Genomic DNA, 127,602 nt, shown 5'->3' on the forward strand with positions numbered 1-127,602 from the left:
ATTTAGAACTACCATATGTTACAAGTTGCAGGATTTTAACAAAACTTCTTACAAAGTTTCCGGTTCTGGTTTCTATAAACATGGTTTGATCACAGCAAAATCTGAATGTTCTCCTACCATGGTTCCTGGTGTGTTTGAAATTAGTGTATCCTTGGATTGGGTGTGTTAAAGTATTTGATTTTTAAAATTCTTGTGGCGTTGCCATCTTCTTTCTTTTGATGTAATAAAATACCCTAGTAAAAACAAGGTAACAGAGAACGAGTTTCTTTTTTATTTATTTATTTCTCTTTTTTTATCTTAAAAAAAAAAGATTTATTTGTTTTATGTAAATACACTGTTGCTGTCTTAAGAGACACCAGAAGAGGGCATCAGATCCCATTACAGATGGTTGTGAGCCACCCCGTGGTTGCTGGGAATTGAACTCAGGAAAAAGCAGTCAGTGCTCTTAACCACTGAGCCATCTCTCCAGCCCCAGGGTTTCTTTTTCTTAAGATTTACCTTGTTATTATGTATATGCGGGTGTGTATGTGCATGAGCATGCAGGTGCCCGCACAGCCAGAAGAGGGCGTCAGATCACCTGGAGCTGGAATTACAGACAGTTCCCAGCCATCCTGCGAATCTGAACTCCCATTCTCAGGAAAATCAACTGGGGCACTTAACTACTGAGCCATCTCTCCGGCTTCAGAGAAAGGATTCTATTTGGCTCACAAAGGTAGGACACAGTCAGTTTGTTGTTACAGGGACGTCAGGAACATGGGCACTTGTCAGCCTAACCTAAACCATCCCTCACTAAAACTCCCTTCTGTCCTGTAGGCCAGGCATGGTAGCGAATGCCTTTAATCCCAGTACTCAGGAGTCAGAGGCAGGCAAATCTCTGAGTTCATGTCAGCCTGGTCTACATAGGGCTACACAAAAAGATCCTGTCTCAAAACAAAAACAAAAGTGCCCTCCCTTCCTGGATTATTCTAGATGTGTCAGATTGGCAATGAGCACTAACCAGTACCTGCTGACTTACGTTCTCGATTATGAATTTCATTTTAGGATTAGGACACAATTTCCAGCAATTTCTGAAACGGTCCTAAATACATGTCTTCCATTTTGTGCTATATTTATGTGCACCATTCTCAGAATTGGCAGTTATAAAATCAAAAACTGGTGAAGATGTTCTATGTCTTCAAATACCAAATATTCATCTAGGATTTAATACCATGTGTCATGTAAATAAGCATATCCATCCTGTTAGTGTGAAATTTTGCTTATCTTTAGCAAGTGATAATATTCCATGTGCAGAAGATGTGCACTCCTTTCATTCCAGTGAGGCAGAGGCAGGAGGATCTCTGGGACAGCCTGGTCTACAGAGCCAGTTCTAGGACAGCCAGGGTTACACAGAGAAACCCTGCCTGGAACATATAATAAACCTATAGCAAAGAATTGTTCTTAAATTAATTTCTTTATTTTTAATTTCTTTATTCTCTGTAAATATTTGATTTTTACGCACTTTTCATGAGTGCTTCGCCTACATGTGTGTCTGTGTCCACTTGCATGCCTGAAGATACAGAGAGAGAGGTTGTGAGACACCATGTGGGTATTAGGAATTGCTGGGAATTGAACTGGGGTCCTATGGAAAAGCAGCCAGTCCTCCTATCCATCTATTTCTAAAGTCCCTGTATACATGTTTTATAAATCTATATACCTAGGGCCACAGAATTTTCTGAGTGGAAATTTTTTAAGAAGCCCTGAAATTAATAATGGCCACCAAATATGTCCACATCCTAACTCCTGGACTTGTAAATGTGGAACTTTTTGTTTTCTTTCTTTTTATTTTACTTTATTTTATTTTATTTTTTTAATCCAAATGCTGGGCTTACACTGGGGATTGAATTGTGAGTTCCATGCATGTTGGACAAGCACTCCTATTTTAAGGAAAAGTGATGGGGAGAGAGGGTGCTTAGAGATCTCAAGATAGGCAAAAATGAGCCTGCACTACCTGGGGGCACTAAATAAAATCGCAAAAGTATTAGAAGAGACAAACAGAGGACAATTTAGCAGAAGAAAACGCAACTTTAGACCACACACTGAAGCCACAGACAGAGCAGTACCAGCCACCGAAATGGAAAGGACGGGTCTAGATTTTACCACTAGAGGGAGCAAGGACTCTGACATCTTGAGGCCTAGCCAGTGAAACTGGTAAACTGCTTCTAAGCCGCTAAGTCCAGTTATCCTCCTCTTCCGTAGCTCACCATTGTCAACTTTTATGATTTACTTCCCTCCCCACCCCCATCTTAACAGAAGGAAATATGGACGCATAGTCAGTTTCTTGGTGCTCTTTCTTGGATAGCAAGTGACACACGATAAGCATATCTCTCCTCTCTTTTTTTTTTTTTTTTTTTTATCTCCTAGAAAGACACCATAAGGACAAAAGCAAAAATGTCCACAACCGTAGCTGCTGTCCCTGACACCACGACCATGGTCTGGCATAGCCTAAACTTTTTGATGATCTGGCATCATGATGAAGAAACATGGCAGTTTTTCTGAAACAATGTAGCTCAGGCCCAGATAGGAAGCCTGGAGAGGTCTTCCTTGTTGATTCAGCAGCTTCTCCCAGCAGAAGAGTGGGCAGTTCCTGCTGGAGGGGAACACGAGCTAAGGAACTGCGTTCAGCACATCCGCTGCACAGCTGGGACTCTTCTTGTGCAAAGAATCTGAAAAGAGTAAGATGCTGTGGAAGAGAAAGAAAAGAAAGTCCTTACAACGGGCTGAAGAAACGGCTCCACAGTCACAAGCCTATGCTGCTCTTGCAGAAGGCCCAAGTTTGGTTCCCAGAGCCCCCACATCGGGTGCTCACTGCTAGAATTCCTGCTCCAGAAGATCTGACCTGACACTCCGGGCCTCTGTGGGTACCTACAACCCATATGCACATGACACACACATATATGCATAACTAAGAAAACAAACGTAGAATCTTTTTAAAACAAACCATAGTGAGAGCAGGGGATGTGGCCCGTGGGCTGAGCCCCATCCAGCACATATGAGGCTCTAGGTTCATCAGGACAGACTTGTGAGCCAGTGTCTGTTCCCTTCCGGCCACATACTGTAAGCCCACTCACCTGACACTGGTCCTTCTGTGAAAGAGAATGTTCTAGAGTGAGACATTTGTATCTATTGTATAGCAGAAACAAACAATAAATCTATCACTTGACTTTTAAAAATCAGATTATTTCTCATTCTCTATGTGTGTGTGTGTACTTTGTGTGCATGTGTGTGTGCACGCATGTGTGTGGTATTTGAGACAGAGTCTCAACCCAGGCAAGCCTTCTTCCCCTTCATTGATAAGTGCAAGTTTCTTCCCTGTTAGAACTGTAATGTATTCATTATAAGCAACTGGGGAATTTCCAAAAGAAACCAACAAAGAAAAGGAAACAGAGCAGGTGAGACATAGGAAACAAACAAGGTCGCTTTGAACCCAAACACATCTGTAATCCTGTTAGATACATTTGTATTATTTCAGTGGCTGCAAATCCACCACTTTATTCAAGTGTATTTCTTGAATATTTTTTAAAGCCAGTCTGATACAGGATGGGGTGGCTCCTGTCTACAGCCAAAGTCCAGGTCATGACTCCCGGTGACGATCTTCTTGCTCCAGCCTCCTAAGTGTGTGGACTGCACACTGAAGTGAGTGAAACCAAGAGCAAGAAAACTGATGAGATTGCACTCAATAATCCCCTTTCCTGCAAGAGACAAGGGCTTTAAATGAACCCGTTAACACAGGTATGATCTTTCTGGAGAACCAGGAAGGAGTAACCGGGTATCCACTCCTGGCGCAAGCCAAGCTGATCTGGCCAGGGCAGTAAAACGTGCTGGGGAAGCACTTCTCACACACTAGCCCTGTCAACAGAGCTTGACAGCCCAGGACTCTAGAGGCCTGAGAGTGACCCTGGGAACTGAACTGAGTTCAGGGATCAGCTGGGATTCGTGGGACCCACCAAGCAAACACCCATTCCCCACACACAAGCACTACAGCACACCAAGGCTGCTCGTAGGGCCAAGGGCTCCCACACACAGCACTAAGTAGAGCAAAAGGGAGTACAGAGAGAACTGGGCATTCCGTACCTATGCTCAGCCAACTTCACCCAAAAGGGCTGAACTCTACCGTGGCCACCAACACCCCAAATCTGGGGCTTCCTTAGATTTAAACTGGAATTGCAAACATCTTGATCCACAGGCATCAGAAAGAGACTGTGTGTGCCAGTGGGTGTAGCTTGAGCATATATGACCTCAAAACCTGCCTCCACAGTGACACACTTCTTCCAACAAGGCCACACCGACTCCAACAAAGCCACACCTCCTGATAGTGCCCCTCCTTATGGCCAAGCATTCAAACACATGAATCCATGGGGCCATGCTTATAGCCAGACTTTGGCTACTTTGTGGGTTCTTCTTTCTTCCACCTTCCTCCACCCTTATTCCACACTTCCAACCCACTAGCAGTAGGAGATAGAGGGGAAAGAGAAAAAAAAAAATCCCCAAATAAAGTAGGGTAGGAAAAGGGGCGAAGTTATTATTGGACTACTTCCTGCTGATTAGGGGCATTGAGTTCTTTGTGGCAAGTTTGATCTTCACTGTCAGAATATTTAACTTCTTTTTGTTGTTCTTTACACGTGACCACTTAACAAACCTCAACCAACAGCAACCCTGCCTCTCAGGGCCCTACTATTTATAGACCCTCTGAAGAGCTCCCGGAATTCCAAATGTTACACACTTGTAAAAAAAACTATCTGCAACTAACAAAATTACACCCCTGCTAGAGCTTGAGGCAAATCATAATCAGCTGCTGTGGACAATCTGAAGCAGCCCCATCTCCCACACCTGAGATTAAAACAAAGAATATTCTTATAATATTTCTGTGTTTTATATAGAAACCAAAATTTCCATTACACATACTTATCCAAAGTACCACAACTGCTAAAACTTTCCTTATGAAGCCATTGTTATCTGGATGTTAAACCCAGAGAAAAGCCGGGCAGTGGTGGTGCATGCCTTTCATCCCAGCACTTAGGAGGCAGAAGCAGGCAGATTTCTGAGTTCAAGGCCAACCTGGTCTACAGAGTGAGTTCTAGGACTGCCAGGACTACACAGAGAAACCCTGTCTCGAAAAACCACAAAAAAAATTTAAAAAATAAAACAGATAAAGATAAAATAACAAGAAAACTATAGACCAATCTCCCTGATGAACATAGACACAAATTTTCTTGGTTTTTTTGTTCTAGACTACATTGAGGGGAAAGTCTTGTTTATTTGCTTGTCTAACTGATTGTCTTGATAGCACTGAGGACTGAACCTAAGTCATCATGCATGTGAGGCAAGCGTGTGGTGCACAGACATGGATGCTGCCATGCTCCCTCCTTGATGATAATAGACTGAACCTCTGAACCTGTAAGCCAGCACCAATTAAATGTTGGTTTTTATAAGACTTGCCTTGGTCATGGTGTCTGTTCACAGCAGTAAAACCCTAAGACAGTTCACAACCATCTGTACAGCTACAGTGTACTCACATAAATAAAATAAATTTAAAAAAATCTTTAAAAAGGATATGTCAAAAAGCATTCCCTGAGATCATATTGACTTTTTTCCAGAGATGCAGGGATGATTCTGTGCAATAATATAGTACTGTATAAATGGACTCAAGGACAAAACTTTCATGATCATCTCAATAGATGCAGAAAATGCTTTTGACAAAATCCAGCAATGCTTTGTCATAAAATCCTTGAAAACACTGGGGACATATCTCAAAAACAGTAAGGGCTACATGTGATAAACATAAAGGCAGCACCCATACTAACTGAGGGAGGAGAGCATTTCCACCATAGAAAAGACAAGGGTGTCCACCGTCTCCACCCTCCATCAATATAATACAGGAAGTCTTAGCTACAACAGTAAGAAAGAGAAGCAAACAAAAGAGCTACAAGTAGGAAGTATCCTTACTTATAGATTACAGAATACATATAGATACAGTCAGTATACATAAACCCTTGGTATTGATAAACACTTTCAGCTGAGTGGTAGGATATGAAATTAACACAAGAAAGTCATAGTCAGGGTTGGAGAGAAGAGCTCTGACTGCTCCTCCAGAGGTTCTGAGTTCAATTCCCAGCAACCACATGGTGGCTCACAACCATCCATAATGAGATCTGATGCCCTCTTTTAGCATGTAAGCATACAAGCAGATAGTGCACTCATACATTAAATAAATAAAATCTTTTGGGAAAAAAAAAAGGAGAAAGTCATAGCCATCCTATGAACCAATAATAAATACACTGAGGAAGGAATCATAAAAACTCCCATTCACAACAGCCTGGGTAAGAGAGGCCTCTGAAGTAAGCCTAACAAATGAAATAAAAGACTTCTATAGGGAGAACTTCAAAGCTAGAGAGAAATAGACGAAGACACTATAGGGTGGAAAGACCGTCCATGCTCACAGACCTAATAGGATGAAACAATATTATAGCAATATATAGATCAGTGCAATCCTAATCAAAATTCCAATCTTGTTCTTCCCAAAAATAGAAAGAAAAAAATATTAGAATTCATTTAGAGGGCTGGTGAGATGGCTCAGCGGATAAGAGCACCGACTGCTCTTCCGAAGGTCCTGAGTTCAAATCCCAGCAACCATATGGTGGCTCACAACCATCCATAACAAGATCTGGTGCACTCTTCTGGTGTGTCTGAAGACAGCTACAGTGTCCTAACATATAATAAATAAATAAATTTAAAAATAAAAAAAGAATTCATTTAGAAGCATAAAAGACCTTGGCTAGCTAAAACAATCTGAAGCAAGGGGTGGAGAGGGAGTAGAAGGGCTGGCAGTGTCGCTGTGCCTAGTTTCAGGTTATATTTACAGCCCTAGGAACCAGGCACATGGTACTGGCACAATGGCAGACATGCTGATGGATAGGACTGGAGATTCAGATACAAACCCCATGTAGCTGCAGCCACCTGATTTTTTCAAATGCTCACTGGAGAAGGGCATTCTTAGATGGTGCTGGGAAACCTGGAGATCTACCTGAAAAGCATGAGATCAGGGCCTCACCTCTCACCCTACACAAAAATCAACTGCAAATAGATCAAAACATTAACACGGGACTTGAAACTCAAAGACCTCCAGAGGAAAAAAGTAAATAAAACAGTTCAGAGGTCGGCATAGGTAAGGATATTTCCTGAATAGGATTACAGTTGCTCTGGAAACAAAGCCAAGAGTTGACAAATGGGGCCTCATAAAATTAAACAGATTCTATGTAGCAAAGGAGACCTGGACTCGAGGTAAGACACAGCCTACAGAATAGGAGAACAACCTGCTAGCTACACACCCAAAAATGATTAATATCCAGAATATCAAATAACTCAGAAAAACTAAGCAACTAGAGGCGGAGAGATGGCTCAATGGCTAACACCACTTACTGCTCTTTAGAGGACCTGGGTTTAGTTCCCAGCACCATGTTGGGCAGGCAGCTCACAAGCACTGGTAACTCCAGCCGCAGGAGACCTGATGCCCTCTGACCTCTGCAGGAAACTTCACTCACATGCACAAACCCATACAGAGATACATATATCACATATACCTTATATTCCATATAATTAGAATTTATTAAACCTAAAAAAAAGGAAAACTAAGCAACAAGTAAATAAATAACCTGGTAAAAACTGGTTTGCAGAACTAAACAAGGAGTTCAAATGGCCAGTTCGTATTTGTTAAAGTGTTCAACATCCCTAGCCAGTGGGGGACTCAAATTAAAATTATTTTGGAATTCTGTTTCACCCTGTGATCCAGCTATTATACCCCTGGCATCTACTCAGAGGTCTCTGTATCCTGCTATAGAGACACTTGCACATCAGTGTTTATTGCTGTTCTATCCACAATAGCAAGGAAATGAGATCAGCCTAGATGTCCATCAACAGATGAATGGATAATGGAAACGTGGTCCATACTCACAATGGAACTTTATTCAGCCATAAATAAAAATAAAATTATGAAACTTACAATTTCACGGACCTGGAAAATATTTTATTAAGTGAGCTAACCCAGACCTAGAAAGACAAATGTCACGTGTTCCCATAAGCAAGCGCAGCGTCTCATGTGTTTCTCTGTGACCATGAGTGTGTGCAGAGGCGAGAATATCACAAAGCTGCTCATGAGGGGAAAGGGAGGCTTCTGGGGGCCTCTCTAAGAACACATCATACGAAGGAGGAAGGGACCGGATTAGAAGCAGGAAGGGTGAGGACAAGGGCTAGCCAAAGTTAAGTATATGTGTGGAAAGCAGTAATATTTTTAAAGATAATTTAAAAAAAAATAAAATTGATCTGAACACAGGTACCATACATGAGTGGATAATATCACTCCTGGAAGTCATAAGGTTATTAAGTGAAAAATCTCAGTCCAAGCATGGGTTACCTCCCTTTTAAAGATATGTCCAGATCCAGAGAGCTTCATGAGGTCCCCAAACAATACAGGCTATTGCCATTGCTGTTGCTTAGCCAGTAAAATTAGACAGTAAAATCCTATTGCTGAAGACGCCACGTGCTCATGCCACAAGACACAGAGCAACCAGGATGGAAAGAAGAGTGAAGCTTCCTCCCTACTGACTACCTGTTATAGCTGCAGGAGGTCCTGTACCTTCTTCTGGTGGGGAATGTTATCAATGTTCTTATTCCATTGCACCCTGAGGGCTATGACCTGCTAGGCAGAAGGTGCCCGTGGGTGCAGTAGTGAGATGACCATTGGTGGGGTAACCCACTGCTCTTGGATTGGATATGAAGCCCACTCCTGGGGACAGATTTTTGTTTTAAACCATAAACTTGGTCGAAAGCCTGTGGCTGAGAGGAACATGGGCCCAAGTAGAAAAGTTATTGTTGTATTGCTGAAAAAAAATATGATGTCCTTCTAAGATTGCCTTCTAAATATTTGTGGCTATGCTTATAGAATAAGAGGAAGAAAGCAAACTGGGAAAATTAAAAGTGGGGGGTATTCTGGCTAAACTGACTGTCTTTTTTTTTTTCCTTTTTCTTTCTTTCTTTTTTTTTTGTTTGTTTCTTGTTTTGTTTTGTTTTCGAGACAAGGTTTCTCTGTATAGCCCTGGCTATCCTGGAACTCACTCTGTAGACCAGACTGGCCTCGAGCTCAGAAATCTGCCTGCCTCTGCCTCTCAAGTGCTAGGATTAAAGGCGTGCGCCACCATTGCCCAGCTAAACTGACTGTCTTAGTTACTGTTCTATTGCTATAAAGTGATACTATGTTAGTCAGGGTTCTCTAGAGGAACAGAATTGATAGAATGAAGGGGATGTATTATATGTAAAAGGGGTATTTATTAGAGCGGCTTATAGTCTATGATCCAGCTAGTCCAACAATAGCTGCCTTCCAATAGAAACTCCAAAAATCTAGTAGCTGTCCAATCCACGAAGCTAGATGTCTCAGCTGGTCTTCAGTATATGCCAGAATACTGAAGAAACAGGCTCTAATGCCAGTGTAGGAATGGAGTTGCCAGTGAGAGTGAGGGCAAGCAGGCAGAGAGCAAAAGCTTCCATTTTCCATGGCCTTTATATCGGCTGCCACCAGAAAGTATGGCCCAGATTTAAGGTGTGTATCTTCCCACCTCAAAAGATCCAGCTTCAGGGTGGGTCTTCCCACTTCAAATAATTCAATCAAGAAAAATCCCACACAGGTGCACCCAGAGACTTGAGCTTTTAGTTAATTCCAGAGGTCATTGAGTTCACAACCAAGAATAACCATCACCGGCACCATGACCAAAACAACTCTTTATAAAAGAAAGCGTGTAATCGGGAGCTTGCTTGCAGTCTTAGAGGGGTATTCCATGATTACCATGTCAGGAAGAAAACAGGCGTGAGAGCAGTATCTGAGAGCTTTACATCCTGGTCTGTATGCAACAGGCAGGGGATGGGGTGGGAGAAAGAGAGAGAGAGAGAGAGAGAGAGAGAGAGAGAGAAAGAGAGAGAGAGAGAGAGAGAGAGCCAATGATACACCTCCTCCTGTGATGTTGCTGGAAATATTAAGAGATCAAGCCTGCACATTCCCTCACTAGAGCCAGCAACCTGCAGGCCACAGGGTTCCCCCTGGGCCATCTCACTTGGCCCGCCATCTCTCCAGTGGGGTGGTGAAGGGGGGCGAGTTCCTCTCGCTACCACACAATGCCCCATGCACCCCACAGTCAGCCATCACATCACCCAATTACCCAATAAAATTAAAACTCTTAAAGCTTGTAGTTAACCAATCAGATTTATGTATCAATAAACTCGTAATTTACAAGATGCCAATACAATAATTTCAGAGCAAATTGATAATGATAAAAGCTTTATCCCAATTAATCTCACCTTGTGATATCATCACATCGACCTCCATTCTCCCTCCTTCTCCCCTTCTCCTGAGAGGCTCTCTGTCTCTGCAACTCTTAGCTCCGCCTCCCTTTTCCCTGTCTAATCACAGGCCTCCTCTGCACTAATGTAATTGGACAGGGAAAATCCTGCAGCACAGAGAGGGCATATCTACTGTGAAGAGACACCATGACCAAAGTAACTCTTATAATAAATAAATAAACGACATTTAATTGTGAGCTTGCTTATAGTTTCATAGGGTTCATTCATGGTCATCATGGCAGGGGCATGGTGGAGGCATGGTGGGGACATGGCAGCACTCATGACACACCCACAGATTACATCTACTCATTTCATCACCTCCTGTTTTTTTTGAAGATTTATTTATTTTATGTATATGAGTGCACTGTAGCTGTCTTCAGACACACCAGAAGAGGGCATCAGATCCCAATAAAGATGGTTGTGAGCCACTGTGTGGTTGCTGGGAATTGAACTCAGGACCTCTGGAAGAGCAGTCAGTGCTCTTAACCACTAAGCCATCTTTCTAGCCCACATTCTGATTTTTATTTCTTCTTTTCACTGACTTTGTTCATGTTCTTTTTTACTCTATTTCTAATGTTCTTACCAGTTATTTAGGGGAAGTATCTCTTTACATCCTTTTAGAATTGTGCTTATTACTATTGTGTGTGTGATGTGTACACAGGTGCATGCACGCCACAGTGCACATGTAGAGGTCAGGACAACTCTAGAGTCAGTTCTCTCCTTCTGTTTACTTTGGTTCCAGGGATTGAACTCAGGACACCAGGCTTGGGCGCAAAGCACTTTACCTGCTGAGACCATCTCATCAGCCCTCAAGAGAGTCTTCTTGTTTTGTATTTGTTTGTTACGTTGCTGGGGACCAAATCCAGGGCCTCATGCATGATAATGTTATAGTCTGACCCCCCCAACACACACATACACACACACACAAGAATAGCTGTAGCCATTTTGTTCCATGTCTGCCAATTTCATATTGTTGCTCTAACATTCCTGCCAGTCACTGACACAGAGAAGTGACTTGGTTCAAGACCATGCTGACCACATAACCTGTTTTGTTCTGGATGTTCTGTATAAGGTTTGATAATCTTGAGAAATTCCACAGAGGCAGGCAGATTTCTGAGTTCAAGGCCAGCCTGGTCTACAAAGTGAGGTCCAGGACAGCCAGGGCTGCAGAGAAACCCTGTCTCGAAAAACCAAAAAAAAAAAAATCCACAAAGTTTTATATAGAACCCATCAAATCAAAGGTCAATATGAACTGTTAGGTTTAAAATGGCTTGAGTCAGAGCTGACTACTCTTCCTGCACCTACATATGAGCTCACTATGGTTTTTGAGGCAACACTAAAGAATGCTATTAATAAGCCAAAATGTTATGATTATAATACTCATGCTCAATGTTCATCACCCACCCACCACCCGTCTTACCTCACTCAGGACCAATCAGCTTAGAGGTTAGCTGATAATACTTTGTCTAGTAAGCCAACTGCTCACTTCCTTGCCCTTTAAGCTTTTGAACCTCATTTCTCACATAAAAAGTCTACTCTGAGAGCAGATTGTACTGCAATTAGACTCCCTGGTCCTTTTTTGTGGTCCTGAACATTCAGTAATAAGGTGTGCATTCAATAAACTACTCTTGTTTAACTGAAGTCAGTGTTTGTTTGGTTTGAGTGGTTATTTCTGAACCCAACTGAGCTACCTCTGCTAAGACATGGTTGGCATGGGATGAATTTACCCCCAAAAAAGATACAGTTGTGGTCCTAATCCCCCGGGTCTATGAGTGAGATCTTTGCAGATGCAAGGGTAAATCTCTATGTACTTTTGATTTGTGTTTCCCTGGTGATTGAGGTTGTCTCATCTTTTCATATGTTTGCCGGCCATATTCTTGTTTGAAGCTACTCAATTCATTTACCCACTAATTGACTAGGTAATTGCTCTTAGTCTTTTATCTTATGTATTCTGGATATTAGCCCACTGTCTTAGTTAGGGTTTTACTGCTGTGAACAGACGACATGACCAAGGCAACTCTTATAAGAACAACATTTAATTGGGGCTGGCTCAGTCTATTATCAAGGCAGGAAGCATGGCAGCATCTAGACAGGCACGGTGCAAGAGAAACTGAGAGTTCTACATCTTCATCTGAAGGCTGCTAGCAGAATACTGACTTCCAGGCAGCTAGGATAAGGGTCTTAAAGCCCAGGCCCAGTGACACACCTACTAAAACAGGGTTACACCTCCCAATAGTGCCACTCTCTGGGCCAAGCATATACAAACCATCACAGGGACAGAGACCATAAGAAGAGGTCACATGGGAAAGTAGAGATCAGGGTGCTGTGCCAACAAAGGAATTCACAGGCCCACTGACAACCGCCAGAAATTGGAAAGAGAAGGGAAGAGACATGCCCCAGGGCCTCTAGAGGAAGCCATCTTCTTGCCTTGCTGTCTTCAGCACGGGAAAATACATTTGTGTTGTTTTAAGCCGCCTGTTTCTAGTTCTTTTTTATAACACCCCTCCTATACTAATGTAATCATTAGTAAAACTGGGAAACAAAACAGAGTTAAAGGTCGATAGCTGTTATGTTACACATACCTTCTCAGCCACGGCCGGATTAATGCCATTTGAGGAAACCCATTTAACAATATGGGATTTAGCCTTCATGGATTTAGTTAATATGACTCCTAGTGGTAGAGCTGAGACTGCTCCAATTCTTGACAATTACATAGGGATGTGTGTGTGTGTGTGTGTGTGTGTGTGTGTGTGTGTGTCCCAGCCTGTATTTGTAATAGTTGACTGTTTAAGTGGAAAAATCAGAAGTAAATATGACAAATGTTAACCTCTGCTAACGTGTGTGACAGGCATGTAGGTGGTGTATTTTCTGTAGGTTTTGGAATGAGTGAAATACTCTATAATCAAAATTATATTCAAAAGTCATTCAAACAGAATAAAGAAGTGGCTCACCCAGTTTGAGTGTTTTAAGTCATTCTGTGGAATTTCTTCTGATAACAGTTTTCAGGTGACATTCCTGCCAAAAGTCTGTAATGATTCATAATGAAACTCATTATTTTGTATGCTAACTATAAAAAAAAAAGGAAAGGAAAGGAAAGGAAAGGAAAGGAAAGGAAAGGAAAGGAAAGGAAAGGAAAGGAAAGGAAAGGAAAGGAAAGGAAAGGAAAGGAAAGGAAAGGAAAGGAAAGGAGGCTGGTTTCGGTGCTCACCCCTGCAGCACTCGGGAAGCTGAGACAAGATAGTGACTTTAGGTTCCAGGCCAGCCTCGTGGGCAGGATGAGCTCACTCTTGCTCTCTCTCTCTCTCTTGGTGTGTGTGTGTGTGTGTGTGAGAGAGAGAGAGAGAGAGAGACCTTAAGAATACCACGCAGACGGCTCTCCTCTGAGAGTCTCTACCAGCAGCTGACTGAGACAGATGCAGGTACTTACAGCCAACCATTGCACTGAGGTTGGGGACCCCTATGGAAGAGTTAGAGGAAGGGGATTGCAATCCCATAGGCAGAACAACAGTATCAACTAACCTGGTCCCCTGGGAGCTTCCAGAGACTAAACCACCAACCAAAGAGCATACATGGGCTGGTCCATGGCCTCCAGCACATATGAAGCAGAGGATTGCCTTGTCAGGCCTCAGTGGGAAAGGATGTGCCTAGTCCTATAAAAACTTAAGGCCCCAGGGAAGCACCCTCTCGAAGCTAAAGGGGAGGGGGCATGGGATGAAGAACTGTGGGAGGGGGGACTGGGAGGAAGCCAATATGTGGAATGTACATAAATAAAATAATGAATTTTTTTAAAGAAAGTATGCCATGCAGAGGTTCTAGAAGGCTCCCATTGTTGACAATCCTCACCAGCATGTAGTGCCACATCATCACTCCCTGTGAGAAGCCTCCTGCATGCCTGCCACCCCCCAGCAGCGGGACACTGTTCTGCTCTCTGTCTGTGGGTTTAGCTGGTCTGTGACATTTCATGTGAATCGAGTCACACATTTTGGGGGTTCACCCACGCTGGCGCCTCCTTTCTTTTTTACTGCAGACTGATATCCATCCAGTACGTAGATGTGCCACACTCTGCCCTTTCATCATGGAGTGTCTGGGCTCTTTCTACCTTTTGACCTTTGTGAACTGTACTGCTATAAAAGGTCGCAGTCGATTTGTTTTGTTTGTAGAATTCTTGTTTCTATCTGGGGAGGGTTATAAGTACCTATGATGGAATTGCTGAGGCAGATGACAACTCTACACCTAAGTGTGGGGCTGCCAGTCCGTGCCCACAGTAGCTGCACCCTTGTCTCATTGGTCAGCAACGGCTGCCCCAACCTTCACACCCCTAGTGACACCTAAGCCATGACACCCATCCTGTGATGTGAACTGGGTTTGCCTTTGTTCCTGCTCTGTCACTGTTTGGCTCTCTGGCCACAGGCAAGCTGACTCCCTCTGATTTATATTTCCTCACACGCTAAGAAGAGAAATGAATAGCAGGCCTTCTTCTCAGAAGTCCTGTGAGTATTAAATGAAACGGCATATGTTCATCTGGAATGGTAGGCCAGGTCCTCAAACGATGAAATATAGACTTGCCACATGTAGTGATCTCAATGTGAAATGCCTTCCAGAAGGCAGGTGTACTGAAGGTGTGGCTGCTGGTTGATGAGCTCTGGGGAGGCAATTATATTACAAGGGTTCTGATTTTATCTATGGGTGTACACAGGGTGTGGTCTTGGGCTGCCTGCATTCCCAGAGAGCTGTGACTATAGCCCAATACATTCTGCAGTATTAAAAGGTTGGACATCTAACCTACTAGTGGGATCAGAAATTGATCAGTATTGGGAGATTGTAGAAACTACTGGAGCCAGCACACCATGGATTAAAAACTTTGAAAATTACCCCAAATAAATCATTTCTGTTTTAAATTCTAAAAGTTATTTGTTGTGACAATAAAAATACTAACATGCTATATAATATGGCTTCACAATTCCACTTCTGAGTATATACCCAGGAGACTGAAAGCAGACACTCAAGCAGATACCTACACATCCATGTCACATCATTATTAACTACAGTCATAATAAGAAATATTAGTGAATGCATGGATAAACAAAACATAACATATACACAGAATGGAATATTATTCAGCCGTGTAAAAGAAAGCCATTCCGATCCCTGAGCTTTAATGACATCATGCTAAATGAAATGAGCTAGTCACAGAAAGATGAATAAGGTACACCGAGGAGTCAAGTCACAGAAACAGAAATAAAAGTGACTGCCAGAGGCTAGGGAAAGAGAAGAGCATGTAGTTACCGTTTGAAGGGTGGGGTTTCAGTAGGTACTGTAGTTTAGGTCTGAAGTGTCCCCAAAGGCTCATGTCTTAAAGGCTTGGTATCAGTGTGGAGTGTCCTTAGGAGGTGGTGGAGCCTGTGAAAGGTAGAGTCAAGTGGGAGGAAATTAGGTCACTTGAGATATGTCCTTGAAGAGAACGTTGGGAGGCCACCCCTTTCCTCCTTCCTGCCCAGATGCTCTGCCTCACTTCTGTGAAATGCTTTTCTCTAACCATAATAGTTTTGCCATCTTCAGCAGAGTAGCCATGGCTGCTCACAGGGCACCCTCCAGATCAGGCTTGCTACCTTCTCTCAAAAAAACAGACTCCCATCCAAGATTGTAGCCGCTCCCAGCTGCACCTGCTCCCGGCTGTACCAGTCTTAGGACGTGTTAGTGTACACAGATAGTGGAGGGTTAACTGAAGGGGAGACTGAGTATGTAACTGTGGGAGTCATTATCCATGATGGGATAGGATGTTTCTGTAATATGGCTAACCCACACTCCTCTAAGTAACTCTTCACCCTTGATTCTACATGCCAAATAAACTCATTGATTCACCAAGGTAGACCTGAACAGACACATCCCTTTGATTGGTCATTGGTGCTTTGTCTGGGGTCAAAAACAAAACAAAAACAAAAACATTTGTTTATGTCTCCGTGGGGAAAGTTCCGGCAACACTTACTGCAGGCCCAGAAGCAGCAGAAAGAGCTGAGCATGGCCTCTGACCACCTCTGAAACTACATGCCCCATAAGTCTTCCCTCCCAAGCTACACAGAACACAGGAAGCATCTTCAGAGTGAGTCTTTTTTCAGTTGTTTGTTTTGTCTTGTTTTTTTATTCCCAGGCAGGGTTTCCCTGTGTAGCTCTGGCTGCCCTGGAACTGACTCTGTAGGCCAGGCTGGCCTGCAGCTCACAGAGATCCGTCTGCCTCTGCCTCCTGAGTGCTGGGATTAAAGGTGTGTATCCCCACCACCTGGCTCCAGAGTGAGTCTTGCAGCCACCTTGTCTATGATGTCACAAGCTAGCAAGAACCCATTCTTTGTGAGTGCAGTTGTCCCCCTCATCCGAGAAGACTATCTTCCAAGACCCACAGTGGGTGTCCAAAACGGAAGATAGATAGTAGCAAACCTATGTACACTCTGCTTTTTCTACACACAATCTGTATACCATCTACTTTAACAAACTAGACCCAGGAAGAGATTACCAACAACAGTAAGATAGACTGTAGCAAAATTGACAGCATCCCTAGTGTTGCACTTTGAAGACATTATTGAGTAAAATATAGGCAACTTGAACACCAGCGTGTGAGACCATGGCAGTCATACCAACAACAGGGATGGCTATTAGCATATGTACACAGAGACACTGGACCAACGGGCTGTTCTTGTCCTGAGTGGGATAGAGCAGGACAGAGCCAAATTCATCATAATATCCAGAATAAGGCACAATCAGACAATGTTCATGTCTAGAATTTTCCATTTAAGGCTTTGTCCTAAGTGAAGAGAAAATCCTACTCTGTGAAGTCTGAATGTTTACATTTCCAGAGGCCAGCCAGCCTCTGAGGGCATCTACCGCTGGTGGCATAGCTGGAGAATGGTGGCACTCTTCGGCCAGCCAGCCTCTGAGGGCATCTACCGCTGGTGGCATAGCTGGAGAATGGTGGCACTCTTCGGCCAGCCAGCCTCTGAGGGCATCTACCGCTGGTGGCATAGCTGGAGAATGGTGACACTCTTCTTGCAGACGCCAAAAGTCATGCAGCTTTCTGTGCAACGTTGATTAGGTAGCTGAAGTGAGTGAGCGAGCGAGCGAGCGAGGGCATGCTGCCCAGGATAAGGCCTCAGCGCAGAGTGGCATTCCATTTGCTGCTTTCCTCTTTCCTCCCCTGAAAACACTCTTTTCTCTTAGGTGTCCTGCCATCTGGGTCTGTTCATAATCCTCTTATCCATCCACCAGATGGCAGGAGAGGGATGCTAAACATCCTCCGCCCTCCAGGCACTGCACAGTCCACAGGCAGCCACAACACCAAAGCGTCCTAACTTCCTGTTTAACCGTGCTTTTGGACTCTGAGGAGAGAGTGGCTGAAGTGGCTCAGATCCAGTTGGGGGCTCCGATACGGTGGATGCCTCAGGGTTATTTCCTGAGGTACAATTACAGCAACACCAATGTGAAGGGCAAAGGAGAGAAGGATCTCGGAAGGGAGAAAGCGGGGCTGAGCAGACGCTCTGGACGGAGCTTTGCAAGCCACTGTGGCAGAGGTGACAGTCCCCCTTCACAAGCTTCACGACCCCACCTTGCTGATCTGCCTCCTTAAGACTACTGGGCATCTAGGCATGGTGGTGCACATCTGTGGTCCCAGCACTCACAAGGCAGAAGCAGAAGGATCTGGAGTACAAGGCCATCCTCGGCTACATAACAAGTTCGAAGCTAGCCTGGGCTACATAAAAGATGATCGTGATGATAATGATACAACTAATAGGTAGGAGAGGCTAGCCCCAACAAGGACGCCTGTGGCATGCTACAAAGGCTCTCCAACCTTTTTACTGGGCCCCCTGGGGACATTTGAAAACAGACACACACACCAGAAAACAGCAAGCACACAGATAGAGCTTGAGTTGTGTGAAATGAGGGAAGATGCGGATATGGATACGGCACTGTCGTGGTGAATCCTAAGAATGCGGTACCTCTTCTCCCTAGTGTGTGGGGATTTTGCAAAGCGTTTTCCCATGTGTGCCAACAGCATCACCAACGCAAGGTACAATGAGCGGACTGAACCAAAGTTCCCAGATTCCACTCTCTCAGAAGATGCTGGTGCACACGTGACTGCCCGCCCCCTCCTCACCACCCTTAATCACCAGATGCACAATAATTTCCCTTGAGGGCCTGACCTTCTCCCCCGCAGGACCTCCCTGAGTTCTGGCAACCTGACTCCTCCCTGTCTGTTATTCTCATGGCCTCTTGCTGTATCCATTATGCTGGTTACTAAGCTTTGCAGATTTGACTCTTTGGGTCTTCCAACACCTGTGCAAACAATTCCTTATATTAAATATTCAGTTTTGAGAGGGGTGGGGGTGGGGCAATGCACAGCTCTGTAGCTGATTAAAGCTGGGATGAAATCAGCAGATGCTGGCTCCTGCCTCCCAGCTATTCACTTCCTACCGATGAGGGCTTTAGAAAAGATACTGATAAAATTTCCCCCAGCTCCCCTCTGTCCCTGTCAAATTCCCCACTCCATCATTTACCAGCAGCGTGACCGTAGGAACGTGGTTTGACCCATGAAGTTCTTGAATTTGGGTTGTACCTATACCTCGAGGTTGTTATAAGAATAGAATAGCGGGGCCTAGCAAACACAGGAGTGGATGTTCACAGTCAGCTATTGGATGTATCACAGGGCTCCCAATGGAGAAGCTAGAGAAAGTACCCAAGGAGCTAAAGGGATCTGCAACCCTATTGTTGGAACAACATGATGTACTAACCAGAACCCCGGAGCTCTTGTCTCTAGCTGCATATGTATCGAAAGATGGCCTAGTCGGCCATCAATGGAAAGAGAGGCCCATTGGACTTGCAAACTTTATATGCCCCAATATAGGGGAATTCCAGGGCCAAAAGAATGGGAATGGGTGGGTAGGGAAGTGGGGGGCGCTATGGGGGACTTTTGGGATAGCATTGGAAATGTAATTGAGGAAAATATGTAATAAAAATATTAAAAATCAAAAAAAAAAAAGAATAACGCCACTGGCAAAAAAAAAAAAAAAAAAGAATAGAATAGGGCTGTATGTGCCCCGGGCTTCCAACAAGTACAGTATTGTAAAAATGACAGAATTTAATGCCACACAGAATATGTAATGGTCAGGAAAGCCACTTATTTTTAAATAGCCAAAACTTGGGTTAAATCAAGCAGTTAAGAGCACTGGCTCCTCTCCCAGAGGACCTGGGTTCAATTCCCAGCCCCCACATGGCAACTCACAGTTGGAAGGGATCCGTCATCTTCTTCTGTGTCCACAGGCACCAGGCATGTGCATAATATACCAATAACATAAAATATAATAAATACCAATAACATAAAATATACTAAATTACATGAAAATAAAGTTAAGGAGAGTAATAGTCAAAAGGCTAGGTGAGGTGGTGCCCCCCCTTAATCTGAACATGCAGGAGGCAGAGGCCACTGGGTTTCTTGTGAGTTAGAAGCCAATCTGATATACCTAGTGAATTCCATGGCAACATAGTGAAACCCTGTCTGGGAAAAAAAAAAATTAAAGTGGCCAAATGACTTGAATAAACACTTATCCGAAGAAGAAATACAAGTGTACAATGTGAGTGTGAGCAGGTCTGGGGAGACAGCGCCACTGGTCACCGGCTTAACTGCACAAGAAAGCATGGGACCTGAGCTCCTCCTCTGGCACGCGAGATCATGGGGGTTTCTAAGGTAGGTACGGGTGGTGGCATGGCAGTATGCATCTGTAATCCCAGAACCAGGAGGCGAGAAGGAGGACTCCCTGGGCTTCCTAGCCAACTACCCAAGACAAGTCAGTAAGCTGGAGGTTCAGGAAAGGCACTGCCCATCTCAAAGATGCGAAGCAACCAAGGACAACACTCAGCCTGTACCTCTGGTTTCCACATAGATGCACACACATGTGCACACACAAGAGAGACAGAGAGACAGAGGCAGGCAGACAGATGAAGAGAGAGGGGCTCTCTGAGAGGCTCGACATCAATCATTTCTCATTAGGGAGTCAAAACCACAATGAAAAGCTGCTTCACTCTTACTTGCGCGGCTGTCATTAAAAATGCAAAGAAGACGTGGAGCCGGCAGTGGAGAAAGAACAGTGCTGTGCAAGCGTGACGACCGGAGTTTGAATTTCCAGGACCCACACAAAAGCTGGCAGGTTCGGAGGCTGCTGCAGTTACAGCGTGTAGAGGCAAAGATGGGGGATCCCCTAGCAAGCTGAAGGTAAACTAGTCAATCCAACAGGAGGTTCCAGAGCTAACTGGTTAGATAAGCTAGTCAATCCAACAGGAGGTTCCAGAGCTAGCTGGTTAGATAAGCTAGTCAGTCCAAGCAACTCAGAGTGAGTTGCATAAACAAAGTGATGAGCAATCAAAGAATATCTTCACTGTCAACTCCCGGCCTATATGCACATCTCTCTCTCTCTCTCTCTCTCTCTCTCTCTCTCTCTCTCTCTCTCTCTCTCTCTCTCTCTCTCTCTCTCTTTCTCTCTCTCTAAGTAAAAGCAAAAAGAAAGAGAAGCTGGGAGTGAACTCAGCATAAGAGTGGCTGAGTCCATCCCTAGCACAGGAAAGAGAGGAGGAAGAGGAGGAAGAGGAGGGGGAGGAAGAGGAGCAAGGCTGTGGGACTTTTGAACATCATTGGCAGATGTGGGAAGGGGTGCAGCCATGAGGGAAAACACTATGGAGTTCCTGAATTAAGAATAAATATGCAGCTGGGCCATGGTGGTGCATGCCTTTATAATTCTGGGAGGCAGAGGGCAGAGGGGCAGAGGGGAAGGGGGTGGGGGGAGAGAGCAGGGAGGAGGGGTCAGGGGATAGGGGTGCAGAGGGGCAGGGGGGCAGAGGCAGAGGCATTTCTGAGTTCAAAGCCAGCCTGGTCTACAGATCAAGTTCTAAGACAGCCAGAGCTACACAGAGAAACTCAGTCTCAAAAAACAAACAAATCCATAGCAAGAATTTTGGTTCCTTCAAAAACTCGGGTACATTATGTGAATATGTTTTTGTTGTTGTTGTTTGTTTGTTTGTTTTGTTCTTTTTAATTTATTTTTTATTAGATATTTTCTTTATATACATTTCACATGCTATCCCTAAAGTTCCCTATACCCTCCCTCTGCCCTGCTCCCCTACCCACCCACTCCCGCTTCTTGGCCCTGGCATTCCCCTGTATTGGGGCTTATCTAGGCCAACTTCTGCTACAAATGCAGCTAGAGATACGAGCTCTGGGGTACTGGTTAGTTCATATTGTTGTTCCACCTATAGGGTTGCAGACCCCTTCAGCTCCTTGGGTGCTCTCTCTAGCTCCTCCATTGGGAGCCCTGTGTTCCATCTTATAGATGACTGTGAGCATCCACTTCTGTATTTGCCAGGCACTGGCATAGCCTCATACGAGACAGCTATAACAGGGTCCCTTCAGTGAATATGTTTTTGTTTTAATCCCATTTGTGAAATAAGAGGTTGCTTCACAACATGTGACAATGATTTGCCTCATGCACTAGGGTTTTTTTTTGTTTGTTTGTTTGTTTGTTTGTTTGTTTTGGTTTTTTGAGACAGGGTTTTTCTGTGTAGCCCTAGCTGTCCTGGAACTCACTTTGTAGACCAGGCTGGCCTTGAACTCCGAAATCTGCCTGCCTCTGCCTCCAAGTGCTGGGATTAAAGGTGTGCCACCACCTCCCCTCCCTCCCCCCTCCTCCCCCCACCTCCTGCACTAGTAGGGGCGTGTTTTTACCCAGCTGCAGAGAGTTTGTTTGGAATTCTAGGAACCTTTCAGAGGGGGTAAATGCCAGACCCACAGAGGGGCTGAGGGCTCTCCGAGGGGCTGCTTTCCTCCCTCCTGCTCCTGTTTCCTGTTGCTGTGTTGCTGTCGTTTGTCAAGTGGTCATGAGCAAAGAGACAAGAAGAAGAAATTGGATATCCTAAAGATGAAGTTTGGATTTGTCCCTAGGAACCCAATGCCCCTGCCCCTAATCAGCAGGAAGTAGTCTAAAAGGTCTATGTCTCCTTTCTGACCTTTCCTCTCTAACCTTCCTTCCCTCCTACCTAGTGTTGGGGGGTTGGAAAAGATTAGGGTGGAATAAGGGCTGGAAGGGTGGTAGATATAAGAACCCAACAGAATAGCTAAAAACCAACCAACCAACCAAACAAACAAACAAAAAAACATGTCAATGTAAACATCTCAGAAACCAAGGATGGAGACATGCATGGCAATCTCAGCTCTGGATATTTATCCAGGAATTGAAAACAAGGTACCCACTCCATTCTTGGAATTTACAGCAGTACCCTTACCAGGTTTCTCTTTTTGTATCCTCAGTTACTTTAAAACTAAGGATATCCAGTCACATGCTACATGGGTGAAGTTTGAGGACTCAGTGCTCAAAAAGGCTAAGAAAAATAAGCCAGTTATGGCACAAGGACCGCAGGGTTGCACTTCCAGAAAGCATGCAGAACAGCCAACCCACCTCACCCCACCCCCAACCCCACCCCCTACCCTGCTTCCTCCCAAGAGCCTAAACTGCACAGGAATCAGGAATGAAAGAAATCGTCCTTCCCTTCTACCAAGCTTCCTCTTGCTCATGGTTTACTTATTGAATAAATGTCTGTTGAGGATCTAGTGTATGTCAAGCTGCAGGGTTGGCTCTGGAAACAACAGTGGTTAGACAGGCAGACCTGGGCTCTCCAGTCATTTACTTCCTAGTCAACAAAGTGACTTCAGACAGTGTAGATGCCAGACTGAGGATAAAGAGATCTGCCAAAATCAAAGGAGACTTAACATGAGAAGTACCAAGCCAGAAACAATGGTCACTCGGCAGAGGAAACACATACAAAAGCCCAGAGACGGAAGACAACTCACCATGTCATAAGGAATAAAGGTCAGCACAGCGTGAGGAGAGATACCACGGAGAGCAGCCATTATGTTATGTATGTTATATGGCTATAACAGACTGTGCAGGGCTGTGAAGGAAAAGGTAGTTAACAAAATAGATTGTCTTGTGAGAAAATGAACACCAGAATGTCAGTGAAGGACAGGGTTGGACAACCCCGGGTTCTCCATCAAGGTTTGTAATTTGCCACTGGTGAGCCCTTAGGGTTTTCACAGTTAGGCATGGGCTTAGATCACCTAGTTTCATATAACAGACTCCTGGGCCATCTCAGGTAGATCAGGTCGATCTGGGCGGGGCCCAGAATCTGCACATCACGCTCCTGCCAAGACACTGCTGATGCTGGCAATCTTCCACCACACAGATGATGGATGCTGGAGGCAAGTCTGAGATTCTCTCCCAGTGAACCGTCTCTCCTGATGGGCGTGGTCACCAAATGAGAGAAAACAAGTCTGGGGAAGCCTGTGGGCGCACTGGGGAGGGGGCAGACAGTATCTTCCTGAGTGGCCTTGAACTCACTATGCAGACCAAGCTGACCTCACACGCTCCTCCAGCCTTTGCTTTCTGAGTGCTGAGATTACGGGCGTGTACCACTGCACCTGCTAGGAAAGCCTTTTCTAAAAAGAAAAAGACAAACGCACGGAATCACCGCCTTGGAGCCGTTCACCACTCACCCCTCCCATCTGTTTCCCTCATCGTTTATAAGAAATGTTCTCCTCTAAGAGGAGCCGCTGACTGCTTAGGAACAATGGCGATTTTACTTCGTTTATGCTAACTCTGCTTCTCTGAGCATGTGAGCATCTGCTAACCCACAATGCCAGGGCAAATGCTATCTTCCCCTGCCTCGGTGAAGCATTCACAGTCACCTCTAATGTTCTTTTCACCAGTAGAGCTTGATGCCGTCTTCGAGGACCCGTGGTTATTTTTGTCAACCATCATCTCGGCCCACTCCTCCCAAACAAAGCTCTCCTGTGAGTCATCTGGGGAAGCCAGAGGCATATGACGCTTGTTCAGCTGGTATCCTGCCATTCCGGAGAAGAGTATTAACATTCCCTTGCACTCAATTAGGGGGAAAAAAAGCAACAATAACACAGATTCATCAGCTGCTCTAAACTCAAGAATCTGGAATACACACTCATGGTAAATGCTTAGGACGTATATATTTATTTATTTATTTATATTCACTCACAAGTTCAGTAAATATTGGGGGGCTACAAACACAGCAGTGTACAAAACAGAGCCCCCTTTTATGAGGCTTACTTATGTCCACTCTGGGAATATACAGCAGTATTCTCTCCTAGAGGGTTTTTTTCTTTCTATAGTCACCTAGTGTTAACTGCAGTCCAAAAAAGGTAAAAAGATTCTAGAAACAAACAGCGGATGTGTCACGGAAGCCAGTGCTGGCATCGTGTGAGGTTTTCCCTTTGAGCATCCATGCAGTGTATGCTCTCAACCCTCTAAGCACCTAATGACTGTCTGGGTTACCAGACTGAAAAATACATTATCTCATGGACTCAGTACTTTGCTGGCTTCTACTCTAGGTCACGCATATGTGCCCTGCCCAAGGAGGAGCAAGTAGTGTATTCTGAAAGTGTCCCTGTGCTGACAGAAGGGGCAGTCACATGGTGGATGGGATTATGGGTTGGAGTACTATAAAGTATGAAATAGGCAAGGTTTTCTTTTTTTTAATTATTTATTTTATGTATATGAGTACACTATAGCTGTCTTCAGACACACCAGAAGAGGGCATCGGATCCCATTACAGACGGTTGTGAGCCACGATGTGGTTGCTGGGATTTGAACTCAGGACCTTCAGAAGAACAGCCAGTGCTCTTAACTACTGAGCCATCTCTCCAGCCCGGTAACTAGGTTTTCACTTGTGGGTGTTGTTCTCCAGGCTCATTGAGGGGAAGATGTTAGGGACTGAATCTAGACCCGTGAAATTTAAATGTTTAGGGGTCCCAACATGTGACCTTTCTTTTGGATTTAGGAAGCCTATGTCATGTTTGCCCCACGATTTTTTAAGAAGCATGTAATGTGTGGTCTAGATTCACGGGTACACAGCTGGGGAGAAACTTTTACTCAAGAAGATTCATACTTGGAATTTATCCAACACATGATCTAGATGAGATACAGGACTTCCAGTTGATGTGGGAAAGAGTTGGGACATCGATATGGCTGTAGGAATGTGATACATACACACACACACACACACAAAGAATAGCCTTCATCTCCTCCCTTAGCTGTACAGTCCTTTTAGTTACTACCATTTCTACTGCCGAATACACAGACACACACACACACACACACACACGTCATGAGGGGGAGTATTGCAGGTTAAATAGTGGTTCCCCACAAGTTACATGTTGAAATCCAATCCCCAAAACCTTCCTTGGATTGTATCACTAAAGAAGTAATGATGATAACATGACGTCATAGGTATAGATGGGATCCTTATGAAGAGGACAATATGACACAAATACACAAAGTGGGGTCTACATGAAGACACATGGAGAAGATGAGAAGACATCCACCTACAAGCTAAGGAGAGAATCCTTGGTGGAAGGTATTGAGCCAACTCCTTGATCTTGACTCCTGGCTTCCGGAATTGTAGAAAATTAATTCCTATTTCTTAAGTGACCCGGTCTGTGGCAAGCCTAATAAACCAATAGAGTGTTCTAGTTTCATTTCTGTTGCTGTGAGAAAACACCCTGAGAAAAAGCATGACGGAGAGAAAGGGTTGGTTTATTTGGCTCACAATGTCAGCCACAGACCCCTGCAAGAGTAGAAGCTAGGCACATCACACCACACCCACAGTCAGAAGCAGAGAAATAAACATGCCCATGCTGCCTGCTTTCTTTCATCTACCCTCTTCCTGTCTTAGATCATTCAGGATCCATTGCCTAGGAAATGAAGCCACCTAGAGTGGGCTGCTTCCCCACATCGATTAACAGGACAATCCCCCAGTGACAAGTCTGATAAAGGCAATTATTCAATTGAGATTCTCTTCCCAGATGATTCTAATTCCTCACAAGTTGACATTTAAAACTAACCATGGCAAGAGGCATTCTGTGAAATGCTTGACACCGTTGGGTACACTGAGCACCTATAGGTGTTTTGAAGACATGGAGTAGACTGTGCGAGGGATGGTGAAGAGGCTAGAGAAGCGGGAAGGAGCTTGGCTCTGAAGGCACTCCAAGGATGAGGATCTGGGCTTCATTTTGTATTCGCGGTGTGAAGGTGTTGGAAGTCTGAAGGCAAGAGTTCTATGACAGTGCTGTGGGACTGGTAGTAAAGAAAGGAACTGTACAGCTAAGGGGGAGATGAGGACTGTACCAGTAACATAGGTTGTGTCTATGAGATGTTAAATGACACAGCCGTGCACTAAAGCCAGGATTGCCTGGATGGAGATGAAGAGACTATAGAGGACCGGCCTTAGCGCCACTTTGCATGAAGATCAAGGAAATCTCAGGGAAGGGAAACAAGATACAAGTGAGTAGAGAAAAGTACTCTCTAATAGGAAGGGACTCTCTGGAGAGGTGATGTCAAAGGAAAAAGGTACCCAGTTCAGGGAGAGTTTCCCCTTACTACGTCATGGAAGCCAAAGGTGGGAAATGTCAGACAGGAAGGAGTGGAAACAGTGGTGAAAGCTTCAGACCAATCAACAGGGAGTCCTGAAACGTTAGGGTGAATTCAGAGTGAATTGAGCCTTTCTTAATAAATACGTATGGGAAAAAAAACCCCAAGTATGGTGGTGTACACCTTTAATCCCAGTACTTGAGACAGAGGCAGGCAGATCTCTGTCTGTCTGTCTGTCTGCCTGCCTCTTTTTCTCTCTCTTTCTGGTGTGTGTGTGTACCTGTCTCTCTCTCTCTCTCTCTCTCTCTCTCTCTCTCTCTCTCTCTCTCTGACGTACACACACTCACACCTCTGTCCCCTCCCCAACATGTCACAAATAAGGACACATCAAGCACCATGACAGGAATGAGGGACACCACAAGGAATCAGGCCAAACGTGATCTGCCCCTCAGGGAGATGACATTCTTGTAAGAGTAGACCGTAAGGACAAGTAAACAGACCAGACACAGACTCAGCCAACTGCTAACCAAATTTATTTGGGGGAAATTCCATCTGGACTGAGCACATGCAAGCATCTTCTTATCATTATTCCCTAAACAAAGCAGTACAGCAACTGTTTACACAGAATTCACATGGGATTAGGTGTTACACGCAATCTGGAGATGACTGGAAGTATATGGGTGGGTGGGCAGAGGTTCTGTGGAAATACAATGCCATTTTCTAAAACCTACCTGAGCATCCAAGGATTTTGGTTCCTGTACGTGGCGACAGAGTCAATCCCCTGCAGACACCAGGGGACAGTTTTATATAAACATATTCCCCTCCTTGATTCCAGTCCTCTGACAAACCTTAATACATTTGCAAATGGCAGAATCTCGTATGGAACCGCAGCAAAAAGAGAAGTGGGCATACAATCAGCCCACAGCAAGCAGCACGTGGAACTGGCGACAGGGGTGGCTAGCTTGGCAGGGGCAAGGCTCTTCCACCTCTTATGTGCACTATTCTGGGAATGCTGGCCTTTCTCTACTTCAGTTAGGCCTCTTCACCCAGCATGGAAAATCATCGCCATCTCCGAGCTTATAGCTCACAGCGGCCTCCAGATCATCAGTCTGAGAGCCCGGGAGGAACCTGTGGTGAGAGTCGGAATGAAGAATCAAATCAGACATTGTGAAAAACCTTCCATTTCCTTCAAGACTGTAGTCAGTGCGCAGACTCAGGAGAGCCCACATGCAAGTTCAGTCTCAGAGGCTCAGAATGCAAGAAGAGTTCATGCCTGGGTGTAGGGGACAGAGACAAAGAAAGACCGATGTCTCAGTTCAAGCATGCAAAACCATGTCTTCCTTACTGAGGCCTTTTTGTTCGATCCAGCCCCTGGATGGACGCGGTAAGGGCCACCTGCAGTATCTGCTTTACCTGGGCCGAGATTCAAATGTTTACCTCACCCAAAAACAAATCCACAGTTAATCAGCGTTCTACAGCTGTGTCTGGGTACCTGGCATAAATATCTTTTATTTATTTATAGATTTTTTTTAATTAAGTCTGAAATATCAGTAAAAATACTGATGTGTTGGGGGTGTTTTACATCCCAAACCCCGGTACTTAATTCTGCGTCTGTTACTTAACGAGTTAAAAAGCTGGTGCGGTGATTTGAGCTTTCAAAACTTCAACCGTAAGTCAGAAGATGACGCGCTGAGGTTTGAAGAATGGGTTGAATCCGGACGCAGTCCGTAGCCAGAACGGTGAAACACGTAAAAAGACGGTCGATTCCTTAAGGTGTCAAATGTCATATCCTTTAGTTCCGAAGTGGCATCCCTGTCTCTAAAGTCTCCTGCAGTATGAACCACGCCGTAACAGGTAAGCGCAAAGGCCAAAAGTGTCTGGAGAACTATATCCGCCGGCAGCGGCTCATACTTCTTTTCTGTCAGTCGCACATGAGAGCGATGCTGAGCAGCGGAGAAGGCCGCGTGGGTGAGGGCGAAGAGGCCGACGCCCATCAGCACCTTCCACAGCCACGCCACCATAGTTCCGAAGGAATCGCTGCCCCAGAGCTAGCCTTCCACACTGGGATAAATATGCTAAGGAAAGGAAAGGAAAGACTTGTCTTGGTTCACAGTCTCTTCTGGCCTCGTTGCTTTGGGCTTGGAGCAGCGCAGTACATCAAGGTGGGATCACTTAGCTCACAGCCACTGGGAAGCAAAGAGAGAGAGGATCAGGCCAAACCCCAATGACTTAACTTACCCACTAGCCCCTCCTCTTCTCCTCATGTGTATTACAGACAGCGTCTCACTGTGTAGCCCAGGTTGACCTCACACTTGCAGCAATCCTCTTACCTCAGCTTCCTAGGTGTTGAGATTACAGATATCACACCACTACATCCTGCTGGTCCTATCTTGGCTACAACCAAACCTTGAACACATGAGTCTTGGAGGAAATACTGCAGACTCAACTGCAGCACAGAAATAGCCAGAACAATGTTTAGCCATATACTGGATATCCTGTGGCTCAATCAAGTTGACCAACTTGACGATGTAACTGCATCACACACAGAGCAGGGTCAGCCACTCAGTGGCTTGGAATTGACCCTAGGCTAACCTTGGTTACAAGGGTAACTGAGATGTTCCTTTTTCTTTTCTTTTTTCCTTTCTTTGTTTGTTTTTTGCTTTTTGCTTTTTGTTTTTGAGACAGAGACAGGGTTTCTCTGTGTAGCCCTGGCTGTTTTGAAACTCACTCTGTAGACCAGGCTGTCCTGGACATCAGAGATCTGTCTGTCTGTCTCTGCCTCCTGAGCACTGGGATTAAAAGGTGTGCTCTTCCTAATCAGAGTTCTCTCTGCTTTCTAAGGCTCCTTGTGTAAAGACAAGTCAGAGGGAATATACATATTTATTTATAGGTTTGGGAGCAACTTAGTCACTAAGATGAGATACACTATTTTGGTTATCTGTTGACACAAACAGGAAAGCTCATGCCTCTAATCCCAGCACCTGTGGTTAATTCCTAGCACCTCTGGTAGTTTACAACTCTAGTTCCAGGGAATCCAACACCTTCTTCTGGCCTCTGAGGGCATCAGGCACGCATGTGATGCACAGACATACATGCACGAAAACTACAATAAACCCCGCCTCAACCAAGGAAGGAGAAGGAGCTCCCAAAAGTTGTCCTCTGTCCTCCACATGCATGCTGTGTGGCACACACACACACAGAGTAATAACAAAACCTACAACCTTTTAAAATGCCACCTATATTTCCAGTGGATGGGCAGCTCTCCCTACAGTAACTCAAGGATCCAGGCTGCAACCCTGGCTCTCCCACAGATCCTAGTAGTCATCTCCATGCTGCCAGCAGAAAGGGAAAGAGAATCCTTGGGGGGGGGGGGGGGGGGGGCGTGGCACACTTCATTCTTGATTATGTACCACTGGTGAGAACCAGTCACAGAGTCATGCTGCAAAGGAGGCCAGGGTACACACTGGTCAGGAAGTATAATTCCCAATGCTTTTAACAGCAGATTACTGGGGTGGACAGCCAGGTTGACTTTCTGAGAGAACTGGGTGGCAGGCATTTGGGTGCTCATATTCTAGTTCTGCGTCAGACTTTTTATTTATTCCTTTGTTTTGCCTATATGTAAGTATGTGAATCTCTAGCATGCCTGGCACCCAAAGGAGGCAGAAGATGGTGTCAGATATCCTGGAACTAGAGTGGCAGTTGGCCTTCAGCCACCATGTGGGTACTGGGAACTGAACCTGGGTCCTTTGAAAGAGGAACACATGCTCTTAACTGTGTATCCAACTCTCCAGCTCCCATGTCAAGGTTCTTTACGTTGTGACACCATTGACATGCTAGACTACATAATTCCTCTTGAGAGAGAGAAGAGTGTGCAGTGCACAGTAGGGTGTTTAACACCACCTCTGGCTTCTACCCATCTGATGCCAGTAGTTCCCCAGCCCCAGTCCTGACAGTAAAAAATGTCTCTCCAGCTGGGCATGGTGGCATACACCTTTAATCCCAGCACTTGGGAGGCAGAGGCAGGTTTATTTCTGTTGAGTTTGTGGCCAGCCTGGCTTACAATAACAACACACATAAATAAATAAATGTAACAAACTGTTTTATTATCTCTTAGCACAAGAAAATATAGCCAGAGTTACAGAAGGCTGTGAGTCATATGTGGATTCCAGGATTAGACCAGGGATCTCGGCCACCACACCAGGGGCTCTAACAACTGAACCATCTCTCCAGTCCCACAGCTGGGGTTTTACAACCTCATGTGAATTTTTCTGTACAAACAGGCCTGAAAACTCCAGGTTTATTTATGACTTTTTATCACTTGCTGTTTAGTTTGGAAATAGTGTGGAAACCATGTTAGCTATTCTTGGTTGTCAACCTGACTATATCTGGAATGAACTACAATCCACAAACAGAGGGCACACTTTTGACCTGGATCTTGAAGCAGGAAGACAACACAAGATCTTAATCTCGATGGACACACATCTTTAATCCAGATCTTGAGGACAATGGAAGATGGGAGGGTTCCTTCTTCACCTGCTTGCACTGACTGCCAGCACATCTATTGGAGCCTAATTCTTCAGGGTTCCAGCTTATACAGAAGACCAGCTGAAACACCAAGCCTTGTAGGACCGAACTACTACTACATTCTTGGACTTCCCACTCACAGCTGGCCACTGTTGGGTTAGTTGGTCTGCAGCCTTTAAGTTGTTCCAATTAGTTCCAGATAGATAGATAGATAGATAGATAGATAGATAGATAGATAGATAGATAGATAGAGATAGAGAGATTCAATAAGTTCTGTAACTCTAGAGAACCTTAATACAGAAACCTTGGGCACAAAAGTCACCCTCAAGTAAGAAAAATTGTTCTACATAAGAAAGAAACAGTCAGCCTGTCTGTCAGCTGGATATTGAATGTAATGAAATAGCATGTTCAACTTTTTTATCACTTACAAAGTTCCGTTTTGCTCACAAAATTACTGACAGAGTAGCGGAGGTGCTGGCTTGAAGACCCAGAGAGAACCGCATGATGTGTCCTCAAGTTCTCAGCTGCGCTGTTACCAGACTAGGAGAATAATCTCCAGAGATGCTGCACTCACTGCTTGGCAAAGCCAGGACAACTCGCAAAGAAACGCTCTAGAGTCCTTTGCAATTTAGTGGGACCATGTGACAATTATAGAAGTCACCTGAAGTGATGAGTACTACTCCTCGCTAAGGCTTCTAATTGTTCTCTTCCTCCATGACTGGAACTGAGACTCTTTTGTTGCTTATTTTGTTTTATCACGCTGGCTTGTCTGTAAAGAATAGTCTTTCTGGACTGTTACATGTCCCCTGAAATTTCTATGCAGAAACAAGATTTTTATTATTATTTGCGTAATGTAAGACGATATTTTTGAACATCTAAGCAATTCTTGTTCTTTCTGAGGGTGATGAAACAGGCTCTTAGGAAGGATATTATTTCCAGGAAATGGACTGTGATGATTCCTTTGTGTCTGTTAAAAACAGGAAGTAGTAACATCCAGGCAAGCCTTGGGAAGCCAATAGTTTGCTTTATCTTCTAAACACCTGCCAGCAGGGTGTTACTTTGCTAAACAGCTTTCCTGGCTGTTGTGGATGGGGGATTCCTTTGCACTCCATGGAAAGCTCTGAGCTGAGTGTCTGGGCTTAGCCTGTAGTCCCCAGGAACTCTAGATTTGCAGACTGCTACGGATATGAAGTATTAGTTTCTATATTCATAAAAACATACAAGGCTCTAGAAACTCAGTAAAGATGGTTATTGGAAAATAACTTGATTGCGATGAAACGCAAGGTGCAGTCAATCAATAAGGATTCATTTGAAACACAACTGGGAAGAAAGAACATAGCTGCTGGAGTTTCCGAGCGATGAGGATTCTCATGTAAAGTCTAAGTATTCCAGCTGAGCAGCGCAATCTGGACCCGAGTAAGCAAGTTTAAAAAGATTCTTGTTTTTAATTATGTATCTGTGTCATGTATAGTGCCTGCAGAGGAGGGCATCTAGTTCCCCAGGCACTGGAGTTACAGATGGGTGCTGGGAACCAAATGGGGAGCTCTGCAAAAGAACCAAGCTCTAAATTGCTGAGCCTTCTCTCCAGCCCCACAACTGATTTTTCACAACCCCATGTGTGTAACTCTCTACAAACAGGCCCGAGAACACCAACCTTTATTCCTTTCTTTCACTTGCTAGTTAGTTTTACAAAATAGAATAACTGGTGGTGTCTATTGCTCAGTGAAAGTCCAGGACACTGTCCCAATACCTTCCCAGGCCCTGTGCTCTCTACAGGCTGGCTGGGGCCTCCGCAGTCACCAAAGAATCAAGTGTGGAGATGGGGTATACCAGGAAGTGCTCGAACCAGACACTGATGAAATCTGTCCCTCCTCAGCCAGCAAAATGTAGTGAGAATATTGTTATGTTTCAGGATTCCAGTTATATATCAGCTTTACACTTAAGTTCCCAGGCCGCCTAGGAAGAACTGGCCATTCATCTCATGCCGCCAGTAGAACTGTGTCGCTCTGAACATTTTATATAACCTGCCTGCATACACTGCTATAGTCCCTTCCAGTCCACAAATCCCACTCTCATTGAGAAGCCTCATGCCCGACATAAGACTGCTCATTCAATGCTCAGTGTACAAAAAAGATCTGAAAGGGCTGGAGAGATGGCTCAGTGGTTAAGAGCATTGGCTGCTCTTCCAGAGGTCCTGAGTTCAATTCCCAGCAACCACATGGTGGCTCACAACCATCTGTAATGGGATCCGATGCCCTCTTCTGGTGTGTCTGAAGACAGCTACAGTGTACACATATAAATAAATAAATAAATAAATAAATAAATAAATCTTGTTCTAAAAAGGATTTTTTAAAAGTTTATTTCACATGCAGCTACTGTCGTGTGACTGTTTTTTTCCTTTTCGTGGGGGTGAAGCACACCAGGACACAGGATCTACAAACGCTGCCATCTTTAAGCATTTGCACGGTTGTTTCACACTGCTCTGCATCCTCTCCCCATCAGTCTCTGAAGCTCTTTTCATCTTTGCAAAACCAACATTCTGTACGAACAATCCACACCCCTCTCTTCCTGTGCGACTCTTTGAGGGTGACTGCCCTAGGCATGCCGGTTTGTGAAGTCGAACAATATTTGTTATTTTGTGATGGTTTATTTTACACAGTTCACCCATACCATACTACGAATTAGAATTCCCTCTCTTTTTATGGCCGAATGTAACTCCCTGAATGACTACATGACATTTTTATGTAGTTGTGTGTCAGCAGACCTAGGTTAGCTCCACCTTCTGGCTGTTCTGAATAAGTTAGGAGGGTTTTTGTTGTTGCTGTTGCTATTTGTTCTGATTTTGTGCTGTTGTTTGGAGACAGCATCTCGCTATGTACTCCTGGCTGACCTGGAACTCACTACATAAACCGGGCTGGCCTCAAACTCAGTGATTCATCTGCCTCTGCCTCCCAAGTGCTGTGACCAAAAATGAATGCAAAACTCAACAGAAACACAGAGATACAGATACTTAACAGAAAAGGAAATAAGCAGGTTTATCAAGAGGTACACTGGGTGGCTGTCGTAGTCAGCTCATGCCCCCATAACAAGCCCACAGGGTGGGTGCTCAAGGAACAGGATTGACCCCCCCACAGTTCTGAAGGATGAAACTAAAGGGTACCACGTGAAATTCTAGTAAGGACGCTCTTCCCAGCGTCCTCCTTCCTGTGTTCGAAATGGCCTTTCCTTAGGGACATTAGGGGACACAGCAAGCTCTTCGGTCTCAAGAGCTCAACCCTCTAGACTTCATCTAAACACTAATTACATTCCAAAGGCCAGCCAGTCTCTAAATAGCATCGCACTGAGTCTAAGGCTGAAGCCAGTAACTGCTGAGAGCATGCAATGCAGTCTACAGCGATCCACTCCAGGTCCCCCAAATTTATTCTTTCTTTCTCTCTCTTTCTTTCTTTCTTTCTTTCTTTCTTTTTGTAAATGAGTGTAGAGGGGCTGGAGGGATGGTTCAGCAGTTAAAAGCACTGACTGCTCTTCCAGAGGACCCAGGTTTGACTTCCAGCACCCACCTGTGTGCTCAAAACCCTGTGTGCTCAAAACAGTTCCTAACTCTAGTTTTAGGGGAACCTATTCCACTGGTCTCTGAGGCATCTGTACTCATGTGCACACACCCATTTGCAGGCACACATACCCACATATAATTTAAAAATTAAAGTAAATCTTTTTTTTTTTTTTTTTGGTTTTTCAAGACAGGGTTTCTCTGTGTAGCCCTGGCTGTCCTGGAACTCACTCTATAGACCAGGCTGGCCTCCAACTCAGAAATCCTCCTGCCTTTGCCTCTCAAATGCTGGGATTAAAGGCATGTGCCACCATGCCTGGCTAAAAGTAAATCTTTTCTTTAAAAATAAAGAGGAAGAGGAGGAAAAAAGAAGAAAAAGGAGGAAGAGGAGGAGGAGGAGGAAGAGGAGGAGGAAGAGGATGAAGAGGAGGAGGAAGATTATTCAGATCATTGCTCTTCACAACAGCAAGAACCTACAAACATATTGAGCGGCCATCAGTGGCCTAGTGGAGCAATAAGCCACAAGGTATAATAAGCCTGCAATGGGCCATTACACAAAGTGAAGGATGTACAGTGACATCCACAATACAGAGTTCTACTGACACATTAGCACATGAAAAAAAAAGTTGCTCCACACACACACACACAAAAAAATTCATAGAGCAAGAAGAATTTTTATAAAGCTAAAAATAACCCAAAGCAAGAATAGATACCCTGTAGAGACATACACAGGACACAACTGCCTAAAGAGATGTAGAAACCACGAGGCCTGGAGGCACAGGGCCCCAATCCCACTGGCTCAAGGCCAGTCTGAGTCATTTACCAAAACCCTATCTCAAAATAAAAGTGTAGACAGGAGCCTGGGGGTATAGCTCAGTGACAGAGCACCTACCCAGAAAGCACTGGGCCCCAGGCTTGCCCTAGCACCATAAACAAACAACCCAAGCAGTAGAAATGAAAAAGGGGGTGAAAGTTGGATAAAGTAAGATCAGACTAGTTTTGAAGAAGTATTAAAAAAGTATAGCAAAGTAAAAACAAAATTCGAGGCTTTTGGGCCCAGACTTGGGAGTGTAACCTTTGTGGCTTAGTGCTCCAGGTACTGGTCATAAAACAGATAGCGACATTCCTCCACCTACCCGCTTCCTGGGTTCAATTCAAAGAATGGCACCCTGACCATTACTGGAACCTGCAATGCAAATGTGCTATCTTTAGGGGCTCTTAGATTGTTAGGGGCTCTTAGAAACTGTCTTGAGAGATAACCTGACACTTGTGACTTTATACTTCCTTGTGACTCTTAACTGGTATTTTTGGTATTTTCCAACAACGCCCTCCCCACCTCCATGAATTGTGGTTTCTTCCTTTAAATACCCCCTTACTCAGCTACTCAGGGCGCCATGGTCCTCTACCCCTGCGTGGTGTATGACCATGGGCCCGAGAACGCTCTCGAATAAAAATCCTCTTGCAGTTGCAGCAAGACCGTTTCTTGTGGGTGATTTTGGGGTGTCGCCTCTCCTGAGTCAGAACGTGAGGGAGTCCTCACGTTGTGGGTCTTTCAGTTTCAAGCTGTGAATGCTGGAAGTTTTCCATTTAAGTACATTCAACATAATTTAAAAGGGAAAGCAAAGATTGGTGAACACCGGGATTCAGGACAAGGGCTACTTAAGAAGCAGGAGGCAGGATCCTGGGATGGAGGAGAAACCTACAATGCCATGCCTTTTCCTGTGTTGAGTATTAGTCAGCTTTCAGTACTATAACAAAACGCCTGATAATCAACCTACAAAGGTGAAAGGCTTGGGGGCCCCACAGATCGGAAGTTGAGGCTCCAGCCCCTCCACTGCTTTTGAGTCTATGACAGGGCACAGAACACGCCGATGATGACCTAATACTTCCCCGCAGGCCTCTCCTCTTTACAGGTTCCACCAGATCCTAAGAGAGCTATGCCTGTAACCAAACCTCTAACAGGCATCCCAGGTCCAAATCATACCATCCCAGATCTGCTGCAGCTTGGTTTTGTGTTGAATGATGAGTTGGTGAACTCCTACTATACAACAAACTAGGTAACGAGATTAAGGCAGGCCATGCACAGAACAATGCAAACCCAATTAGAGAGCAGAAAGGAAAGCATGAAATCACTGTTCTCGGCTCTTGGCAGCACTAGGTAGGCAGATCAGGATGCATGCTTCTGATGCTGGAGACTTAGCGGCTAGCTCTCCTGTCCTTCCCTGGCCTGCCCTCCCTGGAAGGCCATTTCTCTCACTAGCATCTCTGACCGGCTGACTGTACACCAACTAGCAGAGGTCTGTGGTGGTCTCAGGCTTCTAGACTCCTGATTAAGAGAGGCACTGGATACTTAAGATGCCACACAAGTGGCTGGATTATATTGCCCAAACCTCAGGCTAACCAACAGGGGTTTATATCTGTGCCTGGCATCTGGTTAATATTGAATGTCAACTTGCCAGGATCTAAACTCATCTAGCGGGCAAACTCCTGGGTGTATCTCTGAGAAACTTCTTTCTTTCTTTCTTTCTTTCTTTCTTTCTTTCTTTCTTTCTTTCTTTCTTTCTTTCTTTCTTTCTTTTTTCTTTCTTTCTTTTTTCTTTCTTTCTTTCTTTCCTTCCTTCCTTCTTTCTTCCTCCTCTTCCTCCTCCTTCTTCTTCTCCTTCTTTTTTTTTGTTTTGTTTGTTTTTCGAGTTTGTCCTGGAATTCACTCTGTAAATCAGGCTGGCCTCAAACTCAGAAATCTGCCTGCCTCTGCCTCCCGAATGCTGGGATTAAAGGCGTGGGCCACCACTGCCCGGGTTTTTTGTTTGTTTGTTTGTTTGTTTGTTTGGAGAAATTTCTCGATTGGGTTAACAAAGGTTGGAAGATCCAACCTAAATGTGAGTGGTACCATTCCACTGGCCAAGGACCTAGACTGAATACAATGAAGAAAATTTTCTTATAGTTTTGCCAGCTAGTGGTGATGCACGCCTTTAATCCCAGCTCTTGGGAGGCAGAGGCAGGCAGATCTCTTGAGTTTGAGGTCAGCCTGGTCTACAAAGGGAGTTCTACAACAGCCAGGGCTACACAGAGAAATCCTGTCTTCAGTAATAAAAAAAATTATATATATATATATATATATACACGGGGGGGAGATCTTCTCTATTATACATCTTTGGCTGACCTGGAACTTAGAGACCCACCTGTCTCTGCCTCCCCAGTGCAGAGATTAAAGGCACTTGTTATCATGCCCAGCCAAAAATATAAGAAAAAATTAAAATATGAATAAATCAAGTGAAGTGCCAACATCTATCTTTCTGCTTCCTGACTGCAGATGTGATGTGATCGGCCACCTGTGCTGCCGTGACTTTGCCACCATGACAGACTATATACTCTTGGACTGTGGGCTAAATAACGGGCTTCCCACATTAGACTGCCTGTAGCAGGTACTTTGTCAGAGCAAGGAGAAAAACAACGAATAAAGAGACCCTAAAGCATTTTGCCTAAATGTGAAAGAGAAATAACTGACTGGGCTCCTGTGGATACCCCCCCAAAAAGAGACAAGTCTTCCTTCAAAGAGAAAAATGAACCTGTCAAAGAGAAAAAGTTCTTCGATACTTAGAAAAGCAGCACAAAGAAAACCTTGTTCAAAATTAGGTCCCCAAATTAGGGACGTCTACAGGAGACTTTTCAGTGCAGAGAAAAGAGGGAACTTAACCCTGACTGCACCACAGACCAGACAGGGAACGTATAGCCACGGGCGAGGGTAAGGTCAGTGGATGGAAAATTACCAAGAGGAAATAGGAAAAGTAAGAGGGTGTCTGGCTAAACTGACCTGACAGGATTCCTACTGAAGACAAGCCAGCTTGAACAAGCACCACCCTCGGCTTGGTGCAGAATAAAAACCTGCTCCTGGGAGCCATCAGATAATGAAGCAGAGGGTCTGGCTAAATGACCTTGGCAGAGTTCTTTGCTAAAACCAGATCTTACGAGGAACTACACAGACAGAGCTAGGAGAGAGTTCAAACGCAAGAGGCTGACTAAACTTTGATCAAGTAGATCATTGTCAAGTAAGAAACAGAAATGCCCCTTGTTGTGTGGTGGCAGAGGCACTGATGTCCCCCAAAGGTCAGCACTAAATTCTTCTCAGTCCGCAAATGGTCACGAGACTGAGGAAACCCCCACCCCTCCGGGCTCCTCCAGCTCTAGTGTGGTCCCAGAGCGTAGGTGAGTGGGCGCCTCGGCATCCATAACAACTCCTCCTCAATGCAAATGTCCTGAGTCACTTATGCAGTGCTGTGAGTGGCACTTGTTGTTCTTGTTGTGGTCAGCAGCCACAAACAACAGAAAGAGGGGTGGAGGTGGGGCAGAGTTTGCTCTGCTCACAGTTCCAGCCAGTCTCATCATGGAAGGGAAGGCAAGGCACAACACGTCAGTCCATGGCAGCAAGACAACATGGAAGAATGGCTAGTCCTCATTATCCACCTAACTGGATTCATAATCACCCAGGAGTCCTAGACTAAATAAAAAGGAAGAAACAAAAAGTGGGCGGGACATGAGGATCCCTCCCATCAGCCACCTGTCACTCCAATCACCACACCTCTCTGCCTCAAACTGTGAATCGAGAAAAACCCTCTTCTCTTCCACTGTCAGGTGTTCTGTCACAGCAACAAGATGGTAATACACAGCTTTCCAAAGCATGGCGGACTAGGTAGGAAGCAGAGTTTCATTCAACAACGTATTGAGCTCTCCCAATGTTTCAGGTCCCGCACCACGCAGGCGCTGACGGACAACAGCCTCCACCAATGACAGCTCTATTACTACAGCATCTGGTAGAGGCAAAGTGACTCAAGATGGGCACCTGAGCTTAACTACTAGGAGGCAAAGGAATTCAAGAAGCCACCCCAGAGGAAGTGACAGCAAGCGAAACCTAAAAGATAAACAGGGATGAAGAATGTCTGAGGAAGAATGTCGTGTGCAAACAGAAGCACCAGAGGTGCTATTGTCACCGATATAGTTACCAAAAGGTGGGCATGGAGGCTTCACATGAAGGTGACACCTAAGTCTGGGAGGATAGTGGGGTCTCTGCTAAGGAGGAAAGGACAGTGGTATCTGGGAAGACCTGTAAGTAATATGAGTGACAGAGCAAACAAGAAGAGGGCAGGACAGCTTCTTAGCATTAGCAACCGTCATATTTAGTAGCTTGCAGTGAAGGTGACAGAAAAACCCAAAGAAGGGAGAGTGTTCTCATATGAACTTTAAATATCTCCAAAGGTCCAAACATTAAGCTTTGTCTCTAGGTGACACTATTAGAAGGCAATAAAACATTAAGAGGTAGGTGATTCCCTAGTGGGAAGTCTTAAGATCACTGAGGTCACAGGCCTTGAATGGAACTGGGGAACACTGACCACTTCCTCTCAAAGTTCTATCTCTGCATGCACTCCCCACCATTGCTACCCAGCACTAACACAATGGCCTAAAAGCTCTCTCATCACAGACTGGAAACCTGTGAAAAGTATCTACCGGATGTGTCCCCTGGCACCTATAATCCCATCATTTGTGAAGCTAAGCCAGGACTGCAAGTTTGTGTCTAGTCTGAGCTACATACTGAGACACTGTCTGGAAGGGAGAAAAGATTGCAGTTTACAATAAAAGCAGGAGCTGGAGAGATGACTCAGCAGCAGAGAGCACATACTGCTTTTGCAAAAGACACAGTTTAGTTCCCAGCTCCCACCTCCATGGCTCAGGACCAACTCCAACTCCAGGGAATCTGATGCCCTCTTCTGGCCTCCAGGGATACCTGATTTTGGGTGTACATACCTATACACTGTACACACACATATACACAAATAATTAAAAATAAATATTTAGCTGGGCGGCGGTGGCACACACCTTTAATCCCAGCACTTGGGAGGCAGAGGGGGGCAGATTTCTGAGTTGGAGGCCAGCCTGGTCTACAAAGTGAGTTCCAGGACAGCCAGGGGTATACAGAGAAACCATGTCTCGAAAAAATAAATAAATTAAATAAATAAATAAATAAATAAAAATATTTAATAAATCAAAAATAAATAAAATCATTAACTCAAATAAACCTTTTTCTTTATAAGTTGATTCTCTCGGATACTTGCTATAGTAAAGAAGAGTTGGCTAAGAGAGAAGGGAGTCAAATGGACAGATTCTCAGCCAAGGCAATAGCTGTGTATCAGACAGGGACATATTTTAAATGATATGAAGTACTAACAACATAGATTTTCCATTCAGACAGACCTAAGTTCAACTCCCCAGCTCTGCCCTTCACTGTCTGTGAGACTTTGGGCAAATCACTTAACCTGGCAAAGATTTCACTTCTTCACCTGAGAAATCAGGACCATAAACAAATCTCACAGCTGCTGGAAGGATGGAGAGGGACCATGTGTGCAAATGACACAACCCAAAACACAGCATATGGAGAGCCACGGAGAGCCAGAGAACCAGACAGCAGAAGGAAGCCGCTGGCCTTGATGCCAGTGTTAGCAGACTCCATTAATCAGGTGCAGGTGCTGAAGGAGGTGATCCAGTGTACACTCGTTCCAGGGTCCCTGGCCTGTCCCTGACCATGAGCAGAGACCTCAGTGCTCTGGAAGAGGATATACTCACTGGAAGAAGGTGACAGACATGCCTACTGGTAAAAGACTTTCCTCTGGGAGCCTGGCACACTCTCACATCTTGTGGATGGAAAGACCCTGCCTCTTGACACCTGAGCCTCTTTTCAGTGTTGTGCTTCTAACAGGCACACTTGAAAGACAACAGCTTACTACTTCCTTTATAAGCCGTAGATTCCCTCCTCCCCAAGCTCCATGTTTCTCAGCTATGACACAAGCCATCTGCATGTGGAGCATCCATCTGGGCCCATCACACTGCCCCTGCAGGGCTTGGAGGCAAGAACTAACGCAAAAGCCGTAAAGTCCTGGTCTCTACTCTCAAAGTCTTGTGTCTTCTGCCAATGGCCAGAGCCATCAATGTATGCAGGGTTTGAAAGCCATGAATGTAGTAAGCCATGGCAAAACCTACAATGAGGATTCAGACAGCACTATTTGCCAACAAGTAAAGGACAGGGGTAAGAAAGAGGGCTCTGATGGACTAGAGAAGAAAAGGCACACAAGGCTCTGGGCTCTATCTCCAGCACTGCAAGAGAAAAGCCACAGAGTAGTCTCTAGTCAGTCTTCTGGAATTCCCCAAACTGTCCTGGAATTCCCCATGTAGTCTCAAACCTGCTGTCCTCCTGCCTTACTCTCCCAAGAGCTAGAATCCCAGGGGCACACCATCATGCCAGACTAGAAGAAAGCAGTTTCAACCAAAACCGAGTAGGCAACAGGATCTGGCATGGCCTCTGAGTGAGATGAAGACTGAAAAGTAGCCACTGAATTTAGCAACTAGGTCACTGGCAAGACACATTTCAATGATGTGGTGTGGCCTGAAGCCAAACTGTAGCAAAAGAAGAGTGGATGGAGGTGAAGAAGTTGTAACAATAAATACAGGCATTTTGTTAGAAGCTTAGCTGAAGCAGGGTGGTGGTGGCACACACCTTTAATCTCAGCACTTGGGAGGCAGAGGCAGGGGGATCCCTGATTTGAGGCCAACCTGGTCTACAGAGCAAGTTCCAGCACAGCCAAGGCTACAAAGAAACCTTGTCTTAAACAAACAAACAAACAGCTCTTCTGAAATGGAAGGGGGTGGAGCATTGGTAGCAGGAACAGATTGAGGCAAACTCAAATCTCTCTCTCTCTCTCTCTCTCTCTCTCTCTCTCTCTCTCTCTCTCTGTGTGTGTGTGTGTGTGTGTGTGTGTGTGTGTGTGTGTGGTTTGGTTTTTCTTGGTTTTGTTTTGTTTTTCTGAGACAGAGTTTCTCTGTGTAATAGCCCTGGCTGTCCTCCACTCACTTTGTAGACCTAGTGGTCTCAAACTCACAAAAATATACCTGCCCCTGCCTCCTGAGTGCTAGGATTAAAAGGGTGTGTGCCACCACACTCAGCTTTTCAACTTGTCTCTTAATAAATGGAGAAGATCTAAATGATCATTACTGAGAGCAAGCCCAGAAAGAAATATTGGGCCCTTTTCCCTTTCTGCCACCGCCATGCCATCCAGACCGAGGAAGACCCGGAAACTCCGGGGCCACGTGAGCCACGGCCACGGCCGCATCGGTAAGCACCACAAGCACCCAGGCGGCCGTGGGAATGCTGGAGGCATGCATCACCACAGGATCAACTTTGACAAATATCACTCAGGTTACTTTGGGAAAGTTGGTATGCGGCATTACCACTTGAAAAGGAACCAGAGTTTCTGCCCAACAGTCAACCTGGATAAACTGTGGACGTTGGTCAGCGAGCAGACGCGGGTCAATGCAGCAAAAAACAAGACTGGAGCTGCTCCCATCATTGATGTTGTTCGATCAGGCTACTACAAAGTTCTGGGCAAGGGAAAGCTCCCTAAGCAACCTGTCATCGTGAAGGCCAAATTCTTCAGCAGAAGAGCTGAAGAGAAGATTAAGGGTGTTGGAGGTGCCTGTGTTCTGGTGGCTTAAAAGCCACACCGGAGGTTAATTAAATGCTAACGTTTTCCAAAAAAAAAAAAAAAAAAAGAAAAAAGAAATATTGGGAGAAAAAAAATAACAGAAGGACGGATTCAGAGAGAGAATGAGACTGCATTTGCCCCACTTATACATCCTCAAGCAGGCCAACCTGCTAGCTCAGGTTTGGGGTCTGTCCTCAGGTGGGTGGCATCCACTCCCTCCTGAAAGGGACCCCATCAGCAGGGATCTTTCACAGCTACTTTCCTGGTTGGCCATGCAAGCCAGAAATGAGATCCAAGGGTATTTCCCAAACCTGATTCTCAAGACCCGGATAAGTGTCCTCTGCACCCAAAAGCCAAGCAGTTTTGAATGCAGTGCTGAACCGTGAAGCCAGAGCAGTGTTCTCTAAGAACACTGGAGAGTGGGACTTGGGGAGACCCAAGGCCTCAACCTCAAGGCACTTGTTGGAGTTGACAGAGAAGACATATTTGAGAAGAAGGAAAAGAATTATCACTTGTACGGCACCTCTGCTTGGAGTTCATCTATTGATAAGAATTCTCACCCGGCTCACCTCGTCAGGCTCCCGAACCCTCTTCCCAGCCCATTGGTACATATTCTTATAGAATACGGTTCCAGCAAAGAGTTTTCTCAAGTCAGTTTCGGAAGAACTACTCCAGGTGGCTGATCACCTGCAATGTCTGATGAGGTTTGTCCTCTACCAGCCTGCAGGGATATTGACTGGCAGTTCTGTTAGACCAGTTTAGCTAGAATCCCCTTACAGGCAGTGCTATCCCTTTGTCATTTCCCATCCATCAACACCCACCCCAGCTGCTTCGCTATAAACTCAAAACCAAGCTGGGTCTCTCTCCCCTAGTGCCAAACCCTGCTGAGGATGGTCCCGAATGAATAACAAGTGTCATTACATTTTTTTTTCCAAAAAGTATCCACTGGTTTAAGAGACAGCTCAGTGGGTAAAATGCTTGCCTTGCAAGCAGGACTGAGTTTGGTATCCATGACTCATTTTTAAAAAGAATTAAGCTCTAAATTAATTTAAAGATTTTAATTTATAATTTTTTTTAATTTTTAAAGAAAAATTGTCACACGCCCCTATAATCCCAGCACTCAGGAGTCAGAGTCAGATAAATCTGTAAACTCGAGGCCAGCCTAGTCTATGTAAAAGGTTCCAGATTAGCCAGGGATACATAATGTGATCTACCTTTAAGAAAAAAAAAAAAAAAAAAAAAGACTGGTGGTGAGCTGGCTCAGCGGGAAGGAGCATTGACTACTCTTCTGAAGGTCCTGAGTTCAAATCCCAGCAACCACATGGGATCTGTGCCCTCCTCTGGTGTGTCTGAAGACAGCTACAGTGTACTTACATATAATAAATAAATCTTTAAAAAAAAGAAAAGAAAAGAAAAAGTCGTGTGGTCGTACTCGCCTAACAATCCTAAATTAGTAAGGTGGAAAATAGGTGGATTTGTGGAGTTCACTGGCCAGCCAAACTAGCCTGCTTGGGGAGTTCCACACCAGGGAGAAACTTTGTTAAACAAAAAGGCACCAGGGTAAACAGACACAGAAATACACGCACACACAGTCTTCACCTTCCAACTCTAGACATAAACGTTACTGTGTTACTATCCTAACCTTCCAGAAGGAGCCAGGGATCTGGAAGCCCAAGGCTTTTCTGATGCGTATCAGTAGGTGGTAGACTCCAGCCCTCTGGCCTAGCGACCTTAAGAAAGAAAAACAAAACAAAAACAAAATAAAACTGCTGCCCCTCCTACTGCTAAGAACAGGGCACATGGGCCTCCAAAGTACCTTATCCAAGCACCATGGGCTCCCAGGGGGTTGGTAGAAGAAACCTGAGAAGAAGGCAACAGGAATGTCTAACCAGAAGCCACATTTCCGCTTTGTAGTAGTAGCAGGAAGACTTAAAGGTCTCCTCTCAGCAGAGTCGGAGGGAGAACAAGAATGCAGAGTTCACAAAACTAGAGTATCCAGGTCTGTGTCCGTGCACCAACTACCATCACCTACCTGAAAGCCACTGGGGCTCCAAGAAACGAGCATCGGAACCACCCAAGATGCTAGCTAAATGCACATTTCCAGGCCTGGAGAAGAGGCTTGCTCAGTGGGCATGGAGCCAGGCCTGAGATACTACGCTTTAAACCAGCACCTCGGACATTCTGAAATACTGATTCTCTGCAGAGCCCACTCTGCGGCGAACAGGACCTCCAAGTTCCGAAGTTTCCCTCCCTCGCTCGGCGCCCCGACCTCCTCCCACCATCCTAATCCCTGGGCCTCACCTAGGCGCGCAGTCAGGAAAGCATCGGGGAACTCACTGACCTTTGCCAGGAAGCCGCGGGCCCCAAGAGGCGCAGCACAGTGTCCGGCAGGGGGCGCTGCACCAGGGACAAAGCAGGGCGGGGGCGCCGGGCACCCCTAGCCCAGAGCCGCGCGGCGGGAAGGAGCGGGCGCCGGAGAGGGAGGGAGACACGCGGCGGCGCGGGGGCGGGGCGGCCGGCGGGGCGGGGCGGGGCCGACGGGCAGGCGGCGAGCGCCGGGAGAGCGCGCCGGGGCAGCAAGGAGGGAGGAGCGAGGGGAGTGCGGGCTGCAGCCGCCCCCGCCCCCGCCCCGCGCCCGCGCCTCCCGCGCGCAACAGTTCCCCCAAAGTTGCGGCCGTGGAGGCGCGAAGCCGGCGGGGGACGCGGCCTTAGCCCGGCGCGCGCAGCCCCAGGCGGGCGGCGGCATGGGCACTCGGCAGACCAAGGGCAGCCTGGCGGAGAGAGCCAGCCCGGGCGCGGCGCCCGGCCCCCGCCGCGAACGACCCGACTTCTGGGCGTCGCTGCTGCTGCGCGCCGGGGACAAGGCGGGGCGCGCGGGCAGTGGGCTACCCCCCTACCACCGGCGCGTCGGCATGGTCCAGGAGCTGCTGCGGATGGTGCGCCAGGGCCGGCGGGAGGAGGCGGGGACGCTGCTGCAGCACCTGCGCCAGGTGAGCGCGGGGAGGGGGCATGGGGGGCGCGGCGGCTCCCGGAGCGCCCCGCCCCTACGAGGGGGGTGACAGGAGAGCGCCGGGAGGCACCGCCCAGGGTCCCCGTTTCGCGGGGATGGAGCGGTGTGGCAGCAGGTGCCTCTGTGTTTCCTGCTGAATTTGGGGCCTCAGGCTAGGGTGAGGAAGGCTGACCTGTCCAGACAGGTGAAGGGGACCTGTTGGACCATTGTCCCTGCTCCTCTCCTCCACAAGTCCCCAGGGATAGTTGATGAGAGAGGATACAGAGATGCATGCCTGGTCTGGGCCAGAGTTCTCTTCCTCTCTGCTCACAACCTATCACCCTCTTCCAAGGGTCCCAGGGAATGCGCAGTTATCTGTTTAAGCCAGCTTCTGAGGTATGTCCCTAGGATCAGTAAGATTTCAGCCCCTAGATCCTTTGCCAACAATATTGTGTCTTGTGGTTTCATCTCCCCTAACTTTGGCTGGTCCTTGCTGTGAGACCCCGGCAGAAGTCTTGGTCAGAATGGAGCTAAGCTTGGTTTCTCGGCCAGCAGGAACTGTACTCTACCCTCTCAGCCTGGTCCTGATTCACTGACTAAGGGGCATACTACACATCTGGTCAGTCCCCTCTACTGAAGGGCTGGTGCGTCACCCACCTCTCGGTTTTTGTTGTCCTTTCTCATTTTCTTCCGGGAAAGTGGTAGCCTGTACTACAGGGTCTTGCTGAGTGGCAGAGGCAGGAGGGTGCATAGGTTCTCGGCGGAACAGTGATCAGATTGGTTTGGTCTGGCTTTGTGTCACTGACTCGCACAGACGTTATATTCTTGTGCAGACCTTATATTCTTGGAGGACCCTGTTAAATAAGCAGTGTGCTGAAAATGGGGGAGGGGAAACCTCAGCTGACCTTTGTGAGGTTTTCCCATTACTGATAGAAGAAGCTGTAGGGACAACTTCCTGGGAGGAGCTTCCAGGATCTAATTGGATCCACATCTCCCTGGATTCTGAACCGTGGCTTCCCTCACACCCTATAATGTTTCTCTGGAGTTTGTTCCTAAGGTGTGTGCACTGCAAAAAAAAGGGAAGTAGAGACTTGAGGACTTGGGGAGGTGGAAGGCTTCCTTCCACCTTTGCCTCTAGTTTTCCTGACAACAGCCACAGTGGTTCTCTGGAGGCTGCTGTACCCTCAGATGCCTTCTCTGGGTTGAATCATCAAAGAAAGATAGCATTTTACACCATGTAACTTTAGTGGTGTGTATTTCTCTGTCTTTTGAAAATCAAAAGCCAACCTTGTATGGCCTCCATGGTAATTCTGTCACTTTCACACGAAAAAAAAAAAATGGATTTTCCAGACCATCATTAGCTGTCTGTGCAATAGGCAGTAAGAGGGTTGTACCAATCACATGCAGCTTCCCCAGCCCTGGGGGTGCTGCTCTAAAGAACACCAAAGCAAGGAAGAAACTGACAAGCCCTTATTGAGGGGTGGGGGAGAAAATTAAGGCAACATTGGCAAGCACCAGTTAGGAGCCCACTGGAGGGAGCCGAGGGTCTCAGGGAGGAGGCTGATGTTAGGGGTATCCAGTATAATTACACATCGCATTGTGGGACCTGGGCCTCTCCCTTTAGGGTCTTCGGCTCTCTCTCTGGCACCTCTCCAACCACAGGCCCGGGAGGGCTAAAGGGAAGAGGCAGGGTTAATCAGACTTCCCCCTTTTCTGGGGCTCCCTGGCCCTGTGCCTGATGATGAGGGCTGTGGACCTGGAGAGCTGCCCTGTGTTGCCTGTAATGTGGGGATCAGAGAGCCCTTCCAGGAAATGGTCATTGACCTTAGGCGTGTGGCATTGGGGCTCAGGGATGTCCAAGTGTCTGTGACAAATGAAAAGGGTGTTTTCTAGGACCCTGAAACCAAGCAGCGGAATGTCTAGCCAGATTTGTGCTGCAGTCTGAGTGGCTCTCCCCCAAGATACTATTTCCATCTTAGTTTCCTCCTGGCAGGAACCCGGGCAGTTTGGCCACCCCCACTCACATAGTACTTTCTCCTGTATTTGATAACATTTGGCACTAAGTGTTTGGAATTGGGTTCTTTTGAAGCAAGGTCTTCTGTGTCCCAGACTGGCCTCTCACTCACTGTGAAGCCAATGATGACCTTGAACTTCTGATCCCCCCCCCCCCTCAGCCTCCACACCCCAAAGTGTTGGAATTACAAGCATGGGCCACCACACCCAGCTTATTTGGTCCTGGAGATCAAGCTCTGGGGCCTTGTGCATGCCAGGCAAACATTCTTTCAACTGAGCTACTCCCCAGCTGTTGACACTGGATTTCTATGTGTTCAGAGCGTGTCCAGGGTTAGAGAAAGCATCGATCCATAACTCCTATGGTCCTGAAGGAATTGAGTCCTTGATCTTTCTGAGTCTCTAAAGGAGCCTCACGTTCTCCTCAGGCAAATGTACCTGATCTCCCACAGAATTTCAAGAAATACACAGAGCTTGTGAGTGCTACTTATAGAGCCCAAGTGTAGAGTCAATGCTCTTCTCTCCTGCCTCCGTTTCTCTTGCTTTGTGTTTTGCATATAGAAATGGTTCAGAGCCATGTGTGGCAGTCTGTGCTAAGCCGATGTATCATGGCTGCTGTTGCCACTTGTAAGATTCAGGGAGTGTCCTTTTGCTTGGAGACTTCTCCCGCTTATCACTTGTGGAAAGGCCTCACACACAGTTCAGAGGGTGCAGGCAGGATGCCAGGCAGTTGCCTTGAGGGATCACAGAGCCATCCTCTTCCCTTTAGGAACAATGTAAACTGAGAAAGGCCTGGCACCAAGAATCGAGCCTGAGTGGCTTGCCTTTGGTCCTCAGTCTGCTGTGACCTTGGGCCCAATGGTAACCTCTCTGAGTTGTGTTTCCTCATTTCTTGAAGAGGCATCCTGGGTACTGAGCAGAACAAATCCTATCAAGTGTGTGTGAAATTTTGTTGGCACTGCCAATCAAGATGTGTTCTCATGGCAACCAGGAGGATCTGGCCTACTTTGGGTATAGCTGGATTAGGGACAAGAACATGTGGCCTTTCTCTTTAGGCCTAAACCAAGGAGTTCCTGGTTCGGAAGCAGTCTGGAACAGATGTTCATAAGCATAAAAGAACTCATCCCCTGATTCTTTCCCCGACATACCCTCCCCTAGGCCTTCTGCTTCCTCGTGGATCTTGGGTTTGGGGGCTCACACTTGCTGTTTTAGGAGTCCTGGGGAAGGGATGGTCTGACAAAATAGGGGGGCTGTGTGGAAGATGCATTGCCACTGCCTCACTCCAGAGGTCTTTCTTCAGTCCCCGGAATTTCAGACTGTGTTGTCCTGCTTCATGGAATAGCAGAATAAGAAACAGGCTTGCTCCCCGCCAAGGTGACCCATCTCTGAGTTCACCAATACCCCTGCCATGTTAGTCAGCCGTTCCCATGACAGAACGTGTGAGGAAACCAACTTGTGAGCAAGGCTCTGTTTGGACTCACAGCTTCTGAGGTTTCAGGTAGTGGTCATTTGGGCCTGTGGTGGGGCAGAACATCGGGGCAGGGAGTGTGTGCTGATGGAAGCTGCACACCTCATAGTGTCTGGAAAGCAGAGAGGAAGGAGCCAGGCAGGGACCCGAGACCTCTTTTAAGATTTCCACTACCCAAGAGCACCACATGTTAGAGATTGATGGCCTTTGAAGGATACTCATCCAAACCCTAGCATCTACTTCCTGCAGGGAGTCTAGTTAGGCTGGTTTACTACTGGTATGCTGTATCTCTGATAGGCAGAGCAGTTCTTCTGGCTACCTGACTGGCCTCATCTCAGTGTGGCCTGGCTTTGTGGCTCTAGGTACTCTCTAGAATGGTAGAGCTGTCTTCCTAGGCTCAAAAGCAGAAACCACACCCACAAACACAAGAACCAAACACGTAGGCACTAGGGTGCTAGACATATCACTGACCCAAGAGGAGCTGGATAGTGTCCACGCATCTGGAGATGCCCCGTTGACGGACAGATCTGCTGCCCCAAAACAGACGCGCACAGTGACATGTGAAGGTCATCTTTTCCCTCCTATAGCCCCCCCCCCAAGAGAATCTCTATGGGTGAGTCAATGGGAAGGTTGCCACACACTGACCAGACAGGTTCCCAGTGTCACCTCTTAATTCTTCCTCCACCTGGAACGCATCTTGTTTTCACACGTGTTCTTTCCTTTCAGCGGACCACCTTCCTGAGCACACCAGCCCATGCTCTAACATCTAGTTAGCATCCATGTCAGTCCTGCCATGGTGCAAGGTATTTTAGTCACTCCTAGTTCCCCCACATGACCTTTGGTCTGTCACACAAGGTCATGTGCTTCCTGGGTGTAGAGCCACCATTACCAGTGTGCATGGTCCAGTATTGAAAACCTGCAGGTTTGTGATAGTCCTTCTTAAGTCTTTGTGCTGTGGTAGTACGTGTGTAGACTGTCAACATGTCAACTCTGGAAGCGTTTGGATGCCCTGCTTCAGCCCTACATCTGATTTATCAGGCTGCCAGTCTGGCTGTGAGCGCCTGTGCATTTGCTTCTAGGTTTCTGGGCATGCCAGTTTTCAGGAAATCCCTGATGGCCACAAGGTTGATTGTGCCTGGCACCCTGCCAGGCTGAGGTGTTCTTGGAGAGAGGAGTGGCATGGTGCCCAGCCTTGGCACCACAGGATCCTACTGGGCAGGTGTAGTCTGGGGCCTCTGCTGAGGTGGCAGGAGGGGAGCAAAGCCTGATGGGAGAGTTGGGCCTCCCCATTCCTAGTCAGCTCCTGCGGGATTGCGTGTGTTCCCTCCACAAAGGAACTGTAGGTTTTGAGCTCTGGCAGTCTGTCTGGGCTGTGTGCAAGCATTGCCAGTGATAGAGGTGCAGAGGCTTCTGATGTCGGGACCTGCTTTGTTCCTTTCCACAGATGCCAGGGACACTGGCCAGGGACACAGCGACCTCTATAGTGGCCAAACTAACCACAGGGCCTAGAGTAATCTAGTTTCTGACTTCACGGTCTGATGGGGCTGGGAGAGGGGAGAAGGCTTCCTCTTTTTGGAATAAATTTTGGAGATTGCCAAAAGCTGTTTTTAAATCCAGTGTCTCTTGTGAGTTTTAGTCATGTCCTGGCATCCACCTCTGATGTGCAGGGAAGTGCAGTCTTACTGCCCTCCCACCACCACCACTACCTCTACCACCACCCCCAGTATCAGGGCATTTCTGTGTGTCCTTTCCTGGGACTGAAACCATCCATACACCAGGTACCTTGACACATGGTCAGGTTTTAGAAAGTCCCTGAGGTCTTGTTTGTTTGTTTGTTTGTTAAGACAAGGTCTCCTTATGTAGCTCTGGCTTTCCTGGAACTCAATATGTAGACCAGGCTGGCCTTGAGATCACAGAGATCTACTTGCCTTTGCTGGGATTATAGACATATGCCACCATGCCTGGCCTGTAGATACAGTTTTAAGTGCCGCAGACACACTTCCCGCTGGCCCATGGTGAGTCTCTTGTGAGTCTGCTGAGATTGGCTTAGATTTCTCAATTATTTCCACTCTGAACCCTGGCCAGGGTAGCCTCCTGATGTTTGGGTTCCAGAAGCTGCTCCCCATAATCCATTACCTCCATTAAATAAGAGGCTTCTCGTCAGCTGACTAGTATCTCTACACTGTCCCCATCAGAATGTACAAAGGCGCGATCAGCACTGGAAGAGACCCCTCCCCTAAGTAGAGATGTTCAGCCAGCACATGACTCACCTTCCCCACCAGGAACAGCAACGAGAGTTTTCTATGAGAAAATACATGTGCACACAAGGATATTCACAGACACGTGAATTTTTTTTATTAACTTTTATTAGCTCAAACTCCTGGCTGCTGCAACCATATGGAGTTCTGCCGACAGCTGCTGCTCAAAGGGATGTGGCATTTTGATGTTTCTAATTTTATCTTAACCAGGATAGACAGTGGAGTCCAGCTGAGACTAGGGAGTACCCAAGGGTGTTTTCCTGCGGAGGCAGACAACTGACTCGCTTTGAGCCTAAGGCCCATGGACTAAGACCCTGTGTTACACAGCTAACTTCCAAATTCATGATGATAGTATATGGGGGAGGTGGCCTTTGGCAAGTGATTAGGATAAGATAAGCTATGAAGGTGGGGTTCCTGTGATAGGATGGGTGAGCTGACACTTGCCCTGTCTCACCACTGAGATTCTCTAGTCTGTTGCGGCACAGCAAGAATGACTTTTTCAAATGCTGTGCTGTGCCCTTAGATATCTGACCTCCAGATCTGTAAGCTAAATAAACTGGAAACTCTGTTTCATGTAAATTACCAGCCTGGGACTTTTTGTTGCAGTAGCAGAAAGCAGATTAAAAACACCATACACACCTGCAGAACTGCTCCTCACCATGTGTCTCCTCCAAGTCCATCCCCATCTTCCTGCCTCTACTCTCTGCTTCATGTGGCTTCTCTTTGAGTCTCTAAGTCTCTCCCTCCTTTGTATCTCTGATTCCCCTGGGTAAAAAGCAGACTCTTAAAAATGTCTCTTCAGGGGGCTGGAGAGATGCCTCAGTGGTTAAGAGCACCGACTGCTCTTCTGAAGGTCCTGAGTTCAAATCCCAGCAACCACATGGTGGCTCACAACCATTCGTAATGAAATCTGATGCCCTCTTCTGGAGTGTCTGAAGACAGCTACAGTGTACTTAGGTATAATAAATAAATCTTAAAAACAAAAAAACAAAAAAATGTCTCTTCAGGCAAGGTGTAGAGGCTTATGTCTTTTAAAACAATGCTGGGGAGGTCTGGATAGGATGGGGAGTTTAAGACCAGCCTGGATTACAGGAACCTCTTTTACAAATAAAACAAATGTCTCTTGTTAGTCTGCCTGAGTTTGGTGGGCTTCCCTCTATACCCCTCCCAACTCTATGCACAGAAAGATGGGTTATGAAGTCATGAGAATAAGTAAGGGGTCTAGACCCGCTCATCTCAGTTGTCTAGATGTCAGCACATGCCACACAGGGGGAGCAAGCACTGGAGATCTCCTCTGTGCAGGTTTCTAGTCCACAAACCATATTCATTCATTCATATCTTTTTTTCTCTTCTTAAGTCAGGGTATCTCACATACCCCAGGCCAGCCCTGACTCTATAGAGCCAGAGATGACCTGAGACTTCTCATCCTCCTGTCTCCATCTCCTAAATGCTGGGATTGCTGGCAGATGCCACCATACCCGGTTCATGCGGTACTGGGGATCCAAGTCAGGGCTTCATATATCCTAGACAAGCACTCTACCCACTGAGCTGGATCCAGGGCCCTTTTAAATTCCTTAAATAGTTGGCTTGTCGTTTGTTTCTGTTTCTGTTTTTGTTTTTAAGACAGGGTCTTACTATGTGGCCCAGGCTGGCTTCAAGCTTCTAACAATCCTGCCTCAGCCTCCCAAGTGCTGGGATTATAGTTGTGTGTGCCACCATGCTCCTTTAAAAAAAAAAGTGGAATTATTACATATTAAAGTATAACTAGTAGGTTTTTTAACATACCCCAAAAAGCAGCATCCTACCATTATGGAATATAAGAAACTATAGATGGGCAAAAAGGAAAGAGACCAATTGAATGCATGAATTCAGTGGTTTAGCACCTGTTCTGCAAGAGACGAAGCCTGCAACCTGTGGGGAAAGGCTTCAGCAACAAGTGTGCCCTGCTTCACAGAGGGTGGCTAGGATCCAAGAGCTCACCGTGTCAGGCATGTGTTCAGCTAAGCAGTGTGGTTGCCATAGCTGGGAATTGGAGCCTGCTGTTCTGAGCCAGGATGCTCATTCTAGAATGGACAGAGGAGCAGAAATAGCCACAGTGACTGGTGGGCAATCAGCTATGTATGGCTACTCAGATTCTAGCACCTGGCTTGCTTCTGATTGAGGGTGGCCCAGGGGTCAACATGGATACACTGGTCTCTGAAGACACCCCTCCTCCCCGTGGGGCTTGTAAGTGGTCACAGACACTCAGTCCACCTGCCACTTCCTGAATAGGACTTTGTCTCACCTGCTCTGCTGGGCCCTCCTAGCTACCCAGTGCTCAGGCCTGTACCTTTCTGCCCTCTGGGTCCCCTGACCTGTGACTTTTCCCTACTCCACAACCGATGTCTCCATGGAGCACCACCAGAGCCACAGGCTGCCCATGGAGGTTCATCAGACACCCTTCTTCCACCAAGGGACACAGGCAAGAGATAGAACCTCAAAGGGAAACCGCCTCTCCTGAAAATCTCTCCCCATTCAAGCTTGCTGTCGGGAAGAAATCTGCATTCATACAGCCTGGGAAGGTGGGGCCTGTGACACCCCCCCCCCAACCTACTCTTCCTTCTAAGTTCATCCATATAACTTGTGCCTCTTGGAGCCTAGCCTTGAGCCTCAGGTTGTCTCCTGGGCTAAGCAGGATTCCCTCCCTAAGTGCTATGAGCAGGTGCCTAACACCTAGACTTAAACAGTCTAGATTCCCACCCTGGACCTCTGCAGCCCAGCACCTCTCCTGATAGTCACAGCATACCTGTAACCCTCCCCCCATATTTCCTCACCAGTATATGAGTGAACACAGAACTGTCCTGCAGAGCATTTATGAGAGAGCTCTAGTCCATCCGCCCCCCCCCCCCCAACCAGCATCAGGTAGTGCTGGCTCAGGGCATTTCTGATGGGTTCCTTGACCACCTTGCCCTATTCTGGCTATGATCCCAGCTCCTGGATCCAACCAATTCCTTCCCCTCTCACCAGAGGAAATGAATGGTGGATGGGGAGAGGCTCCCAGAACTCCATGGGTGAGACCTTCTGGAATGTGTTTAAATGTTTAGTGGAGGTACACATGATCCAGGGAAGAGTTACAGTCTGTGACATGGGACTGAGCTGGGACTGGGACTCCTAAGCTGCTGTCCTCATAGCAATGGCTGGAGAAGTGTGGGAAGCCTGTGTCTGCTCCAATAACTAATGCAGTTTTTCCAGGCTCCCTGGGTTGGGGCAAGTAGCTTAGGTCCCCTCCTTATAGGCAGGGTGAAGGAACTCCTAGGTCACAGAAGCATTCCGTCTTGTGGCAGGAGCAGGAGGGAGGTAAGGGCAGACATTGAAAGGTGGGGAGCACCACTGTGCTGAGCACAATCTCTGTGTGACACTTGCAGAACATGGTTCCTTAACCTAAGATACAGGGAGGGCTGAAGTGAACTGACACTGCATGGCTCAGCACCTCTCTATTAGGGATTAGCTATGCTTCTGCTCCTGGCAGCCAAGCAAGACCAAGAACTTGGAGGATTAAAGCCTCCAACCTATTAAGGAGCATCAGATAGCTTCAGAGACACCCCAAGTGAATCTGGACTCCATCTGGGGCACCCAGGGCACAAGCAAAGATATGGTGTCCATCTCTCCTGAGCTCTCACAGACTGCCAGGGTCCGTGAATCCCCTCCCTGCTTTCCAGGGAGCCTCTAGCCGGTCCAAGGAAGGGCAGTCTGGGTGTGTCCTGTGCTCTGTACTTAATCCCCATTCCTCCAGACTCAGTAATCCCAGTCATCTTAGTTTTTCTAGGTTGTACCAATCTACTGAGCTTATATTATTCCCAGCTGCAGACTTCAGCTGTCCCCTCCTCCTGGAGGTGTGTTTCAGAGTAAAAGCAGTGGCAGGAGCACACTTGACCAGTGGTTTCCAGGAAGCGATAAGCCCAGGAACCATCAAGAACATTGAATGGGTTTGGGATATGGAAACTCAGACACAAAACCATCCAAGTTACTTTTTCCAGGAATCCCCACCCCTCAAGACATGGCTTTTGCTGCTTGGAAATTGGCCCGGTCTAGCAAGGCGAGCATAAGAGAGTAGAAATGGTTTGGATAGGGTAGGACTTTTCAAAGGGGAGTTGCTCTGTGAGCCAGAAGATGGGACTCTTGGGAATGGGACCACAGGAGGAAGGGGCAAACTTGGAAAGGAAAGAGAAGGCATTAGGATGGAATTTCAGACAATTTTCCAGACATAGAATGTGCCTGTCTGTGTGTGGCAGTCTGTCTGTCTGTCTCTCTCCCCCCCCCCCACTCTGTGTGTGTGTGTGTGTGTGTGTGTGTGTGTGCTATCAGTTAAAACTCAGAACCTGTTTCAATTGCATACTACCACTGAACTCTACCTGCAGCCCTAAAATTGTTGTAGAAAACTCAAAAGCCCACCTAGGAAACCAAAGGACCAGGATGACCATGACAGCAGATGTAGGACAGAGAGCACCGGGGCAGGTGCTGCCTGCAGTGCTTATGCCGGAAGATGCCCACTGTGGGGAGTACTCTGGGCAGGGTCAAGGACACTGACTGTGAGCACTGGACTCCTGTCAGTCCTGTGGTTCTGGCCTTTCCCCTCCACCTCACACACTACTTCTCCTCCCCCCACCCCTGCCAGTGTTCATGGAAGTTGTGTACACATTCAGGAGCCACCCAGAAATCAAAGATCACTCCCATCCTCAGGGGACATGGCTGTCTCCTCCCTATAGCCTTGAAAGCTCACTGCTCCCTTTGCTGCTGCTGCTGCTGCTGATGATGATGATGATGGTGATGGTGGTGCTGGTAATGGTGGTGATGATGATTCTGCCTGGCTGGGGGTCCCACGGCTCCTGCTGAGAAGCACATAGAAGGACCCCATGGCCCTTCCCCGCCCTTCCCACTGTCGAGCGAGCGTGATTGACAGCTGAGCTCCACTCAGGCATGGCCTCACCCTCAGCCAGCTTAGGGTGCTAGGGGATCTTTCCTTCTCTCTGGAGCTGGGAGTGAGCAAGTGGATTCCAGCCGAGTTCCCCATCCCGTTTGAGTCATTCATCTTCATCATCCTTGGGCCCAGGAGGAGGACAGTAAGAAGCCAGAGACCAAACGCGGGAGCTCTGGCCTTGGTTTTGGCCTTGCCTCTAATGTAGAGATTTAAAGAGATAAAGACCCTCACTTCACTGTGGTGTGGTGCTAGTTCTGTGTGTCCCTTGGGCTAGACCATGACACCCAGTGTTTGGTCAGCCATTAGTCTAGATGTGGCTGGAGGTATTTTTAAATGTAATGACTCTTAGCGTTTTAAAAAGGACATCATCTTTCTACAGTATGGATGGGCTGTGTTGGTTGAGAAAAGATGTGATCCCCGCACCCCCGCCCCAAGAAAGACAGATTCTGCCTCCATGCCTCCTGTAGCAGCAAAAACAAGACAGTGATGCCAGGTCTTGGGTAGGCCTCCAGCCTGTCCTCCTGCTCCGCAGATTTCAGAGTTGCCAGCCCCCACAGTCACATGACCCAAGTCCTTAAAATAAACCAAGTTCTCTCTCCCTCCTCTACACACACACATGCATCTATTGGTTGTTTCTCTGGAGAACTCAGTCTAATATAAGTAACTCCCTAGGGCTGGTGTCCAGGAGAGGCGGAGTTAGAAACTTCTGGGGGCCCTGGGTTCCTTCTGTCCTCTTCCTCACTGAGTCAACCCTGCAGACCTCAGTTTCTTACTCTGAGAAATGGGCTGTTCCTGGGAAGGCTCCCTTGCAGAGGAGCCAGCGGGTCCTCCAAGTCATCCCTCTGCCTCGTTCCTTGAATTCTTTGGTGATGGAACATACCTTTCACCTAAATGGGACAGACTTCACCGTGGAAAGGGATAATGGACTTGAATGGGTTTGCTGGAGGTATAAACAACTGATTTTATTATTTCCCAAGAGGAAATGCAAAATGCCAAGAATTCAGGGAATTCAGGAGCCTAGGGACCTCTGGGATTCTTGCCCCTCCACCACCCACCACCCCCACCCTTCACCCCACCCCCGCATCCTCTGTTTTCTACAAAATTTCAGTTATACAAGAGGCTCTGGGAAAGCAAGGGACGCAGGGGAATCAGTTGGGAGATACTGTGGAGGCTGTACCCTGTCAAAGTCAGAAAGCGCGGGAGAGCGGGAGACTCAGCTGCAGGGAGAGCCCTACACACAGAAGGTCTCTTCTGTCCTAGCACCAAAAGAAAAGAGAAAAGCCAGAGAGCCAGAATGTCTGAAAGAAGGAGGTGGGGGGAGCAATTTGTTGAATTGTTGTGTTCTCTGCTCTCTCTTGCTTCCTGCCACTGGGCCCCTCCCTTCCAAAGAGTGACTAAGGAACTAGCCCGGAACTGGGTCTCACATCTGTCTGTCCTGACCTATGTCTAGAGGGAGCTGTGACGGGGGTTGGGGGGTGGGGAATTAATGCAGTCATGCAGCCCTCTGTTTTTCTAAAGAGATGGCATCCTCTTGGAGTTATTTGTCAGTACTGTGGCTCCTTGGGTTATAATTAAGTTACACTTGGCAGTAGCCAGGTATCTGTTTCCAAAGGGGGCCTGGGCTGGCTTTTTTTTTTATTTATTTATTTAATTTTAGATGTATGAATGTTTTGCTTGCATGTATGTCTGTGTATCACCTATGTACCTGGTGCCCTTGTGGGACAGAAGAGGGTGAAGAGTTCCTTGGAACTGGAATTGAGGGTAGTTGTGAGCCAACATATTGGTGCTAGGAATCAAATCCAACAAGGGCCCTTAGCCACCAGATATGGTGGTACACTAAGGAGATGGGGCAGAATAATGACAGATTCCAGGCTAGCCTGGGCTACATGGTGAGTCTTTAAGAGAAGGATAAACACTAGACAGAGCTGAGGCAGCTGTTAGTGTAATATAGCATCCTGTTTTGCAGTGACGTTGTTTTCATAAGCAGGAACACACACTAAAATAGAAATGAAAACAGACCCGTGCACATCCATTCCACACTCAAGGCCAAAGAAGCTGGGCCCACCCACCAAGATTCTGCATCATGTGACTTAAGCTTCTAGCCTCCAAATTAGAAGACTCTCCAGGGAAAGTTAAAAGGAGCCAGCCAAGACTGTGAAGTCATTCTGACCTAGGCCTAGGTAACTTAGAATAAATTTTGTTCATTATAAAATAAAATTCTCAAGTGCGTGTCCGTGTCTGCTGTTTTTCTTTTAAAGTCTTGTTTTTATTTGTGTGTGTCCATACTGTGTATTCATGGTGTTGGGGGGAGAGGGGAGCTGTGACAGTGTGTCACAAAGTGTGGGGGAAGACGGGAGGGTCTGTGTATCACAGAGTATGTGGAAGTCAGAGGATAACATGGAGGAGTCTATGGTCTCCTTTCACCTTCACGTAGGGTCCAGGAAGCATCTTTCCCCCCTGACCTATCATGCCAGCCCTTCTTTCTCTTTCTTCCTTTCTGTTTTTTCAGAGTCAAGGTCTCGTGGTAACCCAAACTGTACTCAAACTCACTCTGCCACCAAAGCTGGCCCTGAACTCCAGACTTTGCCTCTGCCTCCTTAAGTGCTAAGATTAGAGATATTCGGCACCATTCCCAGCTCTGTTTCAGCCTCCACCCCACACACTTTTTGAGTATGCAGTGTATGAAAAGCATAATGTTAAACTGAGCATGCTCACATGTCCCTTGTCTCCATGTGATGATGAATGGATGTGTTTCACCAATGAGAGCCCCCTGATAGACTTGCCTAGGGAGACACTGCTTTGAATGGTCCCCCAGTTTGCTCCTAGTTTGCTGCAAGCAATAAACCTCCCCATGCCGCTTGTTTTTGCTTGAGAGGTCTCACTCTGTAGCCCTGGCTGGTCTCAAACTCAAAGAAATCTGCCTGCCTCCGCCCGATCTCCGCCTCTGCCTCCACCTCCAGGTTGCTGGATGATTAAAGGCCTATGACACCACACCTGGCCTCTTTATGATATGTATAATGCAGCATTAGGAGATAAAGTGGGAGGGGAGACAAAATATGTTCAAAATACATGGTATATATGTATGATATTCTCAAAAAGCAAATTCTGTTTAAAAGATATGTGTAAACCAGGTGTGGTGGCACTCATCTTTAATCTCAGCGCTCAGCAGGGACAAGTGGATCTCTGTGAGTTTGAGGCCGGTATGGTCTACAAATTGAGTTCCAGAACAGCCAGGGCTCTGTTACACAGAGAAACCCTGTCTCAAGAAAATAAAAATAAAATGTAAAAGATATTGGGCTGGAGAGATGGTTCAGTAGTTAGGAATACTGACTGCTCTTCCAGAGGCCCTGAGTTCAATCCCCAGCAACCACATGGTGGCTCACAGCCATCTGTAATGGGATCCAATGCTCTTTTCTGGTGTGTCCAAAGACAGCTACAATGTGCTCATATAAATAAATCTAAAAAAACCAAAAAGATGTGTGTATACATATATATTAATTAGAGTAAATACATAAGCTAGTGGCTTACTGGTTAATGTCAGATATCATGCACTCTGCCTAATTATGTGAACTGTCCTTTCTTATGCCTGACCGAGCAGTGAGTGTGTTGACACCAGATCATCACAGCCCAGTGATGTTGTGCTCTAGAATGCCATGGGGTCTGTGGTGCTAAGCAATTGGAGCGTCTGCACTCTCTTATAATCCTGTGGGACTCCTGTTGTGTTCCAGGTCCTCTGGAATCGTAATTACGAAGCTTGTGTCTGCACCGAGATTTTCTCAATTAGTAATCAGCATGCTGCAATAGAAAACCTGGGGTTCCTTAGACTTTTAGTCATTTATTATTTTCCTTCCTAGGTTATTTTGAAACAGAGTTTCTCTGTGTAGCCCTGGCTGTCCTGGAACTTGCTCTCTAGGTCAGGCCTCAAACTCAGAGCTCCACCTGGCTCTGCTTCTGAATCCTGGAATTAAAGGCGCGTGGTGTTACAGGTCTGTTTCCTTAAGCTTTTACATTTAAATCACCAAGTTCATGTAACCTTCACAATTGCATTCTAGGGCAAAGAGGTTATAACTTAGGTAATTAAACCTCCATAAAGATCTTTCTCTTCTGGAAAATACACAAACCAGTGGCTTACTCATTAACGTCAATATTAATAAGTAATAAGTATTTATTAATTTAGTAAGTATAAGTGCTTATTAACAAGCCAATATTACTTGTTAACGTCTGATATCATGCACTTTACCTAATTATGTGAACTGTCCTTTCTTATGCCTGACCGTACAGCGGGCGTGCTGGAAATAGAACCCAGCTGCTGACGTGTTTGCACACTTTACCTCAGCTCTTCTTCACCCCAGATCTACCTAAAATGTTTGAAGTGGCTTTTTTTTTTCTAAGTTTAATGTATCCAGTTTCTTTTTGTTAACATAATTTTTGTTTTTTAGATGTATTTATTTCATGTGTGTGAGTGTTTACATGCATGCACAGCTGTATACTATGTTCATACAGTGTCCAGGGAGGCCAGAAGAAGGCATGGGATCCCCTGGAACTGAAGTTATAGACTATTGAGTGCTGCTATGTGGGCGCTGGGAATGCAACCCTGGCTCTCTGTAAGAACAGCCAGTGCACATAACCACTGAATCACTCCTCCAACTTCCATATCCAGTTTTCTCAAGTTCACCAATACCCATCCTGAAAAAGCAGGACTTGGCTAGATTCCTGACCTGTTATTAAATATTAGCAAAGTCGGCTTTTAAGTATGCTCTCGGTGAAGTTCTCTGAACACATTTCAAAGCTGCCATAAGTTTAATTGAATCTACCCTCAGTGTTCTGCTTAAAAATCATAAGACCAAATTCAATTAGCCATGTAAGTCCTTCAGTCCTACTGAGTGTCTCTTCTCTCCTTCTACCATGCAGGTCATCAGGCTTGGTCCCTAACCCAGAGCTGGAACCAGGATCACACACACACACACACACGTGTAGAGATGACATAGGATCACTGGCTGTTCAATTCCCAGCAACCACATACACGGAGGCTTACAGCCATCTATAGTTTCAGTTCCCTCAGATCCTGTGCCATTTTCTGGCCTCCAGGGTCGCCGCATACATGTGGTACACAGACATACAGACAAAATATCCATGCACATAAAATAATAAAATAAATTTTATAAAAACACAAACACTACACAAATTTTTGTGGGGGGGTGGTGGTTTGAGACAGGGTTTCTCTGTATAGCCCTGGCTATCCTGGAACTCACTCTGTAAACCAGGCTGGCCTCGAACTCAGAAATCCCTGCCTCCGGAGTGCTGGGATTAAAGGCGTGCGCCACCACACCCGGCAACACTACACAAATTTACTATATGAAATTTTTTTGAGATACTCTCACTAAGTAACCCAGGCTGGTCTCAAACTCACAGAGATCCTCCTGCCTCTACTCCTCAAGCCCCTCCCGAGTGCTGGGATTAAAGGCGTGCGCCACCACATTCAGCTTCTGTGTCTTAGTTTTTTCCCCCCACTTGTTGGTATTTTTTCCAGGGCTGAGAATAAGACTCATGTGCTAAGCAAGCATGCTATCCCTGACCATCTCACACCCACTCGGGGGATTGTGGGGTTTTTATAATTTTTATATGTGTAAATATTTTGTCTGTGTGTATGTGTACCACCTGCTTGCTTGGTACCCTCAAGGATCAGAAGGTGTCAGATACCCTCATACTGGAGTTATTGATGGCTGTGAGCCGTCCACCACCTTGCTGCTGGGATCTGAACCTGAGTCCTCTGCAAGGGCAACAAGTGTTCCTAACAACCGGTGCATCTCTCGTTTAATTTTTTTAATTCTACTTTTATGTGTATTGGTGTTTTGCCTGCATCTGTGACTGTATACCATATGCATACTCAGTGCCTGTGGAAGCCAGAAAAGGGTTTCAGATCCCCTGGGACTGCAGTTAAGAGAAGTTTCCGCTGCCATATTGGTGCTAAGAATCCCACAGATCCTCAGGAAGAGCAGCCAGTGCTCTTAGCTGCTGAGCCATCTCTCCTGCCCCTCTCCTTGGTTCTAAATGGAGTTTCTCATACGGAGCCGGGGGACCATCTTGGGAGTATAGTGGGACTACTACTTGTCCACCCTACTGTGTGAGGTGGCAACCGGCAGAAGCCCCAGGACCAGGGGAGAAGGACGCAGAATGCTGACTAAGCAGAGCCAGCCTTCCTTACCCTCAGTGACCTCAGCTGGTGTCAGCAGTAGCACAGGAGTCCTGTCCCCCTTTGCCTATTGAAGCCTTGAGAAAAGTGTCACCATTGTTTCAAGTCACTGTGCTAGATTCCTAAGGCAGCTGGGACAAATTACTACCAACTGGGTGGCCTCAAACAACGGGATTTTATCCTTCCCTCCTTTCTGCTTCAAGGGGTTGTCACCACATCCCTCCCAGCTCCCCCCCCAGCTCTACCCCCCCCTGCTGTTGCATCACCTGTCTGTTCTGTGAACACCCAGGTTGGATTTAGGAAACCTGGATAAACAAAGGTGACATCTTCCAAAATTCTTAATTTCATCTACAAAGAACTTTTTCCACAAATGGTCACCTTTTGATTTCTGGGCACAAGAGCATGAGGGTGTCTTGGGGTGGGGTAGGAGGTCACTGTTCAGCTGTCTGCATCCATGGATGTGTGCATATATCCCAAGCCTCCCTCCCTTCCCTGGGACACGTTAAAGCTTCTTCCCATACTATTTTCTTCCGAGGAAGCCTCTGCTCAGGCGCTTCAGCTCCAACACATCCTGGCTTCTCTCTCTGGAGGCTTCCTGGAGCTGTTTCCTAATAGCACCTGACATTTCCCTCCCCTCCCCCGGGATTCCCCTGGAAGGAGAGTCACTGGGAGGTTCAGGCACCAGCTGCAGCCGGTGTTTCCCTGGCAGGTCCCCTCCTTTGAGAGATATGCCAGGATTGCTCCCTGAGCCTGGAGGAGAGGCTGCCTCGATGCTTCCTGCTTGCCCTCTGGACATTAATTAATTTCCTTCTAGGGGGCTGTGCATGCTTGCAAGCTCATTAAGCATCTCTGCACTCAGGCTGTGGCAACGTCTATCTGTACGTCTGTCTGTCGGCCGTCAGGGCTATTGTCTACCTTCCCAGTTAGAATTCAGAGGGGCGGCCTCCCTCCTCTCCCCACTGTGCTGATGAAGAAACTGTAGAGCCACACTTGGAGGAGAGAAGCAGACGCCAGCTCACTCCCTGCAGGGAAGGTCTTTGAAAGAAAAGGGGGGTGGGGTTTAAAATAGAAAGTGCCTAGCAGTCCCCTCTGTGGCTTTCCCTGCAGCACTCTCTGTAGACAGCCCCTTCTCCAAAAACAAAGGGGGCGGGGGTAGGGGGGAGGTAGGGGAGACCAGCAATGAGAACACTGCAAACAAAGACAGGTGGGCAGTTTGGGAGAAACCCCCTGTAGGCATCATGGAGCTGGCCCTACAAGGAAAGGATCCAGGCTTCCTGAAGAAGGGTCCGAAGCCACTTTCTCCCTCAGCTTGACTACTTCAACCACAGGTTAGGGATTGGCCTTGGAACCACGATTTGGAGTTGCTCTCCACTCCCTCTCCCATGCTTGTGTCTGCATCCCTTCAGAGAGAGCGGCTCAAGACCACAGGCAGGAAGAGAGTGACCAGGAGATGTGAAGGCTGTCCACACAAAGTCAGCATAGGGCTGACAGTGTCCTGCAGGACTGTTATAATGGTCTTGAACCTGCAGGTGTGTTATAATGGCCATGGGCACAGCCTCTCTTGCCCTTATTGCTGTGGAGATCTGGGTTATCCCTTTCCCATTGCAGAGTCACAACAACCAGTTGTTCTCCAGTGTTGGTCTCAGCCAGCCAGAGCTGAATTCAGCTTTTACCCCAGGAGAAGGCCATTCTGAGGGGCTCAGGTGTCCCAGGTGTCACCTTCAGGAGTGAGCACGTGGGGGAGGGGAGAGGAAATGGGGTAACTACCATGGAACCTGAGCCTCATCTCTGAAAGTGAACCGCGGGATCACAAAGAAATGAGCTCAGTGGGAAAGGAGCAAAAGGCCACCGGAAGAGGACACGAGGGGGCGGGGCCGAGTGTGATGATAAGGAAGATTAATGAACAAGGGGAGAATCACAGAGAAACTGAAAGGCTTAGCTGGCTGGCTCTCTGTCCTTCCCAGCAACAGTGAATGTGGTGATGACCACAGAATGTGAGATCAGGTGTGGAAGGCGCTGAGACCATGCACTACTAATATAATCTAGAAACTATAAACATGGGGACAGAGAGAGCCAACATCAGTTCTCAGAAGGCAGAAGCTTGATTTGAAGGAAAAAAAAAATGTAAATAGGTAGAAAGATCCCAAGCGTTCTCTGACAGTGATGTGGAAGAATTAATAGTCATCACTGGACACACAGTAGCCAAAAAAAAATGTAATGGCCAAGCAAGCATAGTGGCACACAACTCCCTCCCAGCTACTTAAGAAGCTGAGGCAGGCCGGGCGTGGTGGCACATGCCTTTAATCCCAGCACTCGGGAGGCAGAGGCAGGCGGATTTCTGAGTTCGAGGCCAACCTGGTCTACAAAGTGAGCTCCAGGACAGCCAGGGCTATACAGAGAAACCCTGTCTCGAAAAACCAAAAAAAAAAAAAAAAAAAAGAAGCTGAGGCAGGAGGACCATTTAAGCCCAGGAGTTTAGGAGCAGCAGGCACAATATATTAAGGCCTTGTCTGTTAAGGGAAAATAAATGTTAGCAACCTAGTATAATTAGCAGAGGTTAGGAAAGTCAACATCTGATACGCAGTCCTCCCATCGTCCCCTGCCCTGTTCCTGGACAACCATTGTTCTGGTGGCTCTGTGTGTTTAACTGCTGTAGGGACTTCAAATAAATGGATCATACAGGATTCGCCCTTCTTTGGCTAGCTTATTGCATTCAAATTAATGTCCTTACGGTTCTTCCTGTTTGGCACTTGTCAGAATTCCCTTCTTTTTTTTTTTTTTTTTTTTTGGTTTTTCGAGACAGGGTTTCTCTGTGTAGCCCTGGCTGTCCTGGAACTCACTCTGTAGACCAGGCTGGCCTCGAACTCAGAAATCCGCCTGCCTCTGCCTCCCGAGTGCTGGGATTAAAGGCGTGCGCCACCACGCCCGGCCAGAATTCCCTTCTTTATTAAGGCTGAAGGTACTGTTCCCTTGACCCATTCATCTGTCCAGCCACACTTGGGCTGCTTCCAGCCTTTTTTTTTTTTTTTTAATTAAGGTGTTTTAAATTGTATGAGTCTGAGTGTTTTGCCTACATGTGTGCCCTGAGAGTTCAGAAAAGGGGATTGGGTCCCCTAGAACTGGATTTAGAAATGCCTTTGAGCACTGTGTAGGTGCTAGGAATGAAACCTGGCCCTGGGCAGGAGCCACAAGTTCTCTTGTCTCTATTGGAAGCATGTGTGTTCAGTTCAGTGTCTCTCCGAAGCCCTCCCTGCTTTCAGTTCCCTTGGCTTATTTCTGAATCCTATGATAATCCTGCATTTTTTTTTAGAAATTGCCACTCCTTTTCTGCAGCGACCACATCAGTTCAAATTCCTTCCTACCATTGATGCAGGAATGCTCCCATTTCTCTCCCTCCACCCAGTGCTTGTTATTTCTGGGGGCCTTATGGAGGGCAGGGCCTTTTGGATCTTAGAATTGGATCAAGCCAAAGAAGACAAGTTGGAGAACAGCAGGGCTGGGGAGCAGAGATAGGAGAGGCGACACATGATGGTGAGAAGCTATGAGACAGTAGAGTAGCTCGAGAGCTAGGGAAAGCTTCTAGAAATGCAGGTCCTATTTGACAACCGAGAGTCATGACCATACCAAGTATGGTATTGGTCCCCCAGGAAACACAGCAACACAGCTGGGACTTAGTGTCAAACACTGGCCTATAGGCGCCTGATATTGGAGAAACAGAACTCCGACAGCCTCGGGTGTCTGTCTGCATTACTGAATACCCAAGGGCAGCCAAGTACCTGACATTCTGAAGTTTCTGTTGAGCCTAATTGTTTTCAGGTGTAAAAGAATGTTCATCATCTGTGTCAGGAAAGAACCCTTCTCTCTAAGGGGACCAGGCGCTGGGTGACTGAAGGTATCAGTCTCACTGGGAGGCACGTGCAAACCTGCATATACAATGTCAGATTTGATCAGCACGTTCACATTTAAGGCAACCATAATACAGTAATAGAAGCTGGGAGATGGCTTGGTTAAAATACCTGCCCTGCAGCCATTGAGGACCAGGAGTTCAGGTCCCCAGAAATCCACTGTCTTACTTTCCTATTGCAGTGACAAAACATGATTTCAAAGGCAACTTATAAAATAAAGTGTTTAATTTGGGATTAGTTCCATGACCAACATGGTGGGAAGCATGGTAGCAGACAGGCATGGCGCTGAAGCAGTAGCTGAGAGCTTATATCGTAACCTACAAGCATAAGGCAGAGAAAGCTAACTGGGTATGGCCTGGGCTTTTGAAACCTCAAAGTCTGACTGCCAGTGACGCACATCCTCCAACAAGGCCACACCTCCTGATCTTTCCCAAACAGTTCCACCAATGGGAACCAAGTATCCAAACATATGAGCCTATGGGAGCCGTTCTCATTCAGGCCTCCACAGCCACATGTGCAGGGTAGACAGGGCAGCCCACAGGCAGTTCCAGCCTCGTGTAGCAGAGACAAATCCCAAGATAAGCCATATCAGCAAGCTTTGGGTTTGATTGAGAGAGGCTGCTTCAGTATGCAGGTGGAAGAACAAGGACGATTCCTGACATCAACCTGATGCAGTGCACATGGGCCCCGACAGAGTCTGCATACTGTACACACAAACTAAGGGGAAAATGACTATGATAGTAACAGCAACAGTGGTAACCTAGATCTGAAACCCCCAGTTATAGTAAGGAAGGCTGCCAAAGAGGTGCACGAGCCCAGACAAATGTTGACATTAGATATTTTTGTCACAGACGGGAATGAATTCGTTCTCTCCAGCACAGGTTGTTACAGAGTGGGTCACTGCCTTTTCTACACATGTTCGCTGTGAAGTGCTGTCTGCAGTGTCACAACACAGCATGAGACCTTCACCAAGGTGCCCAGCCTGCAGTGAACTTCCCAATCTCTAGACATAAGAGCTAAATATAAACCTCTTTGTAAATCACACAGACTCAGGTATTGTGTTATAGCAGCAGCAACAACAAAAGACAGTAACCTGTGTCCCTGTCCCCATGGTGCAAGCTCTCTCTAGTGGAAAGTCTAGGGCTCTGACCCTTGGGTTGGTAATGTTTTTTTCTTCCAGACACCAGCTGTGGGCATGAATTTCCCTTGAACCCCCAGTACCACCACATAATCTGTGCAAGGACGATTCCTGACATCAACCTTATGCAGTGCACATGGGCCCGCAGAGTCTGCATACTGTACACACAAACTAAGGGGAAAATGACTATGATAGTAACAGCAACAGCGGTAACCTAGATCTGAAACACATAGACCAGGCACTTCATTGGAGGGTTGGGCGTAGTAGTAATAGGCAAAACTAGCTGTATGTCCAGAGAAGTTTTTCAGGGTTCAGAGCCACAGGATTTCCTGGGACTCCCTACTTCCTTCCTCTTAGTCTCTTCCTCCCGGAATAACACATTTTTCAGTTGCACCAGTTCCTGAATGGTTTGGGGAGCCCTCAGATTTATTGAGGGCTTCAAAAAGGTTTCCCTTGTGGAGATCCTATCTAATGCTAGTTATAGTATTAGAAATTAAAACAAAGGAGCCGGGCGTGGTGGCGCACGCCTTTAATCCCAGCACTCGGGAGGCAGAGGCAGGCGGATTTCTGAGTTCGAGGCCAGCCTGGTCTACAAAGTGAGTGCCAGGACAGCCAGGGCTATACAGAGAAACCCTGTCTCGAAAAACCAAAAAAAAAAAAAAAAAAAAAAAGAAATTAAAACAAAGGGACTTAAGGGGCCAGAGAGGTGGCTCAGTGGCTAAGAGCACTTGTTGCTCTTGCAGAGGACCTAGGTTTAGTTCCCATCATGCACATGGCAGCTCATAACCATCTGTAACTCCAGTTCCTGGGAATGCAGTGCCCTCTTCTGACTTCCCTGGTACCAGGCACACACACAGGGCACGGCATTGAGGCAAGCACTCATTCACATAAAATAAAAATGAGTAACTGTTGGGGGCAGGGTGTGTTTTGATTCTTGCCTCTGTATCCCTGGCTGTCCTGGATCTCACTCGGTAGACTGGGTGCCATGATAAAAGGTGTGAGCCACCATGCCTGGCTAAGTAAACCTTTGCTTCCTCCTTTCTTTTTTTAAGGAGGAGGGTCTCTAAAGGGCTTACCTGTTAACTTAAAATTAGTAACAATAAGGGAGAAGGCAACGTTGCTGGAAAGATCTATAATTACAGTAGATATCAAAGGAGAAGGAAGTTCAGAATACAGAGAGACAGGAAGCAGGTGTGAGTGCCCGGTGCCTGAGAGGGAAGACATGGGAGTGAGGTCATGGTCACAAAGTTTCTTGGTAATGAAAATCTTCTAAAATGTATCATGGTGGTTGTACAAAGCTTCACTTTAGGACTGGCTTTGTTGTGGTGGTTTTGGTTTTGGTTTGTGTGTGTGTGTGCTGAGGGTTGAACCCAACACCTCACAGATGCAGAGTATTAGGGAGGCCAGAGGAGGGCGCTGGATTCCTTGGCTACTCTGCCCTGAACTATATACCTCAGCCCCAGAGTGTGTCCTATGGATGAATAAATTGTGTGTATTACATCTCAACAAAGCTGGGTGGGGTTGTGTGTGTGTGTAACTTTAAATTTTTTATAATAAATTTGCATAAGAGAAAAATAGATTTTTATGAAGGTAACTGAATTTTCCAAAGGGAATAAAGACGTAAGAAGAGAGGCTGTTTCCCGTTGTGAACGGCTGCTACCCTGCTTTCCCCCAACAGCCGGTTTCCAGGCCTGCTGCAGCTGCCTTCAAGCTGTCACAGCAGGTTGTTTGGGACAGGGATCTATACAGAAAGCCCAATATGACGCAAGTTATGTCCCTGGAAGAGGCCCTTGAAGAGCCTCATTTTTCCAAAGGGCCTCAGGCTCCTCCCCTGGTCTTTAGAAGACTACCCTTTGGAATGTGCTGTTCGGACCTCCAGTATGGATGTATACTTGCCCTTTGGAAGCCATAGCCTTGGCTTGAAGCCCATCATTGCTTGTCCCATTGCAAAATGTCTCCAAACCTGCTTATCTGAGCTCGTGTCATATGGGGCTCGCCTCCTTGAGATGCCCTGTGTGCCTATCACCTTTAGGCACTGCAGGAAGCAGTTAGTGGCTTGGGGCTAGCCCAGCTACACCCTCCTAAGGGAGCTCCCACCAGCAGTGACTCAGTGCTGTTTGAGAGACTCACCCAGACTGTCTGATGAGCAGCCATCTGTGCGCACGGTTCCTAGAGATGTGCTGTTCTCTAGTGAGGACACAGTGAAGAAGAGGAGAGCCTCCTGAGTGCCTCCCTGTTGCAAAGCAACAGCCCCTCCAAGGCCAGCCACATCTGGATTTGATTTTTCCAGTTCCCTCACACAGCACTGGTACCTTCATGCCTACAGTCAGGGAAGCTGGCTTCCCCAGGGCCATGGCAAAAGTTGCAGCCATCTGGGGATACCCTGAGAAGCTAGTTAGCTCTCCTCCCTCACATCCAGTTTATGGACTGTGATACAAAAGTCCCCAGTGAACTGACTTAGAGGAAGAGACACAGAAAAGATACCCAGGTACTGTGATATGTCCTTGTAACACAAGTGTGCTTGGACCCAGGCCAGGCCAGAAATTGAGCAAGCAGTAAAGTATAGCAGCCTTTGCCCAGCCCCGGGCTGGTGTTTCCTACTGTAGCCTTTGGACCTTTGGGAGTCCCACCCCAGCTAAAAGTTCTTCAGGAAGGTGATACCCTGTGACTCAGTTACCCAACTTCTCCCCTCCTGGTGGGGGCATCTTTCTTCCACCCTTTCCAACTCTGTGATGCCGGTGAGACACCGTAGAGACAGCCACGGTCCACCATGGGGCTCCTGAGTTGAAGGGTAAAGGAGACAGCTAAGGATAGCCCTGGAGAGGTGCAGTCTGCACCCAGTCTGACCTGTCCAGTCTCCAGTGGTCTTTCTAAGAATATGATGGCCCCACATGGCTTGGCATATGGGGGCCTGTAGAAATAGGGCCCAGTGTGGCTAGACAGAGGACAAGACGCCCACCCACCTTCTCCATGGTTTTCAAACTTCTTTGGCAGCACTTTGATTGTTTATTTGTTTGAGACCAAGAGCTGCTCAGCCTCCATCCCATCCCCAGTAACACCTGCCTACCCCAGGACCTTAGAACACAGTTTAATAACTTGTAGCTGATGTGCCATTTCACAATCAGGAAAAAACACATCCCAAGGAGAGGGGTCCCTCACCCACAGACCTACAGTAAGCCAAGGGGATTGATTACAGAGTTCTGAGAGCATCGCCCCCAAGGACAGATGTACTCAGGAGAGGGACAGAGCCTAGCATTAAGTCAACAGCCAAAGGGGAGCAAACAGGACAGATGAAAAAGAAAACCCTTAGCTGGCCATGGCCTGAACTCCCAGTGGTTGGGAAGCTAAGTCAGGAGGGTTGCAAGTTCGAGGCCAGCCTGGGCTGCACAGTAAAGGAGAAGGGAAAGGAAAAAGAAAGAAGGGAGCCTTGAATGGTAGGCCCCTTTGACCACATGGCCTTCTGATGCCCTTGGAATTGAGACCTTCCCAGCTTCCAGTCAGGGTGAGGCCTGGCTTCCTCATTCTTTACACACCCTCCTGACCACAGGGCCAACCTGGAGTTCCTATGCCAACGTCCCTGTCCTGACCCGATTCCTGTGTTTTCTGAAGTTACTGGCTTTCAGTACATTTTCAGATGGGTCTGTGGGCCAAAGTGAAGAAGTGAGGAGCCAACAGGGTGAGGAGAGGCTTTGAGGGGACCACAGCAGCTTTGCCTTGTTGCTTAGTTTGGTTTCTCTCACCAACATCTGATGCTAAGGTCACTGTCTCCATTTTACAGAGAGGGCACGGGCTTGGAGCTGTCGGGTAGATTGCCTGAAGGGCTGCATCGCGCCTGAGGGGTTGAACGGTCAGAGGTCAGAGGTCAAAGCAAGGGTTACAGCTGCCAGCCAGCTCTTCAGACGTCCCTGCACGCGGCCACACAACATCGTGTGTCACTGGATGACAAGCAAACTGAAGTGACAGGGATCGCAGCTTGTCTCATAGCATGCAGCTTGCCTCTGAGGCTGGTGCCTGCTCAGTGGAAGGCAGGGCTCTCCAAACTGGCTCCTACCTGTGGTACATAGCTCTCTGTGAACTTCCTTTCCCACAGGAGATGGGGCTTAGTGCCCTGGCCTCCCCAGGTCCGAGGGGGCAGAGGCCCATTCTTCTTTTCTCTCAGAGGTGTTAACTACCAAAACCCAGGGCCCCTTTTCTGCTCTGCATTCATCACTGGCCTGGGCTACCTCTAGAACTGGCTGAAGGCTAGTCAATCCTTGCAAGACAGAGAGCTAGGACTGAGGTCTGGGTCCAAACAATAATGCCAACAATGCCAGAAGTCAGCCTCTGAGCTGGGTGTGGTGGCGCATGCCTTTAATCCCAGTACTCGGGAGGCAAAGGCAGGCGGATCTCTGAGTTTGAGGCCAGCCTGGTCTACAGAGTGAGTTCCAGGACAGCCAGGGCTACACAGAAAAACCCTGTCTCGGGGGGGGGGGGGGGGGGGGGGGAGTCAGCCTCTGTGTTTTCATCTGCAGATCCAGAGCTGGGACCACACCCACCTGGCTGCCTTGTGGCATCCAAACTCTACTCGCAAGTGCACTGCAGGCTTTTTACCTGCTGAGTCGTTGTCTTGGCTCCAAAATCTCTGGTTTTATGGGCAATGTAGAAGTCTGGGTGGAGGACAGAGCACAGTCTACTGGGATAGATGGGAAGAAGTTAGGCAAGGTCTGTTTGTTTAGATTCTTCTCAGTACCTTTGTGCTTTGGAAATAAAAATGTCCTCTACACAGTGTGTAGAGAGGACCCCTCTCGAATGAAGCCATAGCTTACTCTAGGGAGAAATTGGAGAAGTGCTTTTGCAACCTGCTTCTGCTGTCCCAAATGCCACAATATGGGGGCAGTGTGCCCTAAAGCCTGTGCCCCTGTCTTAGGGTTTCTATTACTGCACAAACATCATGACCAAGAAGCAAGTTGGGGAGGAAAGGGTTTATTTGGCTTACACTTCCACACTGCCGTTCATCACTAAGGAAGTCAGGACTGGAACTCAAGCAGGTCAGAAAGCAGGAGCTGATGCAGAGGCCATGGAGTGATGTTCTTTACTGGCTTGCCTCCCCTGGCTTGCTCAGCCTGCTCTCTTATAGAACCAAGACTACAAGCCCAGAGAAGGTCCCACCCACAAGGGGCCTTTCCCCCTTGATCACTAATTGAGAAAATGCCTTATAGTTGGATCTCATGGAGGCATTTCCTCAACTGAAGCTCCTTTCTCTGTGATAACTCCAGCTGTGTCAAGTTGACACAAAACTAGCCAGTACAGCCCCCAAAATCTTATAGCTCCTCAAACTAGCAGAACACCTGCTTTGTTGGTTGCTGCATCTTAGCCTGCCCATTCAGCAGTGATGCTATGCACCCTCTTCCCTTTGGCCCCCCACTTGATATGCTGAGTTCCCATGGTCACACACACACACACACACACACACACACACCCCTCCCTGGTTAGCCTCTGGGGCAAAGGAACACTGAGCTTGGGCAATCTACAAAAAGAGCAGTTCCACTATGTTCAGAAGCAAGAAAATAGAAATAAAGATAAATTAAACAAACTTTCCTGTCTGGAGGCAAAGGAATGTTTGTGTGTGTCCCAAACTGCCTGCCCCATGAGATAGAGTACCAAGGCTTCGCCTATGGCTTCATCAGAAGACTGTTTGGAGGCTGGGGAGATGGCTCAGCGGGTAAGAGCACTGACTGCTCTTCCAAAGGTCCTGAGTTCAAATCCCAGCAACCACATGGTGGCTCACAACCATCTGTAATGGGATCTGACACTCCCTCTTATGGAGTGTCTGAAGACAGCTACAGTGTATTTACATATAATAAATAAATCTTTTTTTTAAAAAAAGAAGGTTAAACAGCTAAATGGGACATTGGGAGACTGAGAGTCTGCTATTGTAGGTCTCCTGCACCTCAGCTGGAGACAGAAGAGGCAGGGCTTGCCTTTGTCCCCCTAAGGGATGTTCTCTAGACTCTTCCTTGCCTGGGCTCTTGGGGGGAGCTGATCTGCCTCCAGAGTCTGCAGTCACTTTTCTGGGTGCTCCAGATGGCACTTGACTTCTGGGTGTTCCCTTCTCTTCCAGGACCTGGGCATGGAGTCAACCTCTCTGGATGATGTGCTGTACCGCTATGCCAGCTTCCGGAACCTGGTGGACCCCATCACACACGACCTCATCATCAGCCTGGCGCGCTACATCCACTGCCCCAAGCCGGTAGGCAGCTGTGCTCTGAAGCACCCAAGTCCTGGGGTGTGTGGCGGCCCCTTCTGGACAGCACAGACCTAACCGTGGTAGCCCTAGGGAGGTGCAACTTTGCTGGAGGGGGGGGAGATGCTTCCAGGGTGGACCCTAAATGTGGCTTCCTCTGGGACCCTCTCTCGGGCTCCTGGAGCTGCCTAGTGCCAAGATTTAGAGAAGAGGGAGAATGCACGCTGGCCAGGATCAACAGAAGACAGGCACAGGGGCTGAGTCGAATAGGAGACAGTAAGAAAAGCCGGTCCTGAGGGTTGGTGGGCTGGGGGAGGAGCTAGTTGGTGGCAGGAGCCACAGGGAACTAAGTAGCAAAAGCTGGAGCCCTAACAGGACTAGAGATAGTGGAGGCAGCCCTGAAGGTAGCATGCCGCTGCTGCCTTTCTAGAACAGGAAGTGAATTGCCTAAAGGTGAGAGGGGTGGCAGGTAATGAAGCTCTCAAAAGCAAACAGTAGGTGAAAGGTTGCTTTCATGTGCATTTGAGTTAAGAGAAACAGTTACTAAAGTAGGCTGTGCCCCCCTCATGAGGTTGGCAGAAGTGATAAGGCCCGCTCTGCCAACCTGAGGCTGGGCAAGACAGGAAGTGCTAACTGCCTCACTGGGCCCAGTGACACAGACCTGGGTAGGCGAACCTGAACCTAGAGCTCCTTACCTTGTCCCTTCCCTTCCACCTAGGTGGAGCTGGGGCCATATCAGTGTTACTCAGCACAGGTTGCAAAGTACCACGGCCTGAGGGCTTCTAGGAAGAAAATCCTTTCTCACATTTGGTTGGATGTGCAAAGTTGGGGTGTCTGATGGGAACCCTGTTCTCCATCTCACATTTCTGCCTTCTCCTGTGTCCTTATGTGGTGGAAAGATGACAGGCAGTTCTCTAGACCCCTCTTAGAACAGCTCTGATGAGAGCTTCACCCTCACAGCCTGGCCATCTTTGGAAGGCCCCACCTCCGTCCGTGGCTAGGGTTCCAGCACATGAGCGGGAGTGGAGCAGAAGCCTCCAGTGCACCGCGTGGTGTCCCTTTCCTACCTCACTTGCTTACCAGAACTTCATTTTCCACGCCTCCCCAAATGGGCAGCAGCCATCTCCCTCTGCAGAGAACTAAATGAGACAGCTCAGGAGAGGTACCTGCTTTGTCCATATGGCCACCTGCACACAGGAGCTGATGTCATAGCTGCTTCGTGGCACCTTCTGAGTGCCAACCAAGGTACTGATAGAGTCGGGCAGTGTTAGGAAACAGCAGCAGGTAAGCTCTGGTCTCCATAGGCCCAGTCTCAGAAAACAGCAAGCTCGCTCTCCAACCAGGATTTCCAAAGTCAGCAGAGTGGGCCCTGTCCTGCTGGATGTTCAGGGACCAGCCATAAGTCCTCTAGGACTCTCCCAGGAATGGGTGAGACAGAGGTGGGAAGACTATTCACACTGGTAAGGTGGAACAGTGAACAGTGAAGCCGCTCTATGCTCCCGCCCAAGAGCTCTGGATTCACGAATGAAAAACACACATACACCAGCTTAGTTTTTGATATGCCTTACTTAGTGGTTGGGCGACTCCTGGACCTCCCCGCAGCTAGCACACACTCCCCTCAGGCATTCCCTAGCCAATACTTTCCAAATCTATATGTTATCTCTGCTGCCCCAGACTCAAGTGAGCAAGACCCTGGGGCTGCTACCCTGACTCAATGTCAGTAGGCTCCTAATTCTGATCACCCTGCTTCCCTGTCACTGCGTGGTCTGTCCTACGCCCCTCTCCTGGCAGAATTCCCTCTTCTTCTCCCCTGCATTTCTTGCCTGGGACACTCGGCAATCCTACAGAGACACCCACATGGCAACAAACTGGGGCCTCCTGCCACCAACCCTGTAGTGTAGGTGGGGCTTGCAGCCTTGAATTCCTGAACCTGTGGAGACTAAAAGTCTCCTAAAAGTGCCGCTTCTTTTTTTGTTTGTTCTTTTGTTTGGGACTTAGTTGTTGTTATTTGTTTTTTGAGACAGGGTTTCTCTGTGTAGTCCTGGCTGTCCTGGAACTCACTCTGTAGACCAGGCTGGCCTCGAACTCAGAAATCCACCTGCTTCTGCCTCCCAAGTGCTGGGATTAAAGGCGCGCGCCACCACTGCCCAGCAAGTCCCACTTCTTTCACCCTGCCCTGGCTCTTTATTGATTAATCAAAAGCCAATTGGGGACAGGGACCCTCAGCGTTTGGATGTGAAGATCCCCGTGTGATCTGGGGAGCTGAATTACGAAAGCATTAGAACCAATCCCCAACAGTGAGGAGGCAGCCCCACCAGAGCCGCCTACACTGACTAGGGTTGATTAGCTCATGGATCCTGTATCTGACGCTCTCCTATTCAGTTGTAGCCCTGAGGTTGTAGACAGAGATGTCAACACAGTCAGCTAGTAGATGGGAGTCTGTTCACATCATAGTGGACCAGAAAGAACAAAGAAAGGCTAGAACCTGGGACTGGGCAAGCATCTTCAAAGATCCCTAGTGATCATCTGCCAGCTGGGACCACCTCCTAGAAGTTCCACAACCACCCAAAATAATCCACCAGCTGGGAAGCAAGCATTCAAACCATGGGCCTGTGTGGTAGGTGGGCAACCCAACGCTTGCCATGACCTCCCCCACTCCCAGTAGACTCCCTCTTAAAGTTCCCACCAAGCCTTTAACTAAAATCTAAATTAAGCCGGGCGTGGTGGCGCACCCCTTTAGTCCCAGCCCTTGGGAGGCAGAGACAAGCAGATCAAGGTTGAGGCCAGCCTGTTCCTGGACAGCCAGAGCTCTGTTAGACAGAGAAACCCTGTCTCAACAACAGCAACAGAAAAATTTAAATTATCTCTTATTTACCTGATAGTAAGCTTGCCATCTACTTTACCCACTAGAATAGAGACTCTAAACCTTTAATCCCAGTACTGGAGAATAGAGCAGAGGCAGATCTCTACAAGTTCAAAGACAGCCTGGTCTGTGTAGCAAGTTTCAGGCCAGCCAGAGCTACATAGTGAGACCCTGTCTTTTTTGTTTTTTTAAGGACTAAGGATTTTCCATCCATCTTGTTCACAGTTACATCTTAAAACAGGCAGGAAGCAGCACATCCCATTGTGAGTGTATGTGTGTGTGTGTGCTCGCGTGTGTGCATGCGTGCATGCATGGAGGCAGTCAGAAGATGTAAATATGGATCTGAATTCATGCATGCACCTGTGTGCCTGTGCTCATGGAGATCAAAGGACAGCCTCAGGTGCTGCTGTTCCTCAGATACTTTCTACATTTCATTTGAAACAAGGTCCCTCGTTGGCCTGTAATTCAAGTATGTTAGACTAGCTGCCTCCACCTCCCCTGTCACCACAGCTAGAATTACAGTCAGGTGCCATGACAGTGGTCCGCTGACCACCCACACTCATACATATGCATGTATCTAAAAACTAATTTAAAATAAAGAAAGGAAACCAAAGAGCAAGGATTTGATCTTAAGCAGTCTCCACAGGTTCAGGAATTCAAGGCTTCAAGCCCCACCTACACTACAGGGTTGGTGGCAGGAGGCCCCATGTTGTCATGTGGGTGTCTCCGTAGGATTGCTCGAGTGTCCCATATCACAGAGCTAGCCAGGATACCTGTCCTAGAAATCAGTCCTGCCCATTCTGTTCTCTTGATGAGTCTTGGGAGGAGACTACACAGAGAGGGTTACCAGGAGCAAAGGGCGAGATGGTCTGGGAGGCTCCTACACACGCTGAATGAGCAGATCCTGAACTTTTGCTCCCCCTGCCCCTAGATCTTGCCCTGTTCCTCCCAGTGACTGAATTCCACTGGAAACAATGGACAAGAGAAACTGATGGTGCACTCTTCGGAACAGTCCTGTGAGCAGAGAAAGGCGGAAAATGGACTAGGGTGTGGATCGATAAGCAAAGAAAGACAGTCTGTCTAAACAGCAACCTGTTACTTTATTAGGTTCTTATATCTACCATCCTTCCAACCTTGATTCTACCCTGATTCCTTCCAACCCCCAACGCTAGGTAGGAGTGAAGGAAGGTTAGAGGGACAGGGGGCCTAGACCTCTATAGGCTACTTCTTGCTAACTAGGGGCATGGCCATGCTTTGTCATCAGACTGTCTCCAGCTCCTGGTCAAAGTACAACAACCGGGAGCAGCAGCCTCCTTGGTGCTCTGTCATTTACACCCTCACCACAGTCCCTAGAGTTAAACTCTCTACAGCTGGCAAAGATCACGCCCCTGCTAGTGCATGAGGCAAATCATAATCACCTGCTGTGAAGCAGCCCCACCTGGAATTAAAACAAAAAACATATTCATACACCATAACTGGGGTTTTGTTTTTTAAGAAACCACAACTCTTAACTACAGTGTCCAGTGTATAAAGTGGGGGCAGTCAGAAACTGATTAATGAATGAGTGGATTTATGAATGAAAGAAACCTTTGAGTGGAGGACAAAGTTGTCAGAGGCCTAGATACTGTCATAGAGGTTCCTGTGAAATGAAGGTGGCAGATGGCACCTGACAGTTGGGAGACAGGGGAGGCTGTAGGTTGGCCATGAGCCCCGAGTCTCTTTCCAACAGATTGTGGAGAAGTCTCTCAAGCAAATCCTCCCTCAGTTCTTTAGCACAGTGTTACTGAGGTCTAGAGAGACCACAGTGCCCCAAATCCTGGCAGTTGTGCCAAGCTCCCACCCCTTCCTTTGCCTTCCTTCTCCACGGGTGGGAGGAAGAGTTGCTGGGAGTCTATTCCACAATCCGGACAGCGAGCCTTATGCACTGCTAACTGCAACGAACAGACACCCACGCAGTCCAGTGTCTCGTGGATCCCAAGGCAGCTCAGCATTATAGAGGCATGAGGGCTACAGAGCAAGCATGCTATGCAAGTCCATCCACCTCCGCTCTGCTCCATTCTATCCTGTTTCCTGTTCACAGAGCTCTCTCCTATCCCCCCACATGGTAGGGAATATGGCTACTTATGGTCCCTGTTTACTTGTCAAGGTTCCGATCCCTGGAAGGTATCTCATTTTCCAGTCCAGGTTCCAGGAAGAAGCAAACCTGCTGGTGTACTGAGGCGATTTCTGAACCAGCTGCCAGCAGCTTAGGGGGATCTGCTCACACAATGGTAGGTGAGCAGAACCGTGGGGAGAAATAGGAAGTTCCCAAGGAGAGTGCTAAACCCAGGCATGCAGGCATAGGTGACAAGCAGTGCCACTGGTGTGGCTGCTCCACACCTGGGAGACAGCTAGGACTCTGACACTAAACAATTCCCTTCTATGCTGGGTCCTCATTTCTTGCCACCACCCTAATACTGTCACACACAAACCTATATACACACTTTCCTCCTCTGGGCCAGCTCCACTCAATCCTATTGTCTGCTGGAAGAAGACCTTGAAAGCGCTTGAAAAAGAGAGGGAGTTGGGAAAAGAATAAAAGCACCTTGAATGACTAGGCAAAAGGGCCGGGTTTCTAACGAGGCAGAGTGGGTAGTTCGGTTAGAGCACCCGCTCAGCCACCGGGCAATGTCTGGATCCATTGCCTCTTACAAGATGCATGGTGAACCAGTTGCCTCAGCTCCCTCACGGTCAAGTGGGAGTGGTAGGACTGTGTTGCGTTCATAGGCATCCAAGCGAGCGAAGGGAGGAGATGCGGTAATGATTTCTACATGTTCAGTAATGACAGGAGGTGTGGCTGGTGCTAGCTGCCATCTGAGGCCACAGTGGATTCCAATCACCACAAAAAAAAAAGAACAAAAGAAAAGACCCGTGGTGTATTTAGTTCAGGCAAGCAGAGGGGCACTCATCTCTGTGTGCTCTTTACAGTTACTCTCAACTCTAATTGGCGTGCCCAGCTATTGTTCCTGTTTAGCCAATGAGAAGACTGAGATTCTCTCGGCTCGCTCCGGTAGCAGCAGCAGCCTCGCCCTATGCTCCTCTGCCCCCTAGTGGCCGACGCCACGCACTGCCAACCCTCTTTATGCCTTTGTTCTCTTAAGCAGCCTGAGCTGCTCCAGCTTGGACAGTTGAGTGGGAGGGCATGGTCCTGGGTATTTGGAAACTCAGGGAAGTGATTGGAGGAGGAGCTAAAGCAGAGGAGCTCCGATGTGGGCTTTAGTTCAGCTTCTTCTGGAAACTGGCAACAGTACTGTCCCAGAGTATCCCAAAACGATGTTGGGCGTGCCCTCCGATCCCATCCTCTGACCTTCTTGTCCTTAAGTCCCTGAACTTCTCCGCTGTGACTACACAAAGGAATCAGTTTTCCGGCAGAACTAGGAGGAGGAGGAGGAGGAGGAGGAGGAGGAGGAAGCGGTGATTGGGAGGTAGGGGAGCAGTCAGGACTAAGGGAGAATATGGGAGAGAAGACAGACAAAATATCGCGTCTTTCCCCGAGTCGGTGTGTCATGAAAGCAGAAGGGGGCTGGCTGTTCAAGCGACAGGGATCGGCAAGTGGGAGGAGGGACAGAGAGCAGTAGGAGAGAATGTGAATACGATATAATAATATGTATATAACAATGTCATAATGAAACCTATTATTTTGTACACTAAAAATAAAGTTAATCCGCTGCCAGAGGACCTGCCTACTCACCACCAGTGTTGGTTTTTGAAGGTTCCCTGGAATTCCAAGGTGGGAAATGAACTCTAGACGTGCCATCTCTGTGTCACGTCCCATCCTCAAATCCCTATTCTTTGGTTGAGAATGTGTCAGGTGTCACCATTACCAGTCCCTACCCCTGCTCCTCACCCCAGACAAGCCTGTACTAAGAAAGGCCCTCATTGTCTATACAGTGGCCACCACAGTGACTTGAACCGCCCTTTTCCAGGTGGCCATTGCTTCACTCACAGCTGTCTCAGTGCCTTCTCTGTCCAGTCTCCTCTCCACTCCCCTCAGCTTATTCCACAGCCAGGGGTTCTACCAGATCCTGAGGAAGCCCAGCTGGAGATGCAATGGGCTTCCTAATCAGCATGTTCATAATCAGTCACGTCAACTTAAGAAAGGGTTTATTCTGGCTCACGGTTCATAGGGACAGTCTGTTGTGTGTGGGATGTCAAGGTGGCAGGACTAACCGTCACATCACATACTCAATGGAAAAACCAGAAATGCATGCATGCCTCTGCCCAGCTAAATGATGCTTCCCACTTTGCTTTCAATAATCAAGATTAACGCTCCGCTCCACTGTGTGCTCAGCAGCCTGACTCCCAGGTAAGGCTAGATTCTGTCACACTGACAATACTGACACGAGCCCCTTGCTTTCTAGCCCAAATTCCCAATCCTTTCAACTGCATTCTGCTCACACCTTCTCAGACCTGTATATGATCTCTGTCACTTTCAGTCCCTTCTATGGGCATGGCCCTAGGTCACCCTCTCAACCTCCAGTCCTCCCACCCCATCTTCCTGTAAGAAACTCTCCCAGGATATAACTGAGTCCACCAGTCCTCTTTTTTTTTGTTTGTTTGTTTGTTTGTTGTTTTTTTTTCGAGACAGGGTTTCTCTGTATAGCCCTGGCAGTCCTGGAGCTCACTTTGTAGACCAGGCTGGCCTGGAACTCAGAAATCCGCCTGCCTCTGCCTCCCGAGTGCTGGGATTAAAGGCGTGCACCCCACGCCCGGCTATCCACCAGTCCTCTTTATGCATCCTCTGGCCTGTGTCGCTGTACCAACCACGTGTAACTAGGCTAAGGAAGAATACAAGTCTGGAAGGCCGATGTCTACTCCAGGGGTTTTGTGAGGTTGCCTGGAGTGGACATTCCAGTTTGTCAGTCAAGATGAAGCAGCAGGGAGCAGCGAGGCTGCGAGGAACCAGAAGGTTCCTTCCAGAGCAGCCCTGTCAGTCTCAGGCGCCCCCCAATGGCTCTGTGCTTAGATGGTTCATGTCTCCAGACCTTCAGTTGTGGGCTCCCTCCTCTTTCACAGTCAGTCAGCCACAGCTCCTCGAATCTCGGTTCCCTCCTCTGTATAATGATGAGAGCATGACATGTTCTGGATTGTGGGCGATCTGTTAACTCCTAGCTTAGTGTCTGTGCAGTAATCCAGGTAAGACATAGGAAGGTTAGGAAGGTAGTAACATGAGGGTAGCCTGATGTGACCAGACAGATCTCTCTCTCTCTCTCTCTCTCTCTCTCTCTCTCTCTCTCTCTCTCTCTCTCTCTCTCTCTCTGTGTGTGTGTGTGTGTGTGTGTGTGTGTGTGTGTTTTGTTTTGTTTTGAGACAGCGTTTCTCTATGTAGCCCTGGCCACCCTGGAACTCAATCTATAGACCAGGCTGGCCTCGAACTCACAAAGATCTGTCTGCCTCTGCCTCCCAAGCATATGTCACTGGTGCCTGACTCTGTATTGATTCCCTAACCCTCAATTCTCCAGAATGTGACTGCATTCAAAGACAAGGCATTGTAAAGTACTTAAAGCAAAAATGAGGCCATACGAGTGGGCTTGTTTAAAGCCAGTATAGCTGGTGTCTTTAGGAATGATTAGGACACAGACATGTCCAGAGGAAAGATCTCTGTGAGGAGAAAAACCCTTTACAGAAGACTTGGAGAGGCTGCACCTTGGACTTCTGACCTCTACAATAGTGACAACATTAATTTCTGCCATTTAAGTCACAGGACTAACTGGGTTAACTGCAGTGGAAAGATTTAATAGAGAGACACCAACTCCATTTGTAGGAGAATTCAGCATAGCCCTGTGTTAGGTCTGAGCTGGGTGGAGAGGTGTAAGTTTCAGCTCAGGAGTGGGTGACAAGGATGAGCATTCAATTATTATGACTGTTGCCAGTCCGCCAATGAAATCATTTAGAATATGGACCTGTGTGGCTGGAGTTTGCTACTTTGTGGATTCTTATTTTTCCACCCTTTATCCCCCTCTGGTTAAACCTCTATCACTAGATAAGACAGAAAGAAGGATAAAGGGGAAAGATAGAGATCCCTAAATCTAATTCCTTTCCTTTTGTTTCTTCTCTGAGCATAACTATTAAAAAAAATACACACACCGCCCCCCAAAAAACCCCAACAACCCCACTTTTGGGGACTCTAGCATTTATAGACCCTCTTAAAAGTTCCCAGAATTCTAAATGTCACACTATCTGCAGAAACTATCTGCAGCTGGCAAAACCATGCTTCCACTAGAGCATGAGGCAAATCATAGTCAGCTGCTGTAAAGCAGCCACGTAGAGCTCCACACACACCTGAGATTAAAACATATTATAATGCTTCTGTGGTGTTTTTAATTCCAGAATCCTCACTACAGACTTAGGATTAAATTGTGCAATTCCATGTCTTGGTTTTATGCGTAGCCTTGAACGAATTGTGAGCTCTCTGTGCCCTCAGCTCTCGCCTGTGTAGGGGGAGAGCAGCCCTGGCTTCATGTGGGGTGGAGGAACAGCTGAGTCACTATTGCTCATGTGCTTTGCCTGGAACCCAGTGCACAGTAAGCTTGCAATGAATACGGTCTGTAGCTGGGGACACCTCCAGAAATTCACCCAGTCACAGATCAACCAGAAAAACACAGTACCCAGAAAAACCAGGAATGGTGGCACACGCCTTTAATCCAAGCACTCAGGAGGCAGAGACAGGAAGATCTCTGTGAACTTGAGGCCAGCCTGGTCACATAGAGACATTAAATTCCAGGGCAGACAGGACAGACCCTTGCCAGAAAAAAATTATGTGTTCCTGAACATGGACAGACTTCTACACAGAGAACCCCTGTCTCAAAAAGAGGAGGAGGAGGAGGAGAAAAGAGAAAAAGGAAACGATATATAGTTGTAGAAGGGACACAGTTTAGGCCCTGGTACTCAGAGTCACAAACTCAGATGTTCATGAAAGACGGCTGGAGAGATGTCTCAGCAATTAAAAGCACTGTCTGCTCTTGAAGAGGACACTGGTTCGATTCCCAGCACCCACATAGTAGCTAACAATCATCTGTACCTCCAGGAATTCTGATGCCCCTTCCTGGCCTCTGTATCCACTGTATGTATACGGTGCACAGACATATATATATATACAAGCAAAACACCTATACATGTGAAAAAAGTTAAATGCTGATGAAGCAAACAAATTGTGTAGGTGGACTGATTGCACTGGTAGACTTGGCCTTCTCAGATTTCTTTTTTCCCACTTTGGTGTAAGACCTAAGTAAAAATAATATACTTTATTATGTGACATACAAGAACCTTTGTTCATGACCATAGTCCTGCTTCTTAGTAAGCACTCAAAGATATGCTGTGTGAGTAAAAAGAATGATTCTGGATTCTGTGAGTTGTAGGGGTCATACAATGTCCTGCTCAACAGGTCTATTCCAGCCAGTCATGGTCAGACCCCCACCACCACCACCAATCCAGACTTTTTATATGAATGTCGGCTTTTCCAGTGGTAGCAGCTAATTCACAAGGCAGATGCTCAGAGAGTAGCTCAATAGCAGAGTACTTGCTTAGCATGTTTGAAGCACTGGGTTCGATTCCCAGCACACATGATGGCATGCATGCACACACAGATAGCTTGCTTCTGCCAAAGGCACGTCACCGGGAGCAACTGAGCAGGCCTGTTTTGTGCTGCATTAGAGAGCCAGGGAGTCAGAAATGGGCATCAAGGCACCTCCAAGCCCTCCAGGGACACCTCACAGACCCGTGCCTGTGGTTGTCTCTGCAGGAAGGTGATGCAATGGGTGCCATGGAGAAGCTGTGCCGGCAGCTGACCTACCACCTTAGCCCTCATTCACAGTGGAGGAGGCACCGAGGGCTGAAGAGGAAGCCACAGGCCTGGTGAGTGGCAGTTCCCTTAGGCTGCCCTGCCCCAACCCTGTTGACTGATACTCTTCGGGAGCACTGTGCTGAGGGACGGGCCAAAGGGCGTGTCAATAAATCCAGCTTAAAGGGGGTAAAATCATGCTGGATTTAAGAACCAAGAAAGTAACTTGGTCATTCTAGGTACATGAAAGATGGCGAAAAGGACACCCCAGGGTGGGAGCTGGGAAGTATGACCCCTAAATGGACAGGTGGGGATGGGACATGAGGCATTTCTAGTTCTTGATGTTCCTAGTACTCTGGGATGGAAGCCAGGCATGATGGTGCACCTCTGTAATCCTGTGCTTTGGAAGCTAAGGCAAGAACATGTCTCAAGTGTCGCCATCAAAACCCACTTCCAGAAAGTTCTCTGGGATGTATTTCCTGCCAGGGGATCCAGAGTCTAACCTTGTCGCAGTCAGACAGCAGTGAAGACACTCCTGAGTTTTTTAGTCCCTAAAGACAAGGGGCTTGAGACACAATAGACATAAGTCTCCTGGTAGGAAGCAAGTGAACCCAGGCTGAGAGGCAGACTTGCTGAAGGGGAAACAACTCAGTCATCAAGACAATTTTCTCATAGCGAATCTGATCTCAATCTGGTCTGGACAATTATTGAGACTCTCTTCCTGAGAAATTCTGGATTGTTCCAGGTTGACAGTTAAAACTAACCATCATGGGGCTGGAGAGATGGCGTAGCAGTTTAGAGTACTGGCTGCTCTTGCAAATGCCTGGGGTTCCGATTCCTAGCACCCGCCTAGCTCACAACTGTCTGTAACTCTGGGGATCCAACCCTATTCAGGCCTCCTCCAGCAAAAAGCGGGCACATGGTGCACAAACATACGTGTCAGCAAATATTCATACATATTAAATAATAAATTTTTAAAAATAGGTGTCTGTTTCATGATGTATGCATGTGAGTGCAGGTGCTCTCAGAGTCTAGCTCAGCAGTCAGGACCCCTTTGAGGGTCTAATATCAGATATTCTGCACATCAGATATTTACATTATGATTCATAACAGCAGCAAAATTAGTTATGAAGTAGAAATGAAGTCATTTTATAGTTGGGGGTCACCACAACATAAGGAACTGTATGAAAGGATTGCACTGATCCAGAGGTATCCTATCCCCCTGGACCTGTTGTGAGCTGCCCGACATGGGTGTCGGGAACCTGCTGTGCCACCTCTCCAGTTCTCCCTACCCCTGCACTGTCTTTAGTTTTTGTTGTTGTTTTGTTGCTTGGGGGCAGGAGGGAGACAGTCTCTCTATGTAGCTCTGGCTGTTCTTGAACTCATTATGTAGAGCAGGCTGGCCTTGAACTAAGAGATCCATCTGCCTTCCAAGAGCTAGAATTAAAGATATGTGCCGCTGGTGAGATGGCTCAGTGGGTAAGAGCACCCGACTGCTCTTCCAAAGGTCCAGAGTTCAAATCCCAGCAACCACATGGTGGCTCACAACCATCCGTAACAAGATCTGGCGCCCTCTTCTGGAGTGTCTGAAGACAGCTACAGTGTACTTACATATAATAAATAAATAAATCTTTAAAAAAAAAAAAAAAAAAAGATATGTGCCACTACTCGAAGCTTTGTTTTTTGTTTGGTTTTGTATTTTGTTTGAAACAAGGTCTTTGCTGTATAGCCTTGCCTGGCCTGTAACTCACTATGCAAAATAGACAGGCCTTGAATTCCTAAGAGATCTACCTGCCTCTCTCTGCCTCTGCCTCCCCAGTGCTGGAATCTTAGTCATGCGCCACCATGCCCTGCTTTTTGAGATTTTTTTTTTTAAGTCTATGTAGGCCATGCTAGCTTTAACATCACAATGCCCCTGCCTCTGCTTCTTTCCAAGTGCTAGAATTGCAGGTGTGAGCCCCCATGGCCAGCTAGGTCTCTGGTCTGCCAGTGCGCACACATAGGCTCAGTCCATTCTGCATTTGGGAACTGTACGAATGAAACCCACTCATTCCTCTCGGACGGCTTCTCCTCACACTTGCAGTCAGGGCCTTCCCACTTGAACCTGCTTCCTTTGGAATACTTAGCCAGCTCCTCGGATGGCCCATGCTTGCTTTTCCTTTACGTCAGGTCATATCCTTTGCCATCTTTTTGTTCCCTGTCTCCTCCATGATAGAAGGAAAACAGGGTTCCTATCCACTTTGTTCATCATTGCGATGCCAGTGCCTAGGTCATTGTCTGGCACATAGCAGGGATGTAACAAACACTTAAGAGTGAATGGGGACAAACATTTTTGCCATTTGACTGGCTAAGACCTTGAAGCTGGTAAGCAGCAGAGATAGATTCAAATCCTTACCTACCTGCCTCTAGGCTGTCAATTGTCAGCCATCTTCAGGATGCTGGGTTGACTTTGTTAATGACATAGACGTAGAACCCAACAGTAATGTCACAACCAACGAATTGCAGGCAGGATTCGAGGCAGCTGAATCTCGTGTTTGAGTTTTACCTTCAATTTCCAAGGAACAAAATGAATTCATCTCCCAGCTTCAAGAGGGCCCAAAAGGAGCTGCTTTGGTAAGGCTGCCTGTGACTTTTGAGCTGACAGTGTAAACACTTTTGCAGCAAGTCGAAACTGTCCTCAGTGTAGGAGACTCAGGGCTTGCTTGGAACCAGTAGCTCACCAATGGGTGTGGTAGGTTGGGGACACACCTACCACCAGGCCGAGTGGTCTGGGCTCCAGAACAAGGCCAGGGGCAGCAGATGGCAGGGAGAGGGAGAAGCTGAGAGCATCGAGCCTCCAGCAGCTGATGCTCCAGAAGCCCTCTCACCAACCTGCTGTCTTCAACTCTTGGAGGCAAGACAGATTGTAGCTCAGCCCAAGTGATTAACAATGACAGCATTCCCTATAGGTGGCATTGTTGTACAACTTTGTTTAGTATTCTTCATAACCCTATGATGTTGGTAGGTCCATATTTTTTTAGGCAAGTGAAGCACACAGACTGTAATTAACTAGGTAGAGTACAGGGTAGAAAACAAAGGAGTTAAGAGGGAACTGCGGGCATCATATAAAAACATAGGCTTGAAGAGCTACTGGAATGGCAGCCTCCAAGACCATGCTCTGCCTACTCTGCTCAGCTTGAAGCAGACACTGGGGATTCACAACCAAACAGGACACACACACACACACACACCCTGTCTCTCCATGGTGATAACCACTACTGCCTCCAGTAAAGGCCTGCCTGGCTTGCTTAACCTGCTGGTTCCTTTTCTTTCAGCCTTAAGGCCCTCCTATCTGGGAATCCTCCAGACAACATGGTGGATCTGTCAGGCATTCCACTGACTTCACGGGACCTGGAGCGAGTGACCAGCTACCTTCAGCGCTGCGGAGAACAGGTGGACAGCGTGGAGCTGGGCTTCACAGGCCTCACAGATGACATGGTCCTGCAGCTACTGCCAGCTCTCAGTACCCTGCCTCGTCTCACCACACTAGCCCTCAATGGCAACCGACTGACCCGGGCTCTGCTGAGGGACCTCACTGACACCCTGAAGGACCCCAGCAAGTTCCCCAATGTCACATGGATTGACCTGGGCAACAATGTGGACATCTTCTCACTACCCCAGCCCTTCCTGCTCAGCCTACGGAAGCGCTCTCCAAAACAGGGCCACCTACCAACCATCCTTGAGCTGGGTGAGGGGCCAGGTACTGGGGAAGATGCCAGGGAAGGTACCGGTCAGCAGGACCCTACAGGGAGTCCTGTGACACCTGCCAGGGGCCAGGAGAGTAGAGAGTGTGTGATTCAGACATGACATCACAATAGGGGTCCTAACCAGCGAGTCCTTTCTGGACAGCCAAGACAGGTCAGGGTCCCTCTGATCTGAAGGTCTGGCCAGCCCTACCAAACTCTCACTAGGATGAGATCAGAGTACTAACCAGTTTGTCCTCAAACCCAACTCCCAGTACTTGCTCAAAAGGGGCTCGGGTGTTTCCATTCAGCTGTCCTAGACCAGTGCATCTGGACCAAAAGTTCTTTATTGGGCCCACTTACAATTTAGGCACAGGCACCTACTCCAAGACCCTTGGAGCATCTGCCTACTTCCCAAGGCCTTCTTAAAGGCAGTAAGTTTCAGAGTACCAAGTGTGGAAAATGCAGTTTAAGCTGCAGACCTTTTAGGCAATCTGTGTAGGGCAGTACTGTGCCTAGCTCCCTTATCCACCAACCAGCACAACTTTTTCTACCAGGTCCTCCCATAATCTAGTCCCTGTATGGGCTTTTCAAAAACTCACCTCTAGAACCAGTCCTACTTAGCAAATAGGGAAAACTGGGTGTTCCTAACACCCTTAAACACTCCTAGTCCCCAACTCAAGCCCAAGAGAACTGTTCTGAATTAAGTGGTCAAAGTCTGAACTCATGGAGTTATGGGGAAGAACAGCCTTATAGGCCAGGTATGCAAACTAGTTTACAGGATCTGGACAAGATGGTGTCTTTGCATGGTACTGCAGCCAAGAACAGGAATTGAGTGTGGGTGCCTTACATGCTTTGGAATCTTTGCCCAAGTCTAGCTGTGCAAACAACCTAGACTGACCAGAAGTTTACAGTGCTAAAGCTGGACTGCTTAACACCTGACACTCCACTCTAATACAGGTTTTAAGGACCAATGCGGACTGTGCTTTATTAGAGTGCTTTGATGGTTAGCTGTACACACATCTTAATTCATCCAAAACACTGGCAATCGGTTTTATAAACAAGTTTATTATTAAAAGGTGTAGAAGAACCTGTGGTACAGACAGGATTACCAAATGTGCCCACCCAGAACAAAATTGGCAGACTCGTCACTTAGGATATCTGCTTTCAGGCCGGCTGGAGACTCCTCTGGGAATATAGCCTGCAAAAGAGCTGAATTTCAGAATCACTCCTGCTGGGATCAATGGCATTTAGAACATTTAAAGATATCTTCAGAAAACCATAGGCTCACCACTACCAATCTGCCGGTAATTCCAGCTATTTTAGGTGATATCATCATTTGGTATCTTTTTCAGAGTAATGACAGATAGTCACTGTATAGACCAACTCACCTCTGCTGCTGCCAGCACAGATCTGCAGTCCTGCGTCAGTTCTGAGAACTTGAAAGGGGACAGGACACCCTAAAATGGATTGCAGAAAGCAGGACATTATATGACAGACAGCCTTGCAAAATCAATGGCTGCCCTCCCACCCTGGCTTTTCTCTTTTGGATTTTTCTTTGTAGCCCTGGCTCACTACTGTAGATCAGACTGGCCTGAACTCTACCTGCCTCCTCTTCAAGAAAGCTACAGTTCTTAACACATCCTAGACCTAAAAGGAAAGTATTTTTCAAATTACTAAAATACATTTACAACTAGCCACCACTGAGTTGGCTCTGGCCAAACCAGCCCAACTGGGTTCAATTGTAAGACCACATTAAGTGAAAATTTTAAGACCCAAGTTAATGGACTAGAAGGTCTAAGTTCTTAGAAGACCAGGTTTGACTGCCAGCACTAATTGTGGCTCACAACCACCTAAGTCCGGTGCCATTTTTTTCTAGCATCAAGACAGCAAACATGGGGCTGGAGAGATGGCTCAGTGGGTAAGAGCATCCGACTGCTCTTCCGAAGGTCCAGAGTTCAAATCCCGGCAACCACATGGTGGCTCACAACCATCCGTAACGAGATCTGACTCCCTCTTCTGGAGTGTCTGAAGACACAGTACACAGCGTACTTACATACATATAAATAAATAAATCTTAAAAAGACAGCAAACATGGCTCTATACGGAAGAGCACCGACTGCTCTTCGGAATGTCCGGAGTTCAAATCCCAGCAACCACATGGTGGCTCACAACCATCCGTAATGAGATCTGATGCCCTCTTCTGGTGCATCTGAAGACAACTACAGCGTACTTAGGTATATCTTTTAAAAAAATGGCTCTGCAGTAAGAGCTGTGCACTCTGTTGCCTTACTTAACCACCCCCATCAGCTACAACCAGTATTGAATACAGGCAAAATCTTCTTGCCTCTACTTCCCAAGTGCTGAGATTGCAGAGTACGTGTCCCCATGGTTGTCTAGATTTTCCTATGTAAACAAAGCCCACATATCCTAGGCTTTTCTAGAAGATATATCTCAATGAGTCCCTGCCTTCTGGTATTTGCTGGCATGGAGGAGACACCAAGTCTTGTAGATTCCTTTTACGTGTAGTAGGTAATTTTACAAGCTCATACATGAACACTCTAGCTCAAATCCAAACTGAACCAACTAAAGTCCCCAGCTGAAAGCTTACCTCATGGGAGGCCACAGCTGCTGGCAATCTTCCACTCTTAAATCCCCAACCTAGAAGTACAGCAGTTGTTAAAGTCCAGCCCAAGTTAAACCTAAACCCCAGCCACCGGTGTGGGCTTGACTGCAGTCAGCCAGGAGCAGTTATCGTCAGTTATCGACTCTGACGGCACTTCCTACTTAGTGATCTCATCACAGCAGTCAAGCTTCCCGCTGTCCTCCAACTAGTAGTTCCAGCCACTAAATGGAGACAGGTCTTAAATTTATGTGCCCACGTGGGCCAGAGTACGTTGGGAGTTTCTGGAGCGAAAGCTACATAGCCTCTTGTCTACGAACCCCACCAGAAACCCTTACCTCATGGTGGGATGATACTGCTCCTATTCCACATTGTCAACGTCCCGTCTGAAAGGTTAGAAGAGTAAGAGTCATAAGGGGCAATTCGAACACTTGTGTTCAGCACTGGGTCGCCGAGGCTTAAACGACTGCAGTCAGCTAACTAGGGATGTCGTCAGTTGTCGCATCAGACGGCACTTCCTTCTTTTCTAGTTTCATCAGTGCAGCCGACACCCCGCCCACGCGCGGCGCCCCGCGATGCAGACCTCGACTTACCAGGCTCCCCTAGATCTGTGCAGGGCACACGGCGGAGCTGAGAGGCTGGGCCCGGGCTCAGCATCGCTCCGGACCGCCACCAGCAGGCCACGGCGAAGGCACCAGCTCAACGAGCGAGAATAGCACGATCCCATGATGGCCGCAGAGAAAGACGGCGCGTGAGCGCCTTCCTCTTAAGGGCTCGGAATAGACCACTCCTCACCCGAGGGAGGTGAGGGCGGCAAAGGCTCACGGGAACTTCCAGCGGCCCGCCTCGCGACCCAGGCCTCCCCCGTTCTGTTGAGCGAGTGGTCTCCCCCGCCCCGGGGGATTCTGGGTAGCGAAGAGCGCGCGCGCGCTCCAGCGCGCCTGCGTGGTGGGTTAAGCGCGGACTCGACAATCTTTCCGCGGTTTTCCGTCCTTGTTGTCTTCCCTGACTTCTTAGTCCTTTGTGAACGCGTGTAGTGTGTGAAATGTGTAGTCAGACCTGACAGTGCAGGCCTGTAGTCGTAATCGATTAGGAACCCGAGGCAAGAATTCGAGTCCAGCCTGGGCAATTTAATGAGCCCCTGTCTCTAAATTTTAAATTAAAAAAAAAAAAAAAAAAAAAAGCGGGCCTGTATAATCTAGCTGGGTGGTGGAGAGCCTGGCTCATCTACGCTAACACATCCGAAACCGCGTTCAAAGACAAACGCTGTTGCAAAAGTGTAATGATTGGGCCCGTTCTGCACCCCATTATTTTTACAACATATCCACGGAGTCTCTCAAGGCCCTATGCAGACGGCCCTTATCACATTCTTTAGAGAACTTAGAATCAAGAAGAGCTCTTGATCCATTTCCATTGCCCCCTGTTCTTTCCACTTCTGACTGGAGAGACTTGAATCGGGCTTACAGTATAGGTAATAGAAAACTGCTAATGCTATGCCTTCAGTATATGAGCATGTTTGATTTTCTCTTAAGGGTTGGGGGTGCAGTGTTTCCCTAGCAAACATGAAGTTCTGAGCTCCATCCCCAGCACCTCATAAACTGGGCATTGTGACAAACTCCCAAGCTCTGGGTATGTGGAGGCAGCAGAATCAGAAGTTCAAGGTCATCTTCAGCTATGAGGTCAGCCTGGGATATGTGAACCTGAAGACTAGGGTTCTTGTGAGTTCAAGACCAGCCTGGCCTACGGAATGAAATCCTGTCTCAAAACACCTCATTGCAAAATCTGTTGAGCTAGTACATATGATATGCTGGGTTCTACCCAGCAACACACACATCAGTGCTTGCATGCACTTTTTATGCAAATATGCTGAGGAGGCAACTCATTTTGACAGAACTAGACAGGTGGTCATGAGACTGCAATCTTGGTGGTCTGAGGAATAAACAGAATTTTGATGGAGGGAGGGAAGTCCAGGCCAAAACATTCTTGAAGGGAATAAGATAATTTCCCTTGGAGCCAAATATGCTTGACCATGGCCAGGAACACAAGATTCATGGTTCCCCAAATACCATGTTCTATATTGGAAGTGTCTTGGGTTTTTGTTTGCTTGGTTGGTTGGTTGGTTTTGGTTTGGTGCCGTTTTCAAGACAGGTGCTGTTTTCTGTGTAGCACTGGTGGTCCTGGAACTTGCTCTGTAGACCAGGCTGATCTTGAACCTGGAGATCTGCCTGCCTCTGCCTCTCGAGTGCTGGGATTACAGGCATGTGTCACCACCATTGCCCAGCTTGTTACAGAACAAGGAAAGTCATTTGGTGGGGACCTCAATTGGCAAGTTACAGTAAAGATGGGGACTCTGTTGTAGGTTTCAGGTGCTGCCCAATGATGTTTTTAGCTTTTGGATGTGTGGAAATTAGTGGGCTGTCAAGAATAGTAATATGCCGGGCGTGGTGGCGCACGCCTTTAATCCCAGCACTCGGGAGGCAGAGGCAGGCAGATTTCTGAGTTCGAGGCCAGCCTGGTCTACAAAGTGAGTTCCAGGACAGCCAGGGCTATACAGAGAAACCCTGTCTCGAAAAACCAAAAAAAAAAAAAAAAAAAAAGAATAGTAATATAAGGTTTTCATAGTCACAAAAATGTTAACTCGGGGGCAAGGGATATGGATGGCTTCAAAGGGACCAAAAATAGTCCAAAATAATTTAGCTCTGGTTTGAACACTAATTTCAATCTTGAGTCATTTGGCCTTGAATCTTTAACAGAGGTGCAGCTCTCCCTTGCCCTCCCCCTTCTGGGAGTTCCAAGTTGCAGAAACATCTAGCAAACACCAAGTCAAAGAGCCAAATATGAAACCCTTCAGGCTTTGTGAATAATTAAGAAAAAGTACTAAGGGCTTTTCATCAAACTCCCCTGAAAACAAAAGGAGTACAGGGTTGGGTGGGTCCGGAACTCATGGGCAAAAAAAAAAAAAAAAAAACCACAAGGCCGAGGATACTGCTCTCAGACCCAAAGATTTCAGAGGTGGGCTTGCTTGTCTTATGTCAAGAAGGTCCTCTGGCTTTCCTGTAAAGAGTAGTAAAGAGAAGTGGGAAGCTGAAGCCCAGGTGAGTGAAAGCAACGATCCAGAGTTTCCAGAAGGAGACCGTGATCCTAGTGGTGGGACAGTGGCTTCATTTGTCTTGTGGAAGAGGACAGGAGTAGAATGAGGTGTGGCTGGTGAGGGTTTCTGAGCAGACTAGCCCCTGACCCAGGTTGGCTCTTAGAGACACATGCAAGTACGACCAGAGGCAACGTTCCAGTAACTTTTTAAAATAATACTCCTAGAAGACTTGGTTATACAAAAAATATTTATATTTCCACCAAAATTCAGTAACCTCGGGTGTGGCTGGCAAAATTCCCTACTCTACCCTGCCAGCCTGCTGCTGCCGCATCTGGACCGTCAGTGGGACTGGAGGACCTGAAGGGGCAGATGGTCTTCCTCTGAGGCACTGTTCTTCCCAGGTTTAGAGGCTGGGTTCTTTTTATAACCTGTAAATAGAACAAGGATCACTGTGGCTTTGCCCTCCATGCATCCCCTGGAAGGAGGTGCCAGGGAAACAGGAGGGCCACAGCCTTGAGAGCCCACCATGTTGTGGGTATAACAGCAAATCCTGGAACCTCACCTCCCTGCATCCCTCCTCCCAGAATCCCCTGACCCCTCCATGGACCACTCAGGGGTCTCCCCACAGAAACTCAAAGGTCCACAGAGCTGACAGGCTCTGTCAGAAACCAGAGCCTCTGAGGCACACTGAGGAGCAGGGAAAACAAGTCAGGAAGCTCAAAGGAGAGAGGTGACCCTCCTTTGGGGTTGGGGGTGGATATGGACGGACACCCTGGGAAGATGAGAGCCCAGAGACACACAAAGAACAAAGAGTACTGCAGAGGGAATGGCTGTTGTGATGGCAGAACTCTTGGGGAAGAGCCTTGACAACAGTGTGGGGATAACGAAGATTATGGCCCTTCTGGAGCTGTGTAGCATAAGGCCTGTGAAGACCTTGGCTACATTATCCAGAAGGGAGTGGTACAGGCCTGAAGCAGAAAATTCTGTCTGAAGGTTGGGGTAGATGCTGAGACACCTTGTGGGTACAGAGGTGCAAGGGTAAGCAGATGCCTGAGAGGCCAAGGGTCAGCATCAGATAGAAGGAGTGGGCAAAGGGCCCATGTCTAGGTGTGAAGGTTAGAGTTACATGCACTCTACCTGCTGGGATTGTTTCCAATCAAGCCAGTGTGGCTAGCTCCAGAAAGATTGGGATTTGGGTATGGAACACCTGGACCGCCGGGCGTGGTGGCGCACACCTTTAATCCCAGCACTTGGGAGGCAGAGGCAGGCAAATTTCTGAGTTCGAGGCCAGCCTGGTCTACAAAGTGAGTTCCAGGACAGCCAGGGCTATACAGAGAAGCCCTGTCTCAAAAAAACAAAAAACAACAACAACAACAACAACAACAAAAACACCTGGACCAGATGAGCACCAAATGACTCACTATCCTGGCATTTTGTGAAGAGCTAGCAAAGGTAGAAAGGAATCCTTGATGTGAGGATAGAAGGCAGGTAACCATCAGGCTTGGGGCAGCAAGATGCTGGGAGAGCCTCCTGGTAGCAGATCATAGGCAACTCGGATGGGTATTAGAGAGAGGGTTGGGGTTTATGACAAGAGACATTTGTCAAGAAAGAGAAGGGAATATTGAGAATTGCACGGAAGCGTCAGAGAGCATCCCTGGGGTGGGAGAGAGGAGTTGGCTTTGGTGGAGGCAACAAGGTAGAGACAGGAAAGCTGTTATAGGGCTAGAACAAACCAGCCAAATACTACAGAGACTTACAGGAAGTGGTTTCAACTGAGGTTTAAGGGGGTGGGGCTTAAGTCAGATAGGCTGGCCTGTCAAAGGTGGCCCAGAGAGATGCCACCTGTGCTGTAGACCAGGACAGGATTGGAAAGTTCTGGAACATGCTTTCTAATTTGTTACCTTGCTGGGAACCCAAATCCAGATCCAGCCCAGACCTATGCATAGGGTCCAACTGATAACCAGGGCAGGGGAGAAGTCGGCAAGGAGGCCAGAGTGAGGCAGAAGCTCTGACTTGCACAGTACTAAGGGCTAAGGATCCTTCCCTAGAAAGGCCAGCAGGGCAGGCTTGGGATAGAGGGGACCAGTCAATCCCCACAGGAGGAGCAGGTGTGGGCACAGCTGCAAAGCAAATCACACCACCTGGCTCTGAGTCCCAGCAGGCCTTTCGAAGGCTGTTTTGCCAGCAGACCCACACACACACAGCACATGCTCACAAGAACCATGGTAAGGGCTGCAGCCCCCAAGGGTACTCACCAGTGATGCCTGCCCCTGATGGATCCTCAGATAAGGTGGGAAGGGTCTTCTCCCATGCAGCCCAGTTTACTTCCTCAACCCTGCGAGTGGCAGAAACAGCTCTGAAGTTCAGGGAAGCTGGCAACAGCCTAGCAGGCTTTCCCTGGGGTGGAGATGGGGGCGGAGGGGGAAAGGACACCTCCATCTGCCCAGGGGACTGTACAGATAATGAGGAAGATGAGGGGTTTTTTGTTGTTTTTGGTTTTTTTTCCTGCCCTTCCCTAACAAGGCACTCACTGGGCCACCCACACTTCACAAGATCCGTCCCTGTGACTCTTCACTGTGACCCCTAAGGCCAGGTATTATCCATGTGGAGAAAGAGTTCCCTTCCACCCCAGCTGCTCCCAGTGTCTGGGTTTCTCAGAGCGATCAGAGGAGAGGAAGTGAGATTGGATGTATCTTTGTGCTTCAGGTTCTGGGCTCGTTTATGGCCGCTTGTCCTGAGTAAAGCCCCCATCTTCTCCCCTGCTCAGCTGTTGCCCATAAAGGAGTCTGCTGTGGCTGGACATTCCCTTTCATGACAACCCTATCCTCTCTGAACATTGAAAAGCTTGGTTTCAGGCTGGGGAGATGGCATCAGCACTCAGCTCTTCCAGAGGTCCTGAGTTCAATTCCCAGCAACCACACGGTGACTCACAACCCATCTGTAATGGGATCCAGTGCCCTTTTCTGGTGTGTTTGAAGACAGCGACAGTGTACTCTTATATATATATATATATATATATATATATATATATACATATATACATATATATATATATATATATAATCTTTTTTTAAAAAAGAAAGAGAAAAGAAGAGAAGAGACTAGAAGAGAAGAGAAAAGCTTGGTTTCCATGGAAGGGGATAGATCTTCTAGATCAGACTGGAAGATATAGGGACGAGGGTAGCCAGTCTGACCCTAGAATACTGGCTTCTTGGCCACAGGGGAAATCAGAAACCACTAGGGAAGGGACCTTAAGTTTGTACCACTATCTCAGTGGACGGCAGGGTAGACAGGCAGGGCCAGGGAGTAGGGTCAGCATACATGACCTTACTAGCCCAGATAGACTAAGCTGGTTTTCCTCAGCCTTGCCTCTCCCACCACACCTGGCTCCTGCAGCCATTCCGAAGCACAGAGGCTTTCCTGAGTCAGTCAGTCCCCACCCCACCCCACCACCACCACCTCCTACCGCCCTACCTCCACCCCATCCCCATTCTGTCCTGCCCACTAGCTCACCTGAAGCACCAGCGCTCATCAGGGATACCATCCCCTTTGGTGCCAACTTTCAGCAGCCTCCCTGCGCGATGCCTCTTCCTCCTGCACCACCAGTAACCATTCTCCATCTCCAAGACAGAGATGGCTTTCTGGGGACAAAGGACACATCAAACAATAGCCTGGGACCCTGCTTGAAGGGCATGCGTGTGCACTCCAAACTACATCACCTCTCCCATCTCACCAATGCCCCGCTCCTGCAACACACACATCAGGACATCCCAGACCCTGTAGGGGGAGGAGCTGATAACTGAAATCTAGTTTCCTAGTTGTTTCTTTTCCTGTTTTTGGTTTTTCAAGACAGGGTTTCTCTGTGTAGCCCTGGCTGTCCTGGAACTCACTCTATAGACCAGGCTGACCTCAAACTCAGAAATTCCCCTGCCTCTGGGTGTGTGCCACCACTGCCCGGCTCCCTAGTTGTTTCTTGATCATGTCAATAAAGCCGGCAGAAGCCAATCACTAGGCAAAGGATAAGATGGGATTTCCGTGGCAGAGAGAGGATTGGGGGTTCGGACCAGGCTGTGGAGCAGATAGCAAGTAGCAGACATGTAACTCTTAGGAACCAATAGTTTGTAGCCTCCCCAGCCAGGAGGATGGGGCAAGAAATTCTTCGCCCAGCAGTTGTGTTGGGCTGGTTTTAAAATAGTAAGGCTGTCTGGTGTTTTCTATCCACGGTGACTCAGGTGGACAGAAGAAAGGGCACAGCCACTGGGTGGTCGTTAGAGGTTTGGCAAAGCTAGCCGTGGGAGCTAGGTGAGATGACCATTGCTGGCACCAGGCAAGGAACAAGCATGCATTTTGAAATTATATAAAACAAGACCCCATTCGAGAATAAAGGTGGAAATGGCCCCAAGGACAGCAATAATTTAGCAGCAGAGCTCAATTTCCAGGGAAAGGCCCTCCCTGGCCTACACACCGTTTCTTTACCCAAGTAAGACACACATAGCTAGCTAAATGCTTCGGTGCTGAGTTGAAGGGGTGTCATATTAGACCCTGCAAGCTTTCTTGCCTCCTCCATGTTATCAATTCATACTTTACATATGTGGATTTCAGGAGGGGCCTTTTTCTTGTTCTCTGCTGGGTTTGTAATGCATAGCCCTACCAGTAATAGGCATTCAAGACATGCTTGATATTCAACCATAGTAACTCAAACTTATAATCCCTGTACTCAGAAAACCGAGGCAGTGGGATTGCTGTGAGTTGGAGGCCAGTTGGTGATAGATAGTGAGACTTTTGTCTCAAGGAGAATGCCAGGGGGTCATGGTAACTGGCTCAAAATGAACACCTACTATACTCTAGGTACTGTCTAGGATGCTTCATACTCCTGAGCTTATCTGATCCTCACAATAACCCTAATGAAGGAATGAATGGCTACAACCTGTTGGTTACAACCAGCTAGCAGGTTGGTCCTGCTAGGCTGATTCCATGTGATTGGATGCTGGGCCCTCAGCAGCCTCCACTGGGGTGGGGCTGGCTCAGCAGGATCCCAAGGGTGAAAGGGGGGGGGTGCTCACTAGCAGTACCTGCAACTTCCAGATGCTCCAGCTGTCAGTGGCAACGCTGTTGACGGTCTCACTCATGAGGGCAATGAGCATGTTGAGCAGTAGGACGTAGGTGAGGAGGACGTAGGCCAGCAGCAACAGCAGCACCACCCCACGAAAGCGCAGCTGTTCCTGGAAAGCCAGCTCACCCATACCAATGGTGAACTTGAACAGCTCTAGGGAGGCATCCAGAATGCCCCCATATGGGACTGGCTCCTTCTCCTGACCCAGCGTGGGCTTTTCCGTCACTGTGGTGTTGCTATCTTCAGGGGCTTTGGGACTTCGGGCCTCCCGGCTCAAGCTTACTAGGGCTGTAGAGAAATGAGAAGAGGGGTCTCAGTCTGGGAGAACACCAGGCCGCCGGAGGGTGGGGGAGCAAGAAAGGAGTATTTGGACTGTCAAGATGACTCCGTGGGTAACAGTGGGTGCTGCTGCTGTAGGACCTGAGCAGGATAAGCATAAGGACCTGTGTTTGAATCTCCAGCACTCATACAGAAAGGTGAGCATAGGGCTGGCATAGATGGCTCATCAAGTAAAGGTGTTTGCTTCCAAATCTGATAACCTGAATTTGGTCCCCAAATTCCACTAGATGGAAGAAGACAACCTCCTCCCAATAAGTTGTCTTCTGACCTACACACTCACACACACACAAACACACACACTCACACACAGACACACACACAGACACACAAACACAGACACACACACAAACACACACACTCACACACAGACACACAAACACAGACACACACACACACACAAACACACACACTCACACACAGACACACACAAACACAGACACACACACTCACACACACACAAACACACACACTCACACACAGACACACAAACACACACACACACACACACACACACAAATGTAATTTTAAAATTCTAAAGGTTCATGTGGCTATAAGCCCAGCATTGCAGGGCAGAGACAGGCAGATCCCTAGAGCTCATTGGCCATGCTAGTCAAAATCAGTGAGCTTCCAGTTCAGTGAGAGACGCTACTGTCTCAAGGCAATAAGACAGGGAGCAAGAGCCGAAGACACCCAGCATCCTGCTCAGGCCTCTCTGCATGTATGCACATAAGTTCACAGACTCACATTCACACACACACAAGCACTGCATGTGAACACACATTCACACACACACACACACACACAAGCACACTCAAAGTGTGTGAATACACACTCAAAGTTTTAAAAGGTCTTTACCTACAGCAAAGCCGAAAAGGAAGACTAGGTAGACCAGCAGGAAGCGGAGCAGGTCTCGAAGAATGACCTGGAACACACAATCCCAAAGAGAAGCCTGGGTGAATGGCCCAGGCATTCTAACCCCAGACACAATTAATAGGGTTCTCTTGCGCACACACACACCCTCCTACAGACTGTGTGTACAAACATGGGTCATTCTGAGCAGAAGGAGGATTTGTTGTTGTTGTTTTTGTTTTGTTTTTCAAGACAGGGTTTCTCTGTGTAGCCCTGGCTGTCCTGGAACTCCCTCTGTAGACCAGGCTGGCCTTGAACTCAGAAATCCACCTGCCTCTGCTGGGATTAAAGGCATGTGTCACCACTTCCCAGTGAGCTTTTTTTTTTTTTTTTTTTTTTAAAGATTTATTTATTTTATGTATTTGAGTACACTGTCACTGTCTTCAGACACACCAGAAGAGGGCACTGGATCCCATTACAGATGGTTGTGAGACACCATATGGGTGCTGGGAATTGAACTCAGGACCTCTGGAAGAGCAGTCAGTGCTCTTAAAGTCCATCTCTCCAGCCCCAGAAGGAGCCTTTTAAAAATCTACCTCCATCTCAGTAAATGAACGTGTATGCCTGAATGCATGAGGGCCTGACTTTGATCCTATTCACTGAGCCATCTCTCCAGTCCCATTTTACAAGAATTTTTAAAATGCCAGACACCTGTACTGTCTCCCTTCTCCCTCCCCCACACTTGGCCTTTTCTGCTCCTTGTCCCCTGGCTATCTTGAGCACCACTCCCTCCCCTTGTCCTGGCTCTTTGCCTTCACTTTTCTTGCTCTCTCTGAAAAGGATGCTCCTCCTCCAAGGTGGCTGACTCATTCTTCCAGGTCACCACTAAGGAACTGTCAGGTCTAGCTCAGTGATAGAGTCCTTGACTAGTTTATATGGGGGTCCAAGTTCCACCTTCTATACTGCATAAAAAGAAAACTTAAAAACCCCCTCTTCAACTGGGCGGCGGTGGCGCACGCCTTTAATCCCAGCACTCGGGAGGCAGAGGCAAGCAGATCTGCATCTGTGCATGTATGAAGACATCCAGGTACACGCACCCCCACACCTGCAGCCACGGAGGGGCAAGTGTCTGGATAAATGACACATGGGCAAACAACCCGTGCTCTCTTCCTCTCAGGATAGCTGTAAAGGATAGCTCCTGACTCGTGAGTCCAAAAGGAATCTACTGGGAGGTGTGTCCAACCCTCCCTCGCCTGGCTGTACCTGGTCCGCCCCCATCTCTCACCTTTTGGATCATGACACTGTAGATGCCTGTGTGCTGAAAGCCACGTGTATAGTAAAGCAGATTCAGCCAGCCCAGCACTAGGGATGACACTAACAGGGGGAGGTACCATTCAGTCTCCACGAAGCGCAGCACCTGGGACAGCACTGTGAGCAGCGCCTGGACGAGGCTGCATGGGGACAAGATCTGCATCAACTTCCAGGCCACTTGGTAATATCCCCCCAACTCCTATGAGACCGCACCAACCACCACTGACTGTCTCCACCATCTCAGATGGATTCCCTATGTCTGCAGCTGGACCAATCACAGCCTAACCTCCATCCTGGGCAAGTTATTTATTCTCTGGGCTTCCCACTTGTAATAATGATACCTGAATCAAAGAGTGTCTTCAAAAACTGAGACACTACATGCAATGAGGTTCTACAAAGCGGGGAACATGAAAGGGCCCAAGCTGGCCAGCAGCCAGGATTCCCAAGTCTGACATACACTTTCATCCTTGCCCCCTAGAACAACTTGGGGACCTGTATACTGGCCTCTACAACCAGCTTGGTACACTCCGCTACACCTGCCACACTCAGTCCTCTGAGACAGTATGGGAAAGGTGTAAGACTCACGTACAAGAGGATTTCAAAGTAACTGTCCATGAATGAGATCCAGATGAACAGGCGCCGCCGCCAAAAGTACCACAGCTGTGGAGGAGATAGGTCAGGGTGTGTGTGTGTGTGTGTGTGTGTGTGTGTATGTATGTGTATCTTGCTCTTCAGCTCTAAGTACAAGCCAGGCTGCCCCTGTGACCTGTGGCCTGGATTCCAGTTCCCCCACTGGCTTCCTGTTATGGGAACCTGGCTAACACCACCTCAGGGGCTAAAACTGTAGCCTTCCTGCCCCTGCCCCAATCCCTGACCCTGACCCTGACTCCTTCTCAATATGTAGCTTGTGTTGGTTAGTTTTATGTCAACTTGACACAAGCCAGAGCCACAAGAGAGGAGGAAGCTTCAACTGAGAAAATAACTGTAAGATGGGGCTGTAGGCAAGTCTGTAGGGCATTTTCTTAGTGACTGATGAGGGAGGGCCCAGTCCATTGTGGGTGGGACCACCATTGGACTGAGGGTCCTGGGTTCTATTTTTAAAAGTAGGCTGACAGGCACTCGTAAGCCCTCCTAAAACCTGAGATAATTTTTGATTCTCTTTCCAAACACACAGCCAAGTGTGCGGTGCCTACACCTCTAGTCCCAGCTACGTGGGGAGCTGAAACAGGAAGATCATTTGAATTCAGGAATTCAAAGCCAACTTGGACAGCACGGGGCAGGGGAGAGGGAGGCTCCTGATGCCCCTGGATCCAGAAGGAGTGCCTACATACTACACACAGAGTAGAAGAAGAGGGTCTTTATCTTCACCTCTTCCTGGCCTTCCAGGTAGCACCCTGTGCTCCAGCCAACCCGACATTGGCTTCACATTCTGCCCTTTCTAAGAAAGTCCCTGTATCTTGACATCTAGCCTGCTTACTGCAGGTCTGCTGCCAGATTGAGATGTCTTGCTACAGGATTTGGACTGAGCTCCACCTACTAATTGCTTTTTATGTTCCCCAAATGAAGAATGACCCAGCCAGCTGAAGGATCAGGGGCAGAGGCCTCAGGCTTGATTCCTATGGGTATACAGCCTGCAGTGCCAGAAACACAGAAGCCATCTGCCACCCCACAGGTACCTCAAAAATCATAGCAGTAAGTGTGCCAGGACCCCAGAAGGCAAGGCCAGAACCTTCCACTCTGGTGAGGCTGGGTATGGGAATCTGGTTCTGCAGCAGGGAAGGGGGTATAGTTAACTCCCAGGAAAGGTCTGGTTCGCTTCTTGGTTGACTGGGAGCTACATAAGGCAGAAGAATAGCAAAGAGTCCTTACCTGGCCCAGTAAGAGGTAAATACCCCCAAGCAGGATCAGAATGTGGCCCAACAGCAGCATGGAGTCCCCAAAAGTCGCTTTTGATGAGGGAATGGCTGGCTGAAGAGGCAAACACACCCATAAGTCCTGGAGTCTTGGGTCCTATCCCCAGTAGCTAGCTGCCCACGAGCCTCAGGTGAGAATGATTCTGAGCCTGCACTACAGAGAGGACATGGCTCTGTGGAAGGAGCTCTGAGTCCAGCCCCTTAGCACCATGTGATATTAGTATTGGACTTGGGGCCAGATTTTCTAGGTTTAGGTCATCTCTACCACTGAGAGTTTCCATTACTTTAGATAACATACTTAGTCTTTCTGTGCCTCTCCTTAGCTCAATAGTAAACCCGGGGGAGGCAGTTCTTCATCCCAGAGGCTGGTGTGAGTGATCACTAGTTAACACAAGCTGACCACTTAGACTAGTAACTCACACCTGGCAAGCATACAGTAAGAATTCACTCCCATCGATGTCCCCATTGCCCTAGGGGACTGTTTCCAGAAGAGCTCTGGGTACACCGCTCACACTGCCTAAGCCTCAGTGTCCTCTTTTGGTAGGATGGTGCCCCTTGCTCCTTTTCACTCCAGGGTTGCTTCAAGCAGGTGTGCCCCAGGATAGCCCCACCCAGCTCTTGCCTGCTCCAGTGAAGGCTGGTGGTAAGCAACTATGGTGAAGATGAGCATGTAGACCAAGTAACAGGCGAAGTTGAAGAAGAATCTTGGGATGAGCCGATCCCATTTCTCCTGCAGAAGCTTGTTCAGTGGCTCTAAAACCACCATGCGGTGCCGGTGCTGGGGTGGGAAGGGGAGCACAGTATAGAAAGGACACAGCTGGATAGATGGTATGGGAGGACACAGCTGGATAGATGAGATGGTGTGACAAGCACCCACTTCATGGCCCACTCCATGCAAGGACCAAGAGAAATGGAGAGGAACAAATGGGGAACAGGTTCCCATACCCAGGATCCCTAAAAGGTGCCTCCCATGAGCTTCCATTTCAGCAGTTGTGCTGTGAAGTGATGGAAGGCTTACCCTTAAGCAGAATCTCTAGGCAGATCTACACCCCAAGGACTCACCGGGCTCTTGCAATGGAAAGCGATGATTTCCAGGACCGAGTTCTTTTCCCAGCTGTCCACAGAGGACAAGTCGTACAGTGACACTCGGACAGGACCGTAGCACCACTCAGTGAACTTTCGGGAAAGGGGCTGGTACAGTCCTGAGAACTCCCGCTGCAGGATGTGCCTGAAGATCTAAAGGGCAGTCACATAAGCTCACCTGCTAGTCACCCTGCCTGCACTGAGTCAGGGCTGGAGAACACTGAGTCCCTGCAGAGCACATAGATCCTACCATGATTCAGCACTTACATATAGCCAACCAAGCGTGAAGTGTCAGGATTACATTCCTACTTATGCACAGCCTGACAGGCAGGCTAACCCTTTCTTCCCTCATTTTGGCCCCATGGATTCCTTTCCTGTGTTTCTCAGCACAGAGATCCCAGGTGGGGACTGAGATCATTTGAAACCAGAGACCACCAGTTATATATGTGTGTGCACATCTGTGGTCAGGGCACAGAACAGCTAACAGACTAGAAAGAGATCCCTATTCCAACACAGGTTAAGAAGTCTTTGATTTCACACAGGAGAAATGAGGACAAGGAGGGGGCAGACTGGGAAGCAACTTACACAGGCCATAGAGCCATGCCTTTACAGGTTTGTTTGATTGCTTGCTTATTTTAAATGTGTATATAGGTGTTTCACCTGCATGTATGTATGTCTGTGCACCACATATGTGCAGTGCCCACGGAAAACATAATTGGGTATCAGATCCACTAGACTGGAGTTACAGACTGTTACAAGCGATTCTGTGTGTGCCAAGAATCAAATTCTGGTCTTTTGTATGAGCAGCCGGTGCTTTCAGCCACTGAGCCTCTCTGCAGCCCTAGCTGGGCCTTTAGACAACAAAGGTTTTCCAGCAAGAGCACCAGGAGCTGAGAGCAGAAAATAATATTAAAAGTGTTACTTATGGGGGCTGGCGAGATGGCTCAGTGGGTAAGACCACTGACTGCTCTTCCAAAGGTCCTGAGTTCAATTCCTAACAACCACATGGTGGCTCACAATCACCCGTAATGAGATCTGACACCCTCTCCTGGTGCATCTGAAGTCAGCTTACATTTATTTATAAATAAATATTTGGGCCGGAGCGAGCAGGGACTGAGTGAGTGGAGTTGACTGGAGTGAGTGGTGCCAACCGGAGCAAGCAGAGGCCCTAAAAAAAAATTCAATTCCCAATAACCACATGAAGGCTCACAACCATTTATACAGCTACAGTGTACTTACATACATAAAATAAATAAATTAATCTTTAAAAAAAAAACCTGTTACTTATAACCCAGGCGGTAGTGGTGCACACCTTTAATCCTAGCACTAGGGAGGCAGAGGCAGGCAGATCTGTGAGTTCCACAGCCTGCCCTACAGAGTGATCTCCAGGACAAACAGGGCTACACAGTGAAACCCTGTCTCAAAAACGAAAACAAAAACAAAAACAAAAATCACAAAAAACCTGTTATTTATTATGTTTATTTTATATTGACCATTAAAATGTCCCCTCATTCTGGACACTGGCAACATGTGACTATAGACTACACCTGTGAAGCAGCTTCAAAAGTGAAACATACATACTCATAAGGCGCTGGGTGGGGACAGAGAGTTGGGCCGTGCTTACTCTTTCTGCCAAAAGTACTTTCAAGCAAATCAGGTTTAAACATTAAAAATAAAACTGTAGAGACTGAGCCGGGCGTGGTAGTGCACGCCTTTAATCCCAGCACTCAGGAGGCTGAGGCAGGCAGATTTCTGAGTTCGAGGCCAGCCTGGTCTACAAAGTGAGTTCCAGGACAGCCAGGGCTATACAGAGAAACCCTGTCTTGGGAAAAAAAAAAAAAAAACTGTAGAGGCTGGAGATGTGACTTGGTGGTTAAAAGCACTTGCTACTCTTGCAGAGGACCCTGGTTCAGTTCCCAGCACCCACACAGTGGTTCACAACCATCCATAACAATTCAAGAGGAGCCAATACCCTCTTCTGGTCTCCACAGGCACCATGCACACACGTGACGCACATACATACATGTCGGCAAACCACTCACACACCTAAAGTAAATAAATCCAAGCCAATTCTTAAGTAAATTCAAAATAAATGAAAGTGCCAGGATGGATGATGCACGCCTGTAATTCCCGCACCAGGGGAGCCGAGAGGCCAGAGCAAGGCACTAGATGAGCAAAGGCTTGTGCTTGCTGTCCAGCCCGATGACCTGAGCTTGGTCCTGGAACTCACGTGGTGGAAGAGAACCATGTCCTGCAAGTCATCATCTGACTTCCACATACATGCTACGACATGTGCTCGTATGTATAATGTACATACATGATAAATGTAAATAGAGTTCACGTTCAACTTAGGCTGATAAGACCCTGTTTCAAAGCCAGCCCAACAGAAGAAGAAAAAAAGTCAGGAAAGTCTGGAAGAAAAAATATATGTGTACATTATATGTAATGATAACATACATAATCATGTAATTACAGTCTAAGCTACATATTGTAATGGCCAATCTTCTCAACAGGATCTGGCACTGATGGAGAGACAAGTGTCTGGGCAGGCAGGAGTAGTTATTTCGATTAGGTCAATAGAGATGGAAAGCCACATTTTACATGTGGATGTCCCCATCCTACGGCTGGGACCCTGGGCTGAACAAAGGGAAAGTAAGCTGAGTATGAACGCTCATCTTTCTCTGCTTCCTGACCACAGATGGCAGCGTGGGTAGCTGCCTCAGGCCCCTGCTGTGGTGGACAGCACCCTCAAACTGTGAGACAAAAACAAAAACAAAAACAAAAAACCCTCTTCCTTCCTTAAGTGGCTTTGGTCAGGTATTTTGTGTGGTGTTATGGAAAGTAGCTAACACACAAATGTAGCAGGTATATAAAATACAATATTGGTGCTGGAGAGACGGCTCAGTGGTTTAGAGCACTGGCCGCTCCTCTATAAGACCCAAGTCACATGGCAGCTCACAACAGTAAGCAAGTCTCAGGAGGTCTTACACCTTCTCTGGCCTCCAAGGGCACCAGGCGTGCATGTGGTGCACAGATATTTATGTAGGCAAATATCCATACATATAAAAATACATAATTTTTAAAAGAATACTTATATAAATATATGACTATATCACATATTCATACTGCATATATAACCTTGTAGAAACTGATAAGTAATAGGAAAACTAAGGAAATTTAAGTAAAAGATAATTATACCTATATACATAAAGATCCCAATCCACTTAGTTACTCGCACAGGAACTAGCTATGAACTAGCTATACTGCCAAGATTGGTCTTGAACTCTTGGGTTCAAATGATCATCTTGCTTCCGCCTCCCAGGTAGCTGAGAGTATAGGCAACCATGGCCAGCCACAAACACAAAAAATTAAATCCTATATATCAAAAACGAACAAACAAAACACTACTATCCCCCTTTTCTTTCCCTTCTTTCTTTCTTTTTTCCTCCTTTATTGTTGTTCTTTGGTTTTTTTTTTTTTTTTTTTTTTTTTTTTTTTGGTTTTTCGAGGCAGGGTTTCTCTGTGTAGCCTTGGCTGTCCTGGAACTCACTCTGTAGACCAGGCTGGCCTCGAACTCAGAAATCCACCTGCCTCTGCCTCCCGAGTGCTGGGATTAAAGGCGTGCGCCACCACGCCCGGCTCCGTTCTTTGGTTTTTTGAGATAGGTCTCTCTTTGTAGTTCTGGCTGGCCTGCAACTTGCTATATTGACCAAGCTGACTTGTAATTCATAGAGAACCACCTATCTCTGCCTCCCAAATGATCATATTTTTTGAAGCTTACAATGAAAGGGGAAAAAAATGTCACAGTAGATAAAATCTGAAAAAAAAAAATTCACTGCAGTGGTGGCCCACGCCTTTGATCCCCAGCACTGGGAAGGCAAAGGTGTGTGAATCTCTGAATTTGAAGTCAATCTAGTCAACGGAGTGAGTTCCAGGACAGCCAGGGGCACACAGAAAGACATCATCTCAACAAACAAACAAACAAACAAACAAAAAATCTAATAGCTCATAGCAAACTAGACAAAATAAAGGAAAAAGGTTACTGCGTTAATGTGAATAAAAATGTCCCCCAGAGGTATTTAAAGACTTGGTCCTACCAGTTGTTGAAGCTGTTTGGGTAGGTTTAGGGGTGTGTCCATTCTGAAGGCTGTATATCACCGCTGATGGGCTTTGAGCTTTAAAAGCCCTGTACCATTCCCAGTTTGTTCTGTTTCCTACTTGGCTGTTGAGCTCTCAGGTTGCTGTTCCAGCCACCGTGCTTGGCTGCTAGCATGCTTCCTTGCCCCTATGGTGATGGACACTTCCCCCTCTGGATAACCCTAGGTCCAAAGAAACCCTTCTCTGAGTTAGTTGCCCAGTCGTGCCGGTTTAACACAACAGAGAAGAAACTAACATTGCTGTCTCCCAGAGGCTGGAGAGACTGCTCATGCTTAAGAGTACTTGCTGCTTCTGTGGAAGAGCCAGGTCAGTTCCCAGCACCCACAGGGCACCTGTAATTGTAGTTCCAGGGGATCCACTGCCCTTTTCTGGCCTCCATAGATACCAGGCTTTCTCCCAGTGCACATACATACAGCAAGATACTCACACACATAAGATAAAAATAATCTTTTAAAAAACATTATCTCCTAATAACAACAACTACACAACAACAACAAATAAACTCATTTGACTTTAAGAATACTCCCAGTACTTGGAATTGTAAACCCAGTCAAAATTCCACTGCCGCGAAACTATCGGGCCCTGTACACAAACATACTCTAGTTGTTTATCCAAAGCAACATGGCATCAGTCCGCCTTGTGAATATTTATTTGTTTTTTTTTGTTTTTTGTTTTTGTTTTTGTTTTTCGAGACAGGGTTTCTCTGTGTAGCCCTGGCTGTCCTGGAACTCACTTTGTGGACCAGGCTGGCCTCGAACTCAGAAATCCGCCTGCCTCTGCCTCCCAAGTGCTGGGATTAAAGGCGTGCGCCACCACGCCCGGCCTTGTGAATATTTATATCTAGACCTGTAAATAAATACTGTGCCCATCTGTAACAGAGAGCTTCTCTTTGCAAGGGACTAAGGTAAATAAATGCAGAGACTCATAGCAGTTCAGGGTGTGAGAATAAGTGACCATTGAGTATTCTACCCTACACAGGATGTTTATTCTACCCCATCCCAGGCTCAGGGAACATTTCAGAAGAAGAGGTTGGAAATAATGTTAGCCAGAAGATGGGAAAAGGGCTGAAAAATGATGTCTTCTGTGCATAACACAGCAGTTGAAATCCTGATCTTATAGCCTGCACTGGTGGTGCTGCCCTAGGCCTGCACAAGACTGAGCCTGTCAACAGCTAACCATAGTTTGTGAAGGGCTCATCCTACTGAACTATTATCTACTAGCACAGTCTTGAAGGGAGGCGGTTATTGCCATCCTATGAGCCTGTCAGGTCCCAATGGATAGTTTGAAACCTATGATCGCACAGGTGGCCCTGGTTGCACTCAGTTAAGCAAGGCAAAACAAAAAGAATTGAACGTGAAAAGGGAGTGTGAGGGATGAGATTGATAGTGAAGGGAGTGAGATAATGAAGGGTCCAGGGAGGGAGGGACCAGGATGCATTATATGCATGTATGTGTGGATACATTGCCTGCCTGTGTCCTGCTGTAGCCAAGAGAGGCAGGACAGGGACGGTGCTCACCTCAATTTTACCTTCCTTGGCAGCCAACTTCAGGGGTGTGAGGCCTTGATGGTTGCAGATATCCTCAAGCTGCACAGTGGGGCAGAGGCGGGCCCCCATTTGGAGAAGGCCATCATACATGTGGATCACCAGTGCACTGTTCTCAGGCGAGTTGTCTGCAATCATTACCAGAGCATGCAGGACTGTGTTGCCCAGGGAGTCGGTGGCCTCCAGGCTGGCAGGCTGGTGTGGGTTCTCCAGGAGGTAGGTCACCACATCCCACTGCTTGGTGCACGCTGCCAGAGAAAGAGGTAACTCTCCTGTGGAGCAAGAGGGAAGCTTGAGTGGTGGCACACACCTTTAATCCCAGTACTTGGGAGGCAGAGGCAGGCAGATTTCTGAGTTCGAGGCCAGCCTGGTCTACAAAGTGAGTTCCAGGACAGCCAGGGTTATACAGAAAAACCCTGTCTCGAAAAAACCAAAAAAAAAAAAAAAAAAAAAAGAGGAAAAGGAGGGAAGCTTGAGCTTCTGCCTCTACCTCAGGACTCTTCCTGCTCCTCACGCAGAAGGCCAGGTGTCCTCGAGGCAGATCAGGAAGAATAAGAGGCAGCCAACCAGATCTCCCCTCCTCTTTGTCTCTTGTCTTTAACAGAGCAGACTCACTACTCCTTAATTCAAGTTCTGCTTGATCAGGTTGGTTTTTATTTGGTGGAGGTTTGTTGTTGTTTGTTGTTGTTGTTTTGTTTTGTTTTGTTTTAGTTTTGTGGTGGTGTTAATGTTTTCATTTATTTGTTTTGAGGATTTGGGGAGGGGTGTTAAAAGCAGAACCCCTCTGGGGGATAAGGCAATAGCTCATTTAATAAAGTGATAACAACAGCAGGACATAGTGGTACATGTCTTTAGAGGCAGGCAGATCTCTGATTTCAAAGACAGCCTGCTCTACAAAGCAAGTTCCAGGACAGTCAGGGCTACACAGAGAAACCTGTGTCTTGTAAAAAGCAAAAACAAAACAAAAATAAGAACACAGAGAGAGATAAAAATACATTAAATCGCAGGGTGTGGTGGCTCACGCCTTTAATCCCAGCACTCAGGAGGCAGAGGCAGGTGGATTTCTGAGTTCGAGGCTAGCCTGGTCTGGTCTACAAAGTGAGTTCCAGGACAGCCAGGGCTATAAAGAGAAACCCTGTCTCGAAAAACAAACAAAACAAAACAAAACAAAACAAAACAAAAACAAAAAACAAAACCATTAAATCATATTAATGGAAAGTGTTAATATATATAACACACACACATAACTTTAAAAAGTTGAGATGGCTGGAGAGATGGCTCAGCAGTTTAGAGCACTGGCTGCTCTTCCAGAGGTCCTGGGTTTGATGCCCATTCTTTCTGGTTTATCAGCAACAGTGTACTCATATACATAATATAAATATATCGAAAAAAAAGTTGAACCCATGGGAGCTGGAGAGGTGGCTCAGTGGTTAAGAGCACTGACTGCTCTTCCAGAGGTCCTGACTGAGTTCAATTCCCAGCAACCACATGGTGGCTCACAACCATCTGTAATGGAACCCAGTGCCCTCTTCTGGTGTGTCTGAAGACCATGACAGTGTGTGTGTGTGTATTTATAAACTCTGTGTGTGTGTGTATATATATGTGTGTGTGTGTGTGTGTGTGTGTGTGTATCTATATCCCTGGGTTCAACATATATATATGAGTCTTCTGCATGCTAGCCTCATGTTCCACCACTGAGCTACACCCTGATTGGCCTGCTGAGTCTTAGCATAATCTAGTCCTTGCCGTCCATGCTCTCCCAGTCTGGACTTGGGTACATGCTGAGCTTCCCTGGCTAATAGAGGATTAAGCATCTCTTTAAACAAGTTGTAATTTAATTTGTCTAGTGGTTAGAAGTAGGTAAACTGGGGTTAAGTGCCAGCTCTGCCAATCACTAACCATGTGACCTTGGACAAAGCTTTACCCACTCTGTGCCTCAGCATAGCTAAGAAAAGCTTCCTCACCAAAATAGAAACAAGTTCCATGGTGCTTTTGGAAGAAGCGGCCACAGGCTCGGAGGTGAACATTCGCTCCGTTCTCTACCAGCAGCTTCACGCACTGCAGGCTCCTCTTCTCTATGGCGATGTGCAGCGCACTGTGGCCTCGGTAGAACTCATCGGTGCACTGGGCATTGACAAGGGGCTGAGGATTGCCGGAATCCCTGTCAACCTGCAGCAGCGGCAGGATACAGGCATTGACCCCATCCTGAAGGTTCAGCACAGCCTTCATCAGGCACGTCTTTCCAGTGGAGCCTTCTGTAAGGAGAGAGGGGAAGGCACAAGCAATGCTCAGAGAAAGGCTGGACCATCTGCCTGTTTGTACAGCAAACCCAGGTTCCAGAGTATCCCATGGGAGGCTGAGATCTTTTCCCAGTTGCTATATTCAACTGGTGGGAACACAACTTCATTGTAAGATGTTAAGGCTCCAGAGTACAGGGATTAAAATACCAGCAGGCTTAACTATACTTTCTGCCTTAACACCAAGTTTCTAAGGCATCTGTGTGTGCTTCTTGTTGTTGTTGTTGTTGTTATATTGTTGATGCAGGGTCTTGCTTTGTAGTTCTGGCTGGCTTCAACCTCCTAAAGACCCACCTGTCTCTGCCTCCCAAGTGTTAGGACTAAAGGCATGTGCCACCACACACAACCCTGGGACATTCAGTATCTGTCCATGAACACCCAGGGCAGGGCTGAGGATTTGGGTTTGCTCTCCAGCACCACATATAGCACAGGCTTGTAATCCCAGCACTTGGTAAGTGGATGCGAGATCAGAAAAATCAGGGTCATCCTGGGCTACATGAGACCCATGTCTAGTAAAAATTAAAAAAAAATAAAAATAAAAATCCAGGGCAGAATTTCCAAGTGTCTCCCTCACTTAATGGCTCTGACTCCTTCAACAAATGACTTAGCCTCTCTTAACTTGTTTTCCTTTCTGATAAAAGGAAATATTCTAGGGTTATTATAAACATGAGAATAACATAAACAAAGTGCTTGGCTCACAGAGGGCCAAGCATGTAGCAAGTTGAGGTCCTAAACTACAATGAGAGCAGTCATATACAGGCATCGGTGGATTAAATGGTGGGCAGTTTACACCAAGGAGAACGTCTGTGCCACGATCCCAGGTGTGGCAACACGTGTCTTGCTGCATTCAGGAGGCTAAGGCAGGAGACTAAGTCAAGGCTAGGCTGAGCTACATAGTGGGATTCCCATCTTAACAACCAAATAATTTAAAAAAAATACGATGTAGCCAGTAGAGAGGCAGGTAGCATATTCTAAATTATTGAGTGTGGCAACACTTTATATATCTAATCTTTTGGCACAAATCTGGAAAGATGCCAAGCCATTACCAGTAGCCTGGGATGGATGACAGGCTGTTCTTCTTGGCTTTACATATTTCTTTACCATTCGAATCTTCTAGAGGGCACAAATTATTTTTCCTTTGTTTTTTGTTTTTGATATTTTGAGACAGAGTTTTGCTGTGTACCAACCCTGGCTGTTCTGGAATTCACTTTGTAGGCCAACCTGGCCTCAAACTCACAGAGATCTGCTTGCCTCTGCCTCCTGAGTGCTGGGATTAAAGGCAAGTGCCACCACACCCCAGCTTTTTTTTTTTTTTTTTTTATAGTGTGCACAGTCCCATGAAGTCTAGAAAAAAAGGATCAGATCTCCTGAAACTGCTTTTACAGATAGCTGTTAGCTTCCATGTGGGTGCTGGGAATCTAATCTAGGCTTCCGGAAGAGCAGTCAGTGCTCTCAACCACTGAGCCTTCTCTCCAGCCCCGAGAACAGCTGCCCCTCTGATTCTGAGCACAGAGGACACCAAAGGCTACCTGTGTATGCGGAGTCAGTGAGGTACTTGCTGGTCCGGCGCAGGTACTCTAGCAGTCCAGTCAGCTCCTCAGGGACACCCCGGGAGACCACACTGAAGAGTCGGTCACGGTCAAACCGATTTGGGTCCTGTTGGCTGTGGAAAACGTGTTTTGTGACTCATGTTGGAGAGTGGCCACAGTGTCTCCTGCATGAGGTCTCACTATGCACGCAAGCACTGTCCGTTACTCCTATCCTATGCCTTCAGATTACACAGGAACTCTTTCAAGGGCTTCTCTTTCCTAGGGCTCCAGAAGCTCAGAGCTCCTGGTGAGAAGAAGAAACTCATTGGATCGTTAATCTGCTACAATACTGTGACTCTGTCTATCCTAGGCAATTGTCGGCATCAAGGGCATCATTGTTCAAAAGACTCGGTATCCCACGGAGGTCATTTCAGCTCTCACGCCTTACAGTGCCCCCCTTTAACTTTTGCATGGGTCTAGACAGGACCATATGAAGATAAAGGCTGCATGCATCCCTGACTCGGAAGATGAAGTGGAAACAGGGATGGAGGGATGGAGGTGTATAACTCAGCAGTAAAGTGCTTGCCTAGTGCGCATAAGGCCCTGGGTTCATCCAAGCACCAGTAAAAAGATTGAGAAAAGCTTTTTGCCCCTCTTCTCATAAACCATGCATTTCTTTTTTTTTTTTTTTTTTTTTTTTTTTTTTGGTTTTTCGAGACAGGGTTTCTCTGTATAGCCCTGGCTGTCCTGGAACTCACTCTGTAGACCAGGCTGGCCTCGAACTCAGAAATCCGCCTGCCTCTGCCTCCCGAGTGCTGGGATTAAAGGCGTGCGCCCGGCACACCATGCATTTCTTAATTGAATAATAGTCTGCACTATTAATCTGCACTCCAGGCTTACAGGTAGTGAATCAGCCTTTTCCCCGTTAGGCAAACAAGTAAAGCAATCTACCCAAGGTCACACAGAGCAGAACCGGAGCCACCATGGGGGCTGCCTAATATCAGGCTCCATCTCAACCCCAAGAGAGGGTCCAGACTAGGCAAGCACGAAGCTTCCCAGCGATAGGCTATCACTTTCAGCCAGCACTAAATATCATCTGCTGACCACAGGTTTACTGAGAAGCCACACTTCTGGGAAATTTCTTCACAGAGTCCTGAAGGGGGCTCTTGTGGCAGCTCAGGCACAATCTGGTATTGTCTTGTAATAGGGGACAGTTGTCTAGTGAGATGGCGCTATCTCCCTCACAAGTCATTTAACCAACCTCTCTCAGTCTATTTTCCTCTTTGAAAGATAGAAATACCCAAGGGTTATTATAAGGGAAATACCATAAAACAAAGTGTTCTAGCCCATACAGTGGGTCTGGTACACAGCACACGGGGTTCCCAAATGACTCTTGGCAACCCATTCCTAGGCTCTGTCAGTATTCACTAAGGCCTGCCTAACTCTGGGGCCTCTGGAACTATGAAAAGAAGATATGAAAGGAGAGAGGTCCACTTAAGAGGAGAAAGCTTCTTTCTTTCTCTCTTTCTTTCTCTCTTTCTCTCTTTCTTTCTTTCTTTCTTTCTTTCTTTCTTTCTTTCTCTTTCTTTCTTCTTTCTTTCTCTTTCTTTCTTTCTTTCTTTCTTTCTTTCTCCCTTCCTTCCTTCCTTTCTTTCTTTCTTTCTTTCTTTCTTTCTTTCTTTCTTTCTTTCTTTCTCTCTTTCTTTTTGGTTTTTCGAAACAGGGTTTTTCTGTGTAGCCCTGGCTGTCCTGGAACTTACTTTGTAGACCTGGCTGGCCTCGAACTCAGAAATCCACCTGGCTCTGCCTCCCAAGTGCTGAGATTAAAGGCATGCACCACCGCTGCCTTATGAGAAGGCTACTTTATAATGTAGGGACTCTCAGGTCCCAGCTTAACATCTATGAAAAGCTGGGCATGGTAGCACATGCCTTTAATCCCACCACTCGTGAGGCTGAAGCAGGAAGATCACCTCAAATTGGAGGTGAGCTGGACTATAGAGCAAGATTTTTGTCTTAACACAAGAAAGCAAACAAGCAAGTCTCCTGTGGAGTGAGCTGACCCTGATGACTCTGGCACATAGGGTGACTAACTGGGTCATTCACACTTGAAGACATATAGCCATGGCGCGTTTAAAGCCAGCCCTCGTATTTGCAACGCCACACAGGTAGGTGTCCGCCTCATTCCAGCTAGATGAACATTATTCATCCAGTTAGCCCTATGGCCAAAGACTATGAGGGGCTCTGTGTTTTATCTGCCTGGAAAATGTAGTCATTTGGACACTGCTCCCTGTCACTAGGGCAGCAACCATGCATGGTCTTAGAATAGGGAAGCAAAGAAAGGTACCGACTAGGATTCTAAAGGGCATCGTGGATCCCATTCTATCACCATCAGTCCAGCCCCACTACTCACTCACAGATGCCACCATGCACCTGTCTGTGCTGTCACCCAACCTAGCTAACTAGTCTCACACAAACAACACAGTGTGCCAAGGCTACACACTGTGATAGCCACATCTCAGGGATGAGCAGGGAGAAAGGACTTTCCTGGCCCATTCTCTTGCCAACCCATGAGGATTCTGGGAAGCCAGGTTCAGTACCCTAGCAGGACCAGAAGCAGGGTGCATGCCCTCAGGCTCACTCCCTGAATTGGTAGCTATAACACGGGAAACTCAAACTGCAGATGACTCTAAAAGGAAGCCCACTGCCTCAGTTCTCAGGGTCCACATTGCCTCAGTGACTATGTCAGCCTTGGATCCTGCTACGGCCATGAGCTACCACTGTGGCCAAAATGGGTGGGGCTCCAAACATCAAGAAGTGGGGTTTGACTGTCAGTTGCAGACTTGGTACTGGATGAAAGTGCCTCTACCAAAAACATAGATCTTGGCAGAAGGCCAAGAATGCAGAACATTCTGGAAGGTGTAACCCTAGAGAGCAGACTGTGGGACTATGTGGAGCTAGGCTATGAGGAAGAGACACTTGTGAGGGATTGGCCACTGCGTGACTTGGAGTGCTGTGTGGGAGCTGTGGCAGCCTTACCTGGGACCCAGTCCCTTTCGGTAGTTGAGATTCACTTTGATCTGAGGGGAGAAGTTCCGGTCCTCCCCCTGGAACGGTGACTCCATGGGGGGCGGTTCATTCTTTCTTTTGTTCACCTCAGCACTGCCTTCTTCATCTCCATCGGATGTCTCCAGCCTAAAAGCTGGGGGATTGGAGGCTGAAGTCATCCTGAGAGAGGAGAGTGCTCCTTAACTTCTATGGAGATGGAGATCTTAAGGTTCCCCCCTCTCTCTCATACCGCAGTGGGGTAGGCCTGGCTGGGACCTGGAGAAAGTGATGTAGAGAAAGGAGGAGGCAGGAGCTGAGGTAAAGTGTAGTAAAGACAGTGCTTGTTTACCATGCACAGAGTGCTGGCTTCTCTACCCAGCAAAGCATAAGCCACCTGTAGCAGCCCAAGGCCAGTTGCTGGAGGGATGGCTCAGTGGTTAAGAGCACTGGACTACCTTTCCAGAGAATCGGGGTTCGGGGCCCAGCATTGCATGGTGGCTCACAACCCTCTGTCACTCCAGTTCCAGGGGATCTGATGTGTTCTGACCTCTGTAGGTATCAAGCACACACGTGGTACACACTCATATACAGAAAATAAGTAATAAATTAATAAAATATTTAAAAAAAAGAATTAGGAGCTAGAGGATCAGAAGTTCAAGGTCATCCTCTCGTACACAGAGTCTGAAAATAGCCTGGGATACTCTGTCGAGAGAGAGAGAGAGAGAGAGAGAGAGAGAGAGAGAGAGAGAGAGAGGCAGAGAGACAGAGAGAGAGAGAGACAGAGAGAGACAGAGAGAGACAGAGAGAGAGAGAGAAGGAGGCAGGGATGAGGAAAGAGTTGGGTCAGAAAGGGCTTGCCACACAACCTGGAGGAGCTGAGGATCCTGGGTGCCCACATAAAAAACCACGGACTGAGGTATATCTTTAATTTCAGTGAAAAAAGGCAGGCAGAGACAAGAAGCTTGCTGGCCAGCCACTCTAGCGGAGTTTAGTGAGACCCTAGCTCAAAAAAAAAAAAAAAAAAAGCTGATGAAAACAATCCACATCTACTTCTGGCATCTACACACATCCAGACCCACACCTACATACACTAAATAAATAAATAAATAAATAAATAAATAAATAAATAAGAAAGAGCCATGCCTGGTGGTGCACACCTTTAAACCCAGTGTTCAGGAGGCAGAGGTCAGCCAGGTCTACATCCGTGAGTTCCAGGACCAAGGCTGCATAATAAGACCCTGTCTCAAAAAAAAAAAAAAAAAACAACCAACAAAACCAAACCAAACCAACAACAACAGAAGGGGTGTGTATGTGTAGGAAGGAGAGTGGGAAACTGTTAGCTTTCCAAGGGGGAAAATCAGCGGTGAAGGAGAGAGGCAGTGTCAGGAAGATGTGCTGGGAGCAGGGACCTGACAGGGCTGTCACTTTGATATTATCTCACAGGAAGTCAGGACTGTCTTTAGCTTCCCCCTTGGGAATTGCTGATGTTCAAGAAGACTCAAATCCTATTTAGGGGTGAGAATGCTTGTGTTCACAACCCCACCCATTCTCTACCTGATATCAAGCCCAGTGCCCAATTGTTCAGACAGATAAAACTTCAGTTGTTTGGCCAGCGCAGGCCACAAAACGCTTACTGTAGAGAGGGAGCTATCCAGGGAACCACTGGTCTATCAGACCCTTCCTTTTGCTGCCAGAACAACTGTGACTCAGAAAAGAGAAGTGAGTTGCCACCTCGCTTCGTGTCCTGATGGTCCTCTTCAGTTCTCAGAACCCAATTACGTTCGTTTCCAGTCTGACTCATATCTGAGGGTATAAGACACCACCTCCGAAGGGGCTTTAGAGCTGGCAAGCGCTATCTGCCTTCCCACCTCAAACTGCACACTGGGTCTGGGGTTAGCTGACAGCTAACCTCACCCTCAACAGAAACAGCAACCACGGCCTCCATCACGTGGCCGGGGCTGGGACCTAGTTAGAGCTGGGGAGCCTCGGTCTTCCCCAGAGTTCAGAAAACGGAAGGAAAGAATCAGAGCCGGTCAGGAGACAGTGGGGGTAGGAAAAAGGGGCAGGGAACAGGTTGGTAGAAAGAAGGGACAGAATAAAACAGGGCCAAGAGAGGAAGCGGTAGTGTGGTCCGGGCCCACTCTCTATTTGTTACAGGATCCCAGTACACTCAGAGAACTGGGTGGGGCATTTCCCACAATAGCCAGGGGGCCTGACTGGCAACTTCCACTAGTATTTGTGAGGCTTCACTTTTCTGCCCACCTTAGTAGGACATGGGCATCCTCCTTTTGCGCAGTCTAGCTTCCACCCTCAAGCAAATCCTGGCAGACGCTGCGTCTGACATCATTCCCAACCCCCAGCAGCAACAACTGTCTTCCAGAGGCTGTCTACCTTACCTCCTGGGATCCCCATTCTGGCAGCAGAGGAAGAGGCCTGGAGGTTCAGGGAGCCAGATCCCACGCAGACCCTTATTCCAGGATGGAGATGCCAGGAGACCTACCCAATCATTCACTGTCAGATTTCCAGACGCAACCCCTAGGACATCCTGAAATAGCCCATCGACTTACCCCTCAGGCTGAAGTCAAGGCGTAGCGGCAGCAGACTGCAAGCCAGGATCACCGAGCCTAGCGGGACTCTCCAGCAGCGGGGATTGAGAGAGGAAGTGCCGCCCGGCTCGACTCGACGCTGACAGCAATGAGGCTGCGGAAGCCTCCGCAGCTGGCCCGGAGCTTTCTCTGTATCGTCCACCCTCCACCTGTTCGTCGCACACAGTAGATAGTGCGGGCTTAACGCCAACCTGTCAAGGACCAGTGACTGGCCACTGGGCTGATCATCAGGACCACTGGCCACACCCTGCTTTCGCGAGACACGCCCTGCTCCTCCATCGGTGCACTTCCACCCACAATCGTAGCCAGAGAAGTCCCTGGGGCAGTCAGAGGAAGTTCTGGGGTGGTGGGACCTAGACTTGGGTGGAAGCTGGCACAGGTGTGGGGTTCATGCCCTAAAACACTGCCGCCCACCCCTCCTGATTCTTAACACCGTGTGCCCTCCCCCAGCCATGTGGTTCATCACTGTCCGACCCATAATCAAGGGAGAGAAGAGTGGGATAGCCCCAGGGAGAGAAGAGGTTCAGTCTAGCATTTGCCCCAGAGAATGCAGCCCAACCCATCCAGCCATTATTTCCATCTAGGGAAGATTCGCTCAGCGTCCTGACCCCAGGGATCCCCCGAGTATCCATTTACAAGGGCACTTCCAGAAGCAGCCAGCAGGTGGCGACCGTGTGCCCAACAGGAATGGCTGAAATTGTACAGCCCCCGGTACTGCCAGTCCAAAGCACTAATTTCTCTCCCGTGAGAATGTTCTACCAAACCGGTCCCCCTGCTTCTCCGCTGCTACACTCATATGTCACACCCCATTCTTATACCAACTAAGGTGGTCTGCTAAAAATATAAACCAGGGGCCAGCGTTTAGCTTTAATGGTAGACTTAGTGGCATATGTAAGGCCCTGTGTTTGACCCCCAGTATCAGTAATCAAAGAAAAACTAAATAACAAAAATTAATTAATTAATTAATGTCACCCCCACCTCCAAGCCACTTTTTCATAGCACTAAAAATAAAACCAAACTTCATACAACAACCTCATGCAGCCCAGAGGCCCGCCCCAGTCACTTCACCTACACCACGCTACACTCCAGACCTGCCATCCAGTATGGCAGTCATTAGCCACGGCAGCTATTTAGATCTTAGTTTGGTTTACACTTTTACCTGCGGCAAGGACTTGATATGAAACCAACTGTGGCAACCCTCCTGCCTCTCTCTCTACAGTGCTGGTGTTATAACTGTGTGCCTCCATGGTTGGTCATCTTTCAGATGAGTCCATTGTAAGGCAAAACTCAGCAAATACTAACTGGCATGGCCCTCCACTCTTCCCAATATGTCCTGCTTTTTCTGTAGTACAAGCTGTCTCACCTGCTAGGAGCAACAAGCAACACACACACACACACACACACACACGCACACACACAGCAGCATCGCCATCATGGCCACATACCTTTGTTATAAGCATCTTCTGCTTGTGTTTGTGTTTCTTTGTTGGTTTTATAGTGCTTGAACATGGGCATGCCAGGCCAGCCTCTACCACAACTTCCTGCTCTATTTTCTGTTTAAACATCACTTCCTCTCAGTAGAGCTAGACCCTAAACTGGGGGGAGGGGCCCTAGAAATGTGCTCCTAAGACACCTGCCTTGCCCCTGGCAGAGGCTGATTTGTACTGTGTTCCCTGCCCCCTATAATAACATACTTAGCCATCCACTGTTGCTCAAATGTGCTTAGGACTGCAAGTGCAGATTAATGCCAGAACTTCTGTTTAGCTGGGCGAGGCCCAAGAGGTGACTCCTTGCAGCAGGAACCAAGCCACGTATATGCATTTAAGCAATCAACTTCATAAATGTTTAAATCTATGCTTAAAATTTCCTTTAACAAACTCTGTTTTTTTTTTAAGCAGTTACTTCATATTAGCTTGTCCTGAAATTATTTTCTGTGAAGATAAGGCTCCAGCTTCTCCTGAGTGAGGCGAAGCCTCTGAAAGAGAATTCTTGAGGCGACTGAGGGCAGCGGAATGGGAAATAGAATTTTTTAAACCTTTTTTTTTTTTTTTTTTTTCGTGGCAGGGTTTCTCTGTATATCCCTGGCTGTCCTGGAACTCACTCTGAAGACCAAGCTGGTCTTGAACTCAGAAATCCGCCTGACTCTGCCTCTCAAGTGCTGGGATTAAAGGCGTGCACCACCACTGCCCGGCGAATTTTTTTTTTTTTTTTTTTTTTTTTTTTTTTTTTTTGGTTTTTCGAGACAGGGTTTCTCTGTGTAGCCCTGGCTGTCCTGGCACTCACTTTGTAGACCAGGCTGGCCTCGAACTCAGAAATCCGCCTGCCTCTGCCTCCCGAGTGCTGGGGTTAAAGGCGTGCGCCACCATGCCCGGCCCCCGGCGAATTTTTTAAATCTTAATGCTGTGGCTTTACGTTTAAAATAAAGCCAGTAAGATGACTCAGCAGGAAAGGGCTTTGGTCATGCAAGCCTGATGACCTGAATTTGGTCCCTAGAACCTATGTAAAGTTGGAAGGACAGACTTGACTCCACAAAGTTGTCCTCTGACACAACCACACATGCATCATACAAATATAAATGCATGATAAAAATTAACAATAAATAGTAAAGGGGGGCTTGAGAAATGGCTGAGCAATTAAGAGCTAGCCAATTGTGATGATTTAAATGAGAATGTTCCTACATAAGCTCATGTTTGAATACTTGGTCTCCAGTTAGTGGAACTCTTTGGGAAGGATTAGGAGGTGTGGCCTTGTTGGAGGAGGTGTGTCACTGGGAGTGAGCTTTGAGGGTATTTATTTATTTATTTATTTATTTATTATATGTAAGTACACTGTAGCTGTCTTCAGACACTCCAGAAGAGGAAGTCAGATCTCGTTACAGATGGTTGTGAGCCACCACGTGGTTGCTGGGATTTGAACTCCAGACCTTCGGAAGAGCAGTCGGGTGCTCTTACCCACTGAGCCATCTCACCAGCCCAAGCTTTGAGGTTTTTAAAGACGCTATTCCCAGTGTTCCATTTCTGCATCTTCCTTGCTGATCAAGATGTAAACACTCAGTTGTTCCTGCCTCCATGCCTTTGCAGCACCATCATGGCCTATAGTTCTTTGAAAATGTAAGTTCAAACTTAACACTTTCTTTCATAAATTGCCTTGGTCATGCTGTTTTGTCATAGCCACAGGAAAGTAACTAAGAAACTGTTTTTATAGAGGACTCAGGTTCAGTTCTCAGCCCCCACAGGGAGGCTCACAACCTGTAATTCTAGTTCCAACGGATATGATACCCTTTTCTGGTCTCTGCAAGCACCAGGTATGTTCATGATGTGCAGACATACATGCAGGTAAAATACCCATATATATTGATTGATTGATTGATTGATTGATTTGCTGGGCATGATGGAATGTGCCTTTAATCCCAGCACTCAGGAGGCAGAAACAGCAGATCTCTGAATTCAAGGACAACCTAGGCTACACAGTGAATTCCAGGCCAGCCAGAGCTACATAGTGAGACTTCAGAACAACAACAATAACAACAACATGTGTTAAGCACTCATTGTGTCTGATACCATGCTAAATGCTCCGTGTATGACTCTTAGAGCAAGCTTATTTCACAGATGATGAGGCTGAAGGTAGGCAAGTGTAGACCACATGGGTGGGAAGTGAGGAAGAAAAGATTTAAACCCAGAGCCACACCCTTGACACTTATGCTTTCCAGGAGATGAGCATGTACTTCTGACAAACCCACAGCTTCCAAGGCCGCTTATTAACCATGAAGTACTCAGCACAGCTTTAAAGGCCAGGTAGGTCAGAGGGCATCACTGTTCTCCTGAAGTAAAGCTGGAGACCATCAAGTGACAATGAAAATTGAGCTTTTATTGGCTAAAGAGATGGCTTAGCAGCTAAGAGTGGGAACTGCACCTGCAACCCCAAGACATGGGCACTTCACAATTGCCTGTAAGTCTGACCTGATTCCTTCTTCTGGATTCCATGCACTCTAACATGCACTGATTCAAACCAAAACACAGTCACAGACACATGATTAAAAATAAAAATAAGGGGGCTGGAGAGATGGCTCAGGGGTTAAGAGCACTGACTGCCCTTACAGAAGACCCAAGTTTGATTCCTGGAACCTACATGTAGGCTCACAGATGGTGGTAACTCTAATTCAAGGTGATCTGACAATTTCTGGTCTCTGCAGGCTCCAGACATACGTTCATTCATTCATTCACACAAAATATAAATAAATAAATAAATAAATAAATAAATAAATAAAGGGGGTGCCTGGAGAAATGGCTCAGTGGTTAAGAGCACTGACTGCTCTTTCAGAGGTTCTAAGTTCAATTCCCAGCAACTGCATGGTGGCTCACAACCATTTGTAATAGAATCCAATGCCCTCTTCTGGTGTGTCTAAAGAGACCACCAGTGTACTCACATAAATAAATAAATAAATAAATAAATAAATAAATAAATAGGAGGAGGAGGAACAGGATGAACAGGTGGAGGAGGAGGAGGAAGAGAAGAAGGAGAAGGAGGAAGAGGAAAAGGAGGAGGAAGAAGAGGAGGAGGAGGAAGAAGAGGAGGAGGAAAAAGAGGAGGAGGAAGAAGAAGAGGAGGAGGAGGAGAAGAAGAAGAAGGAGGAGAAGAAGAAGAGAAGCTGGATGTTATTAATCCCAACCTCAGGAGCAGAGGCATGCAGATCTCTGTGAGTTCAAGGCCAGCCTGGTCTACAAAGCCAGTCCAGGACAACCAGAGCTCAGTTACACAAAGAAACCCTGTCTCAAAAATAAATAAATAAATAAATAAATAAATAAATAAATAAAGCCGGGCATGGTGGTGCACACCTTTAATCCCAGCACTCGGGAGGTAGAGGCAGGTGGATTTCTGAGTTCGAGGCCAGCCTGGTCTACAAAGTGAGTTTCAGGACAGCCAGGGCTATACAGAGAAACCCTGTCTCGAAAAACCAAAAAATAAATAAATAAAAAATAAAAGTAAAATAAAATAAAATGACATAAAAACAAAAACAAATCTTTTAAAAAATGAAAACTGAGGGGCTAAAGTGATAGGCTCAGTGATTTAAGAGCACTGGTTGCTCTTGCAGATAAACCAGGCTCAATTTCTAGCACCCACATGGTGGTTCATAACTATTTATAGTTCAAGTTCCAACATGGTCTTCTGGCCTCCATAGCCACCAGATGTACACATGATCACAGACTTACATACAGGCACTCATCATAAAATAAATTCTATTAAATGAAAATTGAAAAAACAAAACCTAAGCTGGAACAGAAGAATTGATGTGAGTTGAAGGCCAATCTGGGTCAGAGAGTGAGTTCCAGGCTGACTTGGAGCGCAGTGTGAGACCTGGTCTCAAACAAACAAAGAAAAAAATCTAATTCAGCTTACAGAAAGTCATTGGCAAGGATCTGGGAGATGATAAAAATGTACTGACTACTTCTCTGGAAGATTAAAAATAGACTTAAGATGTGACCCAGAGGGAGCTGGAGAGATGGCTCAGTGGTTAAAAGCATGAAACAGTATGTCTCTTATATAGAGATATTTTAAATGAGAATTTTAAAATAGCAGTGAATCTTGCTTAAAGCCGAGTATATATGGCCTTTCTCTTTTCCCAGTAGTAAACATGTAATTTTCTAGGAATTGCACAAGAAACCTTATTTGTAATAGAAGGCATGTCATAGCTCCTTTGTGCAACCCTTATGACCCATGATTTTGTCTTAGCAGATTGGAATTCAAGGCTTCTCTATAGTTACTCTGTAATCTTACTGAAAAGAGGGAAAGAGAGCTGGGCATGGTGGTACGTGCCTTGAGCCCCAGCACTTAGGAGGCAGAAGCGGGTAGATCGATGAGCTAGAGGCCAGCCTGGTCTACAGAAAGAGTTTCAGGACAGCCAGGGATACAGAGAGAAACTCTCTCTTAAAAAGGAAAGAAAGAAAGAAAGAAAGAAAGAAAGAAAGAAAGAAAGGAAGGAAGGAAGGAAGGAAGGAAGGAAGGAAGGAAGGAAGGAAGGAAGGAAGGAAGGAAGGAGAGAGAAAAAAGAGATAGAGTGAGAGGGAATAAAGAAAAGAAATAGGGGAAAGAGATCAAAGGGAATTCTTTAGAAACTTGTTAACCAACATCATCCCAAAAGCTTCCAAAATCCTACGTACATGTTAAGATACTTAAGTGAGACCTCCTAGGAGTCAACTTGACCCATTCTTTTGCATGTAACTCTTCCCAAGAGTGCCTCTCTTTCTATTAACAACTGCATTTAAATCTGTGTTTTTATTTTAGCGATTATGGTAGTGTATACCTTTAATCCCAGTATTAAATTCCCATGGAGGCAGAGGAAATGGATTTCTGTGAATTCAAAGCCAGCCATGGTGAGTTACAGTCCAGCCAGGACTCCATAGAAGACCCTGGCCCCAAAACAAACAAACAAACAAACAAACAAACAAACAAACACCAAACCACAACAAAAACCCCAAAAACTTTAGTGAACTCTAATTCTTGTTTTGTCTTCTTCTTCTTCTTCTTCTTCTTCTTCTTCTTCTTCTTCTTCTTCTTCTTCTTCTTCTTCTTCTTCTTCTTCTTCTTCTTCTTCTTCTTCTCCTTCTCCTCCTCCTCCTCCTCCTCCTCCTCCTCCTTCTTCTTCTTCTTCTTCTTCTTCTTCTTCTTCTTTTAGATTTACTAATATTTATATGAATATACTGTAGCTGTTTTTAGATGTACCAGAAGAGGGCATCTGATCCTACTACAGATGATTGTGAGCCACCATGTGGTTGCTGGGAATTGAACTCAGGACCTTTGGAAGAGCAATCAGTGCTCTCAACCACTGAGCCATCTCTCCAGCCCTTGTTTTGTATTCTCTTATCCTGAAATTATTTTCTGTTGTGAAACCAAGGATCCAGCTCCATTTGAGTGGAGGTCTATGAAAGTCTATGGAGTGGAGATCTATGAAGGTCTATGAAGTAGAGGTCTATGAAGTGGAGGTCTTTGAAGGTCTATGAAGTGGAGGCCTTTGGGCTGTTGAGGCTGGAGGGTGAGCTTTCATTCTG

General features: G+C 47.2%; 3 protein-coding genes, 1 long non-coding RNA gene, 3 other non-coding genes and 1 pseudogene across 9 annotated transcripts; 2 read left to right on the plus strand and 6 right to left on the minus strand.

The window, feature by feature from the left end:
- Positions 1–27,420: 27,420 nt before the first annotated feature.
- On the minus strand, positions 27,421–46,001 carry LOC110305622 (membrane magnesium transporter 2). 2 transcript variants are annotated; one of them, XM_029484001.2, is made up of 3 exons: positions 45,813–46,001; positions 28,533–29,095; positions 27,421–28,037 (listed from the first exon to the last, which is right to left on the minus strand). In XM_029484001.2, the coding sequence occupies exon 2, from the start codon at positions 28,928–28,930 to the stop codon at positions 28,565–28,567; it is 366 nt and encodes a 121-aa protein (XP_029339861.1). In that variant the 5' UTR covers positions 28,931–29,095; positions 45,813–46,001; the 3' UTR covers positions 27,421–28,037; positions 28,533–28,564. The 2 variants fall into 2 exon arrangements, with proteins under 2 accessions (XP_029339861.1, XP_021033317.1); XM_021177658.2 differs by having other exon boundaries at positions 27,421–29,095.
- Positions 43,054–43,572, plus strand: LOC147001492 (large ribosomal subunit protein uL15 pseudogene; annotated as a pseudogene).
- Positions 46,002–46,080: 79 nt separating the features above from the next.
- On the plus strand, positions 46,081–89,888 carry Lrrc75a (leucine rich repeat containing 75A). Its single transcript, XM_021177998.3, has 4 exons — positions 46,081–46,501; positions 74,530–74,658; positions 85,296–85,408; positions 88,649–89,888. Exons 1-4 carry the CDS (start codon positions 46,256–46,258, stop codon positions 89,178–89,180), a joined length of 1,020 nt encoding a protein of 339 aa, XP_021033657.1. The 5' UTR covers positions 46,081–46,255; the 3' UTR covers positions 89,181–89,888.
- Positions 89,889–90,104: 216 nt separating this feature from the next.
- LOC110305841 (uncharacterized) lies at positions 90,105–92,436 on the minus strand. Its single transcript, XR_002379195.3, has 5 exons — positions 92,273–92,436; positions 92,018–92,065; positions 91,668–91,717; positions 90,448–90,516; positions 90,105–90,257 (listed from the first exon to the last, which is right to left on the minus strand). It is a non-coding gene; the product is annotated as an uncharacterized LOC110305841 (long non-coding RNA).
- Positions 90,326–90,397, minus strand: LOC115032709 (small nucleolar RNA SNORD65). The gene has a single exon (XR_003838328.1). It is a non-coding gene; the product is annotated as a small nucleolar RNA SNORD65 (small nucleolar RNA).
- Positions 91,792–91,863, minus strand: LOC115032650 (small nucleolar RNA SNORD49). Its single transcript, XR_003838283.1, has one exon. It is a non-coding gene; the product is annotated as a small nucleolar RNA SNORD49 (small nucleolar RNA).
- LOC115032651 (small nucleolar RNA SNORD49) lies at positions 92,150–92,222 on the minus strand. The gene has a single exon (XR_003838284.1). It is a non-coding gene; the product is annotated as a small nucleolar RNA SNORD49 (small nucleolar RNA).
- Positions 92,437–94,995: 2,559 nt separating the features above from the next.
- Positions 94,996–120,958, minus strand: Trpv2 (transient receptor potential cation channel subfamily V member 2). Of its 2 annotated transcripts, none has more exons than XM_021177573.3 (15): positions 120,518–120,958; positions 117,942–118,130; positions 114,906–115,039; positions 113,044–113,334; positions 111,053–111,351; positions 105,358–105,531; positions 104,918–105,073; positions 104,252–104,350; positions 102,972–103,042; positions 102,357–102,522; positions 101,078–101,144; positions 99,843–100,171; positions 98,284–98,411; positions 97,026–97,105; positions 94,996–95,198 (listed from the first exon to the last, which is right to left on the minus strand). In XM_021177573.3, the coding sequence occupies exons 2-15, from the start codon at positions 118,127–118,129 to the stop codon at positions 95,110–95,112; spliced, it is 2,271 nt and encodes a 756-aa protein (XP_021033232.1). In that variant the 5' UTR covers position 118,130; positions 120,518–120,958; the 3' UTR covers positions 94,996–95,109. The 2 variants fall into 2 exon arrangements, with proteins under 2 accessions (XP_021033232.1, XP_029339006.1); XM_029483146.2 differs by having other exon boundaries at positions 117,942–118,226; positions 120,518–120,957.
- Positions 120,959–127,602: the final 6,644 nt, after the last annotated feature.

Source organism: Mus caroli, unplaced genomic scaffold (assembly GCF_978045245.1).
Source record: "Mus caroli unplaced genomic scaffold, Mus_caroli_1 scaffold_13, whole genome shotgun sequence".
Classification (NCBI taxonomy): domain Eukaryota; kingdom Metazoa; phylum Chordata; class Mammalia; order Rodentia; family Muridae; genus Mus; species Mus caroli.

Bases quoted from the DNA above. Each gene is read 5' to 3' on its own strand.
- LOC110305622 (XM_029484001.2), bottom strand. From the start codon at position 28,930: ATGGTGGCGTGGCTGTGGAAGGTGCTGATGGGCGTCGGCCTCTTCGCC.
- Lrrc75a (XM_021177998.3), top strand. From the start codon at position 46,256: ATGGGCACTCGGCAGACCAAGGGCAGCCTGGCGGAGAGAGCCAGCCCG. The intron at 46,502-74,529 runs GTGAGCGCGGGG...CTTCTCTTCCAG, and splicing joins TGCTGCAGCACCTGCGCCAG to GACCTGGGCATGGAGTCAAC. The intron at 74,659-85,295 runs GTAGGCAGCTGT...TTGTCTCTGCAG, and splicing joins ACATCCACTGCCCCAAGCCG to GAAGGTGATGCAATGGGTGC.
- Trpv2 (XM_021177573.3), bottom strand. From the start codon at position 118,129: ATGACTTCAGCCTCCAATCCCCCAGCTTTTAGGCTGGAGACATCCGAT. The intron at 113,335-114,905 runs GTAGCCTTTGGT...CTCTCCTTACAG, and splicing joins CACTGACTCCGCATACACAG to AAGGCTCCACTGGAAAGACG. The intron at 105,532-111,052 runs GTGAGCACCGTC...ACTGCCCTTTAG, and splicing joins CCAAGGAAGGTAAAATTGAG to ATCTTCAGGCACATCCTGCA.